Consider the following 134,849-nt stretch of genomic DNA (forward strand, 5'->3'; position numbering starts at 1 on the left):
TTCCTCTCTCACTATTTTAATATACATCTACCATTTTAAAACCTATTTTGATGCCATGATTACTTCCCCCAACAAACATTTCTTAACGCTGAGGAATTTTAAAACATATTCACTCCACATATGTTTGTTGAGTTTACAATGTGCCGGAGGCTGTTCTAAGCACTGGGAATATACTCGGAGAGCAAAACAGACAAAATTCTCTGCTTTTGTGGAACTTGCATCGGATACATCAGACAATACATCAGATAAATATTCTGCATCAAATGTTAGTGTTACGGAAATGACAGGCCAGCCAAGAAACAAGCACCACTCGGAGGGTTGGAGTACTCAGATTTATTACACCAGCGGGCTCAGAGGGGCTTCTGCTCCTAAGCCCTGAGCACCTCCAAGACGTGTGCATGAGGTTTTGTAGGGTTAAGTACAAGCTTGGGGTATTCGGCCAATAGGCATGCAATAACTTTAGCAACATCATTATCACAAAAGTAGAGGCAGTGAGGCAGCAAACCAACATTTTAAGGCCAGATATGTTTCTTTGAAAATCCAGCTGGCTAGCAAAAACATGAACAGGGAATCAGCAAACCGACAATTTAGATTTACGAGTTAGCCCAGCAGAACTCAGATCAGTAATCCAACACTTGTTACACTTAGATTTGTGACTTAGCTTGTTAGCCCAGCTGGGCTTTTCCTTCACATTAGATGGTGAGAAGAACAATAATGCAAGAATATGGCGTGTCATGGGGAGTTGAAATTTTGAGGTGACCAGTGAAGACGGTGCTAAGATTGTTCATTCAGCAAAGAGCTGAAAGGTGAAGAAGCAGTCTGTGGAAAGAGGAGGAGGGGTGCTGAGATGCCAGGGTGGCTGTACCCGGTGGGTGGGGCACATTAGGAGGAGATGGAGGTAGAGAGTTGGAAGCCAGATCATGTAGGGGCTTCTGGCCACTGAAAGGAATTTCGCTTTTGTTCTGAGAGGCAAGGCCTTGGGAGGAGCTGAACATAGGAGTTTTTGTATCCCTCTGTCTTGTCAGCAGCTTCTAGTTTATTTTTAGGCAGTCTCAATTGTGCTCCGCTGAAAAATTAGGGTCCCATTTCATTTCTGTTTTGTGCTGTTCAGACCTTGAAGATATTAGCTGACCTGGGGCACTTCATACTCAGGGTAGAAAGAGAAAATCTGTTAGTTTGAGGTTAAAGTTGGTTCATAGGGTTGGGTCTTCAATTGACTGGATTAATGGCCACAGGCAAACTGTTGATCCTCAGGTAACAAGCTTGATTTATTTGCATTGCAAATTCAAATGTCTTCAGGGACCAGGCAAGGGATTTTTATAAACCAATATAAACAAATACAATGCTTTGGTAGGTAAAGAGGATTAAGGAAACAAAGTAGGGGGAGGGTGTAACTCAGTGGTAGAGTGCAAGTGCTTAGCATGAACGAGGTCCTGTGTTCAATCCCCAATATCTCCATTAAAATAAATAATAATAATAAAAAAAGCTAAATACCCGCCCCCCAAACTTAAAAATAGTCAGTAAAAAGGAAAACATAAAACAGGTCAAGGAGATTAAGGACAGCAATTGAGTAGGAAATGGCTGGGGGGTAGTTGTAATTTAAATATGGTGGGTGGGGTAGACATCCTAAGTGAGATGAGACATGAAGGCCAGAAGCATGAAGCCTAGGAGAGGTGTCTTCAACCATCTGTAAGATTACGTCAAAGAGATGAAACACTGATTGCTCAGATCCTCTGTTGGGAGCATTACTTGCGGTGATGGCCACAGGTTTGTTAACCAACTAGACAAAACCAGATTCCTTTTCTGTTTCCTCAAGCTGGAGTTCCCAGCACTGATTTTATACATTTTTTCGTATCTTTCAAAAGTATTGATATAGTTTCCTGAGCACACCCAATTTAGATGGCAAACTGAAGCAGGGGCAGGAAGAGATGAGTACTAACCCCATGGAAGACAACCAGCCTGATTCAAAGATATCAGTCATTAAGGAAAAAAATACTAATTATGTGATAATTTATTTAAAATAAAAAGCAAGATATTTTGAGGTTCCAAATAATCACCATCATTATTTTGCTTTTCAGAAGAAACAGAATCTAAATGTGATATTTCTAGAAAGGCTTTACACACTGTAACAAATAAGTTTTCTGAGATTACATTGCATTAATATTGATGAGCCCCCAAGTATAAATAAAACTGCTCATCTGTTGGCTCATTGCTGATAGAAGTCTATATTAAAACCTTCATGATGGTGATGATTTGATGACCAAACCCAGGATTTTTAAAATAAAACAAAATTAAAATAAAAAATTATTTCTGTATGATGGTGATACCTGTTCCCAACTCCTGATCTTGAGCTGAATTTTGGCATAGAACTGAGATATCACATCTTTTTTGAATACTTCATATTGGGTGTTCAAGGATAGGACAGGAGGCTGATGTCCTTTAGGATTTGCCCAGATAACTATGAAACTGTTGGGGAGGAAGATCTTTTTCCTCTAGCCTTTGCCAGCTAAACAGTGTCACTAGCCATCTGGTTCTACAGGTTTGAGTCATTTATTTAACCACTGCAGTCTGTGACCTTCAATACACCCTGAAAGGAAGTCTGGGTTGAGATCAGGAATGAGGCACTCTGTGCTCTGGGAAAAATGGCACAACAGGCTGTCAGATTCATCAACAAGCAAGTGGAGAGGGAAGGTTATAACTCAGTGGTAGAGCGCATGCTTTCCATGCATGAAGTCCCCAGTACTGCCATTAAAAATATAAGTAAAAAAAAAAACCCGAATTCCCCACCCCACTGGCCCCCAAATTAAAACAAGTGACTGAACTTCCTTTTAGAAAACAGAGATTAGGGACCCCACTGGAGAGATGCCGGGCAGAGTATACAGCCTTCAATATATGTCCCTAGTGACATCCAGACCAACGTGTCTTTTAAGTGCATTTTGTCTGGAGAGGGCAATTGTAGCCAAAATGGGAGTCATCAATGCATAGTGAATTCAAGATCTCATAAATATTGAGTACCTCATGAATATTTGATATCTTACAAATATTTGGCACTTTTTGGCTCTTTCATCTCTTCCTACCTCCATGTAGCACACACAAGCTCTACTTACTACCTCTGTGTCTTACATGTCTCATATGATACTAAACAATTTATAGTAAATACAGCTTTTGAATTTTGTCTGTATCTCATAAACTCCTTTCTTACCTAACATTTTATATGTTCCCTACCTATGAATTACCTACTTAAAACTTATGAATTTCATGCATCCAATGATGCATGTTCTTGGATTGATCTTTCATAGTAGAATTCAAGAGTAGAATATATTTGAGAATATTCTCAAATAATAGAGCAAACACATTATATATAGGAAGAGATGAGTTCCCTAAGGAGAGTGGAGCTCCCATTCCAGGTTGCATGGAGAGAAACAAATTTTATTTTGCTAAAAGTGATTAACTTAGGTTGTCTGTCACTTGTAGAGGTATCTAATACTAACTTATACAGGTGCATATTTTAAAAAAAACTTATTAAAGAAAATCTTTAAAAGGAATAATGGACAAGGTTTGCTATTACACTATTCCCTTTTACATTTCAGTAAGATCCTACATTTATTTCAGTTAAGCACAGCAGGACTTCAAAATCCTTGTGAACCAATGATAAAACAGGGTCACATGAAAGTGTAAATATATAACACCTGTTAACTGTAGTCCATAAATACAAACTCAAACTATGCACATTTTTGTGATTCCTTTCTCTCTCTTGCTGTCTCCTCTTCCCTTGCCATCTCTTTTACTTCACTTTCCTTCCAGAGAACTTGAAAATTTTAAGGTAAGTCAATTCAGCTTTTGTCAATGCTAAAGTTTAGACTCATGCTTTCTCCGTCTGTTAGTTTGATTACTGTCTAAATATTCATTTTAGACTATGAGCCCTGTGAGGAGAAAGGATTGTTTCTATCCTGCACTGCTCTTTCACTAGTACCTGTCACTTTCTGAAACTTAACAGGCTCTCACTGAATGAATGAATGAACTCAGAGTCCTAGTCCTTCCACTCATACTTCATTTAGGGAAGAATGTTAGGCACACTCAGATCTGTGATCTTAGAATACTTTGCAACACACACCACTTCCCCCAACTCCATGATCCAGCAGATGAAATGCCCATCAAAAGTGAGGACAGTAATTGAAGGGCTCCTGTCGACACTACAGGTAGCCTGCATGTGTGATCCTTAATATCAAGATATTTTGAAAGCCTAGAGCTGAAAATTCTATTTTGTTGATGATTCTTATCAGCCTCTTCAAAGGAAGGAAGACTGACCAAAACTGGCTTCTTGGGTGTCAGCTAAGAATACTACCTAAAAATCAAGGCTTTGTTTCCAGTCTGTTTGAAGCCACCTCTCCCTTCCCTTTTAGTATGAATTGTACATAACCCTTTTCCTAATTAGTTTAAAATGCCTTAATTTCTTGCAAAATAAAGGTTTATTATTCTAAAACACTGTTTCACAATCCACCTACTAAAATACTAAAATTAACAGAGTTCAGGCACTAAACTGACTTCTCATTTTTTTCTGGAGGGAGTGGGTACATTAGGGTTACTTGTGTTTAACAGAGGTACTGGGGATTAAACCCAAGGCCTGAGGTATACCTTCCCTCCTGACTTGTCACTCTTTAATTCAAGCTCACTTACCTGCGCTGTGCCTACCAAAATTATTTCTACTCCAGTAAAGCAGTATAAGCTTCTGAAGGAATTACAATGGGAAAAAAAGCATAGGATAGGGAATTTCTAAACACAGAATTACTTTACCTTAAAAGTTACTACAGCATTTAGCATTAGGACACTATGTGAAAGCGTGAGTGGCTCTGAAAAGAGGCTTTGGATTTGACTGCCTACAAACACATTTACTTGGAGCTGGTGTACTTGGTGACAGCCTTGGTGCTCTTGGACAACGGCATACTTGGCCAGCTTCCGGCAGCAGCAGGCGCACTGCCTCGCCCATGATGCTCCTGAAGATGTCGTTGAGTTCATGATGCCCATAGCCTTAGACAAGATGCCGGTGTCCTGGTGGACCTTCTTCAGCACTTTGTACACGTACACCGAATAGCTCTCCTTGCGGCTGTGTTTGCGCTCTTGCTGTCCTTCTCTTAAGCCTTGGTCACCGCCTTCCTAGAGCCCTTCTTCAGAGAACAAGCTGATTTAGCCGGTTTAGTCATGGTGTAACGTTCTCATACAAACAAAACTTACTGAGTAGTGACTGCAGTGCTGACTTATTTTTGTAACACTTTTATGCAAATAATTGCTTAATGTAGCTCAATCTCTGATTGGGTCAAAGAGGCCAGTAGAAACTTTTTAAGCAAATAGGGTGATTTCAAGCCTACTTTTTGATTGGCTGTTTAAGTAGAACTAACTGTAGATTCTTCACCGTCAGAAAAAACGTTCTCGTTTTCAAAATAGTGCAAAAAATTAAATTAATATCTTGTTCATAAGGATCTATTTAGGGGACTCGTTTCTCTCTAGATCCGGAACTGAAGAGACAAAACTCCTATGTAAATTTATGACTAGTTTTCTGCGAAAATGCAGTTATCCAGGTTAGTAATTCTAGGAAAAAAACATCAAAAATTAGCTAAATTTTTAAATATTTTCAATATTATGCCATTGGCATTCCCAGTCTGGTTTGATCAGAGTGGAAAATATTTATGGTTTTTCAAGAATTAAGTAAGGATCGTCACATTTCAACAGCAGCACTGTTTTTATGTTTCCAAGGAATAGAGGGTCTGGAAGCGGTGCTGGTGTTTGTTGAAAGATTGTGAATTATGTGATATGGTGCTTAGATTGCTAAAATAAAGCGTTTATTCAAAATCAGAATCGTTTATAAATGATAAAGACGAAACTAGATTGGATCAAATGGCTCAGGGCTGTGGAACTTTCGTTTTTGTCTCTTCCCAAACTTAATCCTGAAAAAGGGGATTCAAACAACTAATTAAGAGGTGGTAAGTCCCATGAAAAACCAGCAGGACCCACAGGCAGGACTACTACTTTCTCGCCGGCGCCATCCGGTTCCCTGGCAGGGCTGTATTATCTCGCTTCTGTGCTTCTGTAAAATGGCTTGTTTCTAGGAGAACGAAACTTACCCTTAAGAATCTATTGGTTCCCAAAGCTCACTCCTGATTGGTCCATTTGTTACACCCACTCTGCATAGGATGTTGCAAAATGTTGCAAAGTCTTGACTGGTAGCCTAAAAAGCCTGTGTAAACCTACAGATGGGATCCAGAGCTTGGAGTGTTAACTTCTTTGGGCATTGTGGCGTAGTAAATCTGAGTTCTGCAATCTTCCAAGAGTAGCTTGGTCTCCCGCCAAGATCCAGGTTGCTGTAAAACTTAGCTGTAGCACTCTTTACTATAACAATTAAGGCACATATAAAATATCAGTAATACATGGTAAATAAACAATGGAGATCTTGAAGTGAGAAAATACAGAGGATATTTAAATAGGTCGAGAGTTTTTAAAGTGAGACTTGGTAGCCATCACAAGCCCTGTCCAGTTACTTAAGTAACGGCGCGGAATTTGAAGGTTCGGGCCAATTAGGAGAACTCCTTTATAAATACGAACAAGAACAGCAACACCTTGAGTTGTGACCATGGTTTCCCATCCCATTATGGCTCGCATCAAGCAAACAGCCCAGAAGTCCACCGGCGGCAAGGCGCCGCGCAAGCAGCTGGCCACCAAGGCGGCCCGCAAGAGCGCGCCGGCCACGGGCGGCGTGAAGAAGCCGCACCGCTACCGGCCCGGCACGGTGGCCCTGCGCGAGATCCGCCGCTACCAGAAGTCCACGGAGCTGCTGATCCGCAAGCTGCCGTTCCAGCGGCTGGTGCGCGAGATCGCGCAGGACTTCAAGACCGACCTGCGCTTCCAGAGCTCGGCCGTGATGGCGCTGCAGGAGGCGTGCGAGGCCTACCTGGTGGGGCTCTTCGAGGACACCAACCTGTGCGCCATCCACGCCAAGCGCGTCACCATCATGCCCAAGGACATCCAGCTTGCCCGCCGCATCCGTGGAGAGAGGGCATAAATTGTCTTTCTTAGCGATTGATAATCTTAAACCTAAAGGCTCTTTTCAGAGCCAATAACTTAAATCAGTGAAAGATGCCGTAATACTTTACATTGTCAATGGCTCACGAACTCAGTGCAATCCTCAGCTTTATGGAGGGAGTCCTAGAATTAAGCTCTCTAAAAAGCCTATGTACTTTTGAATCTTTAAACATAAGAACTGTCCCCGCGGTGTTTTACCTGGACAACTGTATTTTGCCCTGTATTATGTAGGGCATTTAGTTTTGGCTAAACTCGGTCTTCACCAGGGTGCCCTTGCTCACAATTGTGAGACCCAACTCGACAGCAACCAACAGAACCCTGTTGAGAGTGGTCAAGGATATAACTACGCCACCCTTAAAGCGGATCAAGGCTTACGTTATTAGCTGGAGGGAGCACCAAAAGGAAAGACTCTTGGTCTTGACACCTCTTATTGGTGGCGGTCTTTACCCAAGTCTGATCTACAAGGGCCAAACAACCAACAAAAGTAGCTGGGTATGAATGAACTGCATAAAGAACCTAGGAATCAATGAGCCGTTAAATCTGACACCCTTAAAAGGAGTCTGTTTACCTAAATTATCTTAATCCAAATGAAATCTCATGAAAGTACCTCATATTTGTCAGTAACACATGAAAATCCATTGGAAGCTTGAGAGTTCCCTCTTGCAGAAAATTGTCTATCCTCGCTTTCTTCTCATCCATACAAGACAGCAGTGTTACACTATTCTGTATTAAATAGATATTCCATTCCCGTGGAAGAAATAAATTCCTCACTACTTCTAAAGTGGTAGCGGGAGGCAAAATAAATCACGAATTTTGCTCCGAAAAAAATACATACTGTTATCTGGAAATGTAGAAATGTTCTTACTATTGGGATACTGTATACTGATTGGAAAGATTTTATGTCTATTCAAACACTTCAGCAAATTTGAGTTTCAAGATGGGTGAGCTATGCTTAACAAATTTGAGAGGCTTCTATTAATTTATCTCTTTTAGTGGGTTGTTTCGCCTTGAAGATCACTAAGCGGATAGTCTGATAAGTTTAACAGAAACACAGCTGTAAATAGATACACAGGCTAAGTTAGCCATTGTAAGAGCTTCTGGAGGTTTTATAGAAGAAATCTTTATTCTTGGAAATCTGTCAGATATTGAGACTTGAGTGCTGAAAACTGGCACATCTGGGTCAATATGGAAAAAAATAGTTATTTATAATTCCAATAATGGAGTTTTACATATTTGTAACGTTAGATAAAGTCATTCCATACTAAAACGTGCTTTCCCATATCCTGTACTTTGAGATTCCAGCACAGCAAGTTTTTTAATGTCTGTTTCTGTCTCACCATATATTGAACGTCAAGATATGAGGACCAAAAGGGCACAGAAAACATATTATCATATCATTAAATCCATCTAGAACAGTCCCTGGCCTAAAATAAACCCTGAGGAAATTAGTCAAATTGGAATTTCAAATAAAAAATTATCAAACAGGAATTACCATTTAGGGCACTCCTGATTTCAGAATAAAAGATTGATAGAGTTCACATAATCTTAATAGTATGTAGTTTTATTAAGTAGAAATAATCAACATGTATTTAGTGCATTATTGAGTGGGTCAGAAACCATGCATTACTCTATGAAGCCTCCAAAATATAAGTTCAATAGTTATGTACTAATATCTATTATACATCATTATTATTCTATCAGTACTATTAATACTTTACAGATAAGGAAACAGAAAGTTTCAGATAGTAAGGGGTAGAACCAACACTTTTTCCATTAGGCATTACTATATAAAACAGTGTCTGCATGATCCTCAGCAGTGGCCCCTCAGGCTTTATTCCTTGGAAGAGCTGACATTGGAAGACTGATGTGTATATCTTCATATTTTCAGATATGTGAAAGGAAATGGATGAGTTTTGATAATGTTACAAGGTCATATATGATTGCATTCTGTCCTATAATTATAGCCAATTGCACAGAAATGCAACCAGTGCACATCAATTAAAATGTAGCATTAACATGGACAATTTTCAGCTTTTCTGCCCATCATTCAATGATCTTGACGGTTAAGACACACACACACCCCCAAAAAATATATATATATTTTAATTTTAAAGGCATACATTGAAAGTAGTACAGTAGTACTTAACAGTAGATGTTAGTTAATAAATTGTTATTTTATTGGAGAGGGATCACAAATCTAAATCATGTCACATTTTATATGTACTTCTTGGTACATTAATTTGTATATCCATTTCAGACTTACGTGTTTGCCTTTAAGTCCACAAATTTAAAAACAAACAAGTATATAATCTATAAATGAACAGTTGCTTTATTTTATGGAAATGATAGCTAAAAATCAAGATAATCCAGAAATTCCACTTCATTCTTTCTCTACATTCCACCTACCCCGTCTGCACACAGGTAAATATTGGTATTTTACATCTGAAGACTTTTATACTCCAAAGGTGTTATTTTTTGTTTTGTTTTGTTTTGTTTTTGTAGTAGACCCAACATCTTGAATGGCATACCTCAGAAAACAAGGGGGCTAGTGCCTAAATCAAGCCATCAGGAGGAATGTCATAGAAGGGACAAAGCACCCATTACCCTTGGATATCTACACAGAATAACAAAGTGAAATCATTGAATCTGATTATCTGGGGATAACCCCATCCACTTGACAGGATTTAAAAGTTCAGTTAATTAAAAACACACCCAGAGTAGTGGGGAAACAAAGCAAAGAAGACTAATGCCCTAGGGTTTAGTTCAGTGGAAGAAAAGAATAGGTACATTATAAATTTTCCATTGATAATAATGGTATCCAATTATTAAATGTCATCAAAGCAAGTATCAGAGAAATTAGATTTTTTTTTTTAAATAGGGGGACTTATTCACGGTGATATAACTTGAGATAGAAATAGAGATTCCCGCAGGTAGAAAGAAGGAATTGGAGATGAACCAAATTATCCCCAAAAACAAAAACCAGATAAAAAGGTAAATTTGAGTTATTAATGCTATTCAGTGTGAACAGAAAGTATGATTATGAAAAAAGGCTATAAATTTCTCACTTGAACCTGAGGTAATAGGGAGCCAGTGACCCTTTCATAAGACATAGAATGACCATTAGAGGCTGGAGAAACTAGAATTAGGATACTGGTTAGGAAACTGGTTAGGAAACAATGCAATCATCTCAGATATGAGAGGATAAGAGAGAAGGTGAGAACGAGAACATGTTAGTTACAAGACTTCTTTAAACATCTATCTGATTCAGTGACCGAGTGACAGGAGTAATCAAGGCCTCCACACGTGAACTCAGTCTGGCTCCTCCAGTTAAAAGGATTGTCCCCAGATTATCCATAAACACCTTCTCAATACAATGTTTTCAAATACTTCAAGCATACAGGGGAAGAAAATTAGTAATGTTAAAATACAGTTCTCAAAATATATTTTTTTGAAAAATGTATGTTTCAATAGTAACATCAACTAACAAGGAACAACACGAGGAATAACAAATGTCAGTTTCAAACCTGCAGAATAATGTAAATTTTATTTCAAGATATCTGCAAATCAATGCAAGTGATAGAAAAACATCTGTGATTGAAAAAGTCACGGATACTGCAAAAATCCATCGTGATGCCTGTAGTTGCCTACAGGCATACTTGAAGGAAATGCTAAACTTCATTTAGAGTTTACGAAAATAAAGGTGTAATCTTTCCCCATCCACGTTTACAGTCCCCCTACTGGTCTGCAGAGCTCAGATTTGGTCAAGATTGGCCAGAAATCCAGTGGCCTACCCTGAAGTACAAAAAAAGAAAGGAGAAAACAAAACAACAACAAAATCCTTCAGGCCCAGGGATGAAGTGGGAACGGTGTAACTAACATTCAATTCAGGTCAACCCATCTTTCTGGAGTCTATTTATTTTGCCCTGGTTACCCCAAGCTTCAGGAACTCTAACCAATCTCCTTGCCTTCCCAAAGTGTTTTTTCGTTTCTTTTCTTTTGTTTCTACCTCCCAATTCCCCAAGAGATAGTACACCGCCAAACACGGATCCCTGATCCTGTCAACACCTATGGGGGAAAAGCATCTGGAAAAGGGGTAAATTATAAACCGCCAGGTGTGACACTTTTTACTTATCCCTTAGCGTCAGGGTGGTAGCAACAATTAAGCTGATTTAGGCAGTATAACCAATAGCATGAATACGCCCCCACAATAAAACTGCATTTGATCAAGCAGAAAAATTGAAGCTTTTCAACTGCTTCATAGTATATACAAGTTTTAATATCCCGATCTCTAATCGGTGCAGTATTTTCTCTGGAGTCCATGCAAATGAGTCCAGGAGTGCATTCTGATTGGCTAACTCTCAATAGACTCTGCAAACCAATGAGAATGTTAATTTTAGAAACAGTCCCCAGTCCGTAATAATCCCTTTTTCAGACTGCATTTTTCCCCCCCTAACATGTCTGAACGTGGATAACAGGGCACAAAGCACGAACGAAAGCCAAGACTCGCTCTTCCCGAGCCGGGCTGCAGTTCCCCGTGGGTCGGGTGCACCGCCTGCTCCGCAAGGACAACTGCGCCGAGCCGGTTGGGGCCGGCGCGACGGTATACCTGGCGGCGGTGCTGGAGTACCTGACGGCCGAGATCCTGGAGCCGGCGGGCAATGCCGTCTGCGAAAACAAGACCCGCGTCACCTGCAGCTGGCCATCCGTAATGACGAGGAGCTCAACAAGCTGCTGGGCAGTCACCGTCGCTCAGGGCGGCGCCCTGCCCACATCGAGGCGGTGCTGCTGCCCAGAAAGACTGAGAGCCACAAGGCCAAGGGCAAATGAGGGTTAAGACTACCATCAGTCACCCTGTCCATGTAAGCTAAAGGCTTTTAAGAGCCACTAAGCTCACTAGGGGACTGTGACCATCCGAGCTGTTCTGTATACCCAGCAGTGCGCGCGCATCCTGACGCTCTAAATCTGAGCCGGCCAATCACACGATGGCGCCAAATTTCAAAATTTTTATGTCTTACAGTGCTGGTTTGTTTGGCTAGGCATACTTGGTTAAGCTCTTTTACCTGAATTAGTGGGTGGCTCTGAAAAGAGCCTTTTGAGATTTTCAAAACAAGGATTGCCGCTCCAACTTTACTTCTTCTTGGAGACCGCCTTCTTCGCCTTTGTAGCCTTGGGTTTGGCAGCTTTAGCCTTGGCTGCCTTGGGCTTAGGGGTTTTGGCCTTTGCAGGACTCTTAGCCGCCTTCTTAGGTTTGCCCGTCTTTGCCTTTTTGGGGCTCTTGGCCACTTTCTTGGCTCCAGCAGCCGCCACTGGCTTCTTCACTTTCTTGGGGGTCTTCTTAGCGCTTTTTTTCGGGGTGGCCGCGCCCGTCGCCTTTTTGGGTTTCTTAGCTGCCCCAGCAGCCTTCTTAGGCTTGGCCGCACCCGCCTTCTTAGCCTTGGGCTTGGCTTCCCCAGTGGCTGCCTTCTTGTTAAGCTTAAAAGAGCCCGAGGCACCGGTGCCCTTGGTCTGCACCAGGGTGCCCTTACTTACTAAGCTCTTAAGACCCAACTTGATGCGGCTGTTGTTCTTCTCCACGTCGTAGCCAGCGGCCGCCAGCGCCTTTTTGAGCGCAGCCAAAGACACACCATTGCGCTCCTTGGAAGCGGCGACAGCCTTGGTGATGAGCTCCGACACCGGAGGCCCGGACGCTTTGCGCTTTCCAGCAGCTGCACCCGCTTTCTTCGCCTTTTTCTTGACAGGTGTTTTTTCTGCCGGTGCAGGAGTGACTGGAGCAACTGGAGCAGTCTCCGACATTTTTCTGTTTTGTCAAAACAGCCAAAAAAAAAGTAAGCTTATACTGTCAGAACGGTGTGTCCCGGGCGCCGCCGGCTGGGGGTTTATATAGAGCGTCGCTGAGTGATGATTGGTTGCCTGCTCCCTGAGCCGCGCTGCTAAGAAGGGCTCCTCGGCTCTGCCGAGTGGCTGTGTTTTTGCCCCTTAAAAAAGAAGAAAAATATAAGAAGTCTGGGCACGAAATAATTAAAGATTTGGGGGAAACTGACCCGAGACTCTTCAGGCTTCATTCCTGCCTAGTTTGCTATACCTACTTTCAAAATTGTCCCCCTGAAACTTTGCTGATTCCCCCAACTCTCTTTGAAACTTCAGTCAAATTGAGACAACTTTCAGATTTTCCTTAAAATTACTAGTTCTCTCTATTTCCTTTGTAAATCATTCTTCCAGGGCATTGTTATGTACATTGTTTTGTTTGTAAACTTACATAAATAAACTCATTTTTACTCAAGTTTGCAAGGAAAACCGGGTTTTTCGCGGGAGCAATAGCACAGCTCTCCTGCAACTTGTTTGCACTCAGCCCTGGGAATTGGCACTGGGGGAGAAAATTCTACATATAAGATGGATAACTATTTTAGAAAAGATAGATTTTTTTTCTTTAAGGATTTAATTGAGCAGTGTGTAAACTAGGTTTGATCCCAGTGTTTCAATGATTTAAACGTTTGAGGAAGGATGCGGTGTGCGGTGGCTCTGTTTTCCAGATAAACAATTCCGAACAGAGTCACCAACCTTCTTTTAAAGTCAATTATAGCAAATTTTTCAGACTTAGAATGGGCATCAGAGATAAATCACTCCATCTACAAACAAGGAAAGTGAGTCATAAAGCAATAGAATGGCAGCTCTACCTCATTTTACCAGCTGTGAGCTCAACATTGTAAGATCATAAGTTCATATCCCATGTCCTTAAAATTTAAAGTACTTAGTAACAGACACCTGTCCAAAAGACTTTTTACTTCAGTATTTAGCATAGAATTATGTACATACTTTCTGTATTTCAAAGTGATATTTAAAATCCAAATTTGATTGAACTTTTCAACATTGCAAGAAGGGACGCAGAATTAGAAAGAAGAAATTCTCATTCAAATCACTTTCTGAGTCTTCATAACTCTCCTTGGGTTTTTCACTAACAAAACGTGAACTAGGCTGTCACAGCCGAAATTAACTGGCTAAACACGTCCACTTAAGAAGTCGAACAGACATTTCATAGGAAACATGACTGAATTTACTACTCTATCTCTTTTAGTTTGCAACACACAGAGCTAATGGAATTAAGCAAATATTGGATAATTAAGCACGAAGTTAATATTATCCACCCAATAATTTAGGTACTGAAATTAAATCTTATTTTTATTAAATAAACAAGAAAGATATTTTGGTATTATATTTCTTCTGATAAATACCCCTACTTACAGAAGTCTAGTTATTTTGGCCTTCAACGGTGATTTGAGAATGTCCTATAACTCCAAGACAGAATAATCAACTTTAAGATGTCGTCTCTTTGCATATAACTAATTCCATAAAAATCACTAGGCTTGTTTTTAAATAGTCATTATTGGCTGGCACTGTCTGAAACCAAGTCTCTGGGACTTAAGACCATGTTAATTACCTCATACAAATACTGTATATATAGAGGTAAGCTTAAAGGGTTGGATCTAGAGCTTTCCAATTCTCTCACGGCAGACATATTATGTGTCTAGAAAAATGGGCTACTTGTCATCCTCAATAGCATTGCTATTAATAGCAATTGGTCACAAACATTATATAGGCCCCTTTCCTTTTCAGCCCAGAGCCTAATACTATCTAGACCTAAAAATACAATTAAAATTCAGATTTTAAAAAGTTCACTATTTGGGTCATCATTGTAGTTATAATATCAGCTGTAGAATAATTGTTGGAATTTTTCCCTAAGTTACATACACTCAGTTTAAGGTGGGTGAAGAGTTCTTTCTACAGCAGGTGTCCCCGTTTCTTTTTTATGCAACTGTTACTGGTTTCCATGGCTATTTAGGTTCTAAATAAGTGAGAAGACATTGGGACTTTAGGATATTTCCTTAATTGTTTATAGGTAATTAGACATTTCCTTAATTGTTTATAGGTAATCTCTGCCGTTTCTGGAGGGCACTAGTTCGGACTTGACTTCCCCACATGTTTATAGAATGATGGAGCTGTGCTACATTTAGAAATTCTTATTGCTTGAGACCAAGGTATATGCTCTGTCACATGGACAAGGTTCTTGATGCCTGGATCACCCCCATTGGACGGTAAGCTGGAAAAGTTTCACGTATTATTCCGTAGCCCACCAAAAAAGTTGTTTTTTTTACTTTTGAGTCCTTACTCTGTATATATCCTTAAACAGTGGGTTTTCTGCTAGACTAAGACTTGAACCATTTTTATTTTATAGATGTAAAAAATAACTAAGTAAAAGTAAAGTTAGATAAGTGATGTGTGTCTCATGATTTCATGTACTTTCAATTTTGGTATTAACCCTTCCCTCACCATAGTATAGTAAATGTCTGTTAAAAATATAAGTAGTGCTCACCGAGTCAATCCACTCCAAAATTTTGTAAATGTCAAAGGTCTAAAGGGGAAAGTGACTATGTTGAAGAAATGCTAAAAAGGCCAAATTAAAAATAAGGACTATATTGCAAATAGAGCATTGTGTTTGAATCTAGTGTGTTCAGAAGGGTAATGAGAAATCACATTTATTTTAGTTTCCTGTCAGATGGTCTCCCTTGAGGACATTCTCCCACTTGAACCTCCCCTCTAAGCACAACTATATCCTATTAATTTTATTTCATAAAAAAATACTACTATTCTCAAACTTCCAATTTCCTTTTTACATGTCCCTCTATTTATTAGTAATATCTGGTTCACCCAGAAGTTGGCTAATTTATAGTAAACTTCAAATATACCCCAATCTTTATTTCCTGCAGCAAGGCTTATTCTCAGATATCTCTCACTCCTTTTCCTGCTCTGCGTAGTTCTTCAGAAGAAATTCTTTATCACAGTACAGCCCAATATAACCTATTACAATGATGGAAATGTTCTGTATTTATTTGTACTGTAAAATAGACAACCACTATCCTTGACTGTGGTTGTTGAGCACTTACTTAAAGGTAGTTAGAGTGACTGAAGAAATTGATTTTTAATTTTATTTAATTCTAATTAATTTTAATGTTAATTAGCACATGTGGCTAATGGCTACTGTAGGAAAACGCAGCTCGAAAACAACTCTTCTCAGACTTGAATGAGCATACCACCCAATTGGAGATCTTGTTAAAAATGCAGATCAGTTGACTTGGAGTTGAGCCTAAAATGCTGTATGTTTATCACACTCCCAGGTAATGCTAATGTTACTGAGATACGGCTGCTCCATCCATCACTACCAGGCTGAAATTAGGATGCTGGGCTGACACATGACCCCTCACTCTGAGTTTACTTTTCCTTCTGCTAGACTTTGAATTCTTTAAAAGAACATGTATGATTATCTTTGTAAACCTGGTATTTGTACACAATTTTTGGCCTGTAGTTGATCCTAAATTGTTGAATGAATGAATCAATCAATGATTCTTGTTTGCTGCCCTTCTCAAAAAGGAGAGCAGGGGAGATTACTGTTTTGGTCCACAGGTAACTACACCTGAGCTAAATCTCAAATAGTCTATGACTCGGGGAAATTAATAATCTTCTGACTGCCTAAGCAGAGAAGGGATTTTTTTAAAAATCACCTCTGTAATACATAGAAGGCACTCAATGTGAATTTGTGCAAGGTGAGTAAATGTTGGTGTTTATCTGTTAAACATATCAACCTATCATCTGTGTGTTGAACTTCACTTCAGGCACCCTTCTTACTTGGACACCGTTGCAGTCTATTGGTGTTATTTTTGTTAATTCTGTTAATTTGCAAATTCTTATTCATCATGGTATATCTTCAATGCTTTACTGACATAGCTCAGGGGTAGGTGGCAAGAACACAAGACCCCAGAATCAGAAGGTCTCAGTTCGATCCCCAGCAATACTGCTTATTAGAACAGGATTAGGTCTTCAAGCCTGGGATTCTTCATCTTCATCACACAAATGCTGCTTTATAAATTTGGAAGAAAGAATATAAGTTCAATTAATGTTGGCTCCCCTTCCTAGAACCTCCTCTGTATCAGGAGTGCTGATAACGACGTATATGTATATGCTCTACAAATAGAAATGTTCATGATCAGCCAAATTTGACGATAAATATCGCTAGTTTTAAGAATTAATATTCACATTTTAAAAAGTATCTTCATATTTAAAAATTCTATTCTACTTTCTCTACCTTTTGTAGACAAGTGTGGCGTCACTGCCTGTTTTTAGAAACGATAAAAGTGGTTAGGAGACTTGTGCAATATTGTTTTAGAAAACCCACAGACGCAGGACGACAGATCACAAAACCAGCGACTCTGGACCCCAACCAGGAAACGGGAAAGAGCCAGACACTGAATTGACTGCATTTCCCTGCCCCCTTCCCTCGCTAGGAACTAGTAGACGCCCAGGAAGGTAGGGAAAAGGCGGGGCAAGGTCTTGTTCCCGCCCCCGTCGCTTCAGTTTCCTTAAAGGTCCGCAAAATTGATATATAAGGGGCTCTAGCCGGCACTTAGAGGCGTCAGAGCTACTTTGTTTCAATCATGTCTGGCAGAGGTAAGGGTGGAAAGGGCCTGGGAAAAGGAGGTGCTAAGCGCCACCGCAAAGTTCTGCGCGACAACATCCAGGGTATCACCAAGCCCGCCATTCGGCGTCTGGCTCGGCGAGGTGGTGTGAAGCGCATCTCCGGCCTCATCTACGAGGAGACCCGCGGGGTGCTGAAGGTGTTCCTGGAGAACGTGATCCGGGACGCCGTCACCTACACCGAGCACGCCAAGCGCAAGACGGTCACGGCCATGGACGTTGTCTACGCTCTCAAACGCCAGGGCCGCACCCTCTACGGCTTCGGTGGCTAAGCTTGACCTTGCAAGCATTTTTTTTTTTTCTTTTTTCCTTGTGATAAAGTTAAGGCCCTTTTCAGGGCCACCTACGTTTTCTATGAAAGAGCTCACACTTTTCATTGAGTCCTCTGGGTTTTGGTGGTACACTCGTGAAACTGAGGAGCACAAATGTTGCTGAGATACTGGATCTTAAGTCCCTAATGTTTACAATGCTGTAAGTGACACTAACTGTTGCTGATGTGACATTTGACACTTTCAGAACCAACAGGTCCTTCGTGGTTCCAAAAGTGAAACTATAAAGGGCATTTTGGAGATGAGGAAACCCGAGTATGGACTGGGTAGCAGATCATTTTATGACATTTTTGTAAGATTTGATGTTGATACTCTTACTCTTAGGGATTAGATTCTAATAAATAGAGGTTAATTCTCGTAATGTCTGTAATTCTCAGATAGTTTAGCTATATATATATATATATATATATATACACACATATAGACATAGAAATGTTATATATATACACATATAGACATAGAAATGTTAGGGTCAGTTATTCAATCTAGGTGGTGGTTATTGGAATGATCAACTAATCTTTTCCTTTGAATTTTTTTTATAATAAATAGGGGGAAATTAGGGGACAAAATGTGTTGGAAACTCGTTTGTGTCATTGAGAAAGGTCATCTGAACAAGAATTTAAAGGTCTGTGCCTGCAGAGAGCGGATGGGAGCAGCATGACACTCAGCTCCATGACATTTGTCATAAGCATGGGTATTTCTCCCTTTGCACTGACTTGATCAGAAGATGGCCAGGGAAGAAGGACTTGTAAGGGGGCACTTCGGGCCATGTTGGCACAGGGTAGGAGGGACACCAGTGTGAAGATACAAGAGACAGGGAGTAGTTAAGTGCCATGGAGACTGGAAAGGAGATGTGAAGGGCCAGGGCCGACAGGTGCCTGAGTGAGGATGGTCCCTCACCTGTAAGTTGAGAAACTGGGAATTAGCCTTATGCTAATAGATTCCAAATCCCCAAATTAAATTAATTGCTTATGAAACAGAAATATATCAATACATTGTTTGACAAGAAACCACACCAGCCTTTGGATTTGGAATCTATGAGCAGCTGTTCTCATACTGTTATTGGGCATGCTTACTCACCTGTTTGAGTCTCAGTGGCCTTTTTCGTAAAGTAGGATAAACATTGTTAATAACTGAGTTATAAACAAAATGACTGGCTTCTTGTTCGTGAACAATAAACTCCTATTGCCCTGGACTCCTTAAAAACAAAATATTTATAATACAGACAGGACTAACTAAAGAACGTGGAAGGATTTCAAAACATTTCTAATATAACACCAGTATGTACAATGTGCTTTCATGTACACAATTTAATGAAGAATTGCAGTGGAAAACAATGTGAATTGTCAGAGGCTAATACTCTGTTCTTATATGGAGGACAGCAGTAGTGGGGGTGACTGTCTTTTCCTGGGGTTGATGCATAAAATTCAAGCAAAACTGCCATATACTCTAATGACAGGCAAAAGGATTTTATGTAAGAGCCAGAAATAAAAATGTGATCATTCCTGAATTTTTATTTTATAAAAAATATCTGCTGAGCTAGTTTCATGGGAACATTAAGATATAAATTATGTACTTAAATAGAATGTTCAAAATAAGACATGATATTTTTTCACTTAATGATATACCAAGCACACTGTCCTAAAGAGCATAGATTAGTTCAGCCAAGTACACCACCAGAAGATTTGAGATTATGAACATCAAATTTCAAAACTCAGTTTACTTTTGTGTTGGTGGCAGCAACATCTAAAAAATCATGCACCAACATAAATGAGACAAACCTCAGCTCAATGGCCATGTCACCACTAGACTAGCCAGAAGAAAGAAAAAACAAACTTTATGCAAAAACAAAACAAACCAAAAAATTTAAAGAGTTAATTTGTTAAACAAGCCATGAAATCCCATGCAATACACAGAAGCAACCACTGAAGAATTGTCACACCTTTTTTTACCTTGTAAATAACAAGGTAAAATAATTTCTCACAAGAAGTTGTCACAGTAGTACCCAGAGTCCCTTGTATCCAGTTTCCCCTAATCATGACATACTATATAACTGTATTATAACAGCAAAGTCAAGTAACTGACATTGGCAAAATATTGTTAACTAGTCTATAGGCTTTGTTCACCTCTCGTCAGTTTTTACATGCACTCGTTTGTGTGTGTGTGTGTGTGTGTGTGTGTGTGTGTGTGTGTGCATAGCCCTATGCAGTTTCATCCCATGTATACAGATGCATGTAACTACCACCTCAAATGTGACACAAAACTATTCCATCATCACCAAGAACACCTTGTGTTATCCCTTTATAGTCACATTCACTCACCTATTACTTGTCCTAGGACAATGACTAATCTGTTACCCTGCCCCAGTTTTATCCTGTTGAGAATGTTACATACACGGAATAATACAGTACATGACCTTTTGAGATTGGCTTTTTTCACTAAGCATTATGCCCTTGAGATCCATCTAGGTTGTTACATGTATCAATAGCTCCCCTTGTGATTGCTGAGTAGGATTCCATTGCATTGATGTAGGAGACTATATTTAACCATCCAACGGTTGAAAGATATTAAGTAATTTCTAATTTATAAGTAAAACTGTTATGACTTTTCATGTACAGGGTTTTTGTTTTGTTTCTCCCCAACCCTCCACACCCACTATTGGTTTGCTTTTTGTATTTCCTGCATTCCACCTGAAAATTATATTTTTTGAGATGGCAGGAGTGCTGATATGGATGGGACATCTAATAACCCTTTCAGGAGTCACATGGAAGTCATATTGCACTCCTATTATCACCTGCAAATTAGCTTTAAGGTTCAAAAACATTGCACTGAGCTATTTGAATTGTTTGCAAAAGCTGACTTCTGGTTTCTGTAGCTGAGGATTTGCTCCAGTAAGAGTCTGAAATATTTGTTGAATAATCTGTCCACGTCTAAGTTCTACAGTTCCTGCCATGGGAATTGGGTTTTTACTTTTATACAGGGCATCCACTTAGTTCTTCCAAAGCTATGAGAAAACCCTAGGCTAATGCTGGGAGTTCCCATTGCTAATCTCTGTAAAGCCTGACTGAATCCACAAATCCTGCTCTGCTCTAAGGTTTGTTTTAAGATTCTGCATTTATGGGAGGAAAGTTAGGAGCTGTTATCTAGTTGGTTCTTTCGGGATTAATAATACATTATTGCAAAGTTTGAGTTTTGCCTAGTGACTTCGTTTCTCATGCAGAGTGTAGACACATTCTGCAGTTTTCAGTTATTTGCTGCAACAAGCTCTAAACTCCTGAACATACTTACTACTCCAGGCCCCCATTTGGTGCACTGGCATCACTGTAGGATTGTGGGCACTGCGGCCCACTCTGCTGGTGGTGCTGCTATAAGCTGAATTCTGGAAATCCCGTGGAACCCATGTTTTGGGTACCACATCTCTATTTTCAGAATAGGAAGGTTGACTACCTTTATCACAGGATGTACTGTTCAGTAAAAACAAAAAACAAAACAACAAAAAACGGATTACCACCAACCTGATCCCATGTAGTGCTCAGCATGGGTCCTTGAACATCAGCGTGTGTGCACGCCCCATAAAGCATTGTATTCCACTAGGATGCTTTCCGGGTTGCTCCAGGATCCATCCCTATTATCATTGTCATTTCTGGAACTCCTGTGTTGGGGGTGGGGATGTAGATTTGATTTTGCCTAGTCTAATTCAATTGACACAAGACTAACAGGGAAAAAAGCCAATTTGATTTGTATGCACGGAAGTCTCAGAAATGAGACCCCAAAAGTAACCAAAGCAGGCTTTTTTATGATCATTCTTAGACTAAACATGTATTTCTAATATATGTATGTACGTGTGTGTGTATATATGTGCATATATATATATATATATTTTTTTTTTGGTCAGGGGCTCTTACATGGAGGAATGAAGGTGGAAGAATGATCATTCTTACCTGCTGTTGGTACATGGACCCTTTGGAAAAGAGGGAGTCCTGCCCTGCTCCACCACTGTCTTGAGGGAATTCAATTTCCTTGCAGTACAGCTCCTCAAGATGAAACTATAGGTGGCTCTGAAAAGAGCCTTTTGATTGAACGCTGACACTCGGTAACAATTTATGCCCTCTCCCCGCGAATGCGGCGCGCGAGCTGGATGTCCTTGGGCATGATGGTGACGCGCTTGGCGTGGATGGCGCACAGGTTGGTGTCCTCGAAGAGCCCCACCAGGTAGGCCTCGCACGCCTCCTGCAGCGCCATCACGGCCGAGCTCTGGAAGCGCAGGTCGGTCTTGAAGTCCTGCGCGATCTCGCGCACCAGCCGCTGGAACGGCAGCTTGCGGATCAGCAGCTCCGTGGACTTCTGGTAGCGGCGGATCTCGCGCAGGGCCACCGTGCCGGGCCGGTAGCGGTGCGGCTTCTTCACGCCGCCCGTGGCCGGCGCGCTCTTGCGGGCCGCCTTGGTGGCCAGCTGCTTGCGCGGCGCCTTGCCGCCGGTGGACTTGCGAGCTGTTTGCTTAGTACGAGCCATTCCTTCTCTGCAAAATAAGTGAACTACACCAAACACCTTGCTCCTGTATTTATACAAGAACAGAATCACTCTGATTGGATTGTGGGCAATTTCTGTTAGTCATGGGCTGCAAAATTCCGGAAGTCTTCCGAGCGATTTAGGATTGGTTTATCCCTTCGGCACAGGGTTGGGATTGGTTACTTTCAAGTAGCAGACATCCCAACCCCTTAAAAAAAAAAATTTCGAGTTGTTTTATTGATAATGGTTCACACACGCAAGCATAGCCCACAAACACATTAATTATTTAACATCCTTGAACTTTCCCTGTTTGGATATACAAAGTATTGTTTGTCAGAGAAATCTCTTTACACTTTAAACATCGGCTATTTTCTGCTTAGTTAACGCGTTTTCATCAGGATTTTAGTCTTTGTGTTCATCCCCTATTTAAAAATCCATTGTGTAAGCATCTCATGAATCCTATTTCACTACATTAATTATCCAGTTCACTGTAAGTGTCTTTTAGCATATACTGTTAAAATGTAAAGAATTGTGCATTTCATTCAGAATACATGCAACAAGATTCCAATATCCTGGTATCCCTGGCTCTTTAATGTCAGGTTTAACTCAAACTGGTAATTTGGTTGTTTTTTGGTTTTGATGCATTTAAAATTACAGCCTGGCAAGAGCCATAATCGAAAGCTTTGAAATGAAGAACCTTGAAAAAGATGGCGGCGATCGAGAGTGTTTCTTTATAAGCAAGCCAGCACCTCTCTCCATCTTGCCGCGACCCAAGGTGTCTTAAACAAAGCAGAACAAAGCGGACAGAAATACTCTAAGGACTGGACTCTGGTTGATAACTGGATTTCGTTCCTTGGTTTTCCTATCCAAACGCGAAAATTTCCATTTACTTAAATATTTTTTTACCAACTTTGGGGGGACGGGGGGGGGTGGTGAATGAACTTATAGTAACGTGACAGTGTTGCAAATAAACCTGTTAAAATCCCCGTTTTTTTATCCAATAAGAAAAGCAGAGTTAGAAACCTAATATACATATTTGTAACCTACTGGTCAGTTTTGGCCCAATCAAAGTTTAGCATTGTGAATCTTCATAGAGCTATACCTGCTATAAATATTCGAGATTTTGACCTTTGTTTTCTTTCATTTAGTTTCCCAGTTCTTCTGGGTTTCTCATTGTTTACTATGCCAGAGACTGGTTAAGTCTGCCCCTACCCCTCAAAGGGCTTCGCAAATATTAACTCATGAGAAATTGTCCTTTTTTTATTTTACAAAAGACACAAAGGCTCAGAATGTCAGTTACAGAGTATATATTGGAGCAGGTCTGGAGTATTTAGTGGAACCCCAGAATTTAATCTAAACTATTAATAGGCTAGACTGGTTCAAAGATGAGTTTTCAAATTTACATTAAAAAGAAGAAAAATTTCACTTTGCCTTGAGGTTATTAGTGATATAATAAATTCTACATCATGCTGAAGCAGGGTCTGAAGCCTTAATTTTGACTCATTTTTCTTTTATATTTCTTTTCTGTATTCGCTGCCTTCATTTGGTGTGCCTCAGAAAAAAGAAAACAAAACAGGAATACAAGAAGATGTAGAAGTGTAGGGAGTATAGATATGGATGGAAATGTAGTTTTCCTGTGTCAATATTTTGATACTTTAATACAATATTTTGTACTGCTGAAAGCAAAATGACTTCGATAAATTGCTTTTAGGACTTGTCATGGCTTATAGACTTCCCATTTGGGAGGCCAGCAAGGCATTATCAGTATATGTGCAAGTTCAGAATTGGGTGTATAATTGGAAGTTCACATAGCTCTGAAACTTACCTGTTATTTTAGATGACATGGATTGATTAAGATGCCAAATGTGTTGGCAGTCTCACTTCAGGCAACACATATATTATCTCACAGATTCTGTGTATCTGGGCATAGTTTATCTGGGTCCTTTGTAAGGATGCTATTGAGGTGTTATCCAGGACTGAAGCCTCTTCAATGGAGAAATATCTGATCCAAACACATTCTTTGTGGTTGTAGGACTTAGTGTCTTATTTTCTTGTTGGCTGTCCACTGGAAGCCCTTATAGGCTGTTAGGTGGCCTCCCTCAATTCCTAAAGAGCCCTCTGAGTTTCTTGTCATCTGTGCCTGCCAACAGGGATACTTGGTCCATCAAAATCATCATGCAAGATTCAAAGAAGACAGATTTCACAGTTCTAGATAACTCAGTCATACACATAAAATTATTACATCCTGTCAAATATGGTTACCTGGTTTTATGGTTAGAAGCAAGTCATAGGTCACATCCACACTCGGGCTGGATCACACAAGGGTGAACCTCAAGAGGAGGCCACTTTAAGAGACAATCACAGAACTCAGCAGGATCAAAAGTTAACTCAGGATTGCTTCTTCCTCCCCCTGCCCCCACCCCACCCCACCCCCACCCTACTCTACCCAACTCCACACCACCCTACCCAACCCTACTCCGCCCCCGCCCCCGCAGTACTGGGATTATCCCAAATGGCCTGAGGGCAGTAATCCCTGATAAAAGATAAGGAAAGGGCCCTCAATACCTTGAAGGCCTTTTAAATAGGCCACTTCCAGTAACTTTTTCTTAAAGTTAAGACAGAGTTGGTTACTATGGTTTTGGGGAGTTTCTCCTTTTTTTCTTTGCAAATGCTGACAAATGATAAAACCTTTGGGGTGGCTGATTTCCAGCACAGGTGTCTATGTTCCTTGGGTTCTGGTATAACTGAGAAAAGAAGCCAGAGTGCTTGTGAGATGAAATTGCAGTTGTTGCTTTATTAGAAACTATCAGGAATGGATGTGACAACAGAAAAATCCCAGTTACTTTTTTTGTGGATGAGAAAATATTGGACAATTGATTTAGATAATTAAAATACAAGTGCTTTACTGGAGAGAATACCTGTTCCAAGTGCCACCAAGGCTTACATGTATCTCCCCTATCTACTGTTCAGTTTGTTTTCATTGTACCTTTTCCTTTGAGTTTCCCTAGCAGCAGAATATTTGAGAAATTTTTGAGACTTGAGCAGGCTAACAAAGCACTACCTACGTTTCCCATACACATTCAAGCTTCATTTATAGATGAACAATAACTCCCGGATTTAAATCTGTACCGAGTTTTAAAAGGAAAGTTCATCAGATTGCTTCAATTTTACGAAGCAAAGGAATCCTAGGAACCGAAAGTAGATCCTACTGAGATAATGCAGTCAGAAATTAGAAACTTGTTAGAAAAACCACTGAGGAGCAGGAAGCCTGTAACACTGGAATAAACTTGAACACTCAGACTGCCCAGAAAACCCGATGTTAACTCCAGTTCCAGAAAAAAAAAAAAAAGGTTGAAAACATCAACCTAGTGCCACAAGTTCTCTCAAATGAATGGATAGGTGGCCCTAAAAAGGGCCTTGACTATTTCTACAAACACAGGGTCTGTGAGATCAGACTTAGCCACCGAAGCCGTAGAGGGTGCGTCCTTGGCGCTTGAGAGCGTAGACCACGTCCATGGCCGTGACCGTCTTGCGCTTGGCGTGCTCGGTGTAGGTGACCGCGTCCCGGATCACGTTCTCCAGGAACACCTTCAGCACCCCGCGGGTCTCCTCGTAGATGAGGCCGGAGATGCGTTTGACACCGCCACGCCGAGCCAGGCGACGGATCGCGGGCTTAGTAATACCCTGGATGTTGTCCCGTAGCACCTTTCGGTGGCGCTTGGCACCTCCTTTTCCCAGGCCTTTTCCACCCTTCCCACGTCCAGACATCGCTACCAGTAGACACGAACTATCTACAAACGTGCTTGAGAAAAGAGGAAAAAAAAAAAAAAAAACCCCCACGAAATTCTTATTTATAAACCTGCAGCGGACCTATTTGAAAACTATCAATGAGGCTAGTTGGGAAGGCGGGAGGGGCTTGATGGCAGCCGAATTTATCTCCGCCCATAAATGCCGGGGAGCCTGTGGGGGCGGAGTTCTGAGAAGAAAAAGACTGCTTAGCCTGCTCATTCCCTGAATTCACTATTCAGTACAAAATCCCCTGTTGAAGAACATTGAAACATTTCTTTGTTTATCAAGGAACTGAAATAATTATCCCTATCAAGCCAACATCTGTTTTTCAAGTTTGAGTTTTTAGGATATTTACACGTCATTGGCAAGTCATTGACCGAAATTGTACATTGCCTCGTATTTTAAACGCATTATCTGGTATATAGCAACCTCTGGCTTTTCTCCTCCCCGAAACGCTTTAAATGAAGGTGAAAAAGTTAGTGATCTCTATGAGTGTAAAATTTTTATTAAGAAGACAGTGCTAAATTTAGTTGATTACATTTAAATTTATATAACCTCTCTGATTTTTCCAGCAGTCACCCATCACCATCTCCACACCCCAAACACAATTCCCCCTAAGATTGCATTGTCTGATGAAGGAGTCAGTAATACATTTTGAGCATTTGGAATGTGGCTGATGCTGCTGAGGAACTGAATTTTAAATTTTATTTAATTTTAATTAATTTAAATTTAAAACCTGATACTTCATTCAGTTATTGGGAGATTTTAGGTATGTTTGAACAATCCGAGGATGTGAACTTAATTTTCAGCAGTAAATTGTATGGGATTTAAATGCCAATTAAGTCATCTCCAATAAAAATTAGTATCATATTGAATAAAATATACACTCAATTTGGAAGATTTAGATTGATAAAAGAATGTAAAATATTGTGTTAATAATGTACTTATATTGATTACATGTTGAAATGAAATTATCTTGGATGTTTTGGGTTAAATGCAATATATTATTTAAGCAATGGCATGATTTTACTTTTTAAATGGTGACTGCTGAAAAATTTTTCATTAAATACGTAGCTTGCATTATTTTCTTTGGACAGCACTGCTCTAGATCCTTCCTTTCTTGATCTCTGTCTAATCTTGCTATCATGGACTTTGGAATACTGGGGACATTCAATGTATTTCTAAGAAACCCAATTACAGAGACTGGTCCCAACTAGAGTATAAAGCATTGTAAAAACAAACAAACAAATACATACATACATACATACATACATACATACATACATACATACATACAAACCAAGTTAGGGTACTAAGAGAGGCTTGTCAAATAAACCATTAGTTATCAGAGCAAGAAAAGATGAATACTAGAAAAGTTGTTGACCTTAGAATTCTTAAAAGGCAGAATATCAGGAGACTACCTGAAAAATCTCTAATTTTTTTTCCCAAAAGTGTGTTTCTTGAGAAACAACATTTAAAACTGATTATTAAAGCAGTGAAGAACATATATACAAAAAAGAAATAGACTCATATAATACAAACTTGTGGTTGCCGAGGGGGCGGGGGCTGGGAAGGGAGAGAATGGGATTTCAAAATTTGTAGATACTGACAGGCATATGTACAATAGATAAAGAAGATTATACTATAGAGCTTAGGGAATGTATACAAGATCTTGTGGTAGCTCACAGCGAAAAAAAAAGTGTGAATACATGTGTGTTCATGTATAACTGAAAAATTGTGCTTTACATTGGAACTTGACAAAACATTGTAAAATGACTATAACGCAATAAAAAAAGTTTAAAATAAATAAATAAACAAATAAAGCATTGAGTGTCCATGAGGGCTTAAGCTTCGGTAAGGTATACTATGCATTCAGTGGTTTTACAAAAAAAGAAATCATTTAATCGAAGTAAAAAGCATTTTCTGCAATAGAAGGAAGGTCAGTAAATAATTTACTATTCCTGTAAAGTAGGTCAAGATGGAGAGACAATGAGTTTAAAAACATCAGGTCAATTACTTTGAAGTCTAGAAAGAGTAAAAAAAACGTTAAAGTGTCTATTATTTGTTTCAGAAATAAAATAAGAATATCAAGGAGTTACAACATGAAATTTCATAGAAATTTACTTTGAAATTTCATGTATATATATATATATATATATATATATATATATATACATATATTCCTTCCAGCTTAACTAGCATCTTCAACAAAGAATCACATATGTCCACAGTGTGATAAAATTATGTGAAACATGGAAGAAAAGAAGGGCCTGTGATGTCCAATATGCAAAGTTACAGACCACACAAGTTTTCTATGAATATGTACTTTGATCATATAACTATTCACTATTGATTATAGATACCAAACTTAGTGAATTTACTTAACCTGCAGTCTTATTTGGTAGGAATGCAAATAATATCTGTCCAGTGGAACATATAACTCCAAACATTTATGAATTCTTGGACAATAAATTTATTTTAACCTAATTTAAATCTTATCCTAACATTTTTCTTGTTAAATTTTCTATAAATACCCTAATTTCTTAAATGTTCTTTGAACCCATCATAGCATTTTATCTATTGGTTCACTTATTGAAAACTTTAGCTCCTTTACACATGTTCATTTTATATTTGCTGAATCATGGCTTTATCTTTTTGAAAAAAATGTAAATGATATGTCATATGACTGTGACTTGATAGGAAATAAAGAGGGTCTAGGTAGGAGAGTTGTGGGATCATTTCACTTTCTGTAGACCTGGGAAATTGAACACTTTTTACTCAATGTCATAGTAAATTATCACTGGTAAGCAAAGTACAGAAAAGTGGAGATTGCAGACCGAAAAGCAGATACTTGACCAGGCATGGGCTAATGAGACGACACCTATAAACCATACCAAACACACCTTCATGCCATTCTCATAAAATAAAACTGTAGTTTTAAAGACAACATTGGAAGTGAGAAGTGAAGCGATTTCCAAAAATGAAATAGCAAAATTTTATATGCCATTACACACAATTATGGTTCCAAACAAGATTATATGTTAGACAATCTAGTACGTATTTCCACTACCGGTGTTTAAGTACCGCCCCCCCCCCAAAACCTTACATTCATTCAGAGATAACATAAAGGAATATATTACAACTGTTCTCATTGACAAAGTAGGTGGCTCTGAAAAGACCCTTTTGCAGTTCGGTGTAAGCAATAGCCTTAGGTTACGCCCTCTCCCAGCGGATGCGGTATGCGAGCTGCATGTCCCTAGGTATTGATGATGACGCGCTTGGCGTGTATGGCGCACAGGTTGGTGTCCTCGAAGAGCCCCACCAGGTAGGCCTCGCACGCCTCCTGCAGCGCCATTACGGGGGAGCTTGGAAGTGCAGGTCGGTCTTGAAGTCCTGCGCGATCTCGCGCACCAGCCGCTGGAACGGCAGCTTGCGGATCAGCAGCTCCGTGGACTTCTGGTAGCGGCGGATCTCGCGCAGGGCCACCGTGCCGGGCTGGTAACGCTACGACTTCTTCACGCCGCCCGTGCACTTGCGGGCTCCCGGCTTATGTTACAGTAAAGTGTTACAGAAACCCGGATCCCGGCGAGAGACCAAGCGACACTCGGATGGTTAGAAAAGTCAGGTTTATTACGCCGGCGGACCCAGAGGAATGAACACTTCACCCTCTGGACCCCTTTTGTAAGGTTTAAGACAATTTTAGTTTTCGAGTAGGTTCGCGCCATATGCAAATAAGGTGTTATAAATGGACCAATCAAGCGTGAGCTTTGGGAACAAATAGAATTTTAGGGCTAAGTGTGACTTTCCTAGAAGCAAGCCGTTTACAGAAGCACAGAAGTCAGATAATGCCGCCGGGCCGGGGAAACAGATGGCCCCGGACTAAAGTAGTGGCCCTGCCTGTGGGTCCTGCTGGTCTTTTAATGGGGCTTCCCACCTCACTTACTGCGAGCCATGATGATAACAGAAAAGGAAACTGGCTGGACAGCATACCGTGCTGGTGCTGTTTCTGACCTTATTTGTAAGAGCAGGTCAGTCTGGTTCCTAGTGTCCCCGCTGTAATTGGTTCTCAGGTTTCCTTCTGGAGAAGTACAATTGGATTTCCACTAGCATTGAATATAAGTCGAAATTTTATTCACTTATAGTCCACTTTGAGTCCGTAACAGCAAGGTTTCGTGTTGTATTGATTTTAGTGTACTTCACTTACTACATTTTTTCTGAAGAGAAATAAACAATGGATAAAATGTCTCACTATTAATGCTCGCATCCTCCAAATTTAAAAAGCCCGCCCTAACATATCATTGGTCAGCTATTCCTTTGTTCTCTCATTTATTCATATTTTACTGTTTGAGAGCAAGTTTATTTGTATATACACATATATACTGCACATATATTCCAATCTTAAGAGGCATTATGGTCTTGTCATTTACATGTCAGCTAGAGCCCACAAGCCCTAATTTATGCCCTGACACAGAATTCCTTTAAGAGAGATCCTTTCTGCTTAAACCCATTTCATCATTCACTAAAAAGGAATGACATTATTCAGCTTCATAAATTCTTAAGACTACGGTGCATAGTGACCAACAATTAAATTGACCATATCTGTGGTAAACATGGGAACTGATTTCCATCTTTAAACTCAAAACATTATCAGACTAGCATAAACAAAATGAAAACACAAGCACATATTAAGGATTGAAACATGTCTCCTGGACTTATGAAGTGTTTCAGCGCTTTCCAGAAAAAGTGGGTGGCTCTGAAAAGAGCCTTTGAGTTCCGGAAGCAGAAATTAAGAACTATGTTTCACTTGCCCTTGGCCTTGTGGTGGCTCTCGGTCTTCTTGGGCAGCAGAACCGCCTGAATGTTGGGCAGGACGCCGCCCTGAGCGATAGTCACGCGACCGAGTAGCTTGTTGAGCTCCTCGTCGTTGCGGATGGCCAGCTGTAGGTGGCGCGGGATGATGCGCGTCTTCTTGTTGTCGCGGGCCGCGTTGCCTGCCAGTTCCAGGATCTCGGCCGTCAGGTACTCCAGCACCGCCGCCAGGTACACCGGCGCTCCAGCACCAACACGCTCAGAGTAGTTGCCTTTACGGAGCAGGCGGTGCACGCGGCCCACGGGGAACTGGAGCCCGGCCCGCGAAGAACGGGTCTTGGCTTTGGCGCGAGCTTTGCCGCCCTGTTTACCACGTCCAGACATACTGAGTCTCAGCAGTGACAAAATAACCACAAGAAAAGCAGAAAAGAAATGTACTAAGTAGAACAAGAAGATGACAGTTATAGTGCTGAATGGAATAGTCAAATGCGAGATTGGATTGGTTAAAAATCATCTTTGACTATGAACCAATAGGAATGGAGACGTGACGCAGGTAAATTTGCATAGTCTCGTCACTTATATTATCAAATCAGAGCTGGATATTTTTCAATACCTTATTTGCATAGGCCGCCTATAAAAGACCACAATTTCTTTGTGTAAACAGTCATTTCGAGACCTGTTTTTTTCGTTGGGCGGTTTTTGTGCTTTGCTGAGATGCCTGAACCAGCCAAGTCGGCTCCAGCCCCGAAAAAGGGCTCCAAGAAGGCGGTGACTAAGGCGCAGAAGAAGGACGGCAAGAAGCGCAAGCGCAGCCGCAAGGAGAGCTACTCGGTGTACGTGTACAAGGTGCTGAAGCAGGTCCACCCGGACACCGGCATCTCGTCCAAGGCCATGGGCATCATGAACTCGTTCGTCAACGACATCTTCGAGCGCATCGCGGGCGAGGCATCGCGCCTGGCGCATTACAACAAGCGCTCAACCATCACGTCCCGGGAGATCCAGACGGCCGTGCGCCTACTGCTGCCCGGGGAGCTGGCCAAGCACGCCGTGTCCGAGGGCACCAAGGCCGTCACCAAGTACACCAGCTCCAAGTAAATGTGTTAATAGGCACTGTCAAACCAAAGGCTCTTTTCAGAGCCACTTACGCATTCATATAAAGAGCTCTAATCCTGAGTACTGCCGTAATGTATAGGGTAGAATGAGGCTCTGTTCTTAGGGAAACTGCTTTACTATTCTTTTTCAGTTCATTCGCTCATACTGAGACAGTAAACAGAAGATAAGTGGTCTTAAATCAGCTTAGTGCTGAATTTTATATTTTCATTAGTTTTCTCGCCAACTCTCAGGTGAGTAGTTGGCAATGCTGCCTTATATTATTACCTGGTTGTCCCTTACATGCAGAATTTCCCAATTTGTCAATCTGACATCTGAAGTTGATGTGCTATAGTGTTTCTTTGAATATCTATAGAACCTCTGCTCAGTAAAGGAGGTTTTTTTTTTTCCTCCTTCAAGTCTTTCCGAGATGTTCCTATTTTCTATGCTAAAGAAGGCAAAGTTTCTGTATACCGCAATTTATTTTCAATTAGGAAATCTAGAGAGAGTGGAAGGATAGAGTTAAGAGGGATGTTCCTGTAATTCTAACAATGGGTTGCACGCCAGTAGCAGTAATTGGTGTCAGTTCCTAGTTTGCCTGGGCCGTCTATCCAGATTGCATTTTACACTCCTAGAATTATTACCCTGCCCCACAGAATTCAAATGCTTAACCCCTACCAGTTCTCCCATACTAAGATTCTTGTAACTGCCTTTTTTTTGTGTGTATGCCTGGAGCCTTACACGTGGTTCTTGTTTCCTTCAGTTTCTGAAACAGATCAGCTAGGGTTTTGCTCTTTATTCCAAAACTTGTTTACAACTTTTGTTAAATTAACTTTGTAAAATTAATGTTTTTGTTTTCCTAACCGAACATTGGCTAATGCATGATACCAAGCCTCCCGTGATTTAAAGCTTTTGCTTATTTCACTTTCAGCATCAGGCACTTTAATAATCATATTGCATTTTCTTTACCCTTAAGGAATTAAATCTTGGAAGGGTTTATCACCGTCCCTTCTCCCAAGTAGGTAAAGCATTTATTCCAGGAGACAGGAGAAGTGAGTTGCAGTTGAATGCAGCCTACAAGTGTCTGGGATATGGGGCTTCATCTGAACTAACCAAAGCTTTTTGATTGACTCAGAACACAATAAAAGATGAATAAATGCCCCAAGAAAAGAGACAGCCTAGTGCGGAGAGAGGAGATAATTCATGTAAAAGTACTTCCTAAAGTTGAGACATCTGTAGATGTGAAATGGCTTTTGAATTCTATCTGGACGTCTTTGAAAGTGTATTGGATCAGAAGACATTGGTTGGAATTTGTGTTCTGCCAAGTAAATAATCTTTGGTTTTCACACCCTCTGTGCCTTATAAAATCAGAAAATTACTAAAACCAACTCCATTGACACTTGTGAAAATAAATACAATAGTTATAATAAAAGCAATCATTTTAGGAGAATTTACAATTCATGAAGTTGTTTATGGACAGTATCAGGTAAACGTTTCTATTTCTCCACTTATATAATAAAGACAAGCTTTTTGAAGTGTTATTATAATCAGAAGTAACAATGATACTATACTGAGTGAAGAAACTGCTGCTCCATGAAAGTTGACTTTCTGCTATTACAGACACCCTGGACACTCACAAAAACGAATATGTAAATGGCTACTATTAAAATAAAAGCAATTTAAAAATTATGTGAGCCTGCTATAGAGACCGTACGTGCATCTATAGTGGTTTTTATATTTACACACTTAAATTTAAACTGATGTAGTTACTTTAAAGAATATTGACTACATTAATCTGTAATTCCTAACCTTATGTGGGTGCATTAAATTCCTGTTGGTGATCTGACAAATTATTTCAGGGGGAGGGTATATCTCAGTGGTAGAGTTTAGGCCTAGAATGCATGAAGGCCTGACTTAAATCCCCAGTACCTGCACTAAAACAACAAATAAGCTAATTAACCCCCACAAAGATGAAAAAAAAGAAGTTATTACAAATATGGTGGCTTCAGATAATTTATAATTTTGTTTTTTTTAGATCAACATTTGGGCACAAATCTCATTGAGCTAATATCAAGCTGTCAGAGGACCGCCATTCTTTCTGGAAACTCTTAAGAGTGAATCTTGTTCTTTGCCTTTTCCAGTTCCTAGAGGGTCATCCTTGTTCTTTGGCTTATGGTCCCTTTAGATTTCAAAGCCAGAAATCTCTGGCCACGTTCTCACACTGCCATCTCTGGTTTTATATTCTAATTTCCTCCTTTACTGTTAAGTGTCCTTATAATTATATTGAGTTCAACTGGATAATCTAGGATAATCTCCCTATTTTAAAGTCAGGTGATTAGCAACTTCAGTGCCATCTGCGCCCTTAATTCCTCTTTGTTATGTACACTAACATATTCACAGATTCCAAACATTAGAAGGTACACATAATTAGGGAGGTGTTATTCTGCATAGTAGCCCTAGCAGACTAAATGAAAGTATTTTTAGAATTTGATAAAATGTTATATACTTTCTGCTCCAAGAAAAGGAATATACGGATTCACTATTGTGTGTAATTTCTGGGTTTTATGAACTCCCCTGAAGCTCATATAGACCTGGTTTAGATATTTATGTCTGGGATTACAGAAAGAAAAAATTGACAATTTATAACAATATAAATTCTCATATACAGATATCTGATATTTTTAGTTTTCATTCATTTACATTTTTCTTGTTGCTTTTGCTTTATATGTTTATTTTTTTGAATTTTTACATATTTTGTGAGTGTGATGTGTTGTGCATGTGTGTATTCATGTTTTGCTCTGCGAGTTAAAAGCCTCTTATTCATGACAGCAATTACACAGGAGTATAGAATATTATTACTTTTTTCATACCAGGGTTGAAATCCTAAAAATATTTTGAATATAAATTCTTAGCATTTATTTCAAATGAGAAGCCATTTATGGTGATTTATAACCTTAAGTAGGTTTATAATTGTAAGGAGAAAGGTGAAGTGTAAATTTTCCTGGCAATGGTATTTCTCTACATAGGACAAGACAGTGGTGGTGGTTAACTAAAATTACTTGTGATTTTTTTTTTTTCATTTAAAAAGTAGGATTCTTGCTGACCCAGGTAAAAATACGTAAAACCAACCTCAGGAAAAAAAAATAATAAGGGAGAGGCAACAAAATATCAAAAGCACATTTATTTTCTGGACTGCTAGTGTCTATGAGCCCCATTATGGTATTTGGCAATGGTCTAACTTTTTAGGCAAGCTTTGGAAAAATCCTAATATTAAATTGCCCTGTCCTTAAGCCTGTGATGTTCGTTTTTCAACTTCCATGCACATCAGTTGTCCCACTACTATTAATATTTAGGAGTCCTATTGCTTTAGCAAAATAAATGAGTTACACATTTCCTTCTTATCACGTCACTAACAGAAGAGGTACTGCCAAGTTTTAAGTCAGTTCATGGAACTAGTGTGTAAGGTACACTATGTCACAGGAGGTTGAGTGATAGTCACTTGTCCAATGTCCACAGCTGGCCAGCCTTCTAGCCAAAGTGAGTACCCTATCACTAACCTATAATGAATATTTGCTTTCAACGGATCAAAAGGTCTGTGTATTCCAAGGTTTTAACACCCCAAAGCAGCAACTTTAAGTTTCAACAAAGTAAACAAAACCTGTTCTACCAGTGCTATTAAACATAAGTGATTACAATTCTTATGCAGAAAAAAGTGGATGCCTCTTAAAAGAGACTTTGGGGTTATATAGGAAAACCTTTTATTCTTTGCGATTATTTGGAGCTGGTATACTTGGTGACGGCCATGGTGCCCTCGGACACACCATGCTTGGTCGACTCCCCGGGCAGCAGTAGGCACAAGGCCTTCTGGATTTCCCGGTACGTGATGGTCGAGCGCTTGCAATGTCCCAGGCGCGACGCCTCGCCCGATGCGCTCGAAGATGTCGATGACCAACGAATTCATGATGCCTATAACCTTGGATGAAATACCAGTATTAGGATGTACCTGCTTTAGCACCTTGTAGATGTACACAGAGTAGCGGGCCTTGCGGCTGCACATGCGCTTCTTGCCGTCCTCCGGCGTCTTGGTCATGGCCTTCTTGGAGCCCTTCTTCAGAGCCAGAGTGCACTTAGTTTCTGGCATAAGCGAACACAAAATACACTACTCAGCTAAAGAAAAAAAGCTGGGACTTGTCTACAACGCTCATAAAATTTGTAGATCTCCTGAGCAAATACAGTGTTTAAAAGGTTACACTTCGATTGAATACATTTTTCCACATTGGAAGCCGGTATGCAAATTAGGTGACTCTAGTTCTTCTTTTTAATTGGCTGAAAGCGTAAAGATTGTTTAGCCAATCAAACATCTGAATTTACAATTCGGCTTGCAACTATAATTGCTTCTCATTTGGTAAGAAATTGTGTTCTGTTCTTTTTCTTTGTTAGTCTTCGTGAGATTGCTGAGATGTCAAGACGTGGAAAACAAGGTGGTAAGGCTCGGGCCAAGGCGAAGACCCGCTCTTCGCGGGCCGGGCTCCAGTTCCCCGTGGGCCGAGTGCATCGCCTGCTCCGCAAGGGCAACTACTCCGAGCGGGTCGGGGCCGGCGCGCCGGTGTATCTGGCGGCGGTGCTGGAGTACCTGACGGCCGAGATCCTGGAGCTGGCGGGCAACGCGGCCCGCGACAACAAAAAGACGCGCATCATCCCGCGCCACCTGCAGCTGACCATCCGCAACGACGAGGAGCTCAACAAGCTGCTGGGCAAAGTCACCATCGCTCAGGGTGGCGTTTTGCCTAACATTCAGGCCGTGCTGCTGCCCAAGAAGAGCGAGAGCCACCATAAAATCAAGGGCAAGTAAACTGTAATACTTGGATTTTTGGTCTTTTAAAAGTCAACATTAACCAAAGGCTCTTTTCAGAGCCAACCACAGTCATTAAAAGGGCTTATCGTTATGCGTATTTAAGCAGGTACCTGAAACTTTTCAGCACAGTATGTCAATCTGGAAGATGTCAGTATTTAAACTCCTGAGAAATCCCAAACTACTCTAGTTTAAGTTTATGAAACTACAATTCCTTTCAACTAAGTAAAGGATTTAGACAGATCTTGTATCACAAGTAATTAAGCTGATCACTGTAACAGGCACTCAGAATTGTAAACCCGAGAAAAAGACAATGGGTAGAATGAATGGTAAGTGTTGATAGTTCAGATGCAAATCTTGTTAGTGACCTACAGATTCTAAAACCACTCCTTCAGTACTGATGGTGAAGGGGAACTGTGTTGAATGTTGCCAATCTTCAACTCTACTGAACTGGACCTTAATCAATTCTAAATGGGTATACAATACTTGGTATACTTGGTATCCTAGAGTCAAGTCATTTAAGGCAGAGCTTAACACGGTTCAGCATGACTTTTACAGGATGCACAGTACCCTGTATTATTTACATCTGATTGAATTTTTTTAAACACCATTTTACACAACGCTTGGTTGAAATTGTGAATCGTAGTTGGGTGCTTTTATGTGAGGATGTTACAGTTAATGAAAAGTAAACGTGTTAATGTTATAGCAAGTGTGAAATATTTCTGTGTTAATCGTCTCAGTGCATTCAGAAAAAAAATAGAGGGTTTGACTTCTGGGAAGATAAAGTCGTCTTCTCTAATAAAACGTCTCACATAGTTGGCTTTGAAATCTTGCAGGAAGGAGTGAAGAGACTTGAGGCCTGATGTATCTGGATTTTCAGTTGAGGTAGAGAAGCCCGAGGTTATAATCAGAACCTCCAGAGTTGGGTATAGTTCCCTCCAGTTTGTCACTGTTAATCCAGCCTGGGCTTCATGACAGACTTAGAAGAGGATTCTTTAAGAAAACAATAATTTCTAAAAGGTGGTAGGTACTTTTCTCCTTTCTCTTTTCAAAATATGGCTCCAAAGAATCCTAAGACATGTGATCACATCACAAGATATATAGGTGTAAATCTTTTACTTTTGTAAATTCTGAAACTTGTATGTCTTTAAAATACAATGCATCTTAACCCTAGAGATTTCTTCCTCTTCCCGTGGCCACAGCACTCACCCCAATCCAGAAAAGTGACACTGGCACAGAATGGCTTGCAATGCAATGCAAGGTTCCATCCAGTGAACAGCTATGAGCAAGCCACAGTAAGTCTTATGGTAGAAGACTCTTTGTTCAGTGGGCCTGGTTTTGGGATGACAGTGTTCAGATTTCTTTCCAAATTCTGCTTTCTTATGATCTCTAGACCCCTAAACTGATGGTTCTCAATCCCATCAGATTCAACTGAAACCTTTTCCTGTAACAAATACTTTACCAACTTTAGTAACCTGAAATGAAATTTACAGATAGTACAACCCACCTAAGCATGTCTTAATTGTAATACATAAGGGAGAAATAAAACGAAAATATGCTATTTTTAAAATATCAAAATTAAAAAGAATAATCAATAAATTGATGTGAAATTTGCCTTACTAAACTTCAATGAGGGTATAAAAATCACCTGGCCAATCCCATCTAACTCGCCTTTTCAAAACGTTGATCAAAAGAAAGCCATTTTCAGGTGCCAATATTAAAATACATATATTTTTTACAAACAAGATACAGCATTGTAATAATTTGTTTTAAATTCAACGGAGAAAAACCAAAGAATATTTTAAAGAAACGGCTTAAAAATAGAGGCGAGTAAGGATTGAAAACGGTCTCTCAAAGGGAGGTTCATGTGATCAGAGAGTGAACCTTGCTACCAATACCTTCACTGTGAGCAATAAGGAACATGTGCCTTGTCCAATCAGAACGGGACTCCCTTTATATATATGGGTAGACGGAGCTTAGGCTTTCATTTTTCTATCAGCTAGCTGCTTTTTCGGAAGTTTGTTATGGCTCGCACCAAGCAGACGGCCCGCAAGTCCACCGGCGGCAAGGCGCCGCGCAAGCAGCTGGCCACCAAGGCGGCCCGCAAGAGCGCGCCGGCCACGGGCGGCGTGAAGAAGCCGCACCGCTACCGGCCCGGCACGGTGGCCCTGCGCGAGATCCGCCGCTACCAGAAGTCCACGGAGCTGCTGATCCGCAAGCTGCCGTTCCAGCGGCTGGTGCGCGAGATCGCGCAGGACTTCAAGACCGACCTGCGCTTCCAGAGCTCGGCCGTGATGGCGCTGCAGGAGGCGTGCGAGGCCTACCTGGTGGGGCTCTTCGAGGACACCAACCTGTGCGCCATCCACGCCAAGCGCGTCACCATCATGCCCAAGGACATCCAGCTTGCACGCCGCATCCGGGGGGAGAGGGCGTAAAATATGCATTTCACTATTAAGTGCCAATCTTAAACCCAAAGGCTCTTTTCAGAGCCAACCACCTTTTCTGAAAAGAGTCCTGTGAACTGATGTTACAAGCTCTTTAGTAAGATTAAGTAGGTAGCTCTGAAAAGAGCCTTTCATTAAGTACTGAACTAGTCTTATCAATTATCTTTTATGGGGGCTGACTTTCTTGACTTGCTTACCTTGGGCTTAGGAGCTTTGACCTTGGACACTTCCTTCGGTTTGGCTGTTTTAAACTCCTTCGGGCTTTTGGCCACCTTGGCCCGGATAGTCGCTACTGTCTTTTTCACGTTCTTGGGGGTCGTTTTAACACTTTTTTCCGGGATGGTCGCGCCCGTCGCCTTGGGCTTAACTGCCGCAGCAGCCTTTTTAGGATTGGCTGTTCCTACCTTCTTAGCCTTGGGCTTGGCATCCCCGGTGGTCGCCTTTTTGTTGAGTTTAAAGGAGCCCGAGGCGCCGGTGCCCTTGGTCTGCACCAGAGTGTCCTTGCTCACCAGGCTCTTAAGTCCTAGCTTAATGCGGCTGTTCTTCTCCACGTCGTATCCGGCGGCCGGCAGCGCCTTCTTCATCGCAGCCAGGGACACGCCACTACGCTCCTTGGAAGCACAGACAGCCTTGGTGATGAGCTCCTACACCGGGGACACGGATGCCTTGCACTTCGTGGCACCGGCGGACTTCCGGGCTTTTTTCTTCCCAGGAGTCTTTTCCGCAGTAGCAGGAGGTGCGGCAGGTACGGTTTCAAACATGAATGTTGCTCGAAATACCTAACCGTGCAAATATAAGGTCTTAAGTTTGAGTAACAGGCGTGGGACTGTGTATATATACGCACAGCGCCACTGCGCGCTGATTGGTTCCCAGCTGTCTTCCAGCTTGACAGCAACTTAGTCTCAGCTCTGCCCCTGAGTTGTGTTTGTTACAATTAAGGAAAGCCAAAATATTAAAATTTCCTGCTTAGAAATCACGCCACTTATATTCTATCCTGAACCAGGACAGCTCAAGGTTTGAGACCTTCGTAGTTTCTTCCTCCAGTGTTTATCACGTCGGTCTCAGACTTTTTCAAAAGCCCCCGACACTCCTAGAGATTCACAGGTCAGGAAAGCAACTTTTTGATTTTCATTTAAAATAGAAATTCTTCCCTTTGTGTTTTCAATAGCTTGCTCTCCAGTGACATTCTACACATTCTTGGATTTCCATCCGTTCAACGACTGCTTGGTTCTCATTGAGATTTACCCCCAAAATATGCTTCATATGAGGAGAAATAACACAGGCTGTTTCACGATTTCTCTACAACAGCTATAGTAAAGGATCCTTGGAATAACAGCAATTTCTGATAAGACAGGTTATTGTTTCGTCTGAAAAAGCTTTATCATAGCTCCTTGTGAGTATTTCGAGGGTTAGTTAACTGGGGAGCTTCAATCTTTCAAAATTTGTTTAGGAAAATGACAAATGCAATGATCAATGATGATTTTGACATATTGTTTGGGCCTGTTTTGCAATAGCTGATGGCAGAGGACTTCCAGGTAAAGATGTAAAGGAGAGTTGGGCCCCTTTATGGGTTTAAAAAATTCTTTTATTTACATTGACTTTATCAGGGATGATCAGTTATTAACATGTTCACCAGCTCTTGGGTACAGAGGTCTGTCATTGTTCAGGAAGGTAAACTTTAGCAGTTTTTAAGTAACAAAATTAAGGAATATACACATGCACAACACTGTCACACATGCTTATGTAGACTTTCCTTAAGAGAGGGAAATTTCAAAACAAACATGTTTTATATTCACCACTACAGTTCTTACTTAAAAAAGGATATAGTTTTATAAGAAACAAATTATAGCTTATGATTTATATTCAGTAGAAAATAGACTGATGGTAGAAAGTGAATTTTTCACTTCAAAACTATGTTTTGTTTTGTTTTTTTTAATTACGTTTATCTTGAAGCATGTAGAAATCTGTGTTTCCCTAGGATTATGAATGACAGTAATGCTGGGAGCAGACAGAAGAAAGCCCAAGAGGTAAGGGTTTAATACTCCCCTTTGGTCCCATCAAAATCAACAAATGACTGATCACTTCATGTAGTACATTCAAGTTAAACATGAAAACATTAATAAATATTAATAAAATTGAAAATTTTTAAACAATTTATTTGGAGTGTGTATTTACTTGTTATTGATTCATGCATTCCTAAGCTAAAAATGACCTTAACTCAAAGCTGGTTTTCTGCAGCAACACAAAGAAAGAGTTCTCTCTTAGCTATCTATATATAGATAATCTTCAAGGTACCACCCCACTCACCTTCATGGGTTCAGCTCTCATATGTAATTTGTGAAAGACTCCTAAGCTAATAACAACTATATTTTTACATATCTAGAGATTATTTGGTTTACAAACTTGGAGATTTCTTTCATTGTAAAAACTGGAGACTGGGCTTAATCCCTAGAGAAATATCACTGTATTACTAAGGGAAGAGTGAAAGCTCAGACTATTTCTCCAAGAAAACTCTCTAAGAGGGAGAGGAAATGACCTCTTACTGTTCATAAGTGGAGAAAATTGTTTCCATTTACCCTTAGCTCTATCAGAGTACTCTTACTAATATATCAGTTTCATTCCAACATTCATGGAATTTCCCAATGTTTCTCTCTGCACACTTTTGAAACAGCATCTTTCCAGACTTTCAAAATCCTGGATAAGAGAGAATCTTAACCATTTTTGTAACACAGGCTACTTTGTATGTCTCATAAATTTCATGAACCTCTTCCTAGAAAAGTACTTTTAAATGCTTAAAATGATATACACAATTACAAAGGATAACACTTATATTAAAATATCATTGTCAATTTTAACAATAATCCAAAATTGTGAAGTATTAATATGTGCTTCTTTTTTAATACTCTGAATAATAAGATTATCCATATGACCACTACTTACCACATTTTAGAAAGAGTAACATATTTAAACAATATTTTGAGATATTGACAGCTGTGACTGCAGCGTGATAGGAACAGAGCATGGGTCCTGCCAATTACCATGTTTGTTGACTGCATTTTCAAAGAGGAGGAAACGCTAAGATTCCATTGGAGTATAGTAAAAATAAAGATGGAATTTGTTTTCGATATAGATTCCCAGATACTCTAAGCCCATATGTGTATAAGATTAACAACTCCATTGTAGAATTTGTTTTAGAGCACTGTAAACTCTTGGAAGAGCTTTGATAACAGGGTCCTCCTCACCATGGAGGAAAAAGCCAAATCTATCCAAAGTCAGCTGGACCTCAAGGAAAATAAGGAGAAATTAAATCGTTATGTGTTTATTATTTGGAGGAGTTCGCAAAAGAAGGTTTTGCAAATTAGACACTTGCTTAGGCTTCTCACTTTAGAGGGGTGAATACTGAAGGGAGGAGTTGAGAGCAGCCACGATAGTATAATATTTCATAATAAATAATGTTGAGTCATTGCTTATTTGCTGGTATTTTAAACATTTTGGATTATCTCTTAAATTTAAGTACTCTGTTATTCATACCTTCTTATACATTTTTTTGGGAGGGGGTGGGAAGTAGCTAGCTTTTTCTTAATTTTTAGAGAAGGTGCTGGGGATTGAACCTAGGACATTGTGTATGTTAAGCAGGCACTGTACCACTTAAGCTATACCTTCCCCCAATACCTTTGTATACATTTAAATTGAAAAAAAAAAAAAAGTAAGTATAGATTGCCCAAGACCACAAGCTTGTATCTGGAGGAGGCTGTCTCAGGAGCTTGGCTGGACACTGTAATGCCACGTGGTTGGAGAAATAGAATGTGGTGACAGATACAGTGCCAGATAAAACCTATCCATAATTAAATATACAATCAAACCATAAATCTTAGACTTACAGTAGAGCACGTTTCTTATCACTTTGAGATATACATATTTATAAATCTCCAATGTAGCCCTCAGTGATTTTTAACGTTACTTGATCTCTCAAACACGTAAACTTACATTCTTAATTTCCTCGGTTGGGTTATCCAGCCTGTGTGACAAAGAGCTCTGCTTAGTTAACGGGTCAACCAGAAATGGATAAAACTTATGGAAACTTAATAAAGATAGGACTAGCTTAAAACAGTATTTAAAGCGTTTAAGGGACAATAGCGTGTATTAACTATTTCATATTCTGGGAAATCTAAAGTAGAACGATCGGGTTTCTTTATGGAAAGTCTATGAATTATTGCCCTATTTAATGGCTTCACGTGTTTTATGCATACACAAAAACACATCTCCATGTATAGAAGCCTTTGTTAAATTTCACTTCCAGGATCCATTGTCGTTTTAGGCGCCGCGCCTAGCCACCACCGCTCTAACCGAGGGACAAATAAGCGAAGGGCGGGACTGGCTGCGGTTCCCGCCCCCGCTTTTGCAGTTTTCAAACAGGTCCGTCACGGTTCTATAAAAGCACTAAGTGGCGCTGTGGATAGCAGCATTTAGCGAAGTTGGTAGTATTTTCCGCGATGTCAGGGCGTGGTAAAGGCGGGAAGGGCCTTGGAAAAGGAGGTGCTAAGCGTCACCGCAAGGTTCTGCGCGACAACATTCAGGGTATTACCAAACCGGCTATCCGGCGTTTGGCTCGTCGTGGGGGCGTCAAGCGCATTTCTGGTCTCATCTACGAGGAGACTCGCGGGGTGCTGAAGGTGTTTCTGGAGAACGTGATCCGCGACGCAGTGACCTACACCGAGCACGCCAAGCGCAAGACGGTCACGGCCATGGATGTGGTCTACGCGCTTAAGCGCCAAGGACGCACTCTCTACGGCTTCGGCGGCTAAACTTTCACCGATCGCCGCCTCGCTTAACACGGCAAAACTAAAGGCCCTCTTCAGGGCCACTTATCCGTTCACTTGAAAGAGTTGTCGCTTTTTACCTATTTCAGCGTAATAAACGAAGATGTTTAGACTACTAGTGTTCTCAACCTGTAAGCTTCACCTGATGGTAATAAGATTTCTGTAAGCTTCAGTTTACGTGGCTTGCAGATAGTTCATAGTTGGTTTGCTGTATGTACCTTAGGCTATCTTGCTTTGTAGCGAGGAGGCTGACTTTAGGTGATAAACTGTAGGTTACATTTTGTACAAGTATCAGTGAAGCTGGGAAGTTTTGTGAAAGACGAGGTAAACGTGTAGATAGGTTGGCACTCGAGAGTTAAGGATATTAAAACAGCCTGACTGACATCACATGATAAAGGGGAGAAAAGAGAGGACTAGTAATGTTGAAAGCAGTCAGCTTCTACCTGAGAAAAGGGAGTTAAGAGTATGAGAGGTACTCTCGAGTTTAAGAATGGAATGGAGACAGACTGACTTGTCTTTCCCATCCATCCAGAGCTACTGTTCTACTGAATCAAGAAGAACCTACTATTGATGTATATGTCTGGTATAAATACACAGGTTTATGTTTACCAAGTTATTTAGGCTCTATCTTGAGTAACAGACTTAACTACAGCCAGTTTTGAAATATTCTCTTATAAATTGGTTGAGTGACACATACCCTGACAAAAAGGCTGGAGTGAGCCTTTCAAACCCAGGTTTTCATGATTCCGGTCTTGTTCCTTTCATAGCCGCAAATGAGGCAAAACAAGCAGTTCTCAATGCTTGGTAACGCGTTTCTTGTTACCTGCAGTAAAGTGTCTACAATCTCTCAGGACTGTCAGCCTGCCACTGTATTCTTTGGTGTCCTCAGAATGGGTTTTATTCTGTGAAAAAATCTTAGGTTATTGTAGTACAACTGGCATTTTTTCAACTAAAACTTGCTCTCTTTGTTATAAGAAAAGGAATACCTGGACAGATACCTTCCGGGCCTGAAGCAATATTTCTGGCTCATCTGAGAGCAGGGGTGAGCATGTGGCTACCTACTCTCTAATAAGCATAAGTAGAAGACATTCCCAGGCTTTAGAGCCTTCATCCTTCTTGCTGCCTTCTATGAAGGTGTTGATCTTGTCTGGCCCAGCAGAGAACTTCAGGCGCTAGGGATGGCGGAACAATGACTTGGAAGGAACAACAGATCCCGATCAGGAGGAGCAGCGCTTCACCACAGAGCTGGACTGATCACAGTGGATCTGTTCCAAGTGACAAGACTTAACTGTCTTTAAGCTAATTTACTGTTGAGCCTCTTTTATAATAACTAAAGTTTACCCTACCAAGTACGTTTTTTTCAACTCATTTTTTTCAACTCTTTCCTTGGTATTTCTTCCATCGTATTCCGTGCTAGAACACAGAATAAGGGCTCGTTACCTGTTAGGGATGGATGAATGGAATATCCACATGCCTTAAACAGATGTAATCTGGATATTTCAAAGTACTGTCTCCCCTTAGGAGTAGTTCTCAATATGTGGATCAGAAGCTCCTTTGAGAATATGTTCATATATATGTGTGTGTGTGTGTGTAATACAGGTATTTCATGGAGCTCATTCAAGCAATTCCCAGGGCTCCATGGATTCCTGTGAACAACTTGGAGTCTAGGATTTTAGAGTCAGGTTGTAGAAATCCAAAATTTAGGGCTACAGAGAAAAGGGCAGACCAAATGCATAAAGAACACATCAAACAGCAGTAAATTTGGCACATGTATTTATTCACTGTGTGCAATAGATCTATATATTCTTGACAAGTGAGATGAGACCTTTACACTGTGTAACTCAGAATGCAAGAGAGATTTTGAAAAATTTTGAAAATTTTTGATTCTCAGAGGCGTAAAGGCCCAAACTGTATCTCACAAGATTTGGGAGTAAATAAAAACAGTGGGGAGTTTATTTTTAGGCTGTTTAAGGCAGAAGTCCGTGAACTTTTTCTTAAGGCTTTCTTTGAACTTACCTTCCATTGCTATTCTTTGTAAATATATAGTGGGGTCTAAATATTTAGTAGTCAGTGTCACTGAGTAAATCATATATTATGTTTACAAGAAACAGTCCCAATATCCCTCTTCAAAGATAAAAAGGAACTGGAAAACTTGTACACAAGGAGGCTTACTCTTTGTCTCTTTGGTTAAGTCACTTAATCTCTGTGCGTGTTTCCTCATCGGTAAAATGGAGATAACAGTAGTTCCTATCTTCATGGTTTGGGGGTAAATAACATTAAATATTAAGCATTTTGGCCAGTGCATGGCCATGGGAAATGCTCTGTTTCGATGACTGATATTATTGTTACTATTAGTGTTCTTATTTCTCATGACATGAAAGAGGCCCAGAGAAAAAGAAAGGGGGCATTTGAACCGTGAAGATATACAGTTTAATCCTGAACTACCATTTCCTATATTTGTGATCTGTGGCAAATTACTTACCACTGTTCCCTTATCTATAATGTAGGAGAAACTTCGTGTTTTTGTGAGGACTGAGTGAGACATCATAGGATAATGTTTTTATGTATGTGTTAAAGAAATATAAGTTTACATATGATGGGAAACAAGCTGCTGGACAACAAGCAGCTAGAAAACAAGCTGCACCTAAATTTCCATGAGCTTAAAATATTATATTCACACTTACTTGCTTAAAATACACATGCTTGCTTTGTTTTAATTGTTTACGTAGATGACCTATAACATGTATTATGCTAAAGAAAATTTGTGAGGGGCAATCCTGATGTTTACCATAAGGGCACGAAGGAGGGCAGATTTTGCCTTAGGGTAAAACAATGGACGGTCCTGGAAAGCCAGATCATCCACTAATAGAACTTTGTTTTGGCATGAAAGCATGAGGTTTAACCCAGGGGAAATATTTGCTATCTTGAGATGTCCTGGAGGTAATAACAGGAGAGACTTAGAAATTTTGCACACCCCGAGGAGGGTGATTGTTCCTGGAAGGGATAGGCCTGAAATTAATCAGTAAGCAGAACTTAGTGCTTATTGCATGGAATGTCTAAAGCCCCACCTCTTTGATCGCAGTATTTTTCTGGACTCTATACTCCTAAGAAATATGATGTTGGCCAAGCTTTCAGCACTCTAGATCCACGAGATCTTGAGTTCCCTGGTCCCATCTTTGCTCTTTATTTTGTCTCGTTGTTTCTTAAGTTTTGGGTCACCCGTCCTCAGACACGGTCCCGAGCTGTGCTGGATGCAGCATACATGTATTCTTGAGAAGTGACAAGTGTATTAATGAAAGTTCTTTTGGATGCAAACATAAAACAATTCCAGGTAATTTAAGCAAAATAAGAAGCTCTCTTGAAAGTTGTTTGCTAACCACGCTTAGGGAAATACTGAACACTCAGGCCTGTCTTTCCTTAGTCCCTTTTCTCAAATTCTAGGCAAAGAAATCTGATTTATCCAGCTGGCAGATATCTGCATTAATGAGATACAGTGGCACAAGAGAAAGGGTATCATGAATGTGTCCCAGAAGATGTCTGGGTTGCCCTTTACTACCTGTAACCCAAGGTCCCAGTGCTCTCCATTTCCTGTGTCCAAAGCTCTTGTTTGTTCTTAGCCAAATACACATCACACCAGTTTGAAAAAAGGCCTTTTTTTTAAACCCTCTATTTTCTTGACTTTTGTGACTCTGCTCTCTTAGTTTTCTTCCAAGCTCACTTGTCACTATTTAGAATCTTTTTCTGTCTTCTTTCTCACTAAAATTTGGATTGCTTCCAGGATAAACCCACTTTTTATTCTTTCTCCATGGGTCATCTCCAATCTCATGCCATGCTGACATTGAAGTATCTATTGCAAAAATTTTCAAAATTTGTATGTCCATTCCCCATTTGCCTCTGAATTCCAGACTCACATATTTGTTAATAAAAGATAATGCAAGCCATATCAATAAACAACAAATGCTGAAGCCATCAAGTCATCAGCTGCTGCAGCCAACCACCACAGTGAAGAGAAGCAGGCAGCTTGGCCTTTGCATTTGAAAAACTGTAGGGATGGGGAAAAAAACTAAACAAAACAAAACCCAAAATGAGAAACAAAAGAAACAAATAAAACAAAATAAAAAACGAGAGAGAAAAAGTTCTCTGAGTTTGGCTTGAAAAGTTAGGTGAGGACCAGACTTTCCAAGGCCTGTGGCCATAGCACAGAATTTCTAGTTTTGTGTGGTGGGGTATCATCCAAAAGCTGTGAAGAAAAAAAAGAAAAAAAAAAACCAGGGTGACTCTGGAATGGAAACAAAATTCACTATGGATGATGGAGTGTCAATATTAACTTAAACTAAAATCAAGGTAATGAGAAGAGTTGAAATTCCATTGTAATTTGGTAACCTGATAAATATAACTTGTTTGTTTGTGCTTATTTTATTTACCTTTTTGAGACAATAAAGGGGAGACCAGATAGACTAGCCAAGTAGGCCGGTTAGGAGTGTTTCTCAGGAACAGTGGGAGCGATTCTTGGGTGTCTTGATATTTCCATTTATGAGTGAGATGCCCTCCACTGAACCTTTTCCACCCAACTTCCTGAAGGAAGCCCCTAACTTGCAGTTTCCGGAGAAATAATGGAAGCGCCTGACTCAATCTCCCAGGGTTTAGTCTCTTGGGCATTATGTGATCACAAACCTCAGAATTCAGCCCACGACTGTTAAAAGGCATCTCCTACTTCCAGGGTTCTTCCTGTCTGCCTCCTGAACTGGCATTGCTTCATGGTTTCTGAACTGAGAAGGGAAATGGGAGCTGGAGGCAGGAGAGGGGGATGTGCTCAGAAGAGACTTCCCAAGTGAAAAAGAAAAGGGTGGTTAGAAGGCTGAAGAGCTGACCTTTATATTATGTGACCACACAGGTGAGAAGACAGTTGGTGCTGAACAATGAAAATTCTGTGAATTTTGTAGGTTTAGCTTGCAAAACGTCAGTAGAGTGAGTAGAGGACTGTAATCTTAAAAAAAAAATCCAATGACAAGAGGTTTTTAAAAATTTAGTAAAGTGATTAAACGACAGTAAAAATTAATAACTGCTGTTCCTTTACTGGAGAACTACAGCCAATATATCAGGTTTGTAAAGAACCTTAAAATACTTAGCCAGGATTCGAAAGCCCTAGGCAAAGGGCTGGGGGAGTGAAAAGGAATTAGATCCACACAAAAGGACATGAGAAGGCGGGAGATCCGCAACATCACAGAGAGGAAGTTCCGCTTTTGAAGAGCGGGAGATTCAAATGTTATTCTGACCTATGAGACGCTACAAGGTGGTATTTTTACCAAAAACAGAGACGCGAGTTTCCCGAAACTCGCTAACCGCCCACAGACCATCTGTGTATGCTCCATAAAGATGACCAGGAAGTGGAAGTGCGGTTAGTGCTAGGACGTCAGCCCATTTTCGCTTACGCTGCTAAGAATCCTCGTACACGGGACGGTAATCAGAAAAATACGCGAATTTGCCACCCTGAAAACCGTTAACTTTCTAACTGCGTTTTAAGTACTACCTGTAAAAATAATTGGAAACGTAGCTTTCAGGAAATATCACTTGCTAGTGCACAGCTCCTACTGTGTTAAACGTGAGGTGGCTCTGAAAAGAGCCTTTGGGTTTGACCGTGCCTATGAACACGTTTACTTGGAGCTGGTGTACTTGGTGACGGCCTTGGTGCCCTCGGACACGGCGTGCTTGGCCAGCTCCCCAGGCAGCAGCAGGCGCACGGCCGTCTGGATCTCCCGGGAAGTGATGGTCGAGCGCTTGTTGTAGTGCGCCAGGCGCGACGCCTCGCCCGCGATGCGCTCGAAGATGTCGTTGACGAACGAGTTCATGATGCCCATGGCCTTAGACGAGATGCCAGTGTCCGGGTGGACCTGCTTCAGCACCTTGTACACGTACACGGAGTAGCTCTCCTTGCGGCTGCGCTTGCGCTTCTTGCCGTCTTTCTTCTGCGCCTTAGTCACCGCCTTCTTGGAGCCCTTTTTCGAGGCCGGAGCCGACTTCGCTGGTTCAGGCATTTCCAGTTTTCTCTTTCACAAACAAAACGGTGTCTGCTTTATCGGACCCGGCCTATTTGTAGGCAGTATTATGCAAATGAAGTCTTAGCTTCGCAACTGCTGATTCGTTCATTTGTCGAGACGTTTGCATGCAAATAATAAACTCGAGATCTACTCTCCTATTGGATATGTCATGAGACAGTTTTCCAGCAATCAGGCCAGCTATTTTAATCTAGTTAACCTAATTTATGAATTCCGAGTCGTTTATAATCAGATTAGTTTGCTAAATTTAAAAGCTAGAAGTCACTCTTCGCAGTATGTTGAAATACCAAAGAGGCAGAGCTCATTCACTGGTCAACTCTCAGATTTGCAAGGCCCTTTTAAACTCCTGGAAAATCTGTACCTCTTCATTTGAATCCAGACTCTAGACCAGTGACAGGGAAAGGAAGAAATAAGCTATCTACGGTCATCCAAACAATTCCGAAGACAGTGTGTCCAACTGTATCCAAAATGCAAAACTATAGCGTGAAAATACATGTCAGTGATTAAAATTACGAGGCTTGAAGAGAGGCAAGAAAGACAAGAATTCATAGCCAATACGCTGCAGTGCTTTGTATTGGAAACGATCAAATCATACCCAGTTTATCCACAAAAGTGGATGAGAAATTGTTCTTCCCTCTATGTAGTGAAAATATCAACAAAACAAAAGGAAACAAAACCCACAAAGCAACTAAAACAGTAGATCGTGTTGTTTAGCAGCTTTACTTACAATTTACTATTATCACTATTAGAAACCGGCTACTTAGCTAGTTCTTCCATTACCATCTTTCCTTTCTGTAGGGAGGTGTTTTCCCTGAATTAGACTTTGATGTTTGTAAGACTTTCTACACTGCCCCACCTTTCAGTTTCCCCTGCTGGCAGTAAATTCAGGGCAGCAAGTTGCACGTGGCAGGCTGGCAACTAACAAAGGCACAAAGTAGTTAATTTGTTTTTCTCACTTTGGTATTGAGGAAGAAATCTACTGAAGAACTATTCAACCTCTTTATTTTTCCTTATCACCAATTTAGCCCATGTAGCAATGTTTGGAATAATAGATAACATCCTTTATATGTATTATATTATTTAATCATAAAACCCTACCTGATTTTTTCCACCCTCTTACCCCAAATCCCATGTAAATTGTGGAGCCAGAATAATGATTTAAGCAGTCTGGCTTGAATCTGAATCCTTTATAAGGCTCCCACTTGCTTATGGTAGGCTGTTTTAGGAAAAAAAAGAAAAGTTTGTTGTGGTTTCTTCTTACTTTAGAAGCATGGGAAATAGAGCATTTCTTAAATGACTGAAAGAGACTGTTAAAAATGAAAAAAAAAAAAAACTCCAAAAACAAGCAAACAAAAAAACCCTTTGATTCTATGATATACCTAGTCTATGGAGGAAGAGGAGAGAGAAAAATGAGAAAGAAAATTACTAGATTAAAGAAAAAATGGAAAAGGCATAGGGAGAGAGAGAGAAAAAGACCCAATGGAAAAAGAGGCAGAGGGGGAAGAGTGGGGCAAAAGGAGAAATTTATCTGGAGAATGAGACAGTATTTTGGAGAGACAAAATATAGATAAAGAAAATCAAAGAGAGAGGGATTCAGTGATTGCTATTAGCTTTATCTATTTTTAATTGATATTAGCTTCACCATATCACCAACTTATTAATTTACTAGTTAACATTTTGATATATTTCCATTATAGATAAAGTTGAAAGCCACTGATTAAGAGCCAAAGCTGTAGAGTTAAATCAATACCCAATAATTTTAGGGTCGACGATTTCTCTAAATTTACTCATATTTCAGCCAACCCATGAAATTTCACCCCAAAATTTCTGTTATAATGTCTGTGGGATTGCCCTTTACCATGCTATTATTGCAAAATGAGCATATAATGAAGGTCAAGGTGTGCTGGAAGTCAAATCTTCTACTATCTTGGGCCTCAAGGTCTACTGGGAATTGAATCTTTGGCCATCTTGGTGCTCATTGCTGTTATTCTTTTAATGGGTGTGCCCTGCCCCCTTCCCTCCTGTCTCAAAGGGAACAGGCAACTAATTTAAATGTAGTAACCATGAATAGAGGCTATAACCTCTACACAGGTGAACAGATCTATATAACACTGAAGAGTGGTGAGGACTGACCCAAACTAGAGTGTTCATTCCATACCTACGTGAATTTAGTAGAAACACACACAGTGTACAGGGCAGACAAAATAGTCCATGAGTTGTTTTAAATGAAACACAGATTCAGACTTGGTAAAGAGAGCCTTTTTTTAAGGACTGTTGATAGGAGGTGAAAGGGACTACTGCATATGATCGTTAAGCTTCTATGTGGCTGAAGCCAAAAGGAATTTCCTTCTTAGGGAAGAGCAAACAAGACTAAAAACAATTGAGTATGACATAGGAAAGGTGGGATGAAAAGTGCCTTGATGAGACATTGGTAAAACAGATGTTTTACCTCCAGGCCAGCCAACTATCAGAAGGGACCCTTAAGGAGGGATGGTAAAGTGGCTCAGGCTGAGGGTGGGTCAAAGTTCTAGGACCTGGGGGGATATAGAAAATGTAACTAAATTTTGGTTGACAAAGTATATTGCTCCCATTTATCAGTTCAGGTCATCAGTTTAGAGGCAAAGAATGGGAATTTGGGGGTTCCTGTGTCTTGCCTTGTCCTAGGTAGACAAGGAGTTGTTTTTTAAATTTAATTAATGTTTTTAAATGGAGGTACTGAGGATTGAACCAATGACCTCTTGCAAGCTAAGTAGGCACGCTACCACTGAGCTATATACCCTTCCCACCAGGAGCTGGTTTTTTTGAGTCTTATCTAAGTTATAGGGGGAAAATGTGGTTCCTTGCAATAAATCATTTTTGGAACACAAAAAGGGGGAGAATTTCTTTAATAATCACTATTTTCCAGGATCACAAGGCTCAGATTAAAGGTCAATATTGTTCGTTATATCCAAAGACATCTTTAAATCTTGCTTGGTCTGATGTTTAAAAAAAAAAGTAAAATATTAAACACATTTGGTTTTATGTTAGGTGTATTATTAAGTGAAATTAATGAACTATAATAATTATTTATAGAAATATATGTTGGATACCATGAAAATTGTCTGTCTAGGCAAAGCTCCTGAATCCCAATTGTTCTAAACTCCTCTGAGGCAGTGATCATTTGATGATGAGGTGAAAGGTGTTACCTGGACCCCAGGATTGTTAATTTTTAAAAGAAAATTGACTGCTATGCTCTTAATTAAATACATTTCCCCATATAAATTCTCTCCAGACCCAAGAATAGTGATTTCTTCTTTTAGGATTACAAAAAATGTAACTCCAAATTAATAATAGATATTAACTGAAATAATGTATATTTTGCTATATGATTGTGATCACATGGCAGTTTTATACGTTGTCTCTTTCAGAAAAGTATATATAAAAAGATATACCTATATCTTGCATAGGTACAGTAGTTTATCTTTTAGATGTTTACATTTTTTTATAAAGCAAAAGAATATGTGTAATAAAAATATGCATTAAAAGTGCTCCTTTTACTTGATTTGAAATTAAATCATGGATAGATTCAAATAAAAATAAAGAATGAGAGGAAAACATGCCTGGGGAATGGTTACCTAGAGCAAGTTAGCAATATTAATATCAGACACATTTTTAAGCTAAAAGTATTAGTAGGAATAGAGAGAGACATTGTAAGAAATTTTATTTTCAATACAGAAAACAAGATATCCTGGATACAAAGCCCTCCTGAAGCAAAACACCTAAAGACCAGATAAACTACAACAAAACAGTAGCACATCATTGCCCAGCTAACAAGAAACCGCGGAAAATTCCCGGAAACCTCCAAAGCAATGAAAAACCTAGGAGCTGAAACCAGAGTGATAAACACACTTGATTAGTTCCCCGAGGCAAATATCATTAACAAGATTCTGGGCTTTGTCAATTAATGTCTTCTTGGAGAAGACAAACTAAACTCAGGACCCTTGGATAAACGATAGGTTAGAGTAAGGTTAATCTAGCAAAGATTCCGAAGAAAACCTGTCTGTCTCTGCAGGACTGTGTGGAGGACAGAAGAAATCGGCCACTGGGATTTAACCACTTATGTAGAATCGGGTTTCAATGAAAGGTTCCTGAAATTAGTGATACAGGTTCAGAGCGCCTCCTAGTGCCCTGTGAAGGCAAAGGCAAATCCCTTCAGGAGGAAAGCATCTTGAATTCAATTTCTCTATATATACACAGAGTGTTTGTGATTTATTTATTCAGCAATTATTTATTGAGCACCTCTTACGTGCCAGACACTCTACTAGGAACTAGGGACTACCAAATATAAGCTTATACTAAATGTTATCACATAAAAGAGGAAAACAGATACTGGAGACTCAGGTTTCCAAATAAATAAGAGTCTTAGATCCCCTCTCCTTAAGACTAATAATTTCAGATATTGAAATGATGAGAGACAGTAAACTATTTACTGAAAGCTTAAAGAAATAAATGAAAACAGGATTATACAATCGAGGAACAAGGAGAAATAAAATAAGTTAATCAACAATAATAAAATAGAATTTCTACAAATAAAATAACCCCTACACTCCACAATGATCAAATAAAGATCTACTACTAAGATGTAACATTCAGGACCTTGTATGCACCTGACCACACAACCAGTATGTAACTCAATAAATGGGAGACATAGGAGAACTTCAAGTTCATGATTGTAGGGCAAATTTTCAATATACTACTCAAAAATTCACATAACAAGAATAGAAAAATGTGCATAGTTATAGAATATGTGAAAAACACAATGAATAAACTTGATCTATTATTCCTGCACTTAACACATAGAGAATTTCCAACATTTAAAAGCACACATTTAACCATTTCAGAAATTCAATCTTGGCTTTAGAAAAAGTCACAATAGATACCAAAGAATCAGTTTCATAAACACTGCACTCTTTTTTCATAATCCAATTAAATAGCAATAAAAAATAATTTTTTAAAGATAGTAAAAATAAAACAATCATCCCATATCATTAAATACTAAAAGCACACGTCTAAATATCATGGATTAGAATGAAGTTCATAAGGGAAACTAAGTAATATTCTGAGATAAATATGAATGAGAATAATACATGTGAAAATTGTAGGATATATCTTAAGTGGTAAGAAATTGGAAATATACAATATTAGATGAATGCATGAACACGAAACACTGAAGACAGGAACTAGGCATTTATCTAAAAAAAAGAAGCTAGAAGAAGAACAATAGAATAAATCAAAATTAAGCATAAACAATTGGACTTAGAATTCTTAGAATGTGTTGCACTCTTCTGAATGATTCCTGGTTCTTCTATTACAAGGTAGGTCTCTGCTAACAAGTAGGAAGGCCATAAATTTTTACGTGGTGCTCATATATCCATCAATCTTGTTGAGCTCTATTAGATCTAACTGTTCATATATTCTCATGGATTTGTACATTGACATTTTATTTTCAATGTCAATTTTTGAAATTTAAAAGGAAGGAAAAATTGAAAAGGAAAAAAATGGAGATGATCCATAAACCACAAGTTTGTTCTCTGAAAACCTAGTTATAATAGGCAAACCTCTAGAAAGACTAGTCATGAAAAAAAGTGTGTGTAGGGGAGAGGGGGAAATAAGTTGTAGGAATGAAAAAGGGAAATTACCTACTGAAAGGGGAATGGAAAGAACCATGAGAATGTTATCAACAACTTTTACAAAAAAAAAATCTTAATAGAAAAGTATAGGCTGAATAAACAAGTTATGATTAAGGAAATATGATAGGTGGTTTGAAAATACATCTCTCCTATAGTCTTGAGCCCAAAGCTTTCCAAGCACACTTAGGTTTTATAGGTTTTAGTGAAATTTAAGTAACTGATAATCCCTATTTTGCATAAGCTGTTTCAATAGAAAAATAGCTATCTTCCTTTTATTCTTCGCAAGTTATGTAACTTCACCTAAACTGGACAGGAGCAACACACACATAGATTTCTAGGAATATAACTATGAAGTGTTATTAAAGGACATGAAAGAAGACTCACCTAAATTAAGTGATGGACTATTTTTATGTTTGGAGTGTCTCAATAGGCTAAAATGTCCATAAATTTCAAAATAACCTGAAATTTCAAACTTATGTCTCAAAGCCTCACTGGATTTTTTGATGGAGCACTGTCAAATTCATGTTGATAAGCAAAAATGTCAAGATGATTCTTTAAAAAATGACAAACAAAAACAAAACAGAAAAGGAAAAACATAAAATGAATAGTAGGTCTTGACTTGGGTAGGCTCTTTAAGAGGGGCTGGGGGCATCCTAGGCCTTGAGCTGCTAGAAAGTCTGCTAGTGTTTGTTCAAGTCTATATTGGCAAAGTGGAGAAGACTGCTCACTTTAGCTTGTCTAGAGTTAAGTGGTTATCGTATCTGCTGTTTTTTGGATTAACTGTTTAAGAGTTATCTCGAGATAATATCTTTAGTATAATGGTTTTTAGGTTAGGAATCCTGGAGCTAAACAGCCTGGGTGAGAATACTCTCTGCTATATATACATATATATAATTTTTTCCTTTTGCCACGGGAGGTAATCAGGTTTACTTGTTTATTTACTTTTTAATGGAGGTATTAAGGATTGAACCCAGGACCTCGTGCATGCTAAGCATGCACTTTACCACTGAGCTATAACCTCTGCGATTTATTAGCTGAGTAACATTGGGTGAATTATTTTGAGATTTGGGTAACTCATATATCCAGATAAATTGGGATAACAATAGTTCACAGGTGTGTTATGAAAATTAAATCAGTTAACATCTAGAAAGCACTTAGAATTTTGGGTGTTTATTTACCATTATTTATTTATTTATTTTTAAATAAAAAAACTGGAAACAGGTCCGTGCTACCTGAGCTCGAGGCTGCATTATCTTTTGTGGGTCCTATGCACATCTGCCTTTCTGGATCCCTTCCTCATAAAAATAACAAAAATAATATAATTACTGAAGTTATATAAAAATCAAAGCATCAATATATTAGAATGTTTCCATCGACCTAAAAGTTTAGAAATTCAAGTATCTTAGTAAGCCTCTAAAAGTACTGTGGGGCCGTAGGCCCTGTGTCCACTATGCCTAATGGATGCCACATATACACGCACTTAATACTCACACAAAGTGCCCAATGAAAGTGCTGACAATAAGCAGAGGTGGTGCAAGGCAGGCCTCTTGAGGATTAGCTATGAAGGAAATGACAACTCAGAAAAAGTTGGGAGAGGAGGAGAAAAACCAATGCGGGGGTGAGAAGGGGGGCTGTTGCCTTGCTTCTTGGTCTTCAGACTGCTCGGTTCTCTGTCTTTATCTGCGAATGACCCGGCGCAATGTTCGGACTCTCCGGCGTCCTGTGGCTGTCGGAAAAGGGAGGCTGGGCCGACAGAGTCTGCGCACTAGCAGGGGCGGCCACAGGGAAACCTCGCGGGTTCAAAGTGCAGGCCGGAGGGGAGGAGCGCGAATGGCGTTACCCTGTGTATACGTAGCTTGCGGTTCTGCGCACAGCGGACGAACGGGTGGCTGAACGAGACGCCCCAATGAGGGAGCCGGCTTTGAGGGGCGCGACGGGTCGGCCCAATGAGGGAGCCGGTATGGAAGGGGCGTGGCGGGAGGGCCCAATGAGAGAGTTGGCGTGGAGGGGTGGAAGGGAGCCCGCAGAGGCAGGGCATGTACTGCCCACATTGTAGTGTGCACCCCAGCTTGGCCGCGCGGGGGGAGGAGGTGCTAATTTTCAGTACACACTTCCAGTTTAAACCTCAATGTGTTTTTTCGGTTTTGTGGGGCTGTTTGGTAGTATCATCTCAAGGAAACCTCATGTCCTAAAGCACAGGTCTCCAAGTGTTATCCCTGGACCAGCAGCATCAGCATCACCTTCATAATTTAGAAATCCAAATGATTGGATCCTCCTCCAGTTCTAGTGAATCAGAACACTATGAGGTGGGGCCCAGCGATCCTTCAGGTGATTTTAGCGTACGCTTAATTTTGAAACTGCTTCAAATTACTGTGTTCCCCTTAATTCAGATGTTGAAGTGTAACAGCACAGTGGGCACAGTGATTATGGTCACTTAATAGTAACCTCAAATGATTTCTCACTGTGAGATATTCTTGAATCTGGTTTTAATTGTACATATTTTTTCTTTTCCCAAGATGTAAACCGCCCGCCCCCCTCCCCTTTCCTATAAGTGCCCTTTGTTCCAGGCACAAGAATGTCAGGAGATATGGCTGGTGAACTCCCAAGAACAGAAGACCTTGTCACCAGATTACCCTGTACACCACTGTAATTGTATCAGAGAGGAAAGGAACGAAGCCCTGCATCTTATCTAAAGCCCTGTTGCTTGGATTTTCACTATAAAACTCCCTACCACTCCTCCCCGAACAGCCTCTCACACCTGAGGCAGTAGCCCACTGTGACCCACTTTGCCTGGCAAAGAAATAAAGCTATTCTTTCCTCTTCCCCAAAACTGCCTCTGAACCTTGATTTGAAAAGAGGGTACAGGGGCCAGGATTCAGCAACAGAAGGCGACTTCTCAAACGTCAGCTTAGCTATACTAAGTTGTTTGATTCAAGTTCGTTACCAAAGCCAAAATAGTGCTTAGGCCTTATCTACTGAGAAATTAATGCCAGAAAGAGAAATGAAAAATAAATTGTATGTCTAGAAGGGGGAGAGATCTTAGGAGAAGGATTTGAATTAACAATGAATGAGGCATTCCAATTATCCAGATTTTATTAATTATAGCATCTCATTTACATACAGATATTTTGCCATCCTTTCATTCAGGCTTTCCCCAGCAAAGGTAGGTAGTCCACAGTAAGTAATGAATTCCTGTAATTAGGCCTGTTACAGAAGTAAATTCTATTTCTTTAATTCAAATATAAATACAATGAAAAAGCTAAAACACCTTGTTTATGCTCTTCCACTCAGGTAATGATCGCCTTTTCATAAATCAGTGTGCAGTAAATCAGATGGATAGGATTTGGGTGGGATATACAGACTAATGAATCATCTCAGACAGATTGGACATCATACTTCATAACTTCTCTAGCCAGATTCTCATTTTCACTTTCTGCTGGCATTCAGTTCTTTGCACTTATATTGCTCCCCTGACTGAAGAAATTTAAAAAGTTTATATGTTAGGTGCCATGTTGCCATCAGCATTAATATTTGCTACACAATGAAGAGGGATCTGTTTACATATGCTTGTATAATGTGCTACAACGAATCAGTGTTATGCACATTTTAGTGATTACTAACATGAACAGATAATGACTTAAATTATATTGAGGCAAGAGATATTCCTGAATAATGTGGTCTTTGATCCAAATTCCCCAACTACCCCACTTGGGGTGGAATTCAAATAGATCAAAAGCTTATATTCTTTCCCTTTAGTTTTTGATCTGAAGAGAATCAGCTTCTCTGATTTTCGTTTTAATTCAGTGACTAAGGAAAATATAACAATTTCCAAGTGCCTGCAAAATGTCCGTTAACTTTTTAAGAAGCTTTACACAAATGATCCCTTCTTTAAAAAAAGTTACAATTCTTTTAAACTTAAAAAAAATTTTTTTCTTCCTAACTTTTGAGGGCGTGATTAGGTTTATTTATTTATATATTTAATAGACATACTGGGAGTTGAACCCACTCTACCACTAAGCTATATACCCTGTGCTTCTTAAACAAATTATCTCAGTCCTTAAAATAACTCTAAAGTAGTGTATGATTTTTATTCTCCTTGTATAGATGAAGAAAGTGAGACCCAGAAAGGCTGAGTCATTCAATTGAGTATTTTCAACAATCAGCCCTGCGGGCTATCTTTATTGTTACAGACTTACGTGTATTTCAATTAATTGATTACATCGTGCTGCAAATATTTACTGAGACCATAGTCTGTATGTGAAACAGCCAAAGCATTAGGGAGTCAGTGGAAAAAAGACTAACTCTGCCCCAATGGAGCTTAACAGTCTTGAGAACGGGAAGGGGAAACAAAAAATTAATAAACTTATGTCAATTCAATTAGTTCTAAGTATAATGAAGAAGAATGAATAGAGCAAGTTAAAAATGGGAAGAGAGAGGTACCATTTTACATCTACTGGTCAGAGAACATCTCCCAGATATGATATCATTTTAATCAATCTATTCAACTCAAAATCCAAGAAACGTGGAGCAGATTTCAGTCTTATACATGGTGAAAATACTAAATACATCATAAGGTCAATCCAGCCATCTTCCTCTTTATTCTTCCTGCCTCTCTCCCATCACAGTCCGCTATAGGCTTCTCTTTGGTCTCCGGGCCCTTCTCTCCCTTCTGTAGTAGCAGTTTGCTTCTTCCAATCTTTTTATGAGTCCTCCTCAATTTCTCTCACCTTTCTTTTTCTCCCATGATCCTCCTCCTTCTTTCCTAAAAAACAGCCATAATTTGGCTGGATATGTATATTGTTTTGTATTTATAAAACAACTTAACATTCACTGTTAAAAACTTAAAATAAAATCCTAAAGCATAACTTCTTTAGTTTTCTACAATTCCTGTTCTCTGTGCATGGCAGATTTCATCGTTTATGAAAGGGAAAGCCAAGTGCCGCTTTTCATGTCAAGAAACAGCCTTTTCTTCCATGTAGCACTAAATGCCCATGCCACCAACATGAAGGTGAAGAACACCTACATTCCCCCAATGTTGACCTTCACCTTTCCTAAGTCTTCTTTTCCTGCATCTAGGGTTTGGAGGGCAGTTGGGAATACAAATCAAGACTGCTGATGCTGTTCATCTGAATAAAGTATGAAAAAGTCTTCCATCAGAAATCTCATAATCTCTGGGTCCACAGTTGACCTAAATATACAAAACTATGTGACAGAACAATCATAAAAAAGCAAACAGTTGTAGAACTCAAGTTATGGTCACTGATAGATACCTAGTTCAAAATTGTAAAAATAAAGTCTTTCTTATATAGTTTCTTATGATTGCATTCAGAATTAACCTTATTGAAAGAGGTTTAGCTTTTGCCCTTTGCTGGAAGGTAACTTGTAGGCCCTTGGAATGAATGTTAAGGATATCTTTGTTTACCAGGAGGCCTTGAGCTAATAGGACCATAGGTCTAATAGTCTAATGGACTAGTGGAATAGTATCATTCATGCTGGGTGCTTTAGGCCATGCTGTATCTGCACCACCTCCAGAGGAACTGGAGACTAAAGATCAGCCATTCAGGTGGTTTTCTTTGTTTTTTTTTTTAACTTTTTTTTTATTGAGCTATAATCATTTTACAATTTTGTGTCAAATTCCAGTGTAGAGCACAATTTTTCAGTTATACATTAACATACATATATTCATTGTCACATTTTTTTTTCTCTGTGAGCTACCAGAAGATCTTGTATTTCCCTGTGCTCCTGTTCAAGTGGTTGATCGTGTCTATGTGAAAGATGTAATAGAAGTCTGGACACCAAGGCTTAGCTGAGTTTCCCTAGTTGGTGATATGCATTGTGCTGTCACACATTGTTGCAGGGAGGTGTTGTTAGTGCTCCATGACTCCACTGGGAAAGGACTAGACTCTACTTCACGTGTCTCTTCCCTTTGCTGATTTTGCTTTGTGTCCTTTAGTATAATAAACCCTAATGTTGAATATAATAGCTTTTGGTGAGTTCTGTGAGTCCTTCTATTAAATTATCTAATCCAAGGGTGGCTTTGGAGAGAACTCTGAACCCTGCAGTTGGTGTCAGATGTGAGTGCAGTCTTATGGACTGTTCCTAAGCATTGCACTGTGTCACAATAGTATTAATATTACTGTATATTGTTTATTACTAAAAAAATTGATGATTTTTTTTGCATCAATTGCATGAATATGGTAGTTCCCATAGGAGCCCAAGTCTGTTTACCTGCCTGTAGGTTTGCAACGAGTGATAAACACTTTTTTGGTTCTTATTGAAAGAAAAAGGAAAACGAAAGTAGTTAATTGTAAGCTTCCTTGACAGCCTTACAAAACAGGGCTTTAGCAGGTCAAGGACGACCATTATTTCCCTGAATCTCCAGTGCCCATGCAGATGACTACGCCAGACATAGTCAATGACTATCTACTAAATGGATTAACTTATACTCTTTCAATGATTTATTTAAAAAAAAAAGGTATTTCCATAGTACAATTTACTAGGGCTTTTAGGCACAAATCAAGAATCTCCTTACACACTTTCATGACTCAATTCTTTAGTTTTTTCTTCTTTTATTTTCTGCTAACTCTTAATATGTTAACTTACACTTTAAACATTTTTTTCTATCACTCAGTCATCAGTTTCAATATCTATATTTTAAATAAATTTTCATGTTAGATTTTTTTTAATCATAGTTCATTGCTCTTAGTCAAGGTTACTTGTTTCATGGTGTGTCTGGTTAATTTTGGTTGTGAAACTGCTTTCATTTTCTTGTATATTTATCTGTGGAGATTAGTTGAGACCTAAAATGAAACTTATTCTTAGAGAGAGGACTTCTGTTTGCTTTTATCAGGTGCTCAGGAGCGCCAAACCAGTTGGGATTATCTCTAAATTAAATTCTCAGCCTAGCTGTTTTGAATCCCTGTGGTATTAATGCTGAAACAAGTTAAGTGTGAAGGCTGGCTTATAGGCCAAATTCTCAGTGGTGGCATCTACTTGTTCAGCACCAAGGGTCAGGGCAGATTTTGCAATCATTTGTGGTGAGTGTTTGTTTATTTCTAGTTCATTTTGGTGTAGTGTCTCAGCTTCAGTGGGAAAGAGTCCTTATCATGCTCCCCACCACGGACAGGCTTCACATTAACACTCTAAAAATCAAAGCTCAGGTTTGGGTGAAAGCTAGCTGTGGTGTTTGGGGTTTCCCTGGGTCAAGCAGCTGGGAATGAGAGTTCCTTATTTCATAGTGGCTCTTCAGTGTTTTGTAAATTTAAGTATTATTTTGGATTTTAATTGTCCACCCAAAGTACCCACTTGCCCTATTATGGAAAATCTATCCCCGTAATCCAGAGCACCTGTTTAGGGTTCTCACCTTCTCCCAAACCCTAGGGTTTCTAAATTCATTCCCCTCTTAGCCAACAATACCCCCTTTCTAAACTCTCCACCTCAACCAGCACTTTCCTCCCTTTCCAGCCTCGTCTACTTTGCAATTTTCTTGGTGACCTCTGACCATTGATTCCTTTCCTCCAGGCTCCTCCCTCCCAACCCCTTTTTCGAGATTCCAGAGATTCAACTTCCCCACAAATCTATTCCAGCAGCGAACACCCTTAAAGCTATCCTACATGGTGCAGCAAAACTACATCCTGCCAGAAGGGGCTTTTCTTCCCTTTCTACGTCCTCTCCTCCCTCAATGCTTGGAGACATCCGGGAAAGACGAAACGGTGATGTAAACGGGGACGTCAGACCTAAGTCAAGACATCTTAACGTATTGAGGAGTGGGTTTCCGTCTTGTAACCCTGAGGACCTTAAATCTGAATGCTGCCGAAAGACTATAAATTGGACTTTCAGAGAATGAAGGTAAAGTAACTGATAGGATTGATTGGAAGTCGTGTCAAAGGCTTCCTGCTCTTCTCCCTCGGTGCCTTTAGGATAGAGCACAGGCTCCTTCCCCACCTCCCCCACCCGCTGCTCAGAGCCTCAAGAGGAAATCGGACCAATTTTCAAGAAAGCAAACCAGAAAACCCTTTATAATTATTTCTGTGAAAATTCACACCATCTTCAGCCTTTTTTCCCGAAACAATGACTATACGCTTAAAAAAAGGAAAACGGAAAAGAAAAATTCTAAGCAGAATGAGTTGATCGCCAAATCCCGGATTAACGGCAGGATCAACTTGCAGACCTACACACGGAAAGGAAAGCTGTACACTTGAAATGGCATTTTCAGTGCAAGTTAGTTAATATCTGGCTATGTGATACTACATAATTTATGGTTTTATGTAACTGTACGTGCGTGAGCGCGCAGTTTATGGCACATAATGGCTAGGTTTCCTACAACCATTCCCTACGCAGGTACATTAGCAAATTAAACAATGGTGGCAGAGCTTTAAATTTGGCAGGACAAATCTGAAAAGTCGCCATTGGAATAAAAGAATCACAACTCACTTAATGAAAACATACACGGTTCTTAAAAGAGCCTTTGAGATTAGGTGTAAAAACGCTTACTTGGCAAGTTTATTTGGAGCTGGTGTACTTGGTGACGGCCTTGGTGCCCTCGGACACGGCGTGCTTGGCCAGCTCCCCGGGCAGCAGCAGGCGCACGGCCGTCTGGATCTCCCGGGAAGTGATGGTCGAGCGCTTGTTGTAATGCGCCAGGCGCGACGCCTCGCCCGCGATGCGGTCGAAAATGTCGTTGACAAACGAGTTCATGATGCCCATGGCCTTGGACGAGATGCCGGTGTCCGGGTGGACCTGCTTCAGGACCTTGTACACGTACACCGAGTAGCTCTCCTTGCGGATCCGCTTGCGCTTTTTGCCGTCCTTCTTTTGAGCCTTGGTCACCGCCTTCTTGGAGCCCTTTTTCGGGGCCTGAGCGGATTTAGCCGGTTCAGGCATTCTGGCGTTAAAAGTTAACACTATCAAGGCCAACCCTTGGAGAAATAATCGTCCGCCACGATGACCCATATATTTATAGATGTGGTATTCAAATAAGGTTAGTAAGATTTCGCTCGTGATTGGATTAATTTTACTGTAGCGTCACAAATGAGGAATGTAAATAATTCTTCAGGTCTACCTCTTCATTGGCTATTTCTTTTCTTTGCTTTACCCAATCAGAGGGCATAGAGTAGGCTAGTGTAGCTAGTATATCCATAGCTAGTATAAATAGGCTTTTCAAGCGATTGCAGTGTATTTCATGGAAAGCAGGGACGTGTAAATAACAGCTTGGTTTTCCACGTGGCCGGAGGCAAGTTCTCTGTTCCCTTGGAAAATTTCCTACATTTGGTCTCGGTCCCTGCACTTAGGGGTCATGTGATATACAGCTGGGGTGGGTGGGCAGGCTGTTTGATAAGGGCAGGTCATCGTCCCTGGCCCTGGGCAGTTGGCCATCCGCAACCACCACCTCTGGCCTTTGTCATCCTCTTAAAGCTCACATTCCCTAATCAAAAGTCCCGGGAACTTCTGTTGCTTGTGAAAAAAAAAACATTGTTTGGGAAATAAGTACGGTGGTTCATCTTTCACATCTTCTAATATCGACAGATTATAGTGCTTGGGAAACGGCGAAAGCGACAGCCTTTTGTCCCCAAATTTCTCCTTTTCCGTAAAGCCAACTGCTACAGGCCCACTATTTTTCTCAGGGCTCCAGAATCGGAGACAAGGTAAACTTTAATGTCCAAACCGATTTCCCCGCCCTTCTATCCCCGATAAGACAGACTCCAAAAAAAAGCGCCTACCCATTTCGGTGCAGGCGCTCCGTAAGACCCATCTCTCAGGCCATCCTCCGAGGCCCGCCCCTCACTGGCAACCTTCTCCCAGCCACACCCCCTTCTAGAGTGCGACAGCTCATTTCCTGAGCTCTTTAGGTGGCTCTGAAAAGAGCCTTTAAGGTACTCAGCTAGTTTAATTTTCTTACTTTTTTGGGACCGCTTTTTTGGCTTGCCTGCTTTAGGCTTGGCTACCTTGGGCTTGTGAGCTGTGGCCTTGGCTGGGCTCTTAGCCACCTTGTTTGGTTTGGCTGTTTTCAGCTTTTTCGGGCTCTTGGCCACTTTCTTGGCCCTGGAAGTCGTCACTGCCTTCTTCACCATCTTGGGGATCTTACTAGTGCTTTTTTTCGGGGTAGCCGCGCCCGTCGCCTTCTTGGGCTTCTTAGCTGCCGCAGCAGCCTTCTTAGGTTTGGCTGCTCCTGCTTCCTTAACCTTAGGCTTAGCCTCCCGTTGGCTGTCTTCTTGTTGAGCTTAAATGAACCCGAGGCGCCAGTACCCTCGGTCTGCACCAGGGTGCCTTTGGTCACCAAGCTCTTAAGTCCTAACTTGATGCGGCTGTTGTTCTCTACATCGTAGCCAGCGGCCGCGAGTGCCTTCTTGAGCGCAGCCAAGGACACGCCACTGAGGTCCTTGGAAGCGGCGACAGCCTTGGTGATCAGCTCCGACACCGGGGGCCCAGATGCCTTGCGCTTCGTGGCAACGATGGACTTAAGAGCTTTTTTCTTCACAGGAGTCTTTTCTGCAGGAGGAGCAAGAAGTGCGGCAGGTACGGTCTCAGACACTATTGTTGATCAAAAGCAATAATAAAAAAGGAAAGTAAAGTCTCAAGAGTTGAGTAGCCTGGTCCGGGAGTGTGTGTGTGTATATATACACACACACAGCGCCACTGCGCGCTGATTGGTTCCCAGCGGACTTCCAGCTTGACAGCAACTTAGTCTCAGCTCTGCCCCTGAGTTGTGTTTGTTACAATTCAGGAAAGCCAACATATTAAAATTTCCTGCTTAGGAATCACACCACTTATATTCAATCATGAACCAGGACAGCTCAAGGTTTGAGACCTTCGTAGTTTCTTCCTCCAGTGTTTATCACGTCGGTCTTAGACTTTTGCAAAAGCCCCTGATATTCCTAGAGATTCACAGGTCAGAAAGGCAACTTTTTGATTTTCATTTATAATAGAAAATCTTCCCTTTGTGTTTTCAATAGCTTGCTTTCCAGTGACATTCTACACATTCGTGGATTTCCATCCGTTCAACAACTGCTTGGTTCTCATTGAGATTTACCCCCAAAATATGCTTCATATGAGGAGAAATAACACATGCTCTTTCAGGATTTCTCTACAACAGCTATAGTAAAGGATCCTTGGAATAACAGCAATTTCTGATAAGACAGGTTATTGTTTCGTCTGAAAAAGCTTTATCATAGCTCCTTGTGAGTATTTCGAGGGTTAGTTAACTGGGGAGCTTCAATCTTTCAAAATTTGTTTAGGAAAATGACAAATGCAATGATCAATGATGATTTTGACATATTGGTTGGGCCTGTTTTGCAATAGCTGATGGCAGAGGACTTCCAGGTAAAGATGTAAAGGAGAGTTGGGCCCCTTTATGGGTTTAAAAAATTCTTTCATTTACATTGACTTTATCAGGGATGATCAGTTATTAAAATGTTCATCAGCTCTTGGGTACAGAGGTCTGTCATTGTTAAGGAAGGTAAACTTTACCAAAGCTTTCAAGTAACAGAATTAAGGAATAGACTCATGTACAACACTTTCACACATGCTTATATAGAATTTCTTTAAGAGAGGGAAATTTAAAAGCAAGTATGTTTTATATTGACTACTACATTTCTTACTTAAGGAAGGATATAAGTTTATAGGAAGCATTATAGCTTATGATTTATATTCAGTGGGAAATAGATTGATGGTAGAAAGTCATTTTTATTTTTCACTCTGAAGCTATGTTTTTTTAAAAAAATATATTATGTTTATTTTGAAGCATGTTTCCCTAGGACTATGGAAGAGAGAAATGCTGGGAATGGACAGAACAAAGCCCAAGAGGTAAGGGTTTAATACTCCTCTTTGGTCGCATCAAAATCAACAAATGACTGAGCACTTCATGCAGTATATTCAAGTTAAACATGAAAACATTAATGAATACTAATAAAAATTAAAAATTAAGAGCAATTGAAATGGATGATATGAGAGGAGAAATCAGTTCAATATAAACATTTTTACTTGGAATGTATATTTACTTGTTATTGATTCATGCATTCCTAAGCTAAAAATGACCTTAACTCATTATAGTTGGTTTTCTGCAGCAACACAAAGGAAGAGTTATCTCTTAGGTATCTAAGTGTAGAGAATCTTCATGGTATCGCCCCATTCAACTTCACATGTTCACCTCTCATGTGTATGTTGTGAAAGACTCCTAAGCTAATGACAGACGTATATTTTTACATATCTAGTGGTTATTCGGCTTACAACCTAGGAGATTTCTTTCCATTGTAAAAACTGGAGACTGGGCTTAATCCCTAGAAAAATGTCACTGTATTCCTAAGGGAAGAGTGAAAACTCAGACTCACTATTTCTCCAAGAAAACTCTCTGAGAGGAAGAGGAAATGACCTCTTACTATTCATAAGTGGAGACAATTGTTTCCATTTACCCTTAGCTCTATCAGAGTACTTTTACTAATATATAAGTTTCATTCCAGCATTCATGGAATTTCCCAATGTTTCTCTCTGCACATTTTTGAAACCCAGCATCTTCCCAGACTTTCAAGATCCTGGAGAAGAGGGATTCTTAACCATTTTTGTACCATGGACTTCTTTGTATGTGTGATAAAGTTTATGAACTCCTTCCCAGAATAATGCTTTTCAATGCTTAAAATAATATACACAGGATTATAAAGGAAAACAGTTATATAAAAATACCATTGTCAAATTTAACAAAAATCCGAATTGGTGAAGTATTAACATGTGCTTCTTTATTAATATGTTAAATAATAAGATTACCCATATGACCATAAATCACCACATTTTAGGAAGAGGAATATATTTAAACAATATTTTGAGACATTGACAGCTGTGATTACAACGTAATAGAACAGAGCATGGGTCCTGCCAATCACCCTGTTTGTTGACTACATTTTCACAAGAGGAGGAAACACTAAGATCCAATTGGAGTATAGTAAAAATAAAGATGGAATTTTTGTTCTATGTAAGTTTCCAGATGCTCTGAGCCCATCTATATATCCCAGGTTAACAATTCCATTGTAGAATTTGTTTCCATGCACTGTAAACTCATGGAAGAGCTTTGATGAACAGGGTCCTCCTTACCATGGAGTAAAAAGCCAAATCTATCCAAAGTCAGCTGAAGCTCAAGGGAAATAATGAGAAATTAAATCTTTATGTATTTATTATTTTGAGGAGTTCACAAAACAAGGGTTTTGCAAATTAGACACTTGCTTAGGCTCCTCACTTTAGAGGGGTGAATACTGAAAGGAGGAGTTGAGAGCAGCCACAGTAGTACAATATTTCATAATAAATGTTGTTGAGTAATTGCTTATTTCCTGATATTATTTTAAACATTTTGGATTATCTCTTAAATTTAAGTGCTCTGTAATTTATACCTTCCTATACATCTTTTGGAGAGGGAGGGTTAGTTAGGTTTAATGTACTAATTTTTAGAGGAGGTGCTGGGGATTGAACCTAGGACCTTGTATATGCTAAGCATGCACACTACCAATTGAGCTATATCCTCACCCAACATCTTTGTGCACATTTAAAATGAAAAAAAGAAGAAAAAAAAGTATAGATTGCCCAAAGTCACAGGCTAGTATGTGGAGCAGGCTATCTCCAGAACTTGGCTGGTCACTGTAATGCCAAGTGGTTGGAGAAATAGAATGTGGTGACAGATACAGTGCCAGATAAAACCTGTCCATAATTAAATACACAATCAAACCATAAATCTTAGACTTCCAGTAGAGCAAGGTTCTTATCACTTTGGGATATACATATTTATAAATCTCCAATGTAGCTCTCAGTGACTTTTAACGTTACTTGATCTCTCAAACGTTTAACTTTATATTCTTAGCTTCCTCAGTAGGGTTATCCAGACTGTGTGATAAAGAGCTCTGCTTAGATAACGGAACAACCACACGTGGATAAAACTAATGGAAAATTAAACAATAAATATAGGATTTGTTTAAAACCGTGTTTAAAGAGTTTTAGGGACAATAGCTTGTATTAACTACTTCATATTCTGGGAAATCTGAAGAACAAGCATCGGGTTTCTTTATGGAAAGTCTATGAATTATTGCCCTATTTAATGGCTTCACTTATTGTATGAATACACAAAAACACGAATCCACGTATAGGAACCTTGATTAAATTTCACTTCCAGGATCCATTGTCGCTTTAGGCGCCCCGCCTAGTCACTACGGCTCTGAGCAAGGGACAAATAAACGAAGGGCTGGACCGACTGTGGTTCCCGCCCCTGCTTTCGCGGTTTTCAAACAGGTCCGTGAAGCTACTATAAAAGCTCCTAGTGGCGCTACTGAGAGCACTACGCTCGGAGGCTGATAGGTGTGGTTTCGCCATGTCTGGACGTGGTAAAGGCGGAAAGGGGCTTGGAAAAGGAGGCGCTAAGCGCCACCGTAAGGTGCTGCGCGATAACATCCAGGGTATCACTAAGCCCGCGATCCGGCGTCTTGCTCGTCGTGGTGGTGTCAAGCGTATATCAGGTCTCATCTACGAGGAGACCCGCGGGGTGCTGAAGGTGTTCCTGGAGAACGTGATCCGCGACGCCGTCACCTACACTGAGCACGCCAAGCGCAAGACTGTCACGGCCATGGACGTGGTCTACGCGCTCAAGCGTCAGGGACGCACCCTCTACGGCTTCGGCGGCTAAACTACTGATCGCCTCACTTAGCACGGGAAAACCAAAGGCCCTTTTCAGGGCCACCTATCCGCTCACTTAAAAGAGTTAACGCTTTGTTTTAGTTTTATAAGGTATTTGAGCAGTTAAGTACTGTCGACAACCTGTAAACGTAAACGTTTTAGATGAACGTATGTTTCAGGCCTTAGCAGGTTTGGCTTATGTGCGATGTATTATCTTTGGAGCAATAAGGCTAACCTATGGTGATAAAACTATTTTGCACAACTGTTAGCGAAACCCAGCTGGGAAGTTTTATGGAAGACGAGGTCAAGTCTGGTGGTAGAAAATCGGGAAAAGAACTAATTATGTAGACACTCCTCAGCTAAGGATATTGAGAAAATCTGTTAAAAGTTACATGGTAAAGGGACCTGAGAAAGAAGAGGACTGGTAATGCTGAAGACAGTCAAGTTCTACCAGAGAAAAGTGTGAGGTTTCCTCTTCAAAAGTGTAGTGGAGACAGGCTGACTTGTCTTTCCCATCCAACCAGAGTTACTGTTTTACAATCAAAAAGAACCTATTGATGCATCTGTCTGGTATAAGTATACCGGTTTATGTTTACCAAGTTATTTTGGCTCTATCTTGAGTAACAGTTAACTACAGCCAATTTTGAAATACTCTCATAAATTGGTTGCGTGCCACATAACCTGACAAAAAGGCTGGAGTAAGCCTTTCAAACCCAGGTTTTCATGATTCTAGTCTTGACTTAACAGCAGAAAATGAGGCAAGCGGTTCTCAAGCACGTTACCTGTTTCTTGTTACCTGCTGTAAAGTGTCTACAATCTCTCAGGACTGTCAGCCTGCCACTGTATTCTTGGTGTCCTCAGAATGGGTTTTATTCTGTGAAAAAATCTTAGGTTATTGTAGTACAACTGGCATTTTTTCAACTAAAACTTGTTCACTTTGTTATAACAAAGGAATACCTGGACAGATACCTCCCGGGCCTGAAGCAATATTTCTGGCTTATCTGAGAGCAGGGGTGAGCATGTGGCTACCTGCTCTCTAATAAGCATAAGTAGAAGACATTCCCAGGCTTTAGAGCCTTCATCCTTCTTGCTGCCTTCTATGAAGGTGTTGATCTTGTCTGGCCCAGCAGAGAACTTCAGGCGCTAGGGATGGCGGAACAATGACTTGGAAGGAAAAAAAGATCCTGATCAGGAGGAGCAGCGCTTCACCACAGAGCTGGACTGATCACAGTGGATCTGTTCCAAGTGACAAGACTTAACTGTCTTTAAGCTAATTTACTGTTGAGCCTCTTTTATAATAACTAAAGTTTACCCTACCAAGTACTTTTTTTTTCAACTCATTTTTTTTCAACTCTTTCCTTGGTATTTCTTCCATCGTATTCCGTGCTAGAACACAGAATAAGGGCTCGTTACCTGTTAGGGATGGATGAATGGAATATCCACATGCCTTAAACAGATGTAATCTGGATATTTCAAAGTACTGTCTCCCCTTAGGAGTAGTTCTCAATATGTGGATCAGAAGCTCCTTTGAGAATATGTTCATATATATGTGTGTGTGTGTGTGTAATACAGGTATTTCATGGAGCTCATTCAAGCAATTCCCAGGGCTCCATGGATTCCTGTGAACAACTTGGAGTCTAGGATTTTAGAGTCAGGTTGTAGAAATCCAAAATTTAGGGCTACAGAGAAAAGGGCAGACCAAATGCATAAAGAACACATCAAACAGCAGTAAATTTGGCACATGTATTTATTCACTGTGTGCAATAGATCTATATATTCTTGACAAGTGAGATGAGACCTTTACACTGTGTAACTCAGAATGCAAGAGAGATTTTGAAAAATTTTGAAAATTTTTGATTCTCAGAGGCGTAAAGGCCCAAACTGTATCTCACAAGATTTAGGAGTAAATAAAAACAGTGGGGAGTTTATTTTTAGGCTGTTTAAGGCAGAAGTCCGTGAACTTTTTCTTAAGGCTTTCTTTGAACTTACCTTCCATTGCTATTCTTGGTAAATATTTAGTGGGGTCTAAATAGTAGTCAGTGTCACTGAGTAAATCTAAATCATATATTATGTTTACAAGAAACAGTCCCAATATCCCTCTTCAAAGATAAAAAGGAACCGGAAAACTTGTACAGAAGGAAGCTTGTACTCTTTGTGTCTTTGGTTAAGTCATCCTCTGTGCATAATTACTCATCTGTAAACTGGAGATAACAGTAGATCCTCTCTGATAGGGGGTAAATAACATTAAATGTTTTTAAGCATTTTGGCCAGTACATGGCCTCGGAAAATGCTGTGTTTTGACGGTTGTTATTATTATTAGTGTTCTTATTTCTCATGACATGAAAGAGGCTCAGAGAAACGAAACGGGCATTTTGAAACCATGAAGACATACAGTTGAAATTCTGAACTGCCATTTTCTTTGTGATCTGTGGCAAGTTACTAACCACTGTTCCCTTATCTATAATGTAGGAGAAACTTCGTGTTTTTGTGAGGACTGACTGTGACAACATAGGATAATATGTTTATGTATGTGTTTAAAGAAACATGTTTACATATATCCTTAAGAAGTAGCAAGTGTGTTAATGAAAGTTTTTTGGATGCAAACATAACAAAACAATTTCAGGTAATTTAAGCAAATTAAAATCTCTTGAAACTTTTTTGACCATGCTTAGGGAAATGCTGAACACTCAGGCCTGTATTTTTCTTTCGTCAGTTTTCCCAATTTCAAGCAAACAAATCTGCCCTATTTGGGCAGATGTCTGCATCAATAAGATACAGTGGCACAACTGAAAGGGTATCAACATAATTCTCACACTTTGGGCTCAGCTCTAAGTGGAGGTTTTTCCCCACGGAAGAGGGAATAATCATGAGCCCTGAAGGTGTCTAGATGATGTGTGGGTTGCCCTTTAGTATCTGTAACCTGAGTTCCCAGTGCTCTCCATTTTCTGTGTCCAAAGCTCTTGTTCTCAGCCTACTAGACATCACACCAGTTTGAAAGTCTTTCTTGAAACCCTCTATTTTCATGCCATGCTGACATTAAATTATTTTAAAAATTTTCAAAAGTTATATGTCCAGTCCCCAATTCAATTGCCTCTGAATTGCAAACTTACACATCTCTGAATGAAAAATAATGCAAGCCATATCAATAAACAGAATGCTGAAGTCATCAAATCGGCTGCTGCTGCCATCCCACAGTGAATACAAGCAGGCAGCCAGGCCTTTGTAGTTGAGAAACTGTAGAGGTGCAGAAAAAAGAAACCAAAAAAACCCAAACGAAAAAATAAGAAATGAACAAAAACAAAAAGGAAAAAGTCCTCTGAGGTTGGCTTGGAGAGTTAGGTGAGGGCTGGACAATGCAGGGCCTGTGGCAATAGCACAGAATTTCTAGTTTTGTCAAGTTCGGAACCATCCAATGGCTGTGAAGGAAAGATACAAAGCCAAAAAAGGCGAATTTGGCATGAAAACGAAATTCGCTATGGATGAAAGAGTGTCAGTATTACCTCAAACTAAAATCAAGGTGATGAGAAAAGTTGAAATTCTGTTGTAATTTGGGAACCTGAAAAATAGACTTGTTTGTGTCTTTATGTGTATGTTTTTGAGACAATAAATGGGAGGCCAGATAGACTGGTCCAGGAGGCTGGTTAGGAATGTTTTTTAAGGACAGTGGTAGCCATTCTTGGGTGGGTTTGATATTTCCATTTATGGGTGATGCAAGCCACCGAACCTTTTCCACCTAACTTCCTGAAGGAAGCCCCTACCTTGAAGTTTCTGGAGAAATGAGGGAAGCGTCCGACTCTATTTCCCAGGATTTAGTCTCTTGGGCATTATGTGATCACAAACAGTAGGCTTCCAAATCTCAAGAGCTCAGCCCACAACAGTTAAGTCATCTACTTCCACGGTGCTTCCTCTCTGCGTTCTGAACCGGCCTTGGGTCTCTCTTTTGTCAAGATCGCTCCACGGTTTCTGAACTGAGCAGGAAAAGGGGAGCTGGAGGCAGGAGAGGGGGATGGGCTCGGAAAAGACTGCAAGTTACAGAAAAGGGTGGTTAGAAAGCTTCAGAGCCGAACTTTATATTATGTGACCACACAGGTGAGCTGAACACTGAAAATTCTGTGAATTTTGTAGGTTTGCAAAAAGTCTGTGGAGTGGGGAGATGACTGTGCTCTTAATAATTTAAAAAAAATCCAGTGATTAAGAGCTTTTTAAAAATTTAGTAAAGTGACTAAACGGTCAGTAAAAATAACTGCTGTTCCGTTACTGGAGAACTACAGCCAATCTATCAGGTTTGTAAAGAATCTTAGATAATAAAATACTTAGCCAGGACTCGAAAGCCCTAGGCAAAGTGCTAGGGGAGAGAGAAGGAAACAGATACCACAAAAGAACATGGGCAGGCGAAGATCTGCAGCATCAGAGGAAGTTCCGCTTTTGGATAGCGGGAGATTCAAATGTTGTTCTGACCTATTAGACGCTACAAGGTGGTATTTTACCAAAAACAGACCTGTTTCCCGAAGCTCGCTACCAGCCCACAGAGCATCTGTGTAAGTTCCATAAAGGTGACCAGGAAGTCGAAGAGCTGGCCGTTAGTGCTAGGACGTCAGCCCATGTTCGCTTATGCTGCTGGGAATCCTCGTACACGGGACGGTAATCAGAACAATATGCAAATTTGCACCCCAAGAACCGTTCGCTTTCTAACTGTATTTTTAAATGCTACCTGTAACAATAATTGGAAACCTAGTTTTCAGGAAATACCGCTTGCTAGTGCACAGCTCCTACTGTGTTAAACGTGAGGTGGCTCTGAAAAGAGCCTTTGGGTTTGACCGTGCCTATGAACACGTTTACTTGGAGCTGGTGTACTTGGTGACGGCCTTGGTGCCCTCGGACACGGCGTGCTTGGCCAGCTCCCCAGGCAGCAGCAGGCGCACGGCCGTCTGGATCTCCCGGGAAGTGATGGTCGAGCGCTTGTTGTAGTGCGCCAGGCGCGACGCCTCGCCCGCGATGCGCTCGAAGATGTCGTTGACGAACGAGTTCATGATGCCCATGGCCTTGGACGAGATGCCGGTGTCCGGGTGGACCTGCTTCAGCACCTTGTACACGTACACCGAGTAGCTCTCCTTGCGGCTGCGCTTGCGCTTCTTGCCGTCCTTCTTCTGCGCCTTAGTCACCGCTTTCTTGGAGCCCTTTTTCGGGGCTGGAGCCGATTTCGCTGGTTCAGGCATTTTCGGTTACTGCTCTTTCAGAAACAAAATGGTGTCCGTTTTGTAGGACCCGGCCTATTTGTAGGCAGTATTATGCAAATGAGGTCTTAACTCGGCAACTGCTGATTCGTTTATTTGTTAAGAGGTATGCATGCAAAGGGTAACTGGGGGAGTGCCCTCCCATTGGCTATCTCCTGAGACAGTTTTCCAGCAATCAGTCCAGCTACTTTAATCTAGTTAACTTTTTAAAAAAGTTATGTAGTTGTTTATAACAATTCAGATTAGTTTGTTACGTTTAGAAACTAGATAGCACTCTCTACAGTATTTTGAAATATCAAAAAGGCAGATTTCATGGACTGGTTATCTCTCCGATTTGCAAGGCCTGTTTACAACTTTTAGAAAAGCTGTCATTCTGCCTTTGAATCCAGATTCTAGATTAGTGACAGGGAAAGGAAGAACTGAGAAGAAACAGGCGATCTACGGTAATCGAAAAAATTCCTAAGACAGTTGTTTCCAACTGTACCAAAAATGTAGAAATATAGCGTGAAAATAAATGTCAAAGTTTAAAGTTACTTAGCTTAAAGTGAGGTAATAAAGGCAAGAATTTCGTAGCCAATATCGCTGCAGTGCTTCGTATTGGAAACGATCAAATCACACCCAGGTTAGCCACTAAAGCGGATCAGAAATTACTCTTCCTTCTACTTGGTTAAACAAAAACAGAAACAAAAACACCAGAAAACAACTGAAACGGGAAAACATGGTGATAAATAATTTTATTTACAATTTACTATTATCACTATCAGAAACCGGCTTTTTAGCTAGATCTTCCATTAACATGTTTCCTTTCTATTGAGACCTGTTTCCCCTGAATTTGATTTAGATGTTTCTAAGACTTTCTACGCTGCCCCACCTTTTGGCTTCCCCTGCTTGCAGTAAATCCAGGGCTGCAAGCTGCACGTGGTAAGCTGGCAAACAAAAAGCGCACAAAGAAAGTAATTTGTTTTTCTCACTCTGGTATTGAGGAGGAAATCTCCTGAAGACCTATTCACTCTTTTATTTTTACTTCCCCAATTTAGCACGTGTAGCAATGTTTAGAATAATAGCTAACATGCTTTATATGTATTATTTTATTTAATCATAAAACCCTACCTGATGGTTTGTTTGTGTTTGTTTTTTCCACTCCATTTTATAGAAAAGAAAACCAGAGAACATGAGACAAGGCCTTTTCCCTCAAATCCCTAACATGTAAATTGTGTAGCCAGGATAATGATTAAAGCAATCTGGCTTAAATCTGAATCCTTCATAAGACTCCCGCTGGCTTTTGGTGGGCTGTTTTAGGAAAAAAAGAGAAAAGTTTGTTGTGATGTCTTCTAACTTTAGAAGCATGGGAAATAAAGCATTTTTTAAATGACTGAAGGAGAATGTTAAAATGAAAAAAAAGTTGATTCTCTTATATACATATATCTCTTATATATATATATCCATGGAGGAAGAGGAGAGAGAAAAATGAGAAAGAAAATTACAACTAGATTAAAGAAAAAATGGAAAAGGCAGAGATAGAGAGAAAAAGAGGCTGAGGGGGAAGAGTGGGGCAAAAGGAGAAATTTATCTGGAGAATGAGACAGTATTTTGGAGAGACAAAATATAGAAAAAGTAAATCATAGAGGGATTCAGTGATTGCTATTAGCTTTATCTATTTTTAATTGATATTAGCTTCACCATATCACCAACTTATTAATTTACTAGTTAACATTTTGATATATTTCCATTATAGATAAAGTTGAAAGCCACTGATTAAGAGCCAAAGCTGTAGAGTTAAATCAGTACCCAATAATTTTAGGGTCGACGATTTCTCTAAATTTACTCATATTTCAGCCAATCCATGAAATTTCACCCCAAAATTTGTTATAATGTCTGTGGGAGTGCCCTTTACCATGCTATTACTGCAAAATGAGCATATAATGGTCAAGGTGTGCTGGAAGTCAAATCTTCTACTATCTTGGGCCTCAAGATCTACTGGGAATTGAATCTTTGGCCATCTTGGTGCTCATTAATGGGTGTGCCCTGCCCCCTTCCCTCCTGTCTCAAAGGGAACAGGCAACTAATTTAAATGTAGTAACCATGAATAGAGGCTATAACCTCTACACAGGTGAACAGATCTATATAACACTGAAGAGTGGTGAGGACTGACCCAAACTAGAGTGTTCATTCCATACCTACGTGAATTTAGTAGAAATACACACAGTGTACAGGGCAGACAAAATAGTCCATGAGTTGTTTTAAATGAAAAAGATTCAGACTTGGTAAGGAGAGGCTTTTTTTGAAAGGATTGTTGATAGGAGGTGAAAGGGACTACTACATATGATCTGTAAGCTTCTCTTTGGCTGAAGCCAAAACAGATTATCTTAGGGAAGAGCAAACAAGACTAAAAACAATTGAGTATGACATAGGGACGGTAGGATGAAAAAATGGCTTGATTAGATATTAGGAAAACAGATAATGTTTTACCCCGAGTCCAGCCAACTATCAGAAGGGACCCTTAAGGAGGGGTAGTAAAGTGGTTCAGGCTGAGGGTGGGTCAAAGCTCTGGGACCTGGGGGGATAGAGAAAATGTAACTAAATTTTGGTTGACAAAATATATTGTTTCCATGTATTAGTTCAGGTTATCACTTTTGAGGCAAAGAATGGGAATTTGGGAGGGGTCTGTGTCTGGTTTTGTCCTAGATATACAAGGAGTTGCTGTTGTTTTTTAAATTTATTTTTTTAAATGTAGGTACTGAGGATTGACCCAATGACCTCTTGCACGCTAAGTAGGCACTCTACCACTGAGCTATATACCCTTCCCACCAGGAGCTGTTTTTTTTTTTTTTATCTTATCCAAATCATAGGTGAAAACAGTGCCTCCTTGCAGTAAATTATTTTTGGAATACAAAATGGGGGAGAATTTCTTTAATAATCACTATTTTCTAGGATCACAAGGCTCAGATTAAAGGTCAATAATGTTAGTTACAACTAAAGACATCTCCTTTAGACCTTGCTGGGTCTGATTTTTTAAAAAAAGTAAAATATTAAACACATTTGGTTTTATGTTAGGTGTATTATTAAGTCAAATTAATGAACTATAATTATTTATAGAAATATATGTTGGATACCATGAAAATTGTCTGTCTAGGCTCCTGAATCCCAATTGTTCTCAACTCCTCTGAGGCAGTGATCATTTGACAAAGAGGTGAAAGGTGTTACCTAGACCCCAGGATTGTTAATTTTAAAACAAAATTGACTACCACGCTCTTAATTAAATAGATTTCCCCATATGAATTGTCTCCAGACTCAAGAACAGTGATTTCTTCTTTTAGGATTACAAAAATGTAACTCCAAAATAATGGTAGATATTAACTCAAATAAAATATATGCTTAGTTATTGTCCTGTATGATTGTGGTCACCTGGAAGTTTTATATGTTTTCTTTTGTCTCCCTCAGAAAAGTATATGCTAGAGTTCTTGCATAGGTACAGTAGTTTATCTTTTAGATGTTTACATTTTTTTATAAAGCAATAGAATATGTGTAATAAAAATATGCATTAAAAGTGCTCCTCTTATTTGAAGATAAATTATGCATATATTTATATAATAACAATAAATAAAAAATAATATGAGAGGAACACATGCCTGGGGAATGTTTACCGAGAACAAGTTAGCAATATTAATAGCAGACACAGTTTTAAGCTAAAAGTATTAGGGATAGAGAGGGACACTGTAAAAACTTATTTCCAATATAGAAAACAAGATATTCTGGATACAAAGCCATCTTGAAGGAAAACACCTAAAGACCAGATAAAGTACAACAAAACAGTAGCACATCATTGCCCAGCTAAGAAGAAACTGAGAAAATGCCTTGAAATATGCAAAGCAATGAAAAACCTAGGCGCTGAAACCAGAGAAATAAACACACTTGACTGGGTTCTCTGGGGCAACCATCATTATCAAGATTCTGAACTATGTCAATTAATATCTGCTCCTTGGGGAAGAGGATTCGAAACCCTTAAACTAAACCCAGGACCCTGGAAGAAAGGATAGGTTAGAATAAGGTTAATCTAGCAAAGGTTCCCAAGAAGAAAACCTGTCTGTCTCCGCAGAACTCTGTCGAGGAGGACAAAGGCAATTTGCCACTGGGATTGAACCACTAACATAGAATCTGGGGTTTCAAGGAAAGGGTTGTGAAATTAGTGATGCAGGTTCAGAGCGCCTCCTAGTGCTCTGTGAAGGCAAAGGTAAACCCCTTCAGGAGGGAAGCATCTTGAATTCAAGTTCTCTAGATTCATACAGATTATGATTTATTTATTCAGCAATTATTTACTGAGCACCTATTACTTACCAGGCACTCTACTAGGAACTTGGGATTACCACGTATAAGCTTATAATAAATGGTAACAAACAGAAGAGGAAAACAGACACTGGAGAGTCAGGCTTTCAGATAAACAGGAGCCTTAGATCCCTTTGCTCTGTCCTAGGAATTTCAGATATTGAAATGATAAGAAACAGTAAGGTAACTATTTACTGAAAGGTTAAAGAAATAAAGATGGAATAATACAATCAAGGAACAAGGGAAAATCTAAGTAGGGTAATCAAAAAATAAAACAGAACTTCTAGAAATAAAAAAAACCCTACACTCCACAGTAACCAAATAAAGATCTACTGATAAGATGTAACATTCAAGACCTTGTATGCACCTGACCACTCAACCACTACGTAAGGCAATAAATGACAGAATTGGGAGAACTTCAAGTTTATGATTGTAGGGCAAACTTTCAATATAGTACTCAAAAATTCACATAACAAGCAAAGAACAATGTGCATGGTTACAGAATATTTGAACAACACAATGAGTAAACTTGATCTATGATTCCTGCACTTAATACGTAGAGAATAACCAATTTTTGAAAGCACACATTTAATCATTTCAAAAATTCAACCTTGGTTTCAGAAAAAGTTACAATAGATACCAGAATCAGTTTCATAAACACTGTACTCTTTTTCATCATCTAAAGAGAAATAAAAAAGGTTATTTTAAAGATAGTAAAACTAAAACAATCTTCCCATATTACTGGATACTAAAAGCAGACCTCTAAATTTCATGGATTAGAATGAATATCATTAAGGGAAACTTATATTCTGAGACAAATCTCTGAGAATAATACATGTGAAAATTATAGGATGTATCTGAAGTGGTACTGAAATGGAAATATACAATATTAGACGTATGTATGAAGGAAAAGAAACACCAAAGACATGTGAACTAGGTATTTATCAAAAAAAAAAAGCTAGAAAAAGAACAAGAGAATAAATCAAAATAAAGCAGATAAAGTTGGACTTAGAATTCTTAGAATGTGTTGCACTCTTGTGAATGATGCCTGGTTTTTCTTTTTCAATTCAAGATAGGTCTCTGCTAATGTATAGAAAGGCCATAATTTCTTATGTGGTTTTCATCTATCCATCAATCCTGTTGAGCTCTATTAGATCTAATTGTTTATAGGTTCTCATGGATTTGTATGTTGACATATTATTCTCAATGTCAATTTTTGAAATTTAAAAGGAACAATTAATTAAATAGAAAAACTGGAGATGATCCATAAATCACAAGCTTGTTCTTTGAAAAGTCTCATGATAATAGGCAAACCTCTAGAAAGACTAGTTAAGGAAAAAAAGTGTGTGGGAGGGAGAGGAAAATAAGTTATAGGAATAAAAAAGGGAAATTAGCTACCAAAAGGTAGATAGAAAGAATCATGAGAATGCTATGAACAACCTTTAGAAAAAAATTAATCTTAATAGAAAACGATAATTTAAAGAAAAAGAATAGGCTGAGAAAACAAAGTATGATTAAGGAAATATGATAGGGGGTTTAAAAATGTATCTTTCCTATATTCTTCAACCCAAAGAATTCCAAGCAAAGTTGGGTTTTATAGGTTTTAGTGAAATTTAAGTAATTGATAATCCCTATTTTACATGAGCTGTTTCAATAGAAAAATAGCTATCCTTTTTTTCTTCTCAAGTGCTATAACTTCACCTAAACTTAACAGGAACAACACACACACAAAGAAACAGATTGAGAGAAAATTATAGCCTCAGCTTACTTACAAATTAAAAAAAAAATAAAGCTCTATTTTAAATGTAAACAAATGGAAAGCAAGAGACCAAACTGTTTAAAAAACAATAGTATGTCTTGTAGGGTTTATCCAAGAATGCTTCCATGTGTTTTACATCACAAATTTAAGATATTAATAGATAAAAACTGTTATCTTCTCCAAGGATACTGGGAAAGTATTTGCTAGAATATAATGCTCCTTCATCACAAACATTTTCAACAGACTAGAACGAGAAGTAGTAGCTACTTACTTCATAAGGAGTAGCTACAGTGAGCTTAACATTTAATGGTATAATTTTAGAAGACTGCCCAAAGAGCCAAAAGAAAGACAAAAATTCTGTGGTATCACTCCTATTCTGCATGGCACCAAGGGTTCTGCCAATACAATGAGACAAGGACAAGAAATGAGAAGGGTAAGAATTCAATAAGAAAAGATGTTATATTTATTCTTTGAAAATAATATGTCATTGTAAAAAATCCAGGAGAATCTATAACAATTAGCTCTAATAAGCTCAACAGGGTTGGTGAATAAATGCGCACCACAAAACAATAATTCATGACCTTTTCTATACATTAGCAAGCAATGATCTATCTAGAATCGAAATAAATAAAACAGACATCATTCACAACAGTATAACACATTCTAAGGGTTCTAAGCCCAAGGGAATGTACTCCAGATCTCTAGGAATAAAACTATGAAGTGCTGTTAAAGGATATGAAACAAGACTCACCTAAATTAAGTGATGTATGCTGTATTATTTTTATGTTGGGGATGTCTCAATATGCTAAAATGTCCATACATTTAAAAATAACCTAAAATTTCAATGTTATGCCACAAAGACTCACTGGATTTTTTGATAAAGCACTGTAAAATTCATGTTGATGAGCAAAAATAGTCAAGATGATTCTTAAAAAACTAACAAACAAAGACAAAACAGAAAAGGAAAAAGATAAAAGGAATAGGTCTTGACTTGGGGTAGGCTTTGTAAGAGGGGTCATCCTAGGCCTTGAGCTGTTACAAAGTATGCTAGTGTAGTATAATAGTGTTTGTTCAAGACTTGTTCAACTTTGTTAAAGGCCAAGTGGAGAAGAGGGCTCAGGGTAGCCTGTCTAGAGTTAAGTGGTTATTTTACCTGCTGTTTTTTGGATTAATTGTTTAGAGGTATCTCAAGATAGTATCTTTAGTGTAATGGTTTTTAGGTCAGGGACCCTGGAGCTAACCAGGCTGGGTTAGAATTCCCTCCGCCATATATATATATCTATATCTTTCTTTCTTTTTTTGCCGGGGGAGGTAATCATGTTCATTTATTTACTTACTTTTTAATGGAGGTACTAGGGATTGAACCCAGGACCTTGTACATCCTAAGCATGCACCCTACCACTGTGCTATGTACCCTCTGCCATATATTAGCTGGGTAACATTGGGTAAATTATTTTGAACTTTGGGTAATTCATACATGCAGGTAAAGTTGGGATAACAGTTCACAGATGTGTTATGGGAATTAAACGAGTTAACATCTAGAAAGCACTTGAAAATTTGCCTGGGTGTTTATTTACCATTAAAAAAATCTTTTTTTAAGTAAGTAGAAACAACTGAAAACGGGTCCGTGCTACCCGCACTCAAGCCTGCATTATCTTCTGTGGGTCCTGCGCATCTGCCGTTCTGGATCCCTTCCTCCATAAAAATAATAACAAAAAGGATATTATTACTAAAATTATATAAAAATCAAAACATCAATATATTAGAATGTTTCCGTCGACCTAAAAGTTTAGAAGAAATTCAAGTATCTTCTCGAGCCTCTAAAAGTACCCTGGGTCGTAGACCCTGTGTCCGCTATGCCTAATGGATGCAGGCTCTGCGTGCATCCACGTATACACGCACTTAATACTCACACAAAGTGCCCGATAAAAGTGCTGACAATAAGCAGAGGTGGTGCAAGGCAGGCCTCCTGGGGATTAGCTATGAAGGAAATGGCAACTCAGAAAAAAGTTGGGAGAGGAGGAGAAAAACCAATGAGGAGGTGAGGAGGGGGGCTGTTGCCTTGCTTCTTGGTCTTCAGACTGCTCGGTTCTCTGTCTTTATCTGCGAATGACCCGGCGCATCGTTCGGACTCTCCGGCGTCCTGTGGCTACTGGAAGAGAGAGGCTGGGCCGGCAGAGTCTGCGCACTAGCAGGGGCGGCCACAGGGAAACCTCGCGGGTTCAAACTGCAGGCCGGAGGGGAGGAGCACGTATGGCGTTACCCTGTGTATACGTAGCTTGCGGCTCTGCGGGGAGCGGAGGGACGCGTGGCTGAGCGAGACGCCCCAATGAGGGAGCCGGCATTGAGGGGCGTGACAGGAGGGCCCAATGAGGGAGCCGGCATGGAGGGGCGTGGCAGAACGGCCCAATGAGGGAGTCGGCGTGTGGGCCGTGGTTACTAGGAGCCGGCAGAGGCGGGGCGTATAGGGCCCACTTTGTACTTTGCACCCCAGCATGGCCGCACAGGGGAGGAGGTGCTAATTTTCAGTACTCACTTCCAGTTTAAACCTCAGTGTATTTTTTCGGTTTTGTGCAGCTGTTTGGTAGTATCATCTCAGGGAAACCCCATGTCCTAAAGCACAGTTCTCCAAGTGTTATCCCTGGACCGGCAGCATCAGCATCAGCATCAGCATCACCTTCATAATTTAGAAATCCAAATGTTTGGATCCTCCTCCAGTTGTAGTGAATCAGAACACTGTGACGTGGGGCCCTCAGAGTGATCTCAAAGCGATCTTTTTAAAAAATCCTTCAGGTGATTTTAGCGTACACTTAAGTTTGAAACTGCTTCAAAATATTGTGTTCCCCTTAATTCGGATGTTGAAGTGCAACCTCACAGTGGGCACAGTGGTTATAGTCACTTAATGGTAACCTCAAATGACTTCTCACTCTGAGACATTTTTGAGCCTCTGTGTGTGTGTGTGTGTGTGTGTGTTTAACTGCACATATTTTTTCTTTTCCCAACATATACACCCCTTCCTTTCCTTTGTTCCAGGCACAGGAATGTCAGGAGATATGCCTTGTTCACTGCCAGGAACAGAAGACCTTGTCACCAGATTACCCTGTACACCACTGTGATTGTATCAAAGAAGAAAGGAATGCAGCCCTGCGTCATATTCCAAGTACTGTTCCTTGGATTTTCAGTATAAAACTCCCTACCACTCTTCCCCAAACCGGCTTCGCACTCCTGAGGCAGTAGCCCACTGTGACCCCCTTTGTCTGGCAAAGAAATAAAGCTATTCTTTCCTCTTCCCCAAAATTCTGTGTCTCTGAACCTTGATTAGATACCAGGGTACAGGAAACAGGATTTGGCAACAGAAGGTGACCTCTCAAATGTCAGCTTAGCTAAACTAACTCGTTTGATTCAAGATTGTTACCAAAGGCAAAATAGTGCTTAGGCCTTATCTACTGAGAAATTAATACCAAAAAATAAAACGAAAAAATAAATAAATTGTATGTCTAGAAGGGGGAGAGATCTTAGGAGAAGGATTTGAATCAACAATGAATGAGGCATTCCAATTATCCACAGATTTTATTAATTATAGCATCTCATTTACAGATGTCTTGCCATCCTTTCATTCAGGCTTTCCCCAGCAAAGGTAGGTAGTCCACCGTAAATAATGAATTCCTGTAATTAGGCCTGGAACAGAAGTAAATTCTATTTATTTAATTCAAATATAAATACAATGAAAAAGCTAAAACACCTTGTTTATGCTCTTCCACTCAGGTAATGATCACCTTTTGATAAATCAATGTGCAGTAAATCAGATGGATAGGATTTGGGTGGGATATACAGACTAATGAATCATCTCAGGCAGATTGGACATCATACTTCATAACTTCTCTAGCCAGATTCTCATTTTCACTTTCTGCTTGCATTCAGTTCTTCTTGCACTCATATCGCTCCCCTGACTGAAGAAATAAAAAAGGTTTATATGTTAGGTGCCATTTTGCCATTAGCACTAATATTTGCTACACAATGAAGAGGGATCTGTTTACATATGCTTGTATAATGTGCTACAAGGAATCTCCCCTCCAGTGTTATGCACACTTTAGTCATTACTAACATGAACAGATAATGACTTAAATCATACTCAGTCAAGAGAAATTCCTGAATAATGTAATCTTTGTTCTAAATCCCCAAATCACCCCTTGGGGTAGAATTCAAATAGATCAAAAGCTTATATTCTCTCTCTTAATTTTTGATCTGAAAGGAATTAGCTTCTCTGATTTTCATTTTAATTTAGTGACTAAGGAAAATACAACTGCCAAGTGCTTACTAAATGTCCATAACTTTTTAAGAGCTTTACACAAATGATTTCTTCTTTAAAAAAAACAAAACGGTTTCAATTTTTGTTAAACTTTAAAAAATATTTTTTCTTCTTAATTTTTGAGGGCATAATTAGGTTTGTTTGTTTGTTTAATGGATGTACTGGGGATTGAAACCCACTCTACCACTAAGCAATATACCCTCCCCTCTTTACATTAATTATCTTAGTCCTTAAAATAACTCTAAGTAGTGTATGATTTTTATTCTCATTTTATAGATGAAGAAAGTAAGATCCAGAAAGGCTGAGTCACTCATTCAGTTGAATATTCTCAAAAATCAGCCCTGTGCTCTATCTTTATTGTTATAGACATATATGTATTTCAATTAATTGATCACATCGTGCTGCAAATACTTACTGAAAGTCTAGTCTGTGTCTGGAACAGCCAAGGTATTACAGAGTCAGTGGTAAAAAATACTAACCCTGCCCCAATGGAGATTAACAGTCTTGACAATGGGAAGGGGAAACAAAAAAATAAATTTATGTCAATTAGTACTAAGTATAATGAAGAAGAATGAATAGAGCAAGTTAAAAAATGTGGAGAGGTGACATTTTACATCTACTGGTCAGAGAACATCTCCCAGATATGATATCATTTTAATCAATTCAGTCAACCGAAAACCCAAGAAATGTGGAGAATACTTCTGTTGTGTTACAAGTCTTATACCTGGCGAAAATACTAAATATATCACAAGGTCAATCTAGCCATCTCCCTCTTTTCTTTTCCTGTCTCTCTCCCATCACAATCCGCTATAGGCTTCTCTTTGGTCTCCAAGCCCTTTCTCTCCCTTCTGTAGTAGCAGTTTACTTGTTCCATTCTTTTTCTGAGTCCTCAATTTCTCTCACCTTTCTTTTTCTCCCATGATCCTCCTCCTTCTTTTCTTAAAAAATAGCCATAATATGGCTGCGATACTTGTATTGTTTTGTATTTATAAAACACAACTTAACATTCACTGTTAAAAACTTAAATAAAATCCTAAAGCATAACTCCTTTACTTTTCTACAATTCCTGTTCTCTGTGCATGGCAGATTTCATCGTTTATGAAAGGGAAAGCCAAGTGCCGCTTTTCATGTCAAGAAACAGCCTTTTCTTCTATGTAGCACTAAATGCCCATGCCACCAACATGAAGGTGAAGAACACCTACATTCCCCCAATGTTGACCTTCACCTTTCCTAAGTCTTCTTTTCCTGCACCTAGGGTTTGGAGGGCAGTTGGGAGTACAAATCAAGAAGACTGCTGATGCTGTTATCTGAATAAAGTATGAAAAATAGTCTTCCATCAGAAATCTCATTATCTCTGGGTCCACAGTTGACCTAAATATACAAAACTGTGATAGTACAATCATAAAAAAGCAAATAGTTGTAGAACTCAAGTTATGGTCACTGATAGAATATATAGTTCAAAATTGGAAAAAAAAAAGTCATACTTACATATTTTCTTATGATTATGTTCAGAATTAACCTTATCGAAAGAAGTTTAGCCTTTGCCCTTTGCTGGAAGGTAACTTTTAGGCCCTTGGAATGTATGTTAAGAATATCTTTGTTTACCAGGGGGCCTTGAGCTAATAGTGATCATAGGTCTAATAGTCTAATGGACTAGTGGAATAGTATCATTCATGTTGGGGGCTTTAGGCCATGCTGTATCTGCACTACCTCCAGAGGACTGGAGACTAAAGATCAGCCACTCAGGTGGTCGATCATGTCTATGTGATAAAGGCCTAATAAAATGCTTAGGTGAGATTCCCTAGTTGGCAATATGCATTATGCTGTCACAAATTGTTGCAGGGAGGTGTTGTTAACGTTTCATAACTCCGCTGGCAAATGACTAGACTCTGCTTCATGTTGTCTCTTCCCTTTGCTGATTTTGCTTTGTGTCCTTTGGTCTAATAAACACTAACGTTGAGTATAATAGCTTTTGGTGAGTTCTGTGAGTCCTTCTATTAAATTATCTAATCCAAGGGTGGCTTTGGAGAGAACTCTGAACCCTGCAGTTGGTGTCAGATGTGAGTGCAGTCTTATGGACTGTTTCTAAGCATTGCACTGTGTCACAATAGTATTAATATTACTGTATCATGTTTATTACTCAAAAATTGGGATGAATTTTATTGCCTCCATTGAATGAATCTGGTAGTTCCCATAGAAGCCCGTCTGTTTACCTGCCTGTAGATTTGCAAAGAGTGATAAACACTTTTTTGGTTCTTATTGAAAGATAAAGGAAAATGAAAGCAGTTAAGTCTAAGCTTCCTTGACAGCCTTACAAACTTGAGGGCTTCAGGAATTCAAGGACGACCATATTTCTCTGAATCACCAGTGTCCATATAGATGACTAAGCCAGAGATAGTTAATGATTATCTTTTAAATGAATTGACATGTAAGTACTCTTTCCATCATTTATAAACAAAAAACTAGTGCCATGGTACAATTTACTAGGGCATTTTGACACACAAGAATCTCCTTATAAGCTTTCATGACTCAATTCTTTAGATTCTTCTTTAACTCTTAATCAGTTATCTTGCACTTTAAACATTGTAATTTTTTTTAGTATTTCTTAATCATCAGTTTCAATACCTATATTTTAAATAAATTTTTATGTTAGCTTTTTTCTCAGTTCATTGCTCTTGGTCATGGTTACTTGTTTCATGGTGTTTCTGGTTAATTTTGGTTGTGAAACTGCTCATTCTTTTTTTTTTTTTTTTTTGATATTTATCTGTGGAGGCCTAAAATGAAGCTTATTCTTTGAGAGAGGACTTGCATTTGCTTTTACCAGGTGCTCAGGGGCACTAAACCAGTCGGGGTTCTCTATATTAAATTCTCAGCCTAGGTGTTTTGAATCCCTGTGGTATTAATGCTGAAAGAAATGCATGTGAAGGCTGGCTTATAGTCCAAATTCTCAGTGGTGGAATCTACTTGTTCAGCACCAAGGGTCAGGGCAGATTTTGCAATCATCTGTGGTGAGTATGTGAGTGTTTATTTCTAGTTCATTTTGGTCTGATGTCTCAGCTTCACTGGGAAGAGTCCTTATCATGCTCCCTACCACGGACAGGTTTCACATAACACTCTTTAAAAATCAAAGCTCAGGTTTGGGTGAAAGCTAGCTGTGGTGTTTGGGGTTTCCCTGGGTCAAGCAGCTGGGAATGAGAGTTCCTTATTTCATAGTGGCTCTTCACAGTGTTTTGTAAATTTAAGTATTATTTTAGATTTTAATAGTCCATCCAAGTACCCACTTGCCCTATTATGGAAAATCTATCCCCATAATCCAGAGCACCTGTTTAGGATTCTCACCTTCTCCCAAACCCTAGGGTTTCTAAATTCATTCCTCTTAGCCAACAACACCCCCTTTCTAAACTCTCCACCTCAACCAGCCCTTGCCTTCCTTTCCACCCTCATCTACTTCGCAGTCTCCTTGGTGACCTCTGACCATTGATTCCTTTCCTCCAGGCCCCTCCCTCCCAGCCCCCTTTTCGAGATTCCAGAGATTTAACTTCCCCACAAATCTATTCCAGCAGCGAACACCCTTAAAGCTATCCTACATCGTGCAGTAAAACCACATCCAGCCAGAAGGGGCTTTTCTTCCCTTTCTACTTCCTCTCCTCCCTCAATGGTCGGGGACATCCGGGAAAGAGGAAAGGGTGCTGTAAAGGGGGCGTCAGTCCTGAGTCAAGACATCTTAACGGATTGAGGAGTGGGTTTCTGTCTTGTAACCCTGAGGACCTTAAATCTGAATGCTACCGAAGGACTATAAATTGAATAGGACTTTCAGAGAATCAAAGTATAGTAACTGACAAGATTGACTGGAAGGCGTGTCAAAGGCTTCCCGTTCTTCTCCCTCGGTGCCTTTAGGATAGAGTACAGGCTCCTTCCCCACCTTCCCCACCCGCTGCTCAGAGCCTCCAGCGGAAATTGGACCAATTTTCAAGAAAACAAACCAGAAAAACCTTTATAGTTATTTCTGTGATAACTCACATTGTCTTCAGCCTTTTTTTGTTCAGAAACACATGTCTACATACTTAGAAAAAGAGAATAAAAACGGAAAAGAAAAACTGAGCAGAATGAAGTAGTCAGAGCATGCTTTTGTGGTGAGTAAGCGGTGATCGCCAAATCCGGGATCAAAGGCAGGATCAACTTGCAGACCTACACACGGAAAGGAAAGCTGTACACTTGAAATGGCATTTTTAGTGTAAGTTAATATCTGGCTATGTAATACTACATAATTTATAGTTCTATGGGACTGTACTTGCCCGTAGTGAGCGCGCAGTTTATGGCACGTTGTCTAGGTTTCCTATAATTACTTCCTCCGTAAGTACATTAAAACATTAAAAAGTGGTAGTGGAGCTTTGAATTTAGCAGGACAAATCTGAAAAATCGCCTTTGCAATAAAAGGATACAACTCATTTACTGAAAACATGCATGGCTCTTAAAAGAGCCTTTGAGATTAGGTGTAAAAAACGCTTACTTGGCAAGTTTACTTGGAGCTGGTGTACTTGGTGACGGCCTTGGTGCCCTCGGACACAGCGTGCTTGGCCAGCTCCCCGGGCAGCAGTAGGCGCACGGCCGTCTGGATCTCCCGGGAAGTGATGGTCGAGCGCTTGTTGTAATGCGCCAGGCGCGACGCTTCACCCGCGATGCGCTCGAAGATGTCGTTGACGAACGAGTTCATGATGCCCATGGCCTTGGACGAGATGCCGGTGTCCGGGTGGACCTGCTTCAGCACCTTGTACACGTACACCGAGTAGCTCTCCTTGCGGCTGCGCTTGCGCTTCTTGCCGTCCTTCTTCTGCGCCTTGGTCACCGCCTTCTTGGAGCCCTTTTTCGGAGCCGGAGCGGACTTGGTCGGTTCAGGCATTGCAGCGCGGTAAGTTACAACAACGCTAACACCTGGAGAAATAATCACCCACCACAAGGCCACATTTATTTATAGATGCGGTATTCAAATAAGGCTAATAAGATTTCGCTCATGATTGGATTAATGTTATTGTGGCGTCACAAATGAGAGTGTAAATGATACTTGCAGGTCTACCTTTTCATTGGTTGTTTCGTTTCTTTGCTTTACCCAATCAGAAGGCGTAGACTAGACTACCCATAGCTAGTAGAAATAGACTAACATATCCAGCTGTTTCTGAAATGAAGGCAAGCAGGCAAAACTGAATTGCTTGCGAGTTTTGTTTATACCCGGTGGCAACTTTGTTAGCTACGAGTTATTTCCTGCATTGATTCTGGCTACCGGCACATAGGGGCCACGTTTATGTCCAGCTGGGGCGGGTAGTCAAGGCTGTGGTTTGTAAACGCTTTATCTGGCTTGCAGGTGCTAACCATTCGGAACCAACACCTTCGCCGTGCCAAGTTAGTAACCCTCTCAAAGCACTGCTGAATCTTATCTAAAGTCCTAGTAACTTTTGAGTGAAGTTTAAATTTTAAATTTTTTCTGCTACAGGTAAAGTTACATTTGGGTAACTCATCTAACAGACAGTATAGTGACGGAAAAGCCGGAAACGAGGACACGTTTGCCCTCTACACTTTTCTGTTAAGGCGACATGGGTGAACTACCGACTCCGTATCCTTTTTCTCAGGGCTCCGGAGGCCGAAACAAGGTATAATGCTCAACCCCGTTTCCCCATACACCGACGCTGAGAACCGCTCTCTAGAAAGCGCCTGCATATTCCAGGAGGCGCTGAGTTAAGAAGCACCTCGTATCCCAATCCCCGAAGGCCCGCCCATCACTGGCCGCCTCCTCCCGGCCACGCCCCCTTCCAGTGTGCAACAGCTCTTTTCCTGAGATCAGTGGGTGGCTCTGAAAAGAGCCTTTGGGTTGTGTTGAGCTTCGAAGCAGTTGGCCAAAGGAACTTCCTACTTCTTCTTGGCTGCCGCCTTCTTTGGCTTGGCTGCCTTGGGCTTGGCGGTCTTTGGTTTAGCCGCCTTGGGTTTCACCGCTTTGGCCTTCGCTGGGCTCTTGGGTGCTTTCTTAGGCTTGGCTGCTTTTGCCTTTTTCGGGCTCTTTGCTTTTTTGGCTCCTGCAGCCGCAGCAGGCTTCTTCGCCTTCTTTGGGGTCTTCTTGGCGCTCTTCTTGGGGGTGGCAGCCCCAGTCGCCTTCTTGGGCTTCTTAGCTCCTGCAGGCTTCTTGGGTTTGGCCGCGCCCGCCTTCTTGGCCTTGGGCTTGGCTTCACCAGTAGCTGCCTTCTTGTTGAGCTTGAAAGAGCCTGAGGCGCCAGTGCCCTTGGTCTGAACCAGGGTGCCCTTGCTCACCAGGCTCTTGAGACCCAACTTGATGCGGCTGTTGTTCTTTTCCACGTCGTAGCCAGCGGCCGCTAGCGCCTTCTTGAGCGCAGCCAAGGATACGCCACTGCGCTCCTTGGAAGCGGCGACAGCCTTGGTGATGAGCTCGGACACCGGGGGCCCAGACGCTTTACGCTTCGCTGCACCTGCAGACTTACGGGCCTTTTTCTTCACTGGCGTTTTCTCGGCAGGGGCCGGAGCAGCTGGTGCGGCGGGCGCAGTCTCGGACATGTTGAAGACAGGCGTGGGGAGAGCAATTCGAGCCGGAAGCAGAGGCACTGGCCGGGACTCGGGCCGCGGCGCTGCGCCCGCCCGTTTATATAGGGCGGAGCTGCGCCGTGATTGGTGCGCTGTCCAGCCCGCCTCGCTGGCAGCCTCAGAGTGTCCTCTCGGATCCCGAGTTGTGTTTGTTACACCTCAAAAAATGCCAAAAATATCAAAATTCTCTACACCGAATTGCCCGATTTTTCTCAGAAAATGATCCCCGAAGCCTCAGGCTTCACACAGGTCTCAAATTAGGAGGAAAGCACAAAACCTTATGCCAAAAACCAGCAATATTTCCCGCCGTGCTCGTCAAATTTCAACTCAGAGAAACAAAACTTTCTATTTTCTTCGTAAATTATAAACCGATCTTTAACTCTGGAGTTTTCTGACCCCTCAAGTATGATTCTCCAAGTGGTTAGGTTCTTATATGTCCAAGAACCATGTCACTGACATTAAGATTTTTATTACAAATCTGCGCTTAAGTGATGGAAGTAACACAGGCTCCTCGGAGAGTCCTGACTATTGAGCCGAGGGCATTTGAGTTCATCAAACTGGTTTAGTTTAATGCTAAACAGATTATTGACCATATGGGGTTAAATTTTGGACCCCTGGGACATCAATCTATGCAGCCATCGTTTTATTTCTGTCTACTGCATCAGGGTTTTTAAACAATTCCTTAGGATAATTCTTTTCCTTTCTGTTCCCAAGGGTTGGGGGCGGGGCTGTTGCTTCTCTTCCTCTGGACAACTGCTCCATGAGTTTAGATACTCTGAATTCAAGATATTTGGAAAAGGAGGGGGTCCAAAATAGTCAGGGCACACAGATGGAAAATGATTAATTTTCAAATAACATGAAGATGTCCATAAAGTCACTGGAAGTGGAGGCACACTTTGAAGTATTTGTCTGCTGTGTTACTGAATTCTTCTGGCTTGTGCTTCAGGATCAAATAGTATTATACTTTCTAGAAATGAAATTCAAGTGTTGATCATAAGAAGGAACTAAATGAGTAATATAGAGTATAACATATCTATTTCCATTACTAGAGAAACCCAGACTCTCCTATCACTAAATAACAGATGAATGACTACTCCACATAGCAAATATGGCTTCAGTCTTGAAGACTATGGCCCTATGCTTCCCAGAGCTCCACAAAAAAAGAAAACAGTTACGTGTAGGATTGAATGAAAAGTTCAGATTTCTATCTTAGAAGCCGAGCTTTGGAGGACCATCCAAGTTAAGTTCTTGTCCTATGAAGTCATCCTTTGCAAGTTCTCTGAAAATAGTGGTTTTGTTTAGGTAGTACACATTGGCAATCAACAAAGAGTACATGTTGGCAATGAAAACTCATCAAAGGAAATTATTCCTGGAAACTGGTCTGGATGGGATTCTCTTTTAAAACTGCAAGCCATTTGAAATAAAATACAATTTTAGCTGGTGCTATAAGGTGGTATGATACAATTCTGTGGGTGTGGCTGATTGTAACATAGCATTGGATATCACATTAAGTTTGGTTCCATTGCCTCAAATCTTCTCCATACACAACAGTCTCTACTATTGAAATAAAGGAGAATATATATCTTTGATACAACATTAATAAAATATTTCACAGTCTCATTTAAAATAATGCTGAATCTGGTATAAAAGAAATGTAAATTATCGTTTGTAAAGCCTTAATGTGTAAACATTTTTAAAGTAATTTTTGCATGCTAGTGAAAAATAAAATATACTCTTTGTATATATTAAAATAAAAAGAGAGGGGATAAGGTTCCAAAACAGACCAATTGATGGTTGCTAAGGAAACTGATTTTGTGGATACTTGATCCTAGAGTAGTGGAGTTATATTCATTTTCAATAACAAACAAAGCCACTCCCCTAAATAGTTGAAATTTTCAGAATACATTGAAGTTTCCTCTTAAATGCCTTGCTTTATTCTATGTATTCCATACTACTTCTGACTTGGCGCTATTTAGCTCTTTAAATTCTGTGTTCTTTTAACTCATGCTCATCTCCTACAGAGCATGGTGTTTTCTACAAATAAAACTATGACAGACTTAAAGAAAGCATTGAGGATCTGCCACTATTACATCAAGCATTTATTTGAAATAAGAGTAACAACAGAAGTTTCCATTTCTCTGATGATCTATCAGCTATATCAGAACTATTTAGGGTGTTCGTATGTGTTTGTTTATTTGTTTGTTTTAATGGAGATACTGCAATTTGAACCCAGGACCTTACACGTGCGCTCTAATACCATTGAGCTATATCCATCTCCCTGTACATGGGTTTTAAATGTAGATTCCAAAGTCTTTCACCAGATGATTGTGAATGGATAACTTCAGGGAGTCTCAGAATCTGAATATTTAACAAGGTCCTCAGGTGTCTCTGATGCCAGCCAGTTCTGTGAACCACTGCCATTCTTACTTGGATCTGACCAACAGGTCAAAAGTATCTCCTGTCATGAGTGTTCCTGTGGATTTCTGAATTGCCTGCAAGACCTTCAAAAAGAAGTCAGTGCTGGATATGACCACAAGTTGGGAAGATGGGGGCAGCAACACTATAATCCTGACTTCCTTGGATTCACAACCAACGGGGCAGTAGAGTGGGCTGGAGAAGAAGAAAGAAGAGTAACTGAAAAGGATCCTCTGCTTTGTTGTTCTCCATCTATAGCAGATAGATTGGACCTTGGTTGCCTGTGAACCACCAGAATTCCCCAGTACAGATTCCCACTTCTTGTCACATTTTATCATTCTTAATAAAAATTACGTTTTCCATTTATTGGCTGCTGGACTGTGTGCTACCTGCATTCTTACTCAGCAAAAAGTAAGATAGAGATATACTCTTATCCTGCTAGATGGTATACCCATTTTATATACAAGGAAATGGATTTACATAGGTTAAGAAATTCTCCTGTGAAGACTATTGGTAAGATGTGCATTCAAGATTCCAGCTCACATCTGTCTGACTTCAAAGTACATGCTTTTAACGAACAGTTTTTCTGGTTGCAGTTCTGAATAATCATTAAAGGCTGTGAAATCAATTTTGTAGCACAAGGCCAAAATGCTGTGTGTTTTTTTTTAATGAACTAGAATAGAATATAAAATATCAGAGCCCAACCCATGTAGTTTCAATTATGGACACAGCTTTTTGACTGGGTGCTCGGTGCTTTGGTGTAAAATGTATTTTTTTTCAGCATAAACTCATATGGCCAGAGTGGGCAGAGTCTTCCTCATGCAATTTCTTGAACTTTTGTAGCCGTGATATATTCTCAAGTGTATTACTCTCTAATAAACTAAAAAAGTAATTTCCTATTATTGACTTTTTTAAGCCTCTAAGGAACCCTGAGTCATTAAAAATGGGGAGCCCTCTGTAACATTTCCATTTTGAACATGATAGCAACTGGGCTAAGAGGAACAATGTGATTTATAGAAAAGCTGAAAGGAAAGAGAAGCTTATGCTTGGTTCCTTTTACTCCCAAATTCTGGACTGTAACTGCTTGCTTCTGGATTTTTCTATTTTAGTAGGTTACCATGATTGGACTATTGAAGAGAGTTTGGGGAAGGGGTGCTTTTTTGCTTAGCCCCTCCCCAGCTTCCTCATAAGGGGCGTGTTGAATGAGCACAGTCATGGTGACACCATGAAGACCACCTGTAGATCTCTATCTGTTGGTACAGACTTTCTCCTAGTGAACTCTTTTAAGAGGCACTCTGTCTTGGTTTTTGATGTAGAGCATTTCTGGAAAGGTTTTCTTCTAAAGGGCTATTTATTATTTCAGAAATTGTGATTCGTTTTGTTTAATTCAATAATTAAAATGGGAGGGTCCATACCCAGGGTTATTCACTTATTGCAGCATCGTTTGGAACTGTAAAATATTGGAAGGAGCTTTAATATCCACATATAAAAGTGATTGAATCAACTAGGACACATCTGCACAATTGAGTAATATGCAGCTGCAATAATGAACGAGGAAGATCCCTATGAATGAAGAAGGAATGTATTCCAGGCTACATGGTTAAGTGAAAAAGCTAACTGCAAAAGAATATCTACTGTATGATACCCTCTGTAGCAAAATGAAAAGGAGCTAAGAAAACACATTTTTTGGCTTGTTTGTGCAAAAGATACACAGAAAGAATAAATTAAAAATGAATGAGATTGGTTATCTACAATAGGGGTGTGGGTTAGGAAGGAGTGGAAAGAAGAGGAAGATGAGAACAGAGTCTCAGGGATGAGAAGGGATTGACAGTTTTCTGAGTATGTCTTCTTGTGTAACTGTGACTTTTACAACTACAGTACTGTTTCATATAGCAGCAAAATAAACAAACTATTAAAAGCAATAGGTATGGGGAACTCAAAATAGAATTTAAGCACCTAACAAATGGACCAAACTGTATTTAATTAACAACACACTAACACTAAAGGGGTTGGGGAAGATAAAAATTAACTTAAGCAACTGCAGAAAACAGCATCTTGATTGGATAGTATAAGACCAAAGACAAAAGTAACTATATATAAAGGTTGTAATCTAATGAAAGTGTTTCTCTTAGGAATTTGGGTTAACCCCAATTCTGAAACTATTTTTGTGTCTACTAGAATTGAACAAAGAAGCAAATATGGTGTAGAAAATAAGATCCAGTGTTCTCACTAGTGAAAAAAGAAGTATTTGGCTAAAATAAACCTCGTACTGGATTAGAATCAGAAATATTAATATAAATGCATATTTTGAAATATATCTAGTTTTATAGATATAGAAACATATCTGTGTGTGCACATGAATTAACTTATTCATATACTGTCTTGCACTGTCAGCTGAGAGGGCCTATGAGCAGTGACACCCTAGAAGCAGTTAGCACACCTGGCAGACAATCTTTGGTTCTTAAGTATCGTTCTCCAATCAAAAGAACCAGGTCTCCTTGGAGAAGTGATAGACAACAAGGCTGGAGAAGGGAAAATACAGGGTGGGCCTGGAACACCTTGTGGTGTCAGAAAGTAAGATGTTTAAAACAGAATGAAAATTTGTTGAAAACAAAACAAAATAAAACAAACAAACAAAAAACCATGCAAACCAGTCCAAGGAGCTAGTAATGGCTGAAGCTGTAACCATGAGCAACAAAATAAAAATGGATAATATTGGATTTTAACTTATAGACAAAATATATATCCATAAATAAATTTATACATAAGGAGAAGGGACAACTATTCCCTGCTGCAGATAAAATCCACAGGATGCTAAAATCATTGAATAAAACTTTAAGCAGAATTGGGATTTGCATTGTCTTCAAATATCTTCCCCAGGATACCTATCTACTACAAAGAGAAAGGTAGTGAGTTAACAGTGGAGAAACCCAGGAGACACCGCTTTAACTAAGTGAGCAAAGTAAGCCTCATAAGTAGTAAGATCTATCAACATCACGATGCCCTTGCATTGAGGACACTATCATTTTTGTGATATTTCCTGGCAAAATGCATAAGCTACTGCAACGCTGAGAAAATTTCAGACAAATTCAAATCAAGGGACATTCTTTAACTGATCGATACTTTTCAAAAATGTAAAGGCCATGAAAGAAAAGGATAGACTAAGGAATCATTATAGACTGGAAGAGACTAAGGACAAATATTAAGTAAAGCCAATGTGGGATCCTGAATAAGATTCTGGTACAGAAAAAGTACTTGGTGGAAAAGTTTGTTAAATTTGAATAAAGTCTAAAGTTAAGTTAACAATATGTTACCAATGTCCATTCCCAGTTCTTCATAACTGATTATGGTTACACAAGACATTAACATTAGGGGAAGCCAGTTGAGGGATATAAGGAATTTTTTGGTACTATTTTTGCAGCTTTCCTGTAAATCTAAAATTAGTTCAAAAGAAAAAGTTTCCTTAAAACAAAAAACAGTTTCTCTCTGTATGTCATCATAACACTTTTGACAGAAGGGGAAAATATACCTAAATGTGACATAGATTCTCCAAAGTTGAGGAAATGGAGATGATTTTTATTCTTATGTCAAAACTTTAATGGCTTTTCAAAGTTTCTACCATAAGCATGGATTACTTTATTAGTAGCAAACCCGTTTAAAATCTTTAAAATATAATGAAGCTTATTTTTTTAAAAAATGTGTGCTGAGTTTCCCTAACATCCAGATACTGTCTGTTGCCTCCTTCTGCTCTTTATCTGGACTTTCACTGAAATTATATCCTTGCCTTTTTATTCACAGATTTATCATTTATATATGTATCCATAGCAATAAGGTTTAGTTTGTCCTGATTTTGAAATGTATGTATGCGAACCCATAGTGGATTTAATCTTTTGTGTCTTGCTTTTTCCCCTTGAACAAGATCCATCCCTCTGTATTATATTGGTGTGGAGATCTCTCTAGTTTGTTGATAGGCACTGCAGTTTAAAATTTCATTTGTATACATAGCCCATTGTATTTACGTATGTAGTCTACTACTTGTGGACATTCTCTTGGTTGTATGATATAGCAAATTTAATTTCCCAAAAATGGTCACAACAATTTCTCCTGATCCATGTTCCCTTCTCCGGTGAGTCCTGATGCTTCCCGATCAAGTCTAATTCTGATCCCTTTGATTCTGAGTGACCCTGTGACAGCTTATGCCGATAGAGTGTGGAGGAAGGGAGGCAGTGTGGCTTCCAAGACCAGGTCTTAAAAAGTAACACAGCATCTGCCTTATTTGCTAGAACCCTTACGCTTTGGTCTCTGGACTATCTATATTGTAAACATTTTGGTGACTCTGAGGCCACCATGTTGTGAGAAAGCCAAGCTGCTTGTGGAGACCATGTTTGGAGACTCTGGTAAGTCATTGGAGTCTTTGAATCATCTTTGTTCAAGGACCAGAAATGTGAGGGGAGTCTCTAGCTGATTAGAAATTCCAGTGCTCAAGTCTTTTCAGCTGAAGTTCCAAATATCATGCATAGAGACAGGCGAGCTCCACTCTGCTCTCTCTGAGGTCCTGATTTGAAGAATCTACTAGTATAATAAAATGGTTGTTGTTTTAGGCAACTAAGTTTTGGGGTACTTTGTAGCCTAAATAGTAATGGTTTCAGTTTATTTTCAAAAGTTTATTAGCTGGTCAGTTATAATTTTTTTAAGAAAAATTTTTGATTATAACCTACATTAAGAAGCATGTTTTACATCATATATTCACACTCACATGCCAAAATACATACCCTAACTAAAACAAAACTTTGAGGAAGGAATAGATTGTCCTTTAAATGCAATTTTCTCTGCTATTTCTTTTTCTCTTCCCTTCTTATCTCTTCCCTCTCCTCTCCTCTCTATTTAGTTTTGATAAAGCTGACTAAAACCAAATAAATTGATTTCATAAATAATGGATCTCAATCAGCAGATTGAAGGAACACTGTCATGGACTATAGTTTAAGAGGTGATCTTAATCTCTTTATTTTTATATCTTATATATTTTACACTACACACACACACATATACACACACTGTAAGCTCTAAACTCAAGAGTTAAATTGTTCTAAATTGGCCTAAGGCTAAATACATCTATAAAAGCAAAACAAAAAAATACATAAAAACAGTAAATCTAATAAATGATTCTAAACTGAATTTGGATGTTGAAGCATATGGAAGTTCCAAGAACCCATTATTGTTTCAAGATAAAAGCCTGAGAAAGGTTAGTGACTTGGCCACTTGGCTGTCAGGAAGGAAAACCTTTAGAATCTGGTGGTAGGAAGGGTCTGTACAGAAGGTGCAGGTGGAGAGTAGTTTGGATCTGGGGATGAGGTGGAGGATTCAGTATCCTTTCTTGGCCCATAAGAGCTTAAGTATATAAAATATGTGTCTACATGTATACTCTTAATAGTCAAAACACAGATCCCTTAATCCAGGCAAGAGTCTGAGAAATACTCTCTTCTGTCTGAAAAGTGGGTTCTGTGAGAATGACTTCAGAGATATTAACTTACTTTTCCATTAACTCATAAGCATTTTCCTAATCAATCTCTTCAGCATCACTTTTTTCAAAGATGTTGCTGGTGTCTTTAGAAGAAATGGTTCAATGAACAAGAACATATTGCATTTGGCCTTATGTATCTTTTCTCTGTTCTTTACTTTTCTCTCTTTGTCTATCAAACTTCGTATTATTTCTTCAGCATCCCTTTACATGTTCCACTCCATTCTCCCGAAATTATATGGGTTTACTGGTTTATAAATGTAATATCTATATGTTTACCCAAGATTGTTAATTTATACATGATGGCAGATTGGTATAATGGTTAGACACACACTCATGTATAGTTTTGTATTGCTGCATAACAAATTATCCCAGAATTTAGTGGCTTAAAATAATAATATGCATCTATTATCTCACACAGTTTCCATGGGTCAGAAATTTGGGGGTGACTTAAATGGGTGGTTTTGTCTTGGGACCTCTGATAAGATAGGAGCCAAGATATTAACTATGGCTAATACTTGAAAATTTGATTGGGGATAGAAGGTCTAATTCCCAGGTGGCTCATGTGGCTCACATGACTGGCAGGGTGGTGTTGGCTGTTGACAGAAGGCCTTAGTTCCTTGGCATATGTACCTGTTCATCCAGCTGCTTGAGGACTCACTACATCACAACTGGCTTCTCCAAGAGTGAGTAATCCAAGAGAGAGCAAAATGGAAGTCACAATATCTTTTTTAACATAACTTCATAAATCACAATATTCCATTAGTTCCATAGGTCAGTCCTATTCAGTTTGAAAGGGAACTACACAGTGCTTGCATACAAGATGAGAATTACTGGGGAAATTTTGGAGTCTGGCTGTCACAGTTCTGGAGACCAACAACTCCATTTCAGATCCCAATCCTATTACTTATTAAATTTGAGACTTTAAGATATTTACTAAACTCTATTTCTCAAGTTTCTCACGTCTAAAATTTGGATGAGGATAGTATAGTCGATTGTACTTTTACCTTTCAATTTTTTTCTGCCCTTTTTGGAAGGAATATACATCCCTGCCCATTGATGTGGATTTATAATTTGCCTCCCCCTGTGAGTATACTTTCCCACCACATCAACATCAGTGATCACCCTGGGAGTTGCTTTGGTTGATAAAATGTGACTAGAAGTGAGGTGTACACCCTTTCCTGTAGAATGGTTACGAGTGATGCAATCTCTTTGTCATATTCGTTTAGTCTGGGTCCCTCCAGGAAGAAAATGTGGAGCAGAGTCACAGCCAATCTACAAAAAAATATGACATGATCCTGAAATATAACCTTTACTATTGTCATCACCCAAGATTTGAGAATTGTTTGCTATATAATTTAGCAAAATCTAACTGATACAACTATTATTGACTCAGTAGGAGTATGCTAGGATTAGATAAAATAATGTCTTTGAACTGCTTGTTACACTGATGCATAGTAAACAACCATAGATGTTACCTATTACTATGATTATACAAACTTAAATTCCCATGAACTGAATTTATAAGCCATGTCATTAATTAATTTATAAGAAGAGACATACTTGATATTAAAAATAAGGATCAGAAATGTGCTAACTTTCTGATCAGGACGCCAGAGATAACAGATTAAAGGATACTTTCTGAGCACAGAGTTTATAAAAAGGGATCTTTTCATGAAGCAATAGTCCCCCAATCAATCAGCTCCTCCACCCTGAGGACACTTGTGTAAACTGTTTTGTTTTGTGGAAAAGATACATTGATCAAGTCACCATTCTACAAACCCTTCTTTTACTAGGTGACTACCAACTTGCTTTTTCTCACAGCTGTTCTTACTTGAATTCTCCAGACTTACAGTAGCCATGATATTTTTTATTTATTTATTTATTTATTTATTTATTTATTTATTTATTTATTTATTTAATGGAGGTACTGGGGATTGAACCCAGGACCTTGTGCATGTTAGGTATGCACCCTACCACCGAGCTATACCTTCCCCCAATTCTAGTATAATTTATATCAGTTACAAATATAGTCAGTTATAATTTAGCATATAGCAGCATATATATAAAGTTTACCAAAGAGTAAATACTATGTATCAGGCACTGTTCAAAGTACTTTACAAATACTCACTCACTTAATTTTCATAATAACCCTACATGCTATTATTATCATCATTTTCCAGACGGCAAAACTGCATCTAAAGATGCAGGAACTTAAATTAAGAGAGCTTTCTTGTACTGTGTCTCCTCCTGGTGAGATTATTCCAGTGACTAATTCTACCATCCTTTATAAACTATTGTTATACCAAATACAGTGAAATTTTATTTTCATATTTTTAAACTTTATTTCTAAGCATTATTATTATTATTATTATTATTATTTAAAGTGGGTAGAAAGCAGGGGGTAGAGTAGGAAACAGGAAGCAATTTTTAAGACAACATACTTATTTTATGAAGTCATAGCACAATCCACATTAGCTTCTCCCACAGTCTAACCCAATTACCCTCCCCTTCTGTGACGTGGACAACTCAGGGTTTGGGAATTTTGTTTTCTTTTCTTAACACTCCCCCCAACTTTGGTCTTGCATAAAGTGCTCCCACCCACTTCCCAACCAAACTAGTTTAGAAAGTGTTTCCTAAACTTTCTCTGTGGAGAAATTCTGGAGCCCCTAATATTCAGAGATTTAAGAGACCACAGATATCACAAAGCCTTCCACTTTATAGAACAGGATACTTGAGCCCAGAGTGGTGAAGCTATATCCTGATGAAGCAACCACCCTCTGGACTTCCAGCAGCATGAGGACCAGGGCAGATATTTAGCACTGCAAACGTTTTAGAAAATGCTGCCAATACTACTCTGTAAGTGACTTGCTCAGGAAAGAACTATGTTTCAGCTGGGTTCGGTCCCACCATTTGTCAGTGTATTAGTACAGTCCAGTTAAAAACTGTTCCAGGGCCTTTATATAGAAGGAATTTAACAGAGGTAATTAGATAAATAGATAATGAGAGAGTTAAGAAAACAAAAGAAAGATGAGGAGTAACCAAAGATAAGCAGCTGCAAGAAATTGAGGGACACTTAACAAGAAGTTCTCCAAGGGCTAGAGGGACAAAGGGAAAAAGAGGTTCTATTATCATCTAGGGGACACAGCCCCCCACCCCCACCCCCGTGAACCTGGAACGGCTGCTAAGACAGGAGCTGAGAACACCAGGAGATGAGCTAGCCATGGGATTGGAGCCAAAAAGTATCAATCAGGCTGGAGAAACCCCAGGAAGCAAGCAGGAACCGGTCTCACCAACATGTTCCACCAGTGACTCCCATTGGTCAAGTCTACTGGAAGCCAGAGAGCAAGAGAGCCTGGGAAATGTAGTTTCCAGTGATACAGCAGCTTCAGTGAGGCAAATGACAGAAGCAATCAGAAATTCAAAGAAATATTTCTGCAAAGCTGATGCCTGAGCATGAGACCTTGCACCTGCACTCAACCAGAGGTACACTTCCATATTTAAAGACACTGGATCAAGAAGACAGTTTCACCTGGCTTTAATCAGTTTGTGATATATCCAGTGTGATGGATATATCTATTAACATAACCCCAATGATCCCTGCCTTTCAGGGTTCATACCCCTGCGTTGTCCCCTTTTCTTGAGTGTGTGCTGCACCTGGTGACTTGCTTTTTACAAATAGAATATGTCAAAAGCTATGGCGTATTACTTCTGAGATTTGTTAATCAAGGTTGAGGCTTCTGTCTTGGGCCCATACTTTTAGCCTCTCACTTGCTCATTGCCTCATAAGAAGGCCAGCTGCCATAATGAGCTGCCCACATGACAAGAAACAACCATCAAGGACTTGAGGACTTCAGTTTAATAGCCCTTGAGGAACTGAGTCCTACCAACAACCACATGCATGGGTTTGGAAGTGGATTGAACCCACAATGAGCTTTGAGGTGACTGCAGTCCTGATCACATCTTTTTTTTCTAACATTTTTTTATTAAGTTATAGTCATTTTACAATGTTGTGTCAAATTCCAGTGTAGAGCAGAATTTTTCAGTTATACATGAACATACATATATTCAATGTCACATTTTTTTTTTTTGCTGTGAGCTATCACAAGATCTTGTATATATTTCCCTGTGCTATACCTGATCACATCTTAAATGTAGCCTTGTGAGAAATCCAGAGAACCCAGCTTGGCTGAGCTTAGATCCTGAAGCTACTAAGTTTTGGGATAATTTGTGATGCAGAAATAGATAACAAATACCTCCAGAGATAAACTGAGGACATATATAAGGGCAAACAGAGGGAAGAGAGGACATGGTTTTCAGTGTGTAGTATGTGCCAAGACATTATCCCCACTTAATCTTCACCTCCATCCTCTGAGGTGGGTGATCTTCATTGGTTCCATTTTCCAGACAAAGAAACTGAGGATGAAAAGGGAAAATAATTTGTTCAAGATCGCATTGTGTTGCAAGATAGGGTCTGATGGACAGTCAAATCTGTGGTTTTATTTTCATATCTCACGCTGTCTCAGAATTCACAACAATCAGTCTTCAAGGTTGCTGTCACTTCATTTGTGTTGGGTACAAATAAAAAGAGTAAATTGTTTAAAATCAACTGCCTTCTTATTTTCTTAAAATTGCATTCCCACTGCTCTCTCTCAGAATATCATAACTCACCTAAAACTAAAAAAGAGCAGGGCCTTATATCTGGTGTTTCTTACTTAAAGACTAAAGTACAAAGAACATGAAATTAAGAGTAACAAATAACCAAATCAAATCAAACAGAACCACCAAAGAGACGATTGTTAGCTCCTTGGACTACTAGGACATTGGTTTCATTGTATAATTAAATCGTTACCCTTATGATAATAACAGTACCAAATAGCAACAAGCATTTACCAAGGGTTCCCTGTGGGTTTGTGCTCTTCTGAGGTCTTTATGTATTATCTCCTTTACCTTCCCAGTAACAGTACCAAGCTAATTCCCTGTGCCGTATTCTCATCTGCACACCTTCCCCATCTGTCCATTTTACGAGGTATATGTCCTGGGCAAATTACTTAATCTCTCTGTGCCTTGGTCTCCCAATCTACAAAATGGAATAATAATAGCACCTACCTCATCCACTTATTATGAGGTTTAAATAAAATAAGTTAGTGCTTGGCACAGAGTGAGCATTATAATCTAATTAATGAAATAAGTTCAGAACTGCATTCCTCCCAATCCAACTCTAGCTTGGATAGCAGTGAATTTGGGCAACAAGGAAGACTTGTCTGATTCTCAGGTGTGACTGCTGAGTCACAGGGGAGAACTGAGCAGTGTGGGTCCTACTGATGGAGCCAGAGGACTGCTCTGCAAGTGCGGCTCCACGATCCGGATGCAGGCCCCGGAAACCTGAGCTGAGCTGGTAGTCCCAGTGACTGGGTACCACTGGGGCATCCACGGAGTGCAGTTGGGATAGGGTCCCCATGTATTCAACACTGACCACTAGCAGGAAAACAAGAAAGATCTTTTTATAAGTGCTGCTCGAAAAAAAAGTTGATGCTAATTGGAGAGGAAAGAGAGCTAGCGGGAAAAGAATGGACAGAAGAAAGGGGGCATACAAGGGGCTAAACGAAAAATTTCAGAAAGAAGTGTTGGTTTGTAATTTTCATGAAGAGCATTTGAGAAGATGAGACACAAGGTAATTAAAATAATGATTAAAACGTTCCATTTCAACCCCTTAATAAAAGCTTATATCCACTCCTCTACACAGAGGACCACCTCCAGAGGTCATTTAACACCTGCTAATATGTCTTCCTACTTTGGACTAGTGTCTGTCTCATCGGCAGGCACAGTGTCACTTGTGCCTGCTGGAACGTGTGGGCAGAAGTCAGCAGATGTGTGGTGCCTGCTCTCCTGCCGCCCTGGGTCATGTGTCAGGGAAGGGATGCACAGAGGGGCTGTGCTCCAAAAGGGGACCCAGTGCCCGTGCTGTTCCTTTTCATAGAGAAAAGCATGACACCAGACTTGAATGAGGAGAGGAAACATTTTCTGTGTGGGTGTCAGCTGGGAGCGCCAGCCTCCCAGCACCTGGGAACATTGGCTGATCCTCCCACAGGGAGAGAAGCAGCCATCGTTCCCAGTTCATTGCCAGGCAACCCAGAGGAAGTCCCTGGGGTCACTGGTTAAACAGCCACTTGTGTCCCAGCAGTGCCTTTGCTCATGGCATTGCTCACCATGCTGTAATAACAGACCACCCTCTCGGCATCACCATCTGCCAGACCATGTTCGCCCTCCCAGAAGGCATCTCTGGCTCTGGGAGTGGAAGAAAGGTCAGGGAGGGTCTCACTGAGAAGGTGACATTCGAGCCAAAGCCTGGAGTAAGTGAGGGGTGAGGCAGGTGAGAATCGGTGAGATGTGTGTTCCAGACTTCCTCATAAAATTTGGGAAGTTGATACGGGAATGCAGCAGATGGGAATGGATCACAGTGGGTGCGGATCATCGGAGTGTGGGAATTAAATCAGACCAGATATAGAGAAACAGAGACAGATATGAGAGGTCAGAGAGAACATTCTTTGTTCCTTACCTGGCAGGAACAAAGAATGTTTAAGGCAGTGGTGTGTTGGTAAATAAGTTTAATAACTGGTTCTCCAGGAAACACCCCCAAATCCCAATCTGCAGTGTTTGCTAATTCTTGTGGTGCAAATACTCCCACCATGGCCAGCTCCAGGCTACCCATGTTACACTGAGCCCAGAGTAGGAACAAAGGCAACAGGGATTCAAAGTGACATGGAGATTTTTCACTGAATGCCTGAGAGGATGAAGGTGGCAAGGGCAGAAATATAGCCCAGTGTGTGGACATGTACAAAGCACCCATCTGTTTCGTGCCTTTGCAAAGACCAGTGATTCAGGGCTCCAGTCTCTTCATCCACAGCCTGGAGGGACTGAGCTAAAGGAAATAGAAGTTTCCTTCTGTGCTCTCCCCTTCATTTATTCTTTCCCACCACAGGGCCAGTGTATCTAGGGCCCTTTTCTTTAATGACCTTCCACATTTTTCTTTTCTTCACTGTCATTACTCAGATACCCGTTAGGGGTGATTCTCCATATCTAGGGAGTCATATTGAACCCAACCGGAGTAGACATAGTTTGGAGCATCCCTGTCTTAGGAGTTTCTGCTTTTGGAGAGGTGGCTCAGTTGTGTTTGAAACACCCACCCAGCCCACTGGGGCTGCTGCTTCTGTACCTGGAGGAGACCTGGTGGCAGGTGAGTGGGTGCATCCACTGCTATTTGAATATCACACGTCTGCCAGCTTCACTTCTCTAGAAGCTTCCTCCTACCCTGGGGGAGTTGCTGCCAGAAGCAGGTAGCACTCTGGTTTAGCATAGTCAAAATCACTTCAGTGTCTCCAGGTAGAAGCCGGCAAATCCCAAGGTAGAAATCCCAACATCCTCTCCTATTTTCCACATGTGTAGATAGATCAGTAAAGGATAGATATTTCCTCTATCTTTATATAATCTTGCACATGTTTATATTAGGTTTGACAAGTAATAAAGTGCTTTTTCATGCACTATCTCCGATGGTTAGTTTTCAAAACTCTGGGAGGTATGATTATCCCATTTGACAGATGAAAAGCCTGATTTGCAGGGATGGCAGGTGATTCACCCCGAGTCAGTTTGCAAACGGCAAAGCTGGAACACAAACCCAGATTCCCATCTTTCCAGGACATCTCACTGCATGTCTGTGCTATGTGTATATGTATATGTGTGTGCGCATACACACAAGCCACTATGAGTTGACTTATTTATATAGGCACTTTTAAGACTAAGTTGGATGTGTCCTTCTGACAACCCAGCCTTATGAATTCATCAGATATTTTTAGAATGACTAGTACATGCCAGGCAATGTCAGACACCAGCTGAGAGCAGGCAACACAGCAGTGGACCACCCAGGCCTCCAGACCCCAATACACAGGTTTAAGAGTAGCAGAGACATCTTCAGACCCTGACCTTGACTGCAGAGGGGAAAAGACGCAGGCAGATTGAGAGGTGGTGGCTTCTTACTATGAGAAGAAATTGCCATTTCACCAGGTAATTAATGAAAACCACCTTCCTCTTTCTACCATCTTTCATTTCATCTTGCCAGGCTGGAATCTGGGGAGCCTGCTCCTATTATAATATGCTATATACAACACAAAAGAAACGGTGTTGAAAATTAAATAATTTTATTTGTGTTAGTCTTCAAGCTCCAGTTTTTTCATTCTCATAATTACTTAAGGTACCATATTACCTCCATCTTACAGATGAAGAACCTGAGGTTCAAAATGACCATAGTTTTTAAGGGAAGGAACCTTGAGTCCAATCCACGAGTGACCTGCATTTCTGTTCACTTTCCACTATCCCAGCAGAAAATTAGAACAATTTCCATTTTGGTGTACATCGGGGTTTGTTATTCCAGAATTGTTTTATGTGCCTACCAAGAGGGGACACGTTACATAAACTGTGATGCATCCACACAGCACAATACCATAAGACAGTGTACAGGAAGGCCCCTGTGTTCACAGTTGGAAAGTTCTCCAAGATGTATCATTATAGAAAAGAGCACGTTTATACCGTCTGCTATCTTAAGAATGAAAGCTAAGGGTGGGGGAGAGAAAACACATTCATTCTTGACTCACATCAGCATGGATTAACAATGGGCAGATACACAAGGAAAATAATGTTACCTAGGGAACAGCAGAGTAATCCAGTCAAAGAGTGGATTCTAAATATATACCTTGTTATTTTTATTTGTTTGAATCTTCTAAACGTATTACTCATTCAAGAAATTAGACACATTTTGTACTAAAAACTTTCTCTGCAGAAATACTTCCCACTCCCTCCTCCTTTACTCTCCTTATCTTCAAGGCACACAGTACACAAAGAAAGAAATCCAGGTTAAGTTTTAAATAGGACAAAAATTTGCAGGCGCAGAATCAATCAGTGACGTCAGAACATTGATGTCATCTATCCATTTATTTCTGAGAATTGATGAGTATGACAGGCTCCGGATCCAGGCAACTCTTTGTAGTGAGAAGCTTTTGAAACCTAAGAGGAGAGAAGAAACGAAAGTAAATGTATTTGGGAACTTCTTTCTCAGTCTTCAACACCTGCAGAAAAACTCACAAACCTGTTTCCTTCAATGACTTTGCTCCTTTTGGGGTATCAGCGCTTCTCAATTCCTCACATAAAAACTCCCCGTGGTAAGAGGACCCAGCCTCTTGGGGAAGATGCTCTAATTTTGCTCTTCAGATAGGGTTGCCAGATTTGGCAAACAAAAATACAAGGTGCCTAGTTAAATGTGAATTTCAGATAAAAACATTTTTGTTTCAGTATACTATGTCTTGTATAATATTTGGAGGCATACTTATACTAAAACAATTATTTGTTGCTTATCTGAAATTCAAATTTAATTGAACATCCCGTATCGTGTCTGGCAAGTATATCTTCAGATGCCACCTGGAGGAGCCTGGGTAAGTGCATTTGAATGTTTGCCCAGAGGGGCAAGTACCACCTAGCCCGGTGCTACCAACACAAACTTCTGCATTGACAAGGATGTTCTCTTTGCTGCCCAGTACAGAAGCCATCAGCAACTTGACATGTGGTTAGTGCACCTGAAGATCTGAATTTTTCATGTTATTTCATTTAAATTTAAAGTAATATACAGCTGGTGGCTACTATATTGGACAGCAGCTCAAGAACCAGTTATGTATCTCCCTCCAAATTTAGCAACTGGAATTTGAAACCAAGTGGTGGCTAAAATGGTCTGTAACTCAGTAATAAACTCCCAAGTCCCTGCAGCTTAGTGATTATTCCATTTCTGTGCAGATACAACTTTTGTTGTCAACAAATTAATTCTGTGTATTCATTCCAAATACTTACTGAAGATCTATTATATGGAAAGTATGTGACGTGCCAGGGTATGGAGGTGCATGATCAAATTTTTTTTGACATACTCACCCTGTAGATGGTCTTGTTTACTGGATAACCCCAACATTAGAACGTAAAAAGCCATCAAGGTGCCCTTATGTGCAGAACAGACATTGTAAGTGGATGCAACAGCATTGATTTGGTCACACACACCAGTCGTGTGACCCTTCTCTTTCCTTGATTCTAAGCAAACATTTAATAACCACAAACTCAGAGGGTATTAAAGAGGATTCTTTTGTGCATGATATCAGCCAGCAGAGAACAGGCCCTTAAAGGAACTAGGTCTTCCTGGGCCACTGAGGGTTATCATGAAACATTTAGGTCTGGAGGGGTCAGTTCAAAAATCTGGCAAAAGGTAGAGTGTGAAAAAAAATGGAGTACACAGTACTTCAAATTTCACTGCCATTTGGGGAGCTATGTAGGGCAGTAGTCAATGTACTAACAATGGTTAGTGAGCAAACATTTTTATACAGAAATTCAGATAACCATGTGCTTCCTGGGCTCTGAGAGGGCTTTCTGGGCTACAAGATACAGTCCCTGGTTCAGTCCCCAGAAAGTTGAGTGCCAGGCCCTCTCATAGATGCTGAGATGTCACATGGAGTAGACAGAGCAGATCCCACACTTCATGGAGCAGAGTACAATGGGGACAGGCAAACAAGGGATCTGATAAAAATCTTAGGCTGTATTTTCAAGAATCCTGGCAGGATGATTGATAGAAAGTTACTTGGAGTGAGAAGTGTACAGAGGGAGGGTACTTTTTATACTTTAAGTTACAAACTTAATACACACTGATTTTAACACTTTACACACAACTGCTTATACAGGTTAACAATCTCTCCTCATATAACCTCACATAGTGGGGTTTTTATTTCTAGACAGTCGATACCCTCTCTTCTCTAGTTTCTATGTTTTTCTTCTTGATTTACTTAATTAATCTAATACTATTTTGTTTTGCAAAAGGTCAAGTGTCTATGGATCAATTTTAATATATGTTGCCAGGAAATTTTCTCAAAAGATTATATAGCTGTGGCAATCCTTCCTCATCCTTAGCATCCTAAGTAATACGGTTTAGTGGTTATCTATCCATAGTGAGAAGTCCTATTCCACTGTTGCTGTAATATGCATAATCTAACTTGTAGGAAGGTGAATAGTTGTATATTTTTTGCTTTGTTTTTTCTTATATGTATTGTCTATTGGAATTTAATGAAACATAGAAAATATTCTGATAAGTATTTTTTCTAATTTTTTTTCCTAGCAGTTTGCAGGTCTTCCTTGTAAATTAAGACCATTAACCTTAGATGTATGTTTAACAAATCCTATATCCCAGTTTCCCGCTTATTTTCTACTCTCTGTGCTGTATTTCATCTTAAATTTACTTTTGGCCTTTGTGGTCTGTGTCCCTTCCTATATGGCACTTGTGTTTCCTGTCTTGCTTAATGACAACTCTCCCTCAAAACGCACACATACAAAATTGAGGTTATACAAACTGTTCCCTAAAATTTCATTGAGTATTTGTATTTTGTATTTACATCTTTAATCCATCTGGGTAGGTCTATTTCAGACAGGCCTGAAGAAGAGCTGAGAGGCAGCTCGTCGGAAGAGAAGTCAGAGGACAGGCCCAGCAGAGAAAGAGACCAACAGTGCAAATGTATTGAAGCAGCAAAGTGCTTGGCAGTGGGAAGAGCGTCCAGGGTAGCTGGACAGAGAGATGATGGAGATGGGGAGGTGGGCAGAGGTCAAAGACGGCCATAGACCGCCCCTCTGGTCTTGGTAAGGAGCACAGTGAATAAATTATGTGGTAAAGGTGTAGGTGACATGATTTACAGATATTTTTGGATTTGTGAAGATGAAGGAAAGGCAGCAAGGCTCACTCTAGAATCTTGACTTGAGTAAATGGATTTATGGTAATGTCATTTACTGAATTGCAGAAGATTGGAGGGATAACAGGCTTAGGGAGCATAATGTTAAATCTTGTGTCTTTAATGTATTTAGGTTTTGAGGTCTGTTAGGGTTCCAAGTGAAGGTGTCAGGTAGAAATTTGTATGCACACGTGCATTTCAGGGAAGACATCAGGGCTGGTGATATAAAATTAGTTTACTGCATACTGATAGCCTTTGAAACTATCGTACTGGTAAAATCTTCAAGGAGACAGAGTAAATAGGGGCTAGTACCAAGCTCCAAGGTCCTAAGATTTAAAGCAAATGATAGCCTGACCATTTTAAGATAGCTTTTTAATGCAAGGATAATTTGTCATGGCAGAAAGTCAAGCCCTGTACTTTCGGCTCTGGATGTAACCGAATACAGGAAAGGATGGACATTCTTACCTGCTGCTGCCTGGTTCTCTGAGAGTGAGGAATATGGTTAAGGTTTAAGCTCCAACTGGCAGACAAGCAACATGCAACAAAGACCCTGAGGCTTGGCACAATTGCTTCTTTCAGAAGGAACCTCAACTATAAGTAATGAGCATAAGTCCTAAGTCTTAAGAGGTGTTGGTTCTATCACCCCGCCCGAAATACAACTTAAACAACTGTAATGTAATTAAGTCCAATGAAGTTCTGATATTTTTTCAATGACTACATTAATTCCATGTCTGAGAATTCACTTTATTTTAAAGTATACATGTCATGTTCCAAATTCTTTTGGTGTTATAACACTTAAACTTAGTTTTTCCCATAGGTTTGTTATTTACTAATGATACCTTTTTCTGGGTGTAAATATAGACTATGGCTGCCTTTTGGTAGATCTCCTGATGATGCTAAACTCAGTTTGGCACATTATCAAGGTATTTTAAGTAAAACAGAGAAGGAAGAATTCTGGGGTACATATGAATACTTATTCTCAATTTTAGTATGTATGGAGAATCCTTCATTAAATTCCTAACATCTTCTAATAATCCACATGCATTATGCTTAACAGGGTATTTATATTTATAAATATAAATTAGAAATTATAATTTAGGATCAAGAAATGACAAACCCTTAGAATGTAACCTACTTCTAACCTTAAAATAGGTATATATTTTTACAACTGATTATAAAATATCATATTTGTGAAAAAAAGATACATTTAAAAAATAGGAAGATAATGGATGATGGATGGATTAAAGGATATTGCTGCATAGATTTGGAAATTTTAAAGAAATTTTATAGTCATTGTAGCAAATTGATCTGCATTGTTGGAATATCCTATATAATTAAATGATTATTCTGTCTCAGCCTCACATCTCAGTGAATAAGATGAACTTTTGTCCCTGGTGCCTTCAGTTAATTGGAAGGCCTGGGTTTACCATTCTCATCAACTTGTCCCAATTTAAATGGTTCTCTCCAGGACCCTTGAGGCATGGTAAATGGAGACCTACTCAAGGGCTGGAAACCAACTAAAGCTACTGAGCGTTTATTGCCCACTAGAGAATTTTCCCAAAAGGTAACTAGGGCTTTTGGATATAAACAGTGACATTTCAAAGTAGGAGGCAAGGAAGTATGTTATGTTGGAGAGAGGAAGGTAGGCCAGAGCTCTGGACATTAGCACAGGAATGTCCTTTGCTTGGGGAACAGCAGTATCTCTTGGTCAATTGGCACCTTACGTGTTTCTTTGAAGTTCCCAAACTAAGTTGCTGAAGCATATTAGGTTTTCAGAAGGGACTTTTTTTTTTTTTTACCGGTAAGAGATGTTATTAGCAGTCTGTTAGTCTGGTGAATAATTAATAGCTCCTGGTAATAAACTGACCCTCTAGAACAAAGTGCTTCCTGATGGCCCAGTAACCGACTCAGCTCAACATTTACTCAATGTCCAATTATCAAATGTTTATTGTAGGCCAGAATCTATGCTAACTATCAACAATTTAACAAGATGGTGCCCTTGACCTTAAGGAGGTCTTGCTGAAGATGAAACAAACACAATTAGCACAACATATCTTTCACTCGTAAATAATCAAAGTTTTGTTATTGGAGACCAGAGAGGAAAATTCAAATTCAAGTCTTCTCTTACTCCTTTCTTCACTCACCACAATAAATTTCCTTACCAAGTCCCATAGCTCTTTACCAAACCACCTCCCCACGTCTCCCCTGTTTCACTTATCACACACTAAATCTAAAGTGTATTGGCTTACCAGGAGGGAAAGGGGATGGGAAGGGACAAATTAGAAGTTCAAGATTTGCAGATACTAACTACTATACATAAAATAAACAAATTTATACTGGTTAGAGCACAGGGAACTACAGTCACTATCTTGTAGTAACCTACAATGAAAAAGAATATGAAGATGAATATATGTATGTATATGTAGGAACTATTATGCTGTACACCAGAAATTGACACACTGTAAACTGACTATACTTCAATAATTTTAAAAAGTGTATTGGTTAACACAAAAATGTGTAGCTAACTCACTGACAAGATTTACCTCCCTCCCTCTTTGTAGATTCCAGGGAGATCATCTCTCCTCCTTCCCTTAAAATTTTCAAAGTTTAGGATGCAAACAGAGACATTCTGGTATGTGAGCAGTTAAACTCATTGAGTTTTTTTCTCGTTTCATTTTTCTGACAGTGATCTCTTAGGGAGCAGTTGGTTATAGAATAGCCAGTGGCTTCCTGACCTTGGAACTTAGACAAATTGTTTATGCTCTCTTCCTGTTTCCTCATCTTTAAAATTGGGGTAGGGATAGTACGCTTCTCTAAGACTGCTGGGTTAAATTAATATGCTGGAAGCATGGAGAAATGTACCTAACACACAGTAAGTGCTTAGTAAGTGCCAAGTAAGGGTACTCTTGAGCACCCTTTGTTCTAATTTCAGAAACTACACTGCTGAGCCCACTCTTTTCATCACAAGACAAGCAAAGGTATGTAAGAAAAAATCGACACAGGGAGAAGTTGATCACCTAGCCCAAGGTCACACACCTAGGAAGTGTTAGAGCTGGGTTCAAAGGCAATTTGGAAAGTCAATAAATAAAGTGTCCCAGGGTCCACATAAAACAATTGCAATCTAAGGAAACAAGTTCTCCAACAAGTTCCAAGAAAGAAATGCTGCGCAGAAAGAACCCGGTCCTCTCGGTGGACCCCTGCCTGAAATGCTGTTAGGCCAAACCGTGATTTTTCAGGCTGACTACTGTTAAAAACTCAGGAGATTCTAACGTGTGGCCATTAAGGTGCTCACTTCTTTTTCTACCACTTTGCCTTCAAACACCCAGACACTAGCCTGCTCTTTGGATGGTAGTTTCAAGGCCCGAGTGAGGGTGGGGGTGGGGGGTGGAGAGGTAGCGTGGGAGGGAGCCGAGAGCGGGGAGACTGCCTCAAGACTATGGGATATGTGTGCCAGCGTTGGGAGGAGGAAGGCGCGTCCGCGGGAACCAGCTTCTATTTAGATTCTCCCCGTACACTCGGATTTGAATGCTTCAAAAGAAGGATTCTGCTCAAAAGGCTTCAGCGAAGCTCCAGGAGTCTTTGAATGAGGTTGCGTCTCCCTAGGCCGCCAAGGTCCCGAGCTTTGGCCCACTCAGCCGCATTACAAACCGAGTCATCCAGAAGAAAATCTTGATGAGACAACCCTGGAAAACAGGATCTAGGGATTTTTGACAGTCCCAGATCGACACTTTTGGGTTGGAGCAGCAAATATACCCGATCCCTAGTAAACTGTCTTGGGGAGGCCTGCTGCCCTACTCTACCCCTTTTGGGTCTGCATTCGGAACCTAGGTATTCGCACCTCTTAATAGAAATTACACGTAGTTCGTTGAAGGTCAGGCGCTGATCTAGACTAGGGATCTTAAGGGGTTTAATTATCAAAAAAAAATCTAAAAATATAATCACCCTACTCAGTTTACATGTGACAAAACTACCAAGTTATAAATTAGCCCCAAATCTGTAAACGAGGGAGACGCCACAACTCGAGTCTAGGTTCAGTCTGTAATGAGCTACACCATGTTAACTCCGGCAATCAACTTTTCAGAAGCCCCTTTCAATCCCCTTAAAAGTCTCAAAAGGTACTTCTAAAGTTAGGAGCAGAGGACCCAACTCCCATACAGGATTAGGGAAAGCGAGAGGCTTGCAGCCTAAAACTAGGCGTCTACGTGTCTAGCTATTACACGCGAGACATTTAGTCTCAACATCCAAGTAGTGTGCCAGAGTTCATAAATCACGTTAAAACTATACGTAGATGTTACTAACTTAATTTGACTGTCACAGAATACTTAGCTACTTCGTGAGTATATTCAAACTTCCACCAATTTATCACTTTCTTCAAAAGCAGACTAATTTCTAGAAACACATTAGGGCTTCTTTCAAGCCCTAAATGCTTACTCGTTTAGGAAAGTTAATTTACTAACTTACCTTTCATCTACTTTTCTGTTTAGCTTTATATAGCGACATAGAGCTCTCCTTTTGAAGCAGTGGGGGGGCTCTGAAAAGAGCCTTTGGGTTTTAAAGCACTTCGGGAGATTCAGGTCCCTGTCAAATCACTTGCCCTTGGCCTTGTGGTGGCTTTCTGTCTTCTTGGGCAGCAGCACGGCCTGGATGTTGGGCAGGACGCCGCCCTGAGCGATGGTCACGCGGCCCAGTAGCTTGTTGAGCTCCTCGTCGTTGCGGATGGCCAACTGCAGGTGGCGCGGGATGATACGCGTCTTCTTGTTGTCGCGGGCCGCGTTACCCGCCAGCTCCAGGATCTCGGCCGTCAGGTACTCCAGCACCGCCGCCAGGTACACCGGCGCGCCAGCCCCAACCCGCTCGGCGTAGTTGCCCTTGCGGAGCAGGCGGTGCACTCGGCCCACAGGAAACTGAAGACCCGCACGCGAGGAGCGAGACTTTGCCTTAGCCCGAGCTTTCCCTCCTTGTTTACCACGTCCAGACATTGCAAATCTGGAAAAACGAAACAAAACGAAACGAGACTTCTTGTCAAAACAGACCCACTGTAGAAATAGGTAAAGCATGGCCGCTTTTATAGGCAGTTCCTGGGGAGTAAACCTGGTTGTCTGATTGGTTAGTACCAAAACTCAGCCAAGTAGCCAATAAAAAAGCTTTATTTCCATACCTTATTTGCATAGTCCTGCCCATAGATGACGGCCTTGCTATTTATCTTCCAATTAACTAAGACGCGCTCTGGACGCCTCATTAGCATAAAGGCCCTATAAGTAGGAGAAATCTGCTTCGTATTTTCATTTTATCTTTGCTGTTTCAAGGTTTTAAAATGCCTGAGCCAGCCAAGTCCGCTCCTGCCCCGAAAAAGGGCTCCAAGAAGGCGGTGACCAAGGCGCAGAAGAAGGATGGCAAGAAGCGCAAACGGAGCCGCAAGGAGAGCTACTCGGTGTACGTGTATAAGGTGCTGAAGCAGGTCCACCCGGACACCGGCATCTCGTCCAAGGCCATGGGCATCATGAACTCGTTTGTCAACGACATCTTCGAGCGCATCGCGGGCGAGGCATCGCGCCTGGCGCATTACAACAAGCGCTCAACCATCACGTCCCGGGAGATCCAGACGGCCGTGCGCCTGCTGCTGCCCGGGGAGCTGGCCAAGCACGCCGTGTCCGAGGGCACCAAGGCCGTCACCAAGTACACCAGCTCCAAGTAAACTTGTCAAGTAAGCGTCTACACCTAACCCCAAAGGCTCTTTTAAGAGCCACCCACGTATACACAAAAAGAGCTGCAATCTGCCACCTAATTTCGTACAGTGGAGTTGGGGCAAAAACTGCTTTTCCATAATTAAATAAAAGCACTGCCCGTTTGTCGCTCCTGACATTATTACCCCACGTTATCCATTTGCCGTTGCAATTAGTGGCTCACCCCAATTACATAAAAACTGTTAAGACTCTCAGTGATCAGTGTGGTGTAATTGATACGGAGTGATCCTAACATGAAAATTTTAAAACGGTTAGGTGGCTGGGGACTTGTAATAGGCAGTTGGGGTTGACGAACTACTTTAGGAAACGCAATTTGTTAAAGTCTCCATGGGAGGCTAAACTGAAGGCTGGGAAACAGCGGGAAAAGGAAGGGACGCCATTGAACTTGGCATACTCAGTCTCCACTAGAGAACCTTCCTTTTACTTGGCACCCGCGGGGAGGGTGTGGGCGGGTAAATTCCACCTTCCCTGAAGCAGTTTCCTCATGATGTTTGCTCCAGGCAGCTTTTAAGGTGAAAGACACACTTTTTCCATTTTGTCAAAGCCTAGAACACATTTTCAATACCTAGGAGTAAGTAAAGTTTGCTTTCCCTGTAAAAACGTGAGGAGAGAAATTCTGTCAGAAGGAAAACAAAATTTTTTATGATTTTAGATTACATTATGATTTAGGTTACTTAACATAAGGACCGGTAATCTTAAATCTGCAGTTTTCTTTGACATCTGGGAAAAACAGTAAGGCCTGTCTGGCTCTAAACAGGCCTCCTTTTTTCAACACTGGCTGCCTAACCTGGAAGTTGCCTGAAAAATCCGGGGAACCCCTGACCTAATTTAGATAGAAATGTAAATATGAGACAATGGCGGATGCTTGTCATGGGAGCTCCTCAACCAAACTCTTGAGTTTTCCCAAGTCTTTCAACAACTGAAATTGGGATTTTTCCTATGACTAGTGAGCCGGCCCAAGGACTGATCGTCCAATCCAGACTGACCTCTCCTCACTGTCAACTAGTTTACCCCCCCAAAAATGTGCTAAGAGATTCACTATCCAGGCTGACTACCAAGTTTCTGTTTCTTATCTTTTTTTTTTTTCCCTTCCCTTCTGCCCTTTTCCTCATATATAAGTTCTGGTTTGCCATTGTTGGATGAAATAATTCAATTGCTTGTTTTCTCTTCAATACAAGAGCAGGCTGGATAATCATTAATTCCTTGGTCATTTATTTCTGAAGATTCCACCAAGACATTGTTTAACTGAGTCCTACCATAGGAATCAAAGAAATGCGTGTGACCTGAAAATTGGATCTTTGTTAGCCCTGGACACTTGAGTTTTCTGATCATCTTCCCTTGGCATTTGCATACTAAAATTTGTTTTGCCCAAGTTTGTTTCTTATTTTGGTTCTTAGATTGTATTCTGTCTATTGGCTAGACATAGTGGGTTTATGGTCAGATCATTAAGTCAGATCGCAGGGAACCTGGAATCGTTCATCTGTTAATCTTTTTTGCGTTTTGTGTTTGTCCAAGGATTCTGATATTCTCTGGCATTTGAGAACACAAGAGCAGGAAGTTGATGTTTTTCTTTTTGGCCTTTGATGGGATTCACTGTGTTTGGTGTTTTGTGTCTGTATACTGTGGGTTCTTTTAACTAAAGCTGTTTCTTTTCTCCTTTCAAAACTGTCTTTTATCATGATTACTCAGTATGAATCCAAATAATTGTCAATATCTGCAAAAATAACATTCATGCTTCAGAGATAATATGAATATAAAACAGTTGCCCAAAACTTTTAACTTTAATAAAGTGTTAAGACCTAACAGGAGACTTAGGACAAGAAAGAAAACAAGGAAACCAAATCTCCAGCATGCAACTGGCCTATCTCTTGCTATGCTGAAGTGTCTAAAGTTTATGCTTCAGTAATTCCAAAAAAATATTGTCCCTTCAGCCTTTTTAAGGTTAGAGAGGAGAGAGAAGAAATGTGCCATTATAAATAGAATTATTGAGTCAGAAGAAAAAGAAAGGGCTCCCAATACCTGTATAAAACAAACATTTAATAGTTTCTAAACCTTAATGAGTTCATTGTGAGGATGGCTCTGGAAACTAGAATTTCCTACCAAACTTAGAAGGGTGTCAGAATTTACACAAATTCTCAGCAACAGTAATCCCTGAAGGATTTCTGATCTTAATCCATTTGTTTCTTTAACTGATTAACACATACCATCTCTGGCTCTGTTTTTACATTAAATCTCTTTAAATTTTGTTCCAGTTTCACAATTAGCTCCTCTAACTCGTGCAATGATTGAGAATATTTTCCGCTTGATGAAGACAAATAATTTTCAGCAAATTATCTACCTTAACAAGAAATTTAAAAATTATAATGTAAACTTACATATTAAAGAGATTATATGAAGACTAAAAAACATATCAGTTTAAAATAAGACCAAAAATCAAATTCAGATGCTTTAAATGTGCTACCTCTTTAAAATGTAATTCAGAAGAAAAAGAAAAAAAAATTTTTTTTTGAAAAAGAAAACTTAACTGAATTTATTTAGTGGTCTTATTTAACAGGTTACAACATAAGAAGCAAAACAGAACTACTCAAATTATTTTTAAAATTTTAATACATGTATGTAATCTAATAGAAAAACACATATTTCTAATCAAGATAACTTTTTGGATAAATTTGTTGGCTTAAAATTTTGCTTTACAGAATGGCTCTATGTCTCTTTCTTTCTTATTGTCATAATGTAAAAATAATGTTAGTGTAATATTCTAGTTTACATAAGCATAGGGGTTATTTTCTTTAAAAAACACTAATTAATTTAAATTTACTAAATTTTTTCAACCTGATTAGTTGACATCACTTTATTTAAAATTTTACAGTTATAAATTATGCATTGAACTAAATCAAATCACAAGATAATGACAATGTAGATAAATAATGTCATTTTAAAAACAGAATTAATTTCTACGTTATAAATCATAAGGACTCAGTGTGTCGGCTTAAATATTGAGTTCAAAGTCTATGGATAACTTTAAAAATTGAGACGAATATTAAATTGAGTACATTGATGCCTAATCTTTGGATACCTGAACAATTTCTTGAGAGTTTCTACAGAATCACTAATTGTTTTCTTTGAAAATCCTCTTTGGTCTATGTAAAAAGAGAATGTCCATTCTGAACTCTTTTTTACTGAAAATAATGTGCAAATATGCTATCCTGTTCCTAGGCAGTCTACAGGCATTTTCTCCCTTCTATTATACAAATTATCTTTTTTTTTTTTTTTACTGTTTGGATGTAATCAATCGTTTGGCATACCTTATACACAGTAAACAGTGTGTTAATAATTAACTAAATGTCTTTGAGTTACTGTTTGACAAACCTACCACTCTGAGTCTGTGGGTGGTAATAATTACCTACTCTTTAAGATGGGGTGAGGGTTAAATGAAATAGCAGATATAAAATACTTGTCCTAGAAATGGTATGATGTCAGCTAAATGGCTGTACAGCATTGCTCCTTGATGACAAAAGTGTAGCCTCTGGAGGTAGGACCTCCAAGTTTGACTCCCAGCTTTTCAACTATTAGCTGTGAGACTGAGTCAAGTCAGTAATCTCTCTTTGCCTCTTCTGTATCTTGCAGATGATGGTAATAGCACCTACCTTCTAGATGTTTGTGACGATCAAAGATCTTTAATGCATAGAACATACTTTAGAGAGTGCCTGGCAGCTGGTGGGTGCTCATTCGTTGTGTGATGTTTGAAAAGTTTCATTTATGACCTTCTTAATACCCTAAAGGGACCTATGGCAGCTCATAACTGAAGACCTTGGTAGAAGCTAGTCTTCCTTAAATGATAGGAATTTCACGAGTGATATGAAAAGATTGCCAGCTGATTCCATGGATTTTACCTTGGTCCAACAGATTGAAAGCAAATGCATTTTTTTCCCCACTCATATTTAATTAGAGCTCTAGACATATACCTAAGGAAATAAAGAATGATAGTTATCTTTTGTTGAGCCTTCCAGATTTAGAAGGGTGTGTAGTCAGCATTTTTTCAGGGAGTTCCAGAGTCCTAACCTGAAAAGCATTAAACATTAGTTAGCATTTCCAAACTTTCACCCTGTGCAATCCTGGATGATGACTAAGCATAAAAATAAGTTGGGCCAAATACACAGCTGCCTGTGACCTTGCCAGCAAGACATTCTAGGGTCTGACTACATTCTTTGGACTCTCAAAATCAGCTGGACAGATCCTCAGGAATTAGGTGTTTATTATAAATTAGGAAAAAGAGATAATCTGGAGAATCAGCTACTTTCTTACTGTCACTTCAGTTCTGAGGGAGGAAAATGAGACTTTGATTATTTCATTTAAAGACTTACATAGCGTTATCACCCAATAAGCAATTTGCATAATAATTTATAGAAAAAGCTGGTTTCATCTTGCTATGGGTATTGGTGGTATTAGAGCCCTATCCAGCTGCAGGCTCCAACGGATGAAGGAACAGAAATGATGGGGCTTGTCTCATGCTATGAGGACACTGAAATACTTCAGGAGACAATACTGGGGTAAAACCTTGACCTCATCACTCATGGCCCTAAACTTGTCTTCTAAGCAAATCAAGTTCTCCGACAGTAAAATAATTGGCTTCAAAAGCAATGAGGATAAAACTTTGTTCTTGTTTTCTTTTCTTCCTCTTCTCCTCCCCTTCTCCCTTCTTCTCTTTTCTTTTCCTTTATTTTCTTTTCACTTTTTCTCCCTGCTATAATTGGCCCAAACTCAGCTGTAGGACAGGATATAAAAATATTGATGATTACAATGTACCACTTTTATTGTTGGATTTACTGAAATGACTGGTGTGATAGATGTTAGTTACTAATTTGTAAACACAGGCATTTGGGCTTTAATGCACTGAAATAAGTATTTTTTTAAATGGAAATAAATTAGTAAACAAATACAATTATGTGTTTAAGAATTCTACACAGATGATGCAAGTTTTGAGATCTTGAATGGAAGAAAGACTGCTAGCCTCAAAAGTGGTCAAGGATGCCCAGCAAGCATCAGGGTAAGAGATTTTTGGAGGCTTGGGAAAGTGCTCAGGGTCCTTGACTCTAAGCATTAGAGAGACTGAGCCTGGCCCTGTCAATTCTAGACATAAATAATGATGAATGGACTAGAATTTCAATAAATATATATTTTTATATGATTTTTTAAAAAAAGACCAGTTTTAGGTTTACAACAAAATTGAGAAGAAGGTACAGAGGTATTCCATATATCCCCTACCCCCACCCCTGCCACCCTTCCACATTGTCAATATCACTCACCAGAATGGCACTTTTTTTTTAACTGAACCAATGTTGACAGAACAGCATAATCACCCAAAGTTCATAGTTGACCTTAGAGTTCACTCTTTTTTGTTGTTGTTTTCTTTTCCTTTCTTATTTTTTTTTTATTCTTTTCTAAGTCCCTTTAGGGTTCACTCTGGTACATTCTATGGGTTTGGGCAAAAGTATAATGAATTACATTCATCATTATAATATCATACAGAATTTTCTACTGTCTTAACATGATCAGAAATTTTAATAAAATGGAAATAAGAGGAAGGGGCTGTCATCCTTTTAGCATGTGAGCTGGAGCCTCATGGAGGGTCTGGAATGGGCCTGAAAGAGCTACATCTTGCCTTTAGGATACTCCAAACATCTGAAACAGTTTGCTGGGCTCTTCCCCTGCCCACTGTCTGCAGCCTCTGTGGTCCTCTCTCTCTCATGGTCTATACTGCAGCCAGATTTGCACAAGCTCTGCTTTTCCTGTTTTTCTGCCTCCCACATACGCTAGACCTCCATTTTTAATATTTTGCCCTCCTTCCAGCCTAGCAAACTCCTCCTCATCCTACAGACATCTGCTTGGCCATCACCTTTTCTAGGAGGTTTCTCTGACCATCCCTTCCCAAATGCTCTGTGTAACCACTACAGTTTGCACTTAACTGTCATGACTTGTCTAGTTGTCACCCCCAATAGGCTCTGAGCTTCGATTTGGTCACCACATAATCCTTACTGGCAATTCCTGAGCCTGGCATACAGCAGTGCACAAAAATGATTGAGTTACTCGATTCATTCAATAAACTTTTTTGAATACTTACTGTGTACCAAGCTCCTGTGTGCATATATCAGTGAACAATATCACCAAATCCTTTTCTGCAGAGAGTGAGGACTTTAGGAGAAACATAATATATAAGCGACAGATCTAGTTTCTAAGAAGGTGAGTGTCATGGAGGGAAAAAAAAAAAAGAGATGAGAACAGGATTAGGGAGAGGAGGGCCGTTGGGGTGGGGTTGGGGGGGATTACAATGATCTGCCAATGAATGAAATGCGACCCTGCTATCCCAGGGGCTAAATGGAGTCAGCTTATGTGGTAGAAGCATTAAGATGCTTAACATTTGCTTGGGGGAAATACTTGTTAATCACTGTCTAGGCAACCAGATCTAAGATTAAGCCCTGGGCTTGATGGGTTGGTAGGGGTTTGTGCAACTATGAATGGCAATGTTGAGTTTGCATCAACAGACAAACCCTCAACTCAAAACAAGGTAAGATGTCCAAAACTCAGTGGCTACACACAAGAGAAAGTTATTACTATATTATATAACATCCCATCACAAGGAAGGAGTGGGGTTCAGCTCCACAGCCTTTCTCAGACAAAGTCTCTTCCATCTCGTGCCTCAGCCTCCCTCTGGTCTTGGAGACATCAGACCAGCAGACAGAGAAGAAAGAAAGATGCCTCAGGGAGGGAGATTTTCATGGGCCAGGCTTGGAAATGGCACACATCACCTCTGCCCACAGTCTTTTGGCCAGAACTCAGTCTCAGCACCACCTTCCTGCCAGGGAAACCAGGGAAATTTAGACTGACCTGGAGACCAGGCAGAGAAACAGGAGTTGATGGATGCAGAGCAGGTGAACTCTCAGTCATCACATCCAGTTCTCTTTTGCCTCCTTCTATTCTCCTTTCCCTTTTTGCTCTTCCTCTTACCCTTTGGTCCCTTTTAAGAGTCCCCACAATAGCTTCTCATAGGCCAGTTTTGGGATGGTCTCAGGAGAGGATTTCTTACCTTTCTCCGCCAGACCTAAGGACCATCCTCTGGCTCTTTGTCCTCCAGCTGCTAAGGAGCCGTCTTCTTGGAACTGATTGTCTCCTTGGAAAAGGACAAAGTCACTACCCTCTCGGCACTTACATCTTATCTGGGGAAGACAGAAAACAAGGAATAATTAAAAAGAGGAATAAATGTTCCAGAAAGGGAGAAGGTAGAGCAGGGATAGGGGATTAAGGGAGCAGTAGATATAATTTGCATATTAACATTAATTAAAATGCTTAATATAACAAAAGTAGCTAACACCAGTGTAGCACTTATTATATGCCAGGTACTTTTCTGAGTGCTTTACTGTATTAACTCAATTTATTCTCAAACAATAAAATGCTATGGAAAGCACATTTGAAACTCTTGGAGGAAGACTCAGTCACGAAGAAAAGAGGAGAAATCAAAGCCCTGTTGGTTCTACCTTTGAAGAGTTTTGAGTACTTGGCCCTCTTTTTCTAGTACCACCATTACTGCCCTCATTCTGGCCGTGAGCTTGTGAGGACAGGTGTGAATGTAGGCACAGAAAGGGAGAGCTGTGGTTCCCTCCAGCACAGTCTTTAAATTTGGTACCTTTTCAACAGCATTGAGAACAACATGTGGCACTTGGAATGTTAAGACTACTATGTTTAAAGCCATAGTGAGTCTGTTAAATTGTTGGAACATCAGAGGTCATAACTTAAGTCAGCACAGATGGTCAATGGTTTGTGTGGGAGACTGTGCCCCTCACCCGCTAAGAAGGCAGAGCTGCCTCCTCTTTGCCTCTCTCACTACCACCAGGATCTGCTTCTAGGCAGAGCTTTCTTAAAACCTACCTAAATGTGCAACCATGACCATGCTCTTACAAGTTCACAGAAATCATGTAGCAAGAGATTCACTTTGTAAAGTGAAGTGATGGCTTGGGTATTAGATGTTTCAAACACAGCTTATAATTACGAGCCATTATATTAGACAAATGTGTAAGCTATTTTCACAGAAACCCATATCTCCCCACCCGACTCAGGTGTCAGCCCACAGGTAGTAAAGAGGATTCCTTAACAAGCAAACCCGGCATTTATTTCCCAGGACTGGATTTGGACACCTGGACAGCACAAAATCAGGTTGGCCTTTGCCTGCTTGTGAAAAGGAGTTGGAGAAATGCATTTTGTAACAAGGCAAGAAACAGACTGAGCATTTATTTGGGTACGTTTCCATTAGACGTTTGATTTGACTTATTTTAAAAGGGAGGATGACTTCATCTGCCAGTAGCCCAGAGGGAACAGCACCTGAGAGAAGGGAGGCTTCTGGGCACCTTTAAAACTGCTTTGTGTGAGAATAACAAGCTTGAACCCTTCAACCTGGCCTCATGCAAGAACTGCTCTCATCCCTCACAGGCAGTACCACAGGGCTCACCCCCAAGCACCTGACGGTAGAAAATCCCCACCAGCTGGCCTTTGTCACTATGTCTCACAATACATATATGTTTTTGAGGATGGTGTGGGCATAGCGGTAAGATCTGAATTAATGAAGCCAGAGGCCAAAACTCAGTTAAGACGCTAGCCACAAGGGGGCCGAGCAGTTAGCGCATGAGAGCCATGTTACTTACCCCAGGCTTGAGGGTCTGCAACCAATCCGAAGGGACTAAGTGATTTTAGTTACAGGCAACCCACATGCCTGTAGATCATGGTTTATTAGATTGTATTTGCCCAAATAAGGTCCTACCCGGTAGTTTTTAGACTGTTCTAAAAGAAACTTCTAACTCCACAATGAGACATCAAAGAGATCTGTGTTACTTCCCTCATATACACAAGTAATTTTCAGTAAAAATCAGGGCGTGAATAATTTTTTTTTCTCCACCAATTGGAAGCCAACCATTTGGAAGACCACCCAGAAGAGATAAGGTAAGTCTCTTGCTAAAAACTACTTTTAAATTTACAAGGAAAAGAGGAAGTTTCGTTCTTCACTTTGAATTTTGCTGCAAATTGAGGGCTTTTCTGAATAGTTCTGGCATGCAGGGTCATTTTTCATGAAAAGGGGGAAAGGCATGTGAAATCTGTATCTCTGTGGATTATTCAGCACTGGAATCTGCGCGTTTCCGTGAAGAGGACTTTTGCGGGACTCAACTTTTGGGAGTCAAACAAACACAAGTGCTCCTCCCCCAAGGGGCGGGGGCGGTGCCTGAGCGATGCACCAATCACAGCGCTCCCTACCCTATATAAAGCCCTGTGGAACGGCGGCATTTTACGTTCCCTGCTGAGCGCTACCGTTTGCTTTGATCTGATGAAATGTCTGAGACAGCACCAGTAGCTCCAGCCGATCTGGTTCTAGCTCCCATGGAAAAACCTCCGGTTAAGAAGAGAGGCAGGAAGCCGGTTGGCTTGACGGGTGCGAGTCGAAAGACTACAAACCCTTCGGTGTCCAAGCTGATCATCGAGGCCCTTTCGATGTCCCAGGAAAGAGCTGGCATGTCCCTGGCCGCGCTGAAGAAGGCGTTGGCAGCCGCGGGCTATGATGTAGAGAGAAATAACAGCCGTATTAAGTTGGGTCTCAAGAGTTTGGTAACGAAGGGGATCCTGGTGCAGACCAGGGGTACTGGTGCTTCCGGCTCTTTCAAGCTCAGTAGAAAGTCTGCTCCTGAGCCTACCAAGGTTAGAAAGCCTGCTTCTACCAAGGCCAAGAAGCTGGTTTCATCTAGAGACGTTAAGTCTCCAAAGAGTGCCAAGAGCAACAAGACCGTTAAAAAGCCTAGGGCAACAACGGCTCGGAGTGGCAGGAAAGCGAAAGGAGCGAAGGCCAAACAACAACGGAAAAGTCCAGCAAAGGCCAGGGCAGGAAATCTTAATAAAACTGGGAATCCGAAGTTGACCCAGCAGAAAACAAGTTCTAGGAGGGCAACCAAGAAGTAAGACTAGAAAAGACAAATACAGAACCCAAAGGCTCTTTTAAGAGCCACCCAAAAGGTTTTTAAAAGGGTGTAACTCTAATTGTGTGTCTTTAACGAGAGCTACCGCCAGTGGCGTTGCCAGGAGGCAAGATTGAGGTGAAAGGGCGTCTCTTAGGCACAAACCTTAGACCCACACCCCGGTTCAGAGTCCAAGGGGGACACTGGTGGTGTCCAGTGTGAGAAAGCTAGATTGTATACTGTCTTTGGAAGAGCGTATATGTTTACACTCAGACTAAAAGAAGGGTCAGCTCCGTGCCCAGCCCTGCCTGATGGTGTTTTGTCACAAATGATACTCCAGTATACATACATACTTACAGTGCCATCTGAAGTATTAAACGAGGTGTCCCTTTAATTATATAGGGGTTTAATTTATAGGAATCAGGGTGTTTCAGTTTGGATTAGTGGGAATATTTTTTTAACCTGTCTAGTCTTTAACTGAATTTTCGTAACTGGGATTAGCCTTTAGAAATCAAGTATTTTCGGTTTAACATTTGCAAGAATATTGAAATACTGTTCATCCACATTATTTTGGAAGTAGCTACTGGATGTTCATATGTTAAGCACATGCATTGTTACATTGAAATTTTGGTTTGATAATTATTCTAATATGATTGGTCTAATACAACTGATTTTTTTTAATTTGTGTAATGTATAGATTTGTCCAGATCGTGCTCCACAGGCTGAAAATACTAACCCTAAAACATTGATAAAAATGTTGGGAGGCTGCAGCGTTGTTACGTTCCGAAGTGAACCTTCTAAATCACAAAACTGCTTGTATTAGGAAATGCTCAGGGTCTGAGTTGAAGCATCACTCTGACTTTAAAAGTTAGTTTTCACTTAATTTGTGATTTAGCATTCTTAAAGATCCCCGCAAATGATAAATTCATACTGTTATTTTTGGCATCAGTGTTTGGGGCAATTTTGAACAAAGCACAATGCAAAAACTACATAATGCATTCCCTCAAATACAAGTATGTTCTACAGACAACTCACTAGGACATAGCTTTTCTGAATTCACTTGTATAACGGCCTTGGAAAAAATTGTATCCTACGTGGAAAACGGCTAAACACAGTGGTTTAAATTTTATAGAATCAGCCACAGCCCTGCTTTCCTTGGATAAGGTAGCCATTGTTTCCCTTTGAGATTGGAGTTGCAATAGTGCAGGAAACTCCTCACTTGCCCTTCAAGGCACTAAGCTTCTCTGTGTCATAGAGGAAAAGGATGAACGTACAGCTTCACCCCGCCCAGCAGCCAGCCAGTCTGACCCCAGCACTATTAAGAGTCTGTATAGAACCGGTTCGGTGACCCTGTGTCTCTTTACTCCTTGAGCTCTTTAGTGCCCGCGTACACTGGGTTAAAAAGAACGTTAACCAATCAAGGTTTTTCCTCCAGTTCCGGAGGCCACTAGGAAACCCCCTGGTAGTTTTGGCCAATAGGAACATGGCATTGCTTGTAATGCCACCCTCCGCAATTTAACAGTGGGTCTCACCACACCGAGAATCGTCGAATGAGAGCTCGTCCCCCAACAGCCTTCATTTACATAGCTGTATATTGTGTGGGCTGATAGTGTGAGCTTTTGTGCTAGGGATGCCACCAGCACGCTAAAGGACTTTTCTCAAAACTTATACACATCTCTCAGGGAGTCTTTCTAATCAATCCATTGTTCACACCTTTTCTACCCCTCCCAAAAGCCTAGTTTCTTTGTGAAAAAACCCGTTTCTCACACTTCAGGCGTAATACCCCGTAGTTAGTTACCTGACTGCGTTAGTAAATGCTGCTCTTCTTTAACAGCCGTTTCTACAAACTGTTTGCTTTTACCTACTCAAACTTCCTGCAAGGTACAACAGCTCTTTCATGATTGTGTGGGCGGCCCTGAAAAGGGCCTTTGTTTTTAAAGTTTGAAGGATACCGACTCTCATACTCTCAACCGCCAAAGCCGTACAGGGTACGTCCCTGGCGCTTGAGCGCGTAGACTACATCCATAGCCGTGACCGTCTTGCGCTTGGCGTGCTCCGTGTAGGTCACCGCGTCCCGGATCACGTTCTCAAGGAACACCTTCAGCACCCCGCGGGTCTCCTCATAGATGAGGCCGGAGATGCGCTTCACACCACCGCGCCGAGCCAAACGCCGAATAGCAGGCTTGGTAATGCCCTGAATGTTGTCCCGCAAAACCTTCCGGTGGCGCTTGGCGCCCCCTTTCCCTAGTCCTTTCCCTCCCTTACCACGACCTGACATGGTTGCTATCACAATAACTACTCAGCCTCCACAATGCCTTTTAAATAGTATTTTTGCGGACCTGTTTGAAAACAAGACGTTCGGTTGGTTTTACAAATTAGGTCATCGAAGGGTGGAGCAAGGAAGAGATGATTAACATTTCAATGTTTTGATTGGTCGGGAAACCTCGCTCTTCTTTGGGCGAGCCGGAACGGAAGGCGGCCTTCAATACGCCGAAAAGCTTTAGTTTCTCTTTTATCGCGCACTTGTTTTTCCTGCGCGCGTTTGCAAGGTGAAGGTATCCCAATCAGCTAAAAAGGCTGAGCAAAGATCTCCACTCATTTCTTTTTGGTAACTTGGTAGCTAATACATTAGATAATGGTTCCTTGGGGAGTGTAGAAATAATATATAAAGGAAGATGACTTTTTAGGTCAAGGGAATTTCCCTCTCAGTTCTTTTGCTCTTTTTATTTTAAAGGATGAATTTTGACCGGACAGATTATAAATCAGGCCATGAAGAAGCTGTGGCCCTAAAAGTCCGGTGATTTGAAAAATAAAATGATAGACAATTGCAAGTGGAAACTTCTTCCTTTTCTTCTCTTTCTCCATTCAAACATGAACTGCGTGAATCCCTTTTCTGACTAAGTCTGTGAGACAGCCAGGATAGAGAAAACGAAATATCGATAATCAGTTGCCCCTTGGCCTGCTGTCCTGTCTGATGGTCCTGCAATTCCTAACAAGCTCCCTTCCTTCCTTTGTTAATCCTTTTTCAGCCTTCTCCAGTTTTAGAGACAAGACCATGCGTTTTGTAGAACGTGGGGTTAATTTTAGGGAAGGGCTAATACTTGATTTAGGTCATTACAAAGCCTACAGGGGCTTCCCCTGGGAGGCCTTTAATGAGATTAGTGGTATTTTGAACATGGCTAATCCTCCCTACAGCGACCCCTTTTTCTTTCTGTCTGTCTTTCTTTCTTTCTTGTTAGAGCAGAATTGTATCTTGAGAGTGGTCTGAAGAGAAAGACTTTTCACATCAGAAAGTTTCTCCTTAACTTCCTACTGCAGCTTTTGGACATTTCCACAGTAAGAGTCAAAAGAAAAAAAAAAAAAAAGACACACCTTCCCCTATCTAGGTTAATAAATAAATGCCCACTGTGGAGATTTATAATAAGATTATAGCCTGAGAGAGACCACCTCAGACTTAGATGAAAAGGGAGACAAGACCCAGGGATGGAGAGAAAAGACCCAGGAGGGCAGGAAAGCTCTGATGGCATAGGGTTTATATCACTTTTGAAATAATTAAATAATTTTGCTCTTCTGCCCTAAAATGAGAGTTTTTAGCTCCTGACTTTAACTACCCTCTCCCAGCACAAACGCCCACATTATAAGGGGAGACTTAGCTAGGAAGAAACATCAAACATTACAGAGGAAAAGCAGAAGGTCTGCGGTCATAGGCAAAACTGAAATCTCTTACTACTTTTTAATTCATGGAAATAAATAAAAAATAGAGTATGTACAGTATTGTTCCTTTCTTATTCCCTTCTAATTTCTTCTTTTCTATAATTTTCCCAATGATATTGACTCCAAAATCATGAATGACAGGACAGAAATATTCAAAAGGTGTTCACACATGACATTAAAGTGGGATCCTTCCTCTCTGGGAAGAGTTCAGGTTTTCCCTGGGTCATGTGGCTTGAGGGAGGATGGGTTATTCTGAGACAGATATGGCTTCTTATTCTTCCTTTTCCCCCACCTCTCATCCTCAGAGTGAACCTGCCCTCACAAAATCCCATTCATTCAACATGTGATCTGGGCCCCTTCAGCTAAAAACCCTGCAAAGAAGTTTTGGCTAATTGGACTCATGAAGTAGTCAAACAAATAAAACTGATGTTAACCAAACGTCTTATAAAAATATAAAATGCCCAGAACCAACCTCCATAGACTAATTCAATCTGAATATCAGAGTTGAGGAATGATAGATGTATATTCATTTCATGGAATATATATATATATAAAACAAAGAATTCTGATACTCGGCCAGGGTTGAGAACTACCAGCATACTGCAACACTTTTCAGGGTATAGTTGTACTTTAGTTCAAAGAAATCCCAGGGCAGAAATACTTTTGAGCTATAATATAGTTGAGGAATTGCATAAGTATAGTTCATCCAACTTAGCCTGCCTGGGTCCTGTAACATCACAGTAGTTACCCCCAGGCACTTGGGGACACCACTCCTGGTCTGGGGCAGACAGCGCCTCTAGTCCCTGACTGATTTATCTCCTTCACATCTAAGTCTTCAAGGCATTTCTCTTTTTCAGCCTCCTAGTCTTTACTTTGGTATGACTCATTTTCTTACTCATTTTTCCTGAATTAAACTGTCATTCCTACTGGCATGTTTTTAGTTCTGTAACATATACTATGTCTCTCCCTCGTTTCCTCACTTCCTCTCTTTACTCTTCTAGGAAAATGTTCTTGCTTCTTCTCTTTAGTGTAAACTCTTTTACTCCAGGTTTTTGTCACTTGCACTCTCTGGGCTTGCTGTCCTTGTGTGGGCTTTTTCCCATTAACATTCTTAATACATTTTGACCTACCAAAGAAAATGTTCTTTGGATAAGAGAATTTCTAACATTATCCTTTCTTAAACATTTGTTTCCAAATTTTTATAAACACGCTTGTCATGAAATTCGATTTTCAAAATTCCATTGAATACTTTCTTAATCACACAACACACAAAGCATGAAGAAAAAAATTTTGCATTTGTTTTAATGTGAACACTGTGAATCCAAATGTACACAAAGGAAAGATCATTAACTGTTACATCCATATTTAAAACAGATGCTCTCTTGCACACATAGTCAAGCTCTTTTGGCAGGATCCATGTTGGTTATTGACTGTTTTAAGAAAATGCCATTGTGGTCACTCTGTTTACAGAAAAAAAATCCAGGATATTTAATCAACTCACAGAGACAGGTTAACTGACAAGACTTACACTAAGTTTATACAAATATTAGTACTATCCTCACTTCCTCACTCTCCCCACCTCACAAAATGTACTGAAGATTGCAAAATTCTTTTTTAGAATTTTTGGATCGAAAGCCAGAAATTGCTTTATTTTTTAAATAGCAATACTTTCTACCCAAATCTCGTGCAAAAATGATTCACAGGCGCTTCAAGGCTGCCCATCCCATAATACCTCCCTAAATGCTAAAGTGAATTAGCAGAAATGTGCATTTGATAGTTAGAATTTTGTGTGTGAACAGGAAAAACAAATTTCCAAATGTTTCAAAATATTTATGAAAAAATTATACGGTAAATTCTGAAATGTTAAAACAGGTATTTTCCACACTTAGGAAACATCAGAGGTGTTGTCACTAGGCAGCTTAATGAATACTTAAGAGTATCCCCCAAAGTTGGCAACAATGTCAACCATGTGTTTTCTTGACTCAGAGAGAGGTATTATGAGCCAGGCTAGCTGGAAAAAAAACTTGACACATCATTTTCTAGCTGTGTGACCTTCAGCAAGTTAACTAACCTCTCTGTGCCTTGGTTTCCATATAGCAAACTAAGGGTAACAGAATAACAAGAGTATCTACCTCACAGGATTCTTCAGATAAATTAAATTAATATTTAGGACATGACCTGGCATCTTGTAAGTACTCAATAATTATTAGCTGGAAAAAAATAGTTTTAGAAAATATTCATGACACAGGACATTATGGAGAATGCAAATTCATCTAGCCAAGAAACAGAAGCTATAGAAGCATTGCTTAAAACACATCATGTGTATCTTTCATACACATGCGTAAATACCTTAGAGAATTACTCAGAAATGGAATACATGAGATACCAGCATGCATGCCAGGCCAAGTAATAAATGCAGGTAGGATGTTAAGGCAACCCAGGCTTTTTAATAAAATTGTCACACAAAATAATTTAATATTGTATTAATATTCCACATGTTAACCATTCATTCAAAAAGGAAGAAGAAAAAATTAATGATCCAGAGTCTATTGAAAAAATCAAAATTACAAACCCCTGTCCACACATCTGAAAATCTTTAATGGCTAAATTCATGCATTTTTTAAGTTAGTCATTATTAAATTAGAGTGTAGGTTATAAGAGCCTTCCAGCATTTTAGAGGTCTTTTGTTTTTATATGTGTTTGTGTACATGAAGAATGCATCAAGTACACAGTAGTCTAAGGCTATATTATAATAATATAACATAACAAGAATTTTTGCCTGTACCTCCCAATAGGTTTTTTAACTAACTGCTGCACGTTGCCTGAACAATCGATCACCAGGTTGGTTTGTTTT

General features: G+C 40.0%; 19 protein-coding genes, 2 long non-coding RNA genes and 6 pseudogenes across 28 annotated transcripts; 11 read left to right on the forward strand and 16 right to left on the reverse strand.

Moving 5' to 3' along the window:
• Positions 1–4,576: 4,576 nt before the first annotated feature.
• Positions 4,577–5,201, reverse strand: LOC116284487 (histone H2B type 1-C/E/F/G/I-like; annotated as a pseudogene).
• A 1,442-nt stretch (positions 5,202–6,643) lies between these two features.
• On the forward strand, positions 6,644–7,816 carry LOC140687775 (histone H3.1-like). The gene has a single exon (XM_072945556.1). It carries the CDS (start codon positions 6,644–6,646, stop codon positions 7,052–7,054), a length of 411 nt encoding a protein of 136 aa, XP_072801657.1. The 3' UTR covers positions 7,055–7,816.
• A 1,343-nt stretch (positions 7,817–9,159) lies between these two features.
• Positions 9,160–12,907, reverse strand: LOC102532833 (histone H1.3). The gene has a single exon (XM_072945553.1). It carries the CDS (start codon positions 12,865–12,867, stop codon positions 12,202–12,204), a length of 666 nt encoding a protein of 221 aa, XP_072801654.1. The 5' UTR covers positions 12,868–12,907; the 3' UTR covers positions 9,160–12,201.
• LOC102537547 (histone H2A type 2-C-like) lies at positions 11,537–11,929 on the forward strand (annotated as a pseudogene).
• A 4,608-nt stretch (positions 12,908–17,515) lies between the features above and the next one.
• Positions 17,516–17,887, forward strand: LOC107035021 (histone H4). Its single transcript, XM_072944715.1, has one exon. The coding sequence runs from the start codon at positions 17,559–17,561 to the stop codon at positions 17,868–17,870; it is 312 nt and encodes a 103-aa protein (XP_072800816.1). The 5' UTR covers positions 17,516–17,558; the 3' UTR covers positions 17,871–17,887.
• Positions 17,888–22,015: 4,128 nt separating this feature from the next.
• LOC140687773 (histone H3.1) lies at positions 22,016–22,528 on the reverse strand. The gene has a single exon (XM_072945554.1). It carries the CDS (start codon positions 22,437–22,439, stop codon positions 22,029–22,031), a length of 411 nt encoding a protein of 136 aa, XP_072801655.1. The 5' UTR covers positions 22,440–22,528; the 3' UTR covers positions 22,016–22,028.
• Positions 22,529–25,188: 2,660 nt separating this feature from the next.
• LOC102539322 (histone H4) lies at positions 25,189–39,745 on the reverse strand. Its single transcript, XM_031688271.2, has 2 exons — positions 39,617–39,745; positions 25,189–26,238 (listed from the first exon to the last, which is right to left on the reverse strand). The coding sequence occupies exon 2, from the start codon at positions 26,202–26,204 to the stop codon at positions 25,893–25,895; it is 312 nt and encodes a 103-aa protein (XP_031544131.1). The 5' UTR covers positions 26,205–26,238; positions 39,617–39,745; the 3' UTR covers positions 25,189–25,892.
• On the reverse strand, positions 29,439–29,950 carry LOC140687874 (histone H3.1-like; annotated as a pseudogene).
• LOC107032866 (histone H2A type 1-B) lies at positions 29,702–31,432 on the reverse strand. The gene has a single exon (XM_031688262.2). The coding sequence runs from the start codon at positions 31,416–31,418 to the stop codon at positions 31,026–31,028; it is 393 nt and encodes a 130-aa protein (XP_031544122.1). The 5' UTR covers positions 31,419–31,432; the 3' UTR covers positions 29,702–31,025.
• Positions 31,600–33,821, forward strand: LOC140687776 (histone H2B type 1-C/E/F/G/I). Its single transcript, XM_072945557.1, has one exon. The coding sequence runs from the start codon at positions 31,749–31,751 to the stop codon at positions 32,127–32,129; it is 381 nt and encodes a 126-aa protein (XP_072801658.1). The 5' UTR covers positions 31,600–31,748; the 3' UTR covers positions 32,130–33,821.
• On the reverse strand, positions 35,287–36,266 carry LOC102533317 (histone H2B type 1-M-like; annotated as a pseudogene).
• On the reverse strand, positions 36,586–40,423 carry LOC107035022 (histone H1.5-like; annotated as a pseudogene).
• On the forward strand, positions 38,379–39,469 carry LOC140687774 (histone H3.1). The gene has a single exon (XM_072945555.1). The coding sequence runs from the start codon at positions 39,000–39,002 to the stop codon at positions 39,408–39,410; it is 411 nt and encodes a 136-aa protein (XP_072801656.1). The 5' UTR covers positions 38,379–38,999; the 3' UTR covers positions 39,411–39,469.
• A 3,476-nt stretch (positions 40,424–43,899) lies between the features above and the next one.
• On the forward strand, positions 43,900–44,265 carry LOC102538846 (histone H4). The gene has a single exon (XM_006220024.3). The coding sequence runs from the start codon at positions 43,913–43,915 to the stop codon at positions 44,222–44,224; it is 312 nt and encodes a 103-aa protein (XP_006220086.1). The 5' UTR covers positions 43,900–43,912; the 3' UTR covers positions 44,225–44,265.
• Positions 44,266–49,375: 5,110 nt separating this feature from the next.
• On the reverse strand, positions 49,376–50,411 carry LOC102533559 (histone H2B type 1-C/E/F/G/I-like). Its single transcript, XM_072944717.1, has one exon. It carries the CDS (start codon positions 50,272–50,274, stop codon positions 49,894–49,896), a length of 381 nt encoding a protein of 126 aa, XP_072800818.1. The 5' UTR covers positions 50,275–50,411; the 3' UTR covers positions 49,376–49,893.
• Positions 50,412–57,798: 7,387 nt separating this feature from the next.
• Positions 57,799–58,776, forward strand: LOC140687617 (uncharacterized). Its single transcript, XR_012062010.1, has 3 exons — positions 57,799–57,922; positions 58,164–58,292; positions 58,532–58,776. It is a non-coding gene; the product is annotated as an uncharacterized lncRNA (long non-coding RNA).
• A 263-nt stretch (positions 58,777–59,039) lies between these two features.
• LOC102534331 (histone H2B type 1-C/E/F/G/I-like) lies at positions 59,040–65,653 on the reverse strand. Of its 5 annotated transcripts, none has more exons than XM_031688260.2 (2): positions 64,458–65,653; positions 59,040–60,748 (listed from the first exon to the last, which is right to left on the reverse strand). In XM_031688260.2, the coding sequence occupies exon 1, from the start codon at positions 64,914–64,916 to the stop codon at positions 64,467–64,469; it is 450 nt and encodes a 149-aa protein (XP_031544120.1). In that variant the 5' UTR covers positions 64,917–65,653; the 3' UTR covers positions 59,040–60,748; positions 64,458–64,466. The 5 variants fall into 5 exon arrangements, with proteins under 5 accessions (XP_031544120.1, XP_015107243.2, XP_072801659.1 ...); XM_015251757.3 differs by having other exon boundaries at positions 59,040–60,726; positions 64,458–65,224; XM_072945558.1 differs by lacking the exon at positions 59,040–60,748 and adding an exon at positions 60,755–61,090.
• Positions 65,645–70,307, reverse strand: LOC116284402 (histone H1.4-like; annotated as a pseudogene).
• Positions 70,122–70,713, forward strand: LOC102534079 (histone H4). Its single transcript, XM_006218925.4, has one exon. It carries the CDS (start codon positions 70,306–70,308, stop codon positions 70,615–70,617), a length of 312 nt encoding a protein of 103 aa, XP_006218987.1. The 5' UTR covers positions 70,122–70,305; the 3' UTR covers positions 70,618–70,713.
• A 4,569-nt stretch (positions 70,714–75,282) lies between these two features.
• Positions 75,283–75,836, reverse strand: LOC140687777 (histone H2B type 1-C/E/F/G/I). Its single transcript, XM_072945561.1, has one exon. The coding sequence runs from the start codon at positions 75,821–75,823 to the stop codon at positions 75,443–75,445; it is 381 nt and encodes a 126-aa protein (XP_072801662.1). The 5' UTR covers positions 75,824–75,836; the 3' UTR covers positions 75,283–75,442.
• A 9,638-nt stretch (positions 75,837–85,474) lies between these two features.
• On the reverse strand, positions 85,475–91,328 carry LOC102533814 (histone H2B type 1-M). 3 transcript variants are annotated; one of them, XR_012062303.1, is made up of 3 exons: positions 90,743–91,328; positions 86,648–86,735; positions 85,810–85,873 (listed from the first exon to the last, which is right to left on the reverse strand). XR_012062303.1 is itself a non-coding variant. In XM_015251761.3 (2 exons), exon 1 carries the CDS (start codon positions 91,130–91,132, stop codon positions 90,752–90,754), a length of 381 nt encoding a protein of 126 aa, XP_015107247.1. In that variant the 5' UTR covers positions 91,133–91,328; the 3' UTR covers positions 85,475–85,873; positions 90,743–90,751. The 3 variants fall into 3 exon arrangements, 2 of the variants coding, with proteins under 2 accessions (XP_015107247.1, XP_031544125.1); XM_015251761.3 differs by lacking the exon at positions 86,648–86,735 and having other exon boundaries at positions 85,475–85,873; XM_031688265.2 differs by lacking the exons at positions 85,810–85,873; positions 86,648–86,735 and adding an exon at positions 88,967–90,420.
• A 215-nt stretch (positions 91,329–91,543) lies between these two features.
• Positions 91,544–95,598, forward strand: LOC140687778 (uncharacterized). The gene is made up of 3 exons (XR_012062304.1): positions 91,544–91,629; positions 91,721–91,877; positions 95,262–95,598. It is a non-coding gene; the product is annotated as an uncharacterized lncRNA (long non-coding RNA).
• Positions 92,090–92,852, reverse strand: H1-4 (H1.4 linker histone, cluster member). The gene has a single exon (XM_006218927.4). The coding sequence runs from the start codon at positions 92,788–92,790 to the stop codon at positions 92,134–92,136; it is 657 nt and encodes a 218-aa protein (XP_006218989.1). The 5' UTR covers positions 92,791–92,852; the 3' UTR covers positions 92,090–92,133.
• A 13,330-nt stretch (positions 95,599–108,928) lies between the features above and the next one.
• On the reverse strand, positions 108,929–117,580 carry LOC102534827 (histone H2A type 1-C). 2 transcript variants are annotated; one of them, XM_072945562.1, is made up of 3 exons: positions 117,010–117,580; positions 110,720–116,231; positions 108,929–109,807 (listed from the first exon to the last, which is right to left on the reverse strand). In XM_072945562.1, exon 1 carries the CDS (start codon positions 117,525–117,527, stop codon positions 117,135–117,137), a length of 393 nt encoding a protein of 130 aa, XP_072801663.1. In that variant the 5' UTR covers positions 117,528–117,580; the 3' UTR covers positions 108,929–109,807; positions 110,720–116,231; positions 117,010–117,134. The 2 variants fall into 2 exon arrangements, with proteins under 2 accessions (XP_072801663.1, XP_006218990.1); XM_006218928.4 differs by lacking the exon at positions 110,720–116,231.
• A 274-nt stretch (positions 117,581–117,854) lies between these two features.
• LOC102540062 (histone H2B type 1-C/E/F/G/I) lies at positions 117,855–118,556 on the forward strand. The gene has a single exon (XM_031688268.2). The coding sequence runs from the start codon at positions 117,863–117,865 to the stop codon at positions 118,241–118,243; it is 381 nt and encodes a 126-aa protein (XP_031544128.1). The 5' UTR covers positions 117,855–117,862; the 3' UTR covers positions 118,244–118,556.
• A 9,089-nt stretch (positions 118,557–127,645) lies between these two features.
• H1-6 (H1.6 linker histone, cluster member) lies at positions 127,646–128,580 on the forward strand. The gene has a single exon (XM_006218948.3). It carries the CDS (start codon positions 127,665–127,667, stop codon positions 128,283–128,285), a length of 621 nt encoding a protein of 206 aa, XP_006219010.2. The 5' UTR covers positions 127,646–127,664; the 3' UTR covers positions 128,286–128,580.
• Positions 128,581–130,238: 1,658 nt separating this feature from the next.
• Positions 130,239–130,559, reverse strand: LOC116284491 (histone H4). Its single transcript, XM_031688275.2, has one exon. The coding sequence runs from the start codon at positions 130,557–130,559 to the stop codon at positions 130,248–130,250; it is 312 nt and encodes a 103-aa protein (XP_031544135.1). The 3' UTR covers positions 130,239–130,247.
• Positions 130,560–134,849: the final 4,290 nt, after the last annotated feature.

This window comes from Vicugna pacos, chromosome 20 (assembly GCF_048564905.1).
Source record: "Vicugna pacos chromosome 20, VicPac4, whole genome shotgun sequence".
Lineage (NCBI taxonomy): Eukaryota > Metazoa > Chordata > Mammalia > Artiodactyla > Camelidae > Vicugna > Vicugna pacos.

Bases quoted from the DNA above. Each gene is read 5' to 3' on its own strand.
- LOC140687775 (XM_072945556.1), top strand. From the start codon at position 6,644: ATGGCTCGCATCAAGCAAACAGCCCAGAAGTCCACCGGCGGCAAGGCG.
- LOC102532833 (XM_072945553.1), bottom strand. From the start codon at position 12,867: ATGTCGGAGACTGCTCCAGTTGCTCCAGTCACTCCTGCACCGGCAGAA.
- LOC107035021 (XM_072944715.1), top strand. From the start codon at position 17,559: ATGTCTGGCAGAGGTAAGGGTGGAAAGGGCCTGGGAAAAGGAGGTGCT.
- LOC140687773 (XM_072945554.1), bottom strand. From the start codon at position 22,439: ATGGCTCGTACTAAGCAAACAGCTCGCAAGTCCACCGGCGGCAAGGCG.
- LOC102539322 (XM_031688271.2), bottom strand. From the start codon at position 26,204: ATGTCTGGACGTGGGAAGGGTGGAAAAGGCCTGGGAAAAGGAGGTGCC.
- LOC107032866 (XM_031688262.2), bottom strand. From the start codon at position 31,418: ATGTCTGGACGTGGTAAACAGGGCGGCAAAGCTCGCGCCAAAGCCAAG.
- LOC140687776 (XM_072945557.1), top strand. From the start codon at position 31,749: ATGCCTGAACCAGCCAAGTCGGCTCCAGCCCCGAAAAAGGGCTCCAAG.
- LOC140687774 (XM_072945555.1), top strand. From the start codon at position 39,000: ATGGCTCGCACCAAGCAGACGGCCCGCAAGTCCACCGGCGGCAAGGCG.
- LOC102538846 (XM_006220024.3), top strand. From the start codon at position 43,913: ATGTCAGGGCGTGGTAAAGGCGGGAAGGGCCTTGGAAAAGGAGGTGCT.
- LOC102533559 (XM_072944717.1), bottom strand. From the start codon at position 50,274: ATGCCTGAACCAGCGAAGTCGGCTCCGGCCTCGAAAAAGGGCTCCAAG.
- LOC102534331 (XM_031688260.2), bottom strand. From the start codon at position 64,916: ATGGGTCATCGTGGCGGACGATTATTTCTCCAAGGGTTGGCCTTGATA.
- LOC102534079 (XM_006218925.4), top strand. From the start codon at position 70,306: ATGTCTGGACGTGGTAAAGGCGGAAAGGGGCTTGGAAAAGGAGGCGCT.
- LOC140687777 (XM_072945561.1), bottom strand. From the start codon at position 75,823: ATGCCTGAACCAGCGAAATCGGCTCCAGCCCCGAAAAAGGGCTCCAAG.
- LOC102533814 (XM_015251761.3), bottom strand. From the start codon at position 91,132: ATGCCTGAACCGACCAAGTCCGCTCCGGCTCCGAAAAAGGGCTCCAAG.
- H1-4 (XM_006218927.4), bottom strand. From the start codon at position 92,790: ATGTCCGAGACTGCGCCCGCCGCACCAGCTGCTCCGGCCCCTGCCGAG.
- LOC102534827 (XM_006218928.4), bottom strand. From the start codon at position 117,527: ATGTCTGGACGTGGTAAACAAGGAGGGAAAGCTCGGGCTAAGGCAAAG.
- LOC102540062 (XM_031688268.2), top strand. From the start codon at position 117,863: ATGCCTGAGCCAGCCAAGTCCGCTCCTGCCCCGAAAAAGGGCTCCAAG.
- H1-6 (XM_006218948.3), top strand. From the start codon at position 127,665: ATGTCTGAGACAGCACCAGTAGCTCCAGCCGATCTGGTTCTAGCTCCC.
- LOC116284491 (XM_031688275.2), bottom strand. From the start codon at position 130,559: ATGTCAGGTCGTGGTAAGGGAGGGAAAGGACTAGGGAAAGGGGGCGCC.